Below are 129,624 nucleotides of genomic sequence, written 5' to 3' on the forward strand. Positions count from 1 at the left end.
CAGTGAGGGAACCTCCAGAAGGCCCTCGGCGCTGGACCTCAGTGTCCCGGCTGAACAATGGGCGTAGAGACGCTCCTTCAGGTATACTGAGCCGAGGCTGTTTAGGGCTTTAGAGGTCAGCACACGGGTGGCGCTATGGTCTAAACCACTGAGCCTAGGGTTTGCTGATCAGAAGGTTGGCGGTTCGAATCCCCGCGACAGCGTGAGCTCCCGTTGCTCGGTCTCTGCTCCTGCCAACCTAGCAGTTTGAAAGCACGTCAAAGTGCAAGTAGATAAATAGGTACCGCTCCAACGGAAAGGTAAACGGGGTTTCCATGTGCTGCTCTGGTTTGCCAGAAGCAGCTTAGTCCTGCTGGCCACATGACCCGGAAGCTGTATGCCGGCTCCCTTGGCCAATAAAGTGAGATGAGTGCCGCAACCCCAGAGTTGTCCACGACTGGACCTAATGGTCAGAGGTCCCTTGACCTTTTACCAACACTTTGAATTGTGATCAGATATGTACTGGGAGCCAATGTAGGTCTTTCAGAACCGGTGTTATGTTGTCTCGGCGGCCCCTCCCAATCACCAGTCTAGCTGCCACATTACTACACTCACAGAAATGCTACATTCAGCATACATTTAAAGTCAATGAGTGTGGTTTTGATGGGGAGCTCATTATGGGCATCATAATGTCTAGTTTTCTTCCCCCAACACCTGTACCTAGGTGCTAAGTGCCCTGTATTAAGTGGAACATCCCCATTTGGGGGGAAGGTGCCACCGGGCTCTGGCAGCAAGTGGGTGGGGGTCAGTGGCAGGCAGCAGCAGCCTGGTGGGGTTTGGGGTAGAAAAAGTTGAAGTGTATGCAAGTCTAGTGCTCCCGCCTGGGATCATGTACTGTATCCTCAAAGGTTCCGTGTGAATCCACGCTAATGAAATACGTTTTTACAATGCATTTCTAAAAGACTAATTTTACATTCCCATGGTAGTGATACAGTTTTTTTCATATCCGAAAACCACATGAAGTAACAATTACAGTTCCTGTAATGGAAAAAGTGCTTTTCAGCTGTATCAGTTGCGACTGTGCTTTGTATTGAAAGGACATTGTAGTTGTTTTTTCCCTCTCTCTCTCTTAATATTTTTCACAGTGTGAACAAAAATGGAATAATATGCATGTAGCTCTAAGGCGGTGAATGAATGAAACGGGCCCATTTCACTGGAGGTGGAAGAGAAAGAGCCATGTTCTTTTGCATCCTCCCACTACACTGACTCACCCGGTTACCTGTGGAGCTGCAGATCTTGACCAACACACCTTGCAATGTGGCTCAGCAGGCTTGTCCTTTGGGGAGCTTCCAGAGTACAGAATGGCTCATACTTGCAACAAAAAAACCAAATCATCAGCACCTATTATTTAAATCCAGAGCTCATTCCTGATGGTGTTTCTTCTATATTTTGAAAAGACTACAGGTTAGGGCGTGTTATAGAAACACAGCACTGAACTGTACCAAGGGTTTCTCTCCTTTTTAGGGAAATTGGATCCCTCCCCTGGTGGCAGTAAATGAGCAGATCAAATGAAAGGAGCGTTCTTACCAGTTAGTTTCTTTAATGATCACAGCGAGAGACAAAGGAATGCATATCTCTCTAGAAATGGTGTTGCTCCCAGTTAATCCATCCCCATTAATCTACATCACACCTATGTCGGGTAATCTGAGCTTGTTGCTGTTGCGCTCTCTGTTCTATCACTCTCAAAGCCCGTCTAGTCTTAAGAAGAAGGGTTGGGGTCAGGAATGTTGTCCAAGGACACTGAATCTGCCAGCTGTCTCCTGGTGTTTTCTCTTCTAGCTGTTCCTCACCCAGTCTTTCCCAGCTTTTCCCCTCTGGGCTATGCCCCTCTGCAAACCACTCTTCTAAATCAATACAGTGGTACCTTGGCTCTCAATCCATTCCGGAAGTCCATTCCAAAACCAAAGCATTCCAAAACCAAGGTGCACTTTCCCATAGAAAGTAATGCAAAACAGATTAATCCGTTCCAGACTTTTAAAAACAACCCCTAAAACAGCAATTCAACATGACCTTTATATTCAGCTGTTGTCCAGTCTAATGGCAGCAATCACTGAGCGGCCATTTTTTATGGCGACCGCCATTTTGAATTTCCCAGCATTCAAACAGGGCTTTTGGGGAGCAGGGGATAGTAGTCATTCTGATTCTATTCATTCTCAGAGGGATTTTGCCTCCAAAACAGCTGGTAACGAAGGGGTGAAATGTCTGAGAAATGGTCCTTGTCAGTTTGGCACAGCCACATGTCATTCATCCTAAAACTTATAAGCAGGGTTGAGGGTTGGACTGACTCTAGGTGGCCAGAAGTGTGTTGAACTTAAAGCTTTTTCTTGAATGAGGGCCTTATCACTTCACAGACTTCAGTATCACATTACAAGTTTTGTCTCACATTTCCAGTAACCTTTTTGCTCTATTTCTCAGAACAGTTTAGCACTGCATTCAAAGTGCACTGAAGTGTTCTGGGTTTGATGAAGAAACAGATGGAGCTTTCACAGTATCACAGCTCTGTGTGTTTCAATTTCCAGGAAGACCTTAATGTCTCATCATTAAGATAATCTCACCCGAACACCAGGAATCCTCCTGCTTTTCAATGCAATATGCCCGATCCAGAAGACTATATATTGTTTTGTTTGCTTATAGCACATCGAAAAACCAACACCTACCCTTAACAGCTATGATAGCACGAAACTAAATCTGGCAACACCACATGTTTAGTAATGTGGTTAAAATGAAAACAATTTTTAGCAGGCCTCCTTTATTATTAGGGGTCTGGAAAGCTTCACACAAAAAGGATGATGCACCCAATCTTGCAAATCAGATCATTGTCAGAGGACTCTGTTCTTTATTTTAAGCTTTTAAGAGCCTATCTTGCTCTTAACAAGAGTTCTGCTGGAACCTGGGGAAGCAGCTCCAATTGATTTTCATAGGAATCACTCTCACCTTGCAGCATTCTTGCAGAGAACATGGCAAACTTATGCTTATTAAAAAGGGATAGCACAGGACTATCGTGATCTCCACATCAATAGAGCGTGTTCTATTTGAGTGCAACAATCGAAACATATTGACTTGATGATCTTTGATCTGCTAGCTGTTGCTTGATTTTAGATATTTTCTTTTTCCTCTTGTAAGCTGAGGAATCAGTCGTCTTAAGGGCAGTATTAAAATGTTTTAAATAAACAAATGGATGACATTTGTCACAGTACATGTCTGAACTCACATATGTGTCCAGCACTCACGTGTAGCCATGCACACACTATCAGGAGGTTGGGGATCTTTTGCTAGAGCTATAACTTGTGACTGTTTATGAATATATGTTTGCTTCTATTCCTGCCTAAGTAAAACTCCTGACACCTGATATATTTTTTGTCCTGGGTGGGTGATCCTAACACCCTGTTAACTATCAGCTGGGCAAGCCAGTAATGTTTAAAGGCAAATAAATAGTTTTACTATTAGATTCTCAAGAAACACGTCAACAAAGGAAGCTTGGTTTTTTTATATGAATGAACATGGCAGAAGACATAAATGCTGTTTCAGACAGTGAAATTACAATTTAAGCAAGCAGCAAATTGATCTAAAGAGTGGAATAATCCCTATCTAGTCTCAAAAGCCTACAGAAGTTAGTGTGGCAGTTTTGTCAGCAGGACTCACAATAATAGTAAGCTAAGATATGGACGGCAAGGGAGGAAGAGTATAGCAATCCTTAAGCACGTGTGTGTTCATTCCTTGTGACTCTGAGCTGAATGAAGGTCCTTGTTAAAACTAAGAGAGCCATTGACTACAAATTTTAGGTAGGGGGCTTTGAGATGACCAGTTCTTATAGTTTCTGTTGTCTTCCTCCAGAGTTCTTTTTTTAAAAAAAACAACAACATTTATTAAATTTTCACAAATTATAGAAACACACACAATACACAATACAAACGTACACACACAAAAACAAACAAACACGTATAATTTCAAATCCTTTTTTTCCCTTATAACTTACTTCACCGACTTCCCCATACCTCCCCTTTCTGCATTCCAATTCCCAAATTTGTTTCAGCAAATCCTCCCCTTAATTTTATCCAATTTTTTCTTTTCTTTTACTTAATCTTTTACAGCTGTAGTCCCTTACTTTCTATAACCACAACATTTTAGCACTCATTAATTTTACAATATTTCTTAAGATAAATTTTGAATTTCTTCCAATCTTCTTCCGCCGTCTCTTTCCCCTGGTCACGGATTCTGCCAGTCATTTCAGCTAGTCCCATATAGTCTATCACCTTCATCTGCCATTCTTCCAGAGTGGGTAGATCCTGTGTCTTCCAATACTTTGCGATGAGTATTCTTGCTGCTGTTGTAGCATACATAAAAAAAATTCTGTCTTTCTCTGACACCAATTGGCCGACAATGCCCAAGAGAAAAGCTTCTGGTTTCTTAGGGAAAGTACATTTAAGTACCTTTTCTTCCTCCAGAGTTCTTGCCCGTTTCTCACTTTGCCTTTCTTGCAAATTAAGCATTTGAAAGTCTAGCATTCCAGTGGGCTGTGACTGAACTGGTTACATTTTCTCTGCTCTCTGCCTTCAAATCATCTAATATTATCTTCTTGATGGTCTCCATTCAGGGAGTGAATAGACTTCACTTGGAAACTAAATTTGCATGTGCTGACTTCTATGCAAAATGTGAGGAACTCAGAATTTCCTGAATGCCTTTCAGGAGATGAGGCTGGGGTCTGACTGGTACCAGTGTCACCAAAGTTTGGGATGGGGGGGGGGATCTCTTGCTATATTAAGTTATGTTACTTTTCTTCCCTATGTCATCATCTACAATAAGAAAACACAGAAAAATTCAGATTGACACATGCCTACTGCAACCTGACCAGTTCAACTGTGGGAGCGCATAATGCAGAAGACATGACCAAAAAAATGTGACCAGGCTCAGGAATGTTTCACAGCTGTGTTTTTAGCTACTTTACAAAGATAATCTGGTTGTGATGTATGTCTTACACATACAGAGAATACAGTGGTACCTCAGGTTACATACGCTTCAGGTTACATACGCTTCAGGTTACAGACTCCGCTAACCCAGAAATAGTGCTTCAGGTTAAGAACTTTGCTTCAGGATGAGAACAGAAATCGTGCTCCGGCGGCGCAGTGGCAGCAGGAGGCCCTAATTGGTGCTTCAGGTTAAGAACAGTTTCAGGTTAAGTACAGACATCTGAAACGAATTAAGTACTTAACCCGAGGTACCACTGTACTTCCCTTTTCCTTTCACACCGCCTGTACCTGCAAGGGCAAGTTTTATTTTCTCTTAAAACACAGCTGTCTTCTGCAAGAGCAGTTCTGCTGTTTTAAAATTACAAGTGCCAAAACAGCAAGAACTGATGGAAAGGGGCAGGCTGCCTCCTGTCCTTTGGGCTGGTATGTAACACACATGTAAAGAAGTCTTTCAGCATAATACAGTTCAGTACATCTACAGTCCGCTAATTTGTGGTTTTATTTTTTATTTTCTTCCGCTATCGGATTATCTGCAGGGTGTGTGTGTGTGTGTGTGTGTGTGTGTGTGTGTGTGTGTAGGCTGCCACTTGGATGAGGACGTCATGTTGACACCATTAAAAGAGGTACCTCAGGTTAAGAACTTTACTTCAGGATGTGAACAGAAATTGTGCTCCGGCAGTGCGGCAGCACCCGAGGTACCACTGTAGTAACCTCTGAAGTTTGTCATGTTTGTTTTGCCTGCCAGGTGCTTAGCACACATGAACACACACTTCTAGACAGACAGGTGCATTCAGGTAATAATAATAATAATAATAATAATAATAATAATAATAATAATAATAATAATAATAATAATAATGCAGCTTCCAGCATACATAAAAACACAGTAAAACATTAAAGCTTAAAAAGCTTCCCTATACAGGGCTGCCTTTGGTATTATGGTTCAAAATTTGTTCAGGGCTTTGTAAGGTAAAGGGTAAAGGGACCCCTGACCATTAGGTCCAGTTGTGACCGACTCTGGGGTTGCGGCGCTCATCTCGCTTTACTGGCCGAGGGAGCCGGCGTACAGCTTCCGGGTCATGTGGCCAGCATGACTAAGCCTCTTCTGGCGAACCACCGCAGCACACGAAAACACCGTTTACCTTCCCGCCGGAGCGGTACCTATTTATCTGCTTGCACTTTGACGTGCTTTCGAACTGCTAGGTTAGCAGGGGCTGGGACAGATCAATGGGAGCTCACCCCGTCGCGGGGATTCAAACCGCCGATCTTCTGATCAGCAAGTCCTAGGCTCTGTGGTTTAACACACAGCGCCACCCGTGTCCCTTTAGGGCTTTGTAGGTGAATACAAAAACCTTAACCCTGTTTATTGGCAGCCGGTGCAACTTCTTAATGTATAGCAGCTGGATTATACACCAACTGCAGTTTCCAATCCAACTTTAAGGGCAGCCCCACACTGAGGAGATTTCAGCAGTCCAGTTGTGAGGTTGCCAGTGCACAGGTCACAGTATCTGTGTCCAGGCAATGCACAATATATGAGGAGAAAGTAAATGTTCAGATTATTCTGTTTCATTTTTTAAAATATACTTTTGTGGGAGAGATTTCAGCCCTTCCTTATTGAAGAAAACCCCCCAGCAGCCCCTGTTGCAAAGTAATTGCAATGACACCTTCTTAATATTGACTTCTGAATAGTTGCGCTGCATGATTGCCATTTGTAATGCTAAAAAGAAAGTGGACTTATTTTAGTTGCCTTCTGCTGTTTTTAACATATCCAAATGAAATAGCCCAATTAACTCTGCAGGAGCGCGAACACTGTATGATCCAGATTCTGAACATATCTAAGTGCAGAATACTTAACTTGTCAATAAAAGGGACAATATTTTCCCATTTTCCTCTCCTCGCAGTTCCCTAAAAGCAGGTGGGTTTTTTTCTAATGCCGAGGCATGCTGGGGAAAGCAACCTGGGGCTGGAGATCTCTCTGCTGAAAATGCCACTGTGCTGCACACAAATGGCAACGCTAATTACCTTGGACAGCAGGCTGCCACCAGTGGAGAAGGAACAGGACCACGTGTACTTCCATTCCTTGCTTGTAACGCACACATGCGGTAAGAATCAATTCCGAAGAAAAATGCTAAACCCTTTGCTCCAACCCCAGATATAAATTGCTCTTTTGATCTCATACATTCACCTCCAGAAGCAGAAGATTCAGGCTGTGTGTTTTCATGAAGTTGTCTACAAATTATTGCCCCGATCCATTCCATATAAAGAAAATTCCCACTTGCAGCTGCATTCGGAGGGGCAAAATTCTATTCAAATGTTGCATTAATTAATCCTGTAACAGAGATAGATGCAAGGTTGGAAGGTGCATGGATGCGGGGTGCAGTCGTACCTTGGAAGTCGAACGGAATCCATTCCGGAAGTCCGTTCGACTTCCAAAGCGCGGCTTCCGATTGGCTGCAGGAAGCTCCTGAAGCCAATCAGAAGCCGTGGAAGCCCTGTCAGATGTTTGGAGAAGGGGGAGGAGGTCTCCACCATTTGTCCTCCGATGTCCAGTCCCTGACAGGTAGTCACCACAGTTTTATGTGGGAAAGAACCTCCATAGTTTGCACAAAGAAGCACTTTCTTTTATCTCTCCTGAATTGTTCAAGATTTTGCTTTGATGGGTGTCTCTGAATTCTAGTGTTATGAAAGAGGGAGAAACGCTTTTCTCTATCCATTTTCTGCCTGTCATCCATAATTGCAAACATTTCTATCATGTCGACTTGTCCTCACCTTTTCTCTAAACTAAAAAGTTCAAAATACTGCAACCTTTCCTCCACTCCATCCCCTTCATCATTTAAAACCTTTTCTGAACCATTTCCATCTCCACCAGATCCTTTCTGAGGTGAGGTGACCAGGACTGTACACAATATTCCAAATTCAGTCACACCATGGATTTATGTAACAGCATTATAATATCAACAGTTTTATTTTCAGTTCTTTCCTGAGAATCCCTAGCATGGAGCAGAGGTGCTGTCTTGCGCCCAAGATTGGGGGAGGGGCGCATTGCACATGCATGACGTCATGAGTGCGATGCAGCATGGTTTATAATGTTAAGGAAGGGTTTTCATAGCGTGGATGGACACATTACGTCCCGCTTTTAACGTTCATAATGTTCTTTTTTCTGGCCCACATAGGACCAGTCTGGATAGCTGGCCTTGGTGAAGATTTGACGTTTTCATCCCCAAAAAGTTTTTTTATTTGAGTTCTACTGAAATGAGGCTGCATTTTAATGTTGTATTTTAATCTTGTTTTTAAGTTGTATTTTAATCAATTGTTTTTATACTTGGTGTTAGCCGCCCTGAGCCAGGTCTCGGCTGGGGAGGGCAGGGTATAAATAAAAAATATTATTATTATTAGTTATTAAAACGTGACACCATAGGGTGCTGCAGAACAACCAGGAACCCGCAATAGGGGAACCACCTTTTGACAGACAAAATAAGGTAAGGAATGTTTTCAATTTACCAGTATGCAACGTTTTAGAACAATATATCTAATACTATTCTAATAATGTTACAAAGGTCAATGTAGATCCAGACAGACAGACAACAAGGTAAGCAGACAACAAGGTAGGAATAATAAATCTATTTTGAAAGCACACTAGAAAGAGGCTATATATAACACTTTTCATAGCAAATGAAAGCAAGCAAGGAAATAAACAACCACCTCAAGAGTGTGTGCACCTATCCATTTGTTCATGAGCAAAATGAGTAGGCAATGGGAAATCTCCCACAAATATATAGTCCATAACACATGGATAAACAAACACTAAGCAAAGCAATCAGGGAACCATCAGCTAACCAAGCATAAAGAGAAAGGCTGGGCTGGTATTAACTCAGTCAAACTCCATATCACTCCTTAAAGCTGCATGAGTTGATAGAGGAGGCCAGTCATGCTGTTTGACTGAAACATGAGTATTCTTTTCTGGAATCCAATGTTGTTGTTTAGTCATTTAGTCGTGTACGACTCTTTGTGACCCCATGGACCAGAGCACGACAGGCACTCCTGTCTTCCACTGCCTCCCTCAGCTTGGTCAAACTCATGCTGGTAGCTTCAAGAATATTGTCCAACCATCTCGTCCTCTGTCGACCCCTTCTCCTTGTGCCCTCAATCTTTCCCAACATCAGGGTCTTTTCCAGGGAGTCTTCTCTTCTCATGAGGTGGCCAAAGTATTGGAGCCTCAGCTTCAGGATCTGTCCTTCCAGTGAGCACTCAGGGCTGATTTCCTTAAGAATGGATAGGTTTGATCTTCTTGCAGTCCATGGGACTCTCAAGAGTCTCCTCCAGCACCATAATTCAAAACTGGAATCCAATACTGTATGAGAATCCTTGCTGCAAACGTTTGAGCATTTGCAAACATGCTGTATCACACTTTTCTTTTCTTTTTTTACTATATTGTATTTTTTCTTGAAACTCAACTTAAAAAACCTCAAGCAAGCTGGCTTTGTATCGCAATAGATGCAAACCTTTTTAGAAAGGTGAACAAAAATGTTTACAAGATTTTCCCCACTAGAGGTCTCCAGAGAAATGCAAAAGAAGATGCAGTACTTTTTATCCAAAGGAGTGCTGATCTAATTGTTTCCCCTCAGATAAGCTTTTAAAGGAGACTGGGGGCAGTGAAAAGGGGGCTTGAAAATTACTGGCCAATTGCGGGAGGAGGTTACAATTTTTTGAGAGAAGGTAGCAACTTTTCCTTTAAAAAACAAAACAAAAACTTTTTAATAGGTTATAAAAACTTTGGTTTCTTACTTAACAGGCATTGCAAATAGCAGTGAAGACACTCCTATAGTCAAGTCATTTTTTATTGTATACATTCAAGGCCTTTACAATAGATGGCAGAAAATAAAAGAAGTTCAAAACTCCTACAGTCACTTGTCTGCTGTTGACTGACATTGATTTTCCTCACGGTTGCAGTGCTTAGCAAACAACTAGGGTCTTTTTCTTTAATTATTTGAAATTAAGGTTAAAAAAGAAAAAGCCACTACCATTGTTCCTCATAAACCCCTTCCACAAAAATAGCTGCTCTGAAGAAATCGCCAGAAATGGGTACCCATATTCACCTCCTGAAAAACGGGGCAGTAAATTTGGAGTAGCCCATTGAGCCCAGCTCTAAGCTTGACATTTGTTGGAAGACAGCTGGGGGGCAAAATCTAAATTGGGGTCGGCAACCTAAGGCCCGGGGGCCGGATGTGGCCCAATCGCCTTCTTAATCCAGCCCGTGGTAGGTCCAGGAATCAGCGTGTTTTTACATGAGTAGAATATGTCCTTTTATTTAAAATGCATCTCTGGGTGATTTGTGGGGCATAGGAATTTGTTCTTTCCCTCCCTTCAAAATATAGTCCGGCCCACCACATGGTCTGAGGGACGGTGGACCGGTCCCCTGCTGAAAAAGGTTGCTGACCCCTGATCTAAATGGTAAGGAATGGATGACTGCAGTTGATTTCCCTTGGTTTCCCTCCTCTCATAGGATGAGAATGTGGAATCCCCAGCTAGGGATGTTAAGAAGGCAGAGATTTCCATTCTGACCTGTATTCATCACAATCAGCACTCTTTCCACTTTGCCTGCAGTTCAGTTCCTGCCAGATACTACATTATTCCTCTCATTGCCCACTATGTAACTATTTAGCTAACTTAAATCCATTCCAATGGCTGTAAAGTGAATGTCAAAACAATGTAAAAAACCCAAAAGAAAATTATGTATTTGCAGAGATGTGAACAACAACTATCAGTCATATTGGCTTGACTGATTTCTGTTCCTCACCAGATGCAAACACAAGAACTGGAGCATTTCCTGCTTCTTTCAAAATTCTCCAACGTTCTTTTCCCCAACAATGCTCCAGATGGAAGTTTCTTTGAAAATTTTGAAAATAATATGAATGTGTGATAGTTCTATCCCCACCTTAGGAAAACAACCTGCTTTAGAATTAGGTTTGCAATATATTTAGAAAGGGCACGAAGTTTTCTAAGCAAGATCTTAAGTCTAGTTAAATTAAATTCATAAATGATTAGCTTCAAAATAGGACAAGTTTAAAGGTTCCTAAGGCAAAGGTTAAAAATAATAAGCTTGCATTGTTACTGTTCCATGTATATGTACGTATATCTGAAATTACCATTGCAAAATAGGTTAGCGTAGGCTTAAAAATCAGCAGTTATGTGCTTGGTCCCACAATGTTCTGCCGATGCTAAGGTTGATGCATTCAGGGACATTTCTAGAGGAAACTATCTTGTACTTTGCCAAGCATGTACGGCAGCTCATAGGATCTTGTGGGCTAGTCTCACCCCACATGGCAGTGTGCTCATCGGCTGCTCTCATGACCTACCATATGCTTGGCAGCTGTTGGGGCTATCTTCCAAACAATGGATGTGTGGTGGTTGTGTGAAGGACCCGTTCATACTCGTGCCAACTGCAGGGCTTAGCACATGCGTCGTTGCGCAGGAGGAGGGGAACCTGCCAAATACAACCCCACAATTCCCTCACACCTGTGTGAAGAGTGTCATGTGCACCCCTCCGCTATGCCGAGGGACTGACAAAATTCTGCAGTGAAGGGCTTTGCAATCTTTAGCTTGGTACAGTTGGTTAATGCCAAGGTTGCAGATTCAATCTCCATATGGGACAGCTGCATATTGAGTTGGACTAGATGATAGTCCCTTAAACCCTACAATTATATGATTCGCAAATAATTCATTGAGCTCATCAATATTTGCATTTCATAGTAAGGTAAAGTGAGGCTGTTGAAATCATGCAGTAAGCCTATAAAGGCCCCGATCCAGGTAACGTTAGCTTGGACTAACACAGTTGGACTCTAGCACTGTGTCGTGGACTCTAACACAGACTGTGGACTCTTACACAGCCGTACCTTGGTTTTTTAACAGCTTGGTTCTCGAACATTTTGGCTCCTGAACGCAGCAAACCCGGAAGTGACTGTTCCGGTTTGCAAACTATTTTTAGATGCTGAACGTCCAACAGGGCTTCCATGGCTTCTGATTGGCTGCAGGAGTTTCCTGCAGCCAATCAGAAGCCAAGCTTTGGTTTCCAAGCATTTTGGAAATTGAATGGACTTCCGGAACTGATTCCAGCCGACTTCCAAGGTACGACTGTAGAGGCTCTTCAATAAACTCTATCTTTGTTGCCTATTAATGACCTCTAGCCCACAGATAGTCACATATCGTGAACAACTTGGCTTTTTAGATTGTGTGAATACCACTAAATATATGTAAACAGTGGTACCTCTGGTTACAAACTTAATTCGTTCCGGAGGTCCGTTCTTAAGCTGAAACCTTTCTTATCCTGAGGCACACTTTTGCTAAGGGCACCTCCCACTGCACGCACACCTCTGGTTTCTGATAGCTGAGGCACCATCCTTCCCCCCCACCCAGAATTACAATGGAAGGTAAACCATTTGCTTACACCCAGATGTTACTCTTACAAAAACAAAAGCATCAGCCACAAAACAAGTCTGGAGCAGGGGCTTATGAGCAAAGGGGACAGGCAACATTTTCTGAGGGCAGATAGTTCTGCTGTTTTAAAAAAAATGATTCAGTGATTCCAGATGTAGAAAATGAGGCAGAATCACATGCCCAGGGCAAAGGCTGTGCGGGAAGAAAGAAGGCCAGAACAGAGCTTCCTTCAGACATGTAACAGGTGCCATCCATTGTGGGCAAGCGCTGAAGCTTGCAGCATCTTGTAACTGATTTCTTTTGGCAGGTGTATTGTCATGTCCATCACACAAACTGAGAATTAGTGGTGTGGATCGATCAGTACGACTGCTGAAAGAATCACAAGAAGGCTTTATGGCGAAAGGAGAGCAACAGGCTGGGTTGGACGTGGTGAGGATTCATTTTTTATTTATCGTGCAGAAATTTATTGCCAAGGCTCTGCCAAGGCTTCGGGACAGCTATTCCTCCCCCGTTGCAGCAAGAGTAGAGTAAACAAGGCAGAGTCCTATTTAATGAGTTTTAGTCAATCCTAATAGCGAGAGACAAAAGAACGCAACGAACCTTAACAATGGCGTTGCTCCAAACTGGGCTCCTCCTCCCACTTTCCTAACAACACCATCTCCCTTTACGGTGACTGTTGTTGTTGTTTAGTCGTTTAGTCGTGTCCGACTCTTCATGACCCCACGGACCAAGAGCACGCCAGGCACTCCTGTCTTCCACTGCCTCCTGCAGTTTGGTCAAACTCATGCTGGTAGCTTCGAGAACACTGTCTAACTATCTCATCCACTGTCGTCCCCTTCTCCTTGTGCCCTCTATCTTTCCCAACATCAGGGTCTTTTCCAGAGAGTCTTCTCTTCTCATGAGGTGGCCAAAGTATTGGAGCCTCAGCTTCACGATCTGTCCTTCCAGTGAGCACTCAGGGCTGATTTCCTTCAAAATGGATAGGTTTGATCTTCTTGCAGTCCATAGGACTCTCAAGAGTCTTCTCCAGCACCATAATTCAAAAGCACCAATTATTCGGCGATCAGCCTTCTTTATGGTCAAATGTCTCTGATTCCGTTGCTCCTGTACCCTTAATGAACACCGCTTTCTGGGAGAAGGGGGATCAGAAATAGTCTCCAGTGACAATGTGTCAGCTGGCTGCCCTGTTGCAATTCCCCCCTCCTTTCTTCTAAAACTTCCCAACTTTTGTTCATCTATCTTTGAGCTGTGACCTTCCTCAAACCCCTGCTGCAGATCAATGCTGCATTCCTTTTCTATTGCAGCATCAAGAGAAGTGGCAGGTGATCTCCACTATTCCTCATCCGTCTCGCCCTCTTGAGTCCAATTCCCAACTTTTATATACCATAACGATTGAAGCCATTCACAATAACTGAGTCAGATTTATCAGTGGGTGATATTGCCCTCACAGTGAAAGATCCTGTGAAATGTCTTCTGGTATTCAGAAGCTACATTCCTAATAGTGGTATCCTGATGGTCTGAGGACATTCCCAAGATGAGAGGAACGAGCCACCTCTTTGAGCTCTGTGTCTTCTCAAGACTACATGCTTTTCATGGTATCAAACAAACCTGGGCTCCAGAATCTGCTTCCCTTCAAATACAGTGGTAGTGAAAGAGCTGCTGTGTGGTATAGTGGTTAAGAACGGTAGGCTCGTAATCTGGTGAACTGGGTTCGCATCCCCGCTCCTCCACATGCAGCTGCTGGGTGACCTTGGGCTAGTCACACTTCTCTGAAGTCTCTCAGCCCCACTTACCTCACAGAGTGTTTATTGTGGGGGAGGAAGGGAAAGGAGAATGTTAGCCACTTTGTGACTCCTTTGGATAGTGATAAAGCGGGATATCAAATCCAAACTCTTCTTCTTCTCTTCTACTGCAGGCCAGATGTTCTTCAGCATCCTTATCCAAGTCCATCAAGTCCCTGCTGCCATTATTCCTGCCATTGCTGTTCCAGATGGTACCAATGGCTCCCAGGCCTTAAAACTTCCAGGGGCCATGGTTGTTGGAGGCATGGAGGGGACAGTGATCAAGTTCCCTCCCCTGCCCTTGTTGCTGGTGTACCCACCGAAATGCTTGGCAACAAATGAAACACAACACCCACTTTCCATGCATATTTTGCCTTTTATCTGTGCATTAAACATTTTTCTCAAGATAGAAATACTTTGAGGCACAAATAATTTTAGATAAGCCAAACCTTGTCACAGATCCAGACTGTTCAGGAACTTCTCAGGACAGTTTGTAAAGTGTGAAAGTACGGAAACAAAATGTGTGAATGTTAACCAGATTAAATATACCTCCAGTTTGCTGGAGAGAATTTTTCGCTGTCTTGAAGATCGGGAAGGCTAACCACGTGCAAAAGAAAAATGCCCTCTAATAGTAGTCACTTTGGATGCAATGGATGAGCGAGAGACATAAGAAAATACTGCTGGATCACGCCAATGGCCTATCCAGTCCAGCATCCTGTTCTGACAGTGGCCAACCAGCAAGCAGGATCCCAGCTCACTCTCTCCTCCTGTTGCTTCCAGCCACTGGCTTTCAGAAGCATTGCTGCCTCTGCCTATAGAGGCAGAACTTGCAGAGACATCACCTTGCTAACAAAGGTCCGTATAGTTAAAGCCATGGTTTTCCCAGCAGTGATGTATGGAAGTGAAAGCTGGACCATAAAGAAGGCTGATCGACAAAGAATTGATGCTTTTGAATTATGGTGCTGGAGGAGACTCTTGAGAGTCCTGTGGACTGCAAGAAGATCAAACACATCCATTCTGAAGGAAACCAGCCCTGAGTGCTCACTGGAAGGACAGATCCTGAAGCTGAGGCTCCAATACTTTGGCTACCTCATGAGAAGAGAAGACTCTCTGGAAAAGACCCTGATGTTGGGAAAGATGGAGGGCACAAGGAGAAGGGGACGACAGTGGATGAGATAGTTGGACAATGTTCTCAAAGCTACCAACATGAGTCTGACCAAACTGGGGGGGCAGTGGAAGACAGGAGTGCCTGGCGTGCTCTGGTCCATGGGATCACAAAGACGACTAAACGACTAAACAACAAGCCATTGACAACCTTATCCTCCAAGACTATAAACCAGGCATAGGCAAACTTGGCCCTCCAGATGTTTGGGAACAACAACTCCCATCATCCCTGACCACTGGTCCTGTTAGCTAGGGATGATAGGAGTTGTAGTCCCAAAACATCTGGAGGGCCGAGTTTGCCTATGCCTGCTATAAGCCATTTTTAAAAAAATAGATTAAGTGAAATAAATCCAACAATTATTTTCCTGCTGAGAAGTAGCTAGCCCTGTTTATGTGCTCATCTGAAGGTGGGCAGGCTTAAAGTGGTGAGAGGGGCATGCAAGCAAGCCCTGCCCCTGTGTCTCTGCACATTCCAGCTTCACTCCTGACCCTTGCTTGTTGGAAAAGAGGTCTCAGTCGCAGAGTACAAAGACTGGAAGCGGAATTGGCATGTGTGGGGACATTATTATTATTATTTATTTCATAACATGTATATACAACGTTTGATCATAAGAAACCTCAACGCAGCTTACGAAGACAAGACAGTAAAATCAAGGGGGGGGGAATCGAAACCCTGCTTCAAAGCATATTAAAAGTTAAAATATGAAGATGGATTAAAATGACCTCAAATTGTAGTTTTCTCAATCGTTTAATGTGTCAACATAAATAGAAGTTATTAATATTGCATCTGTTGTATAAGGGATTATTATTATTATTATTATTATTATGACTGGAATGTAATTGAAATCAGTTAAGATTTTGGAACGCAGAAATAAAGAAAACCACCAAACCATATATAAATTATATAATTTGGTATTTGAACAATTGGTATTAGTAATTGTATTGTAAATTGGTATTGTTATGACGAGGCTATTATTGGATCTTAATTGAAAACAAATAATTGTTTTTATTTAATTTTTTTTTTTAAAAAAATGACCTCAAATTTATAAGCATCTGGGTAGGCTTGTGTAAACAAGACTGCTTTCAGCAGGCGCTGAAAAGATTACACGGAAGTGCCTGCCTGAACTCAGTAGGCAGGAAGTTCCAAAGGCCACACTCAACGATCAAGTCCTGACAAACATGGAACTGGTGGGATGTGGCACCTGTAGTCGTGCCGATTCCGCCGATCGAAATGGTCAAATGGGCATATGTGGGGTAAGACTATCTCATAGGCATGCTATACCAAATATCCAGGCATCCCTCCAGATGTTTTGGGACTACAATTCCCATCATCCCTGACCACTGCTCCTGTTAGCTAGGAATGATGGGAGTTGTAGTCCCAAAATATGTGGAGGGCTGAGTTTGGGGATGCCTGAAATATACTATACATTTCAACCCTACACATATTCGCTTTAACACACAAATAGTGCTACCAGCAACTGACTTTGGCTAGTAGGCCCTCGGAAAGAGGCTGGAGGAACTTCTGCTTGCTTTTGCTGTGGCCATTTCTCACCTGCCTTCAGATTTGTCTCATACGCAAAACGAAAGAAATATCCTTGTGGCCTGGAAACCTCTCTGCTCTGTGAGGAAGACCACAGAATATTAAAGTTCACACCACAGCTCTATGCACAGGTTACTCATAAGTAGGACATATTAATATACGGACCAGAGCAGGGTCATGCCTTTAGCCACCTGTCCAGTCTTTTTGTTTTTTTAACAGCTGTGTGTTGAGTGCAGTTGTCTGGATAGGCAGGTCATCCCTATTTGTGCAAAGCTGCTACACTCGAGGAGACATTAGTGTACAGTGGTACCTCAGGTTAAGAACTTAATTCGTTCTGGAGGTCCGTTCTTAACTTGAAACTATTCTTAACCTGAAGCACCACTTTAGCTAATGGGGCCTCCTGCTGCCGCTGTGCCGCCACCGTGCAATTTCTGTTCTCATCCTGAAGCAAAGTTCTTAACCTGAGGTACTATTTCTGGGTTAGCGGAATCTGTAACCTGAAGCGCTTGTAACCTGAGGTACCACTGTATTGGCTTTCCTACGCAGAAGACACTCTATTGACACCCAGTTGTAAACATGTCAGGGAGAAGGCTAGTTTGAATCATCTCTGTGCTGATTTCCCATGAGCCGAAATATATGATTCCCTTCCTGCAGTCTGAAGTGTTACACACCCGGATAAACGGTATTGCATCTGTCGAGTGTTTAATGGCAACTTCCCTGAGTATGCAGACAGCACATTAGTTGGGAATAACAAAAACCGAGTCCTTACGAACCAGGGTAGTATGTCTGCCTTGCTGGGGGCAGAGACGGGGGCACAGTTTCTCTCATAAACAGCTGATAAGGGGGCGGACATTTTTCCGAAGGTACTGTCATGTATGTTCTAGTTGAGATTCCCACATTGCAGGGGGTTGGACTAGATGACCGTCGGTGTCCCTTCCAGCTCCACGGTCCTATGACGCTATGATTCTATTTCTTCAGACTGCGGGGGGAGGTCTGCAAAAACAATTGTGCTCATACGAAACAAGTCCAGAAGAAGAAGCTTGGCAAGAGGTGGAAAAAAACTTTCCCTGATATCAAGTTTTCAGAGTACAGACAATTTTGTGTGTGTGTACGTTCCCTCATGTGAAATCCCTAAGCAGGGTGAGTTTTACCTTTTATCTGTTGTTGAGGAGAACTTGGCCCAGGGTCTTTTTGAGCGAAGAACTGGACTAACTCGACAAATTCCAATTAAATCCTAAGGGTGTTGTCATAAATAATAATCTTACATCTACAACACATGGATACTTTCATACAATTTATCTGACTGCTTTAAATATTCACCGAAGGGGGCTGGGGAACAAGTCTGTGATAAACTATGCATTATATACCTATATTCTTACAGTACAGGCTGCCAAGGGAAGGGGTTGAAGGACAAGGACTGATATTGAGTGTCTTTTAGGTTCCACTTTCATGCTGGGCTCGTCAGATGTCCCTGTTTCTTGGAGGGTGGTTCCAAGTCTCAGGTTGATCTATTTCCCCTCCCACTGTGCTTGTAGCACGTATATAAACGTTGAGCTCTCTGGAGCCTCTTGCCAGTTCTCTTCTCAGACTAGTCAGGAGCAACAGAGAGACAAAAGGATGGAGCTCCTCTGGGTTGCCACAGCCACTGTTTGCTTTCTGTCCGTTTTCCATACGGCAGAATCTTCCACGGCTTATTATGACAAGATTTTAACGCACAGTCGGATCAGGGCACGTGATCAAGGGTAAGTCTGCATTTCGTCCTCCTAAAATTCATCACTGGGGTCGCAAAGTTATTGTACAGCCAAAAGTGGAGGGGTCCAAAAAGGGGATAACATTTGGCGAAGTAATATTTGTAAGAAATATATATATATATAAACGGGAAGGTTGAAGGTTGCTAACCGAATAAATCAGCTAGCTGTTGAACAGAAAAAGAAAAAGAAATCATCAAGTTTATGTACAGTATAAAACATGTACATAAAACAGGACATTTCAGGAGGGTGAAACTGTGCCAGAGCTCAGTTTAGACATCTGTTTTCCAAGGGCTCAACTCTGGAATAGATTATGTTTCTGCCCCCCAAGCAGATTCAGAGCACATTTCCCTAAGTAATCAAGAACCCACATTTCATCAAGGATTGCAGAAAAAGACTGTCAGGCCAGAGGGCACAAAAATGTGAGCCCTGGCACCTCTTTTTGAGACATGAAGAACTCCATTTCAGATTTACTCAACCTGTCACCCTTTTAGGTGTAGCCCAGACTAGATAACTGTTACCAATTAATCGCAATAGTATGATGATATGGGAGGGTTTGGGGTTTTTTTTCCCAAACAAGCAGTTTCTTGATTCACCTTTAACCTCTGAATGTGATAAACATTATTGAGATATTCTGCCTAATTAAAATGGTATGTTAAAAGTTCATTATGGACAAACAGCAATTGCTTATATAGATGGAAATGTTACGGACGGAAATGCTTGTAATACTTTTAAAATAATTAAATGAAACCTAATCTAAAACAAAGCACTGCTGTTCCATAGTTATCTTCCACATGAAGTTTGAAGGTGAAAGTTTCGCACAGCAGAATGTACAAGCAAACCCCATTGGAATGAATGGTGCCTGTTCTTGCACAGCTATCCTTCATTTCACTGGAGCTTCTGAAGACATTTCCTTTTTCAAATCAAAAGGATTCATTATTAATATTCAAAAGAGTGGGTTGTTTCACCCCCTTTTTCTCATTTAGTGAAGGGATTATTTATTTAGCTGCTCTTGTGCTATTCCAAACAGTGGCAACCAAAATAAACGATTGTACGATGGAAGATGAGAGTTTCCCTTGGGTCGGCAGAGGAAAAAAAATGTTTGCCTTACTCCATTATCGCCCCCTGCCCCACAACTGCAAATTAAGCTTTGCAGCTGTGCAGAAGATGACACCAAACAGGAGGGAAGGGTGATGAACTTGCCAGTGAAAGAGAATAACAGTTCTATCATATTACCTTCCTCTCTCTGGGGGGAAAAAAAAAATCTCTGATAAGATTTGGCTGGGGGGAAAAACCAACAACATTAAATTTCCTGAATTTCAAGAGGTGGCTGTTTGAAATATCATTTGGTGTATGGGACAGCATGTTCTAGATCATTGGTCTTCCAACTGGTGGATCAGGATCCAGTGGCGTAGCGTGGGTTGTCAGCACCCGGGGCAAGGCAAGTAATTTGGGCCCCCTAACCCGTGGATTAGTGCTCCCTAACCCTAACCCCCAGATGTTGCGCCTGGTGCGGCCGGCCCCCCTGCACCCCCCACGCTACGCCACTGTCAGGATCTATTAGTGGCCTGATCCAAGTTGGGTCGTAAGAAGAACACTACTGCCATGTTGAAAGATTCAGAAATGTGTCCCCAATTGCGTGTTTTGGTTAAAATTGGATCCTTGGTCTGAGAAGGTGGGAGATACCTGGTTTAGATGCACCCTCACCATAAAATTCCTACTGTGCCTACTTGTGGATGGGAAATCCTATTGTCCATCTCTAGCCTTGGCTATTCAAGTGTGAGGGGGGGGGGGAGGAATAGAAATGAAGTAGGGAAACCATTGGAAAGCAGAAGGAATTCCAAAGGTAGAGACTGAAATTTCTGCTCAGAGACAAGTGTAATGTGAACAAACTCGGGGGGGGGGGGGGAGAGAGACACCAAGCCAGTGGACATTTGCAAGTGAAGCTGTCAAACGTGGTTTGATTCGAACTCTGAGTCTCCTGATCATTTTTCAGTATGAAATGTTGCACGCCATGTCTGTGCAAGTAAACTTTTACACACTTTGGGAGGGATTTATCAAAAGAGTCCCCTGAAATTGACTTGGGGGGGGGCAGGTGGGAGAACCTCCAGAGAACAGCGTGCCGTGGAAATAGAGGAGAGACCGTTCCATCTGGCAAGCTGCAATGTTTGTGCTGGCCGGACGTTCACCACAGCCCAGCGTTGAATTCCACCCAATATTTCACTTGCATGAACTCTCATGAACTTTAATCAAGCTACCATATCGGAAAGAGACTCCAGCCAATTTTTGCTTTTTAAGATGAACGCATTAGGCGCCATTAGGACTTCTTCCCTGAGAAATTTCATTAATGTTTTTTTTGTGTGTGACAAAACAAACAGATAAACAGGGAAAGGTACATCTATTGTCTCCACTTTCAATTCACCGTCTTTTTCACTGGTCGTTTACATATAGTGAAAGACAATTTTTGTCATGAAAAAACAAAAAATGCCTTTCATTTTTGTCATGAAAAAACAAAAATTGTCATGGACATCTTGCATTTTGGGGGGAAAGAGACAGGGGAGAGAGGCAGGAAAGAGATGGGGGTATTGTCCATTCGTTCTATTGCCTATTATTAGTGTACAGATTTGTGTCAGCATCATGTGGGTAGGTTCATTGTTTATGTATTTATTTATTTTGATTGATAATGTGAGAGATTAGTGTGTCCTAAGCTTGGCTGGTTGTGTTCAGTGTGGTTTGTTTGTTTGTTTGAATGTGTGTGGGGGGGGGTTGTTACGTTGCTGGGTCAGTTAGGTATTGATTTGTATGCTGTTGTGGGGAAATAGGTCATTGTCATGTTGTCCATGTGATAAAGGGAAACCATATTGCGGCGAAGGTAGGATTGCCATATTTCCAACAGAAAAAATGAAGTTTTTAAGCTATTTTTAAGGGAAATCACCAAAAACGACACTGCTGACATGGGTTGCCATATGTCCGGATTTCCTGAGACATTTCTAGCAATTTCTGTCCAGACAATGCTTTTGACTGCTGCATTCTGGATATGTCCGGGAAATGTATGGCAACCCTAGGTGAAGGTGTTCCCCTTTGCTTGTCCCCATTTGAATTGGTTGGTTAACCTCTCTAGCAGTCACTTACTCGCAGCAACTAGAAATATTGTAAATAGAAACTGGAAGGATCTGTCTGAGGTGAACATAGACCACCAGTACCAAAACGTGTGGGGAACCATTAGGACTTCTTAACGTTTCCTTCTTTCTCTCTCGCAGCCCAAATGTCTGTGCTCTCCAACAAGTTGTGGGCACCAACAAGAAATACTTCAGCACGTGCAGGAATTGGTACCAGGGAGCCATCTGTGGCAAGAAAGCGTAAGTCCCGTGCCTTTCATGACTATTAAACCTGGGTGACCAAACCTGTGACATAAGCTTCTCAGGCAACGAGGACATGTGGCAACACTGGGAGCAGGAGCAAGAAACCATGTGCGCCTTGCTCTGGCCTAGAATCCAGACTCGGATACAGTTCCCTGGCTCGGTAGGCTGGAGGAAAAATTATATGAAGGCAGGGAGGGTTCACATATGCAATGCAGTGGGCGCCAGACTTAATAAAGCACAGAATTACTGAAGATAAGTACGCAAATATATTTCGTTTGCTGTTTTTATAGAGGTCACAGAAGCAATCGCTGAATGGACCTCTTAATGATTATTCTAGCATATTTATTGCTGCTATTTCATTAGCAATAGCATTCACCCTTCAACCCAGGGGGAAAGACGGTGGAAGTGTGGCTATGATGCAATGGAGCACTGTCTGTACTTGAGGAAAGGCAACTAGTGATAGGTTTTTTATTTGGCTGCCAAATTTGCCGTGTGTGTGAGGGAGGGAAATATCGAACCAGAAAACCATAGGCGTCTCTGTGATGTGAACGTTGAAGAGGTGACGCAAGGGGGAAGTGTGCAAGAGAGTCCTAAAGTGTGCGATCCAAACCCCTCTCCCGTACACAGGGTGGGGTTTGCAGTGAACACAATATCCCACTTTCTCTTCTCCAGGGCCTGCCTACTTGTATGGGAGAACAGGATGAGACTAGAAGGAATTCCTAGCTTGCTTAGTCAGGACCAAACAGGGTTAAGCTTTAAGCCCTCTCAAACGCCCTTCTTCTTTCGAAAGGAGGAGATTGATGAATGCCACTTGGCTTCAGAGCCTTTCCCATGTTCAAACAGGCTGAAATGTGTTTGGTTTAGGGCTCATGTTTGTGTGCTTACTAGGTGCCACAAACTGAATCAAACAGAAAAACATATTTTCCCTCCCCGCAAGGACGTTGGCAAAGACTGAGGTTCCATCTATCTCCTGGAACTCTTTCTTTCCCGTACTTCTCAGATATGTGAGGCCTCAGTTTTCTAGATGCACTGAACCATGAGGGAACATATGGCTTTGCATATTCAAAGGCAATTGCTGGCTAGACATGAATCCCTTGAGCTTCCCAGAGGAAGTGTGCTATGTGTTTAAAGGAACATGATAATCGAAAATACACTCATATAACGTTTTAGTGGCAGCCATTACAGTTTGGCAAAATTTATGGCGCATCTGTATCAAATTTGTGTTAACCTCATTCTCTCCCCCCTCCCCTTATTTTACTGGATCTGTTGTAGAACACTGCAGGGGGTGAGGGGGTGGCTTACATTTCTGCCTCTCTCTTTTATTTTTTTAATGAAAGGAAAATCAAAGCTGTAGGAGTTTGGCCACTCTCCTGTAGCTCCCAAGGCAAATTTTGTTAAGACATAGAACTGGAAAATGCATACCAATTGTCTCATCAATCATGAAAACTGCCATTTTATTCTATATGTATTTGGTACATAAGGGACGGGGGTGGCGCTGTGGGTTAAACCGCAGAGCCTAGGACTTGCTGATCAGAAGGTCGGTGGTCCGAATCCCCGCGACGGAGTGAGCTCCCGTTGCTCAGTCCCTGCTCCTGCCAATCTAGCAGTTCAAAAGCAAGCCAAAGTGCAAGTAGATAAATAGGTACTGCTCCGGTGGGAAGGTAAACAGCGTTTCTGTGTGCTGCTCTGGTTCGCCAGAAGCGGCTTTGTCATATGACCTGGAAGCTGTACGCCGGCTCCCTCAGCCAATAAAGCGAGATGAGCGCCAGAGTTGGCCACGACTGGACCTAATGGTCAGGGGTCCCTTTACCTATTTGGTACGTAAGTTTAGTAAGGAAGCTTAAAATGCCTTTCTGTTGCATCCATGAGCCCTTTGAAAAGACCTAGAGCCCAAAGTGGCCTGTCTTATTAGGTGAAATAGATACCTGCATTTTGCTTTTGCTATGGCTAAGGCGCTGCCAAGTTGACCAGGCTCAACATACCTGGTCCAAAAGGGCCTTTGCAATGTGTTCTGAAGTGCCCTGTCAGCCTAGGAATTGGTATCCTTGGCTGACTTGTTCTTTTCCTGTATTGTGCAACTGACAGTTGTTTCCAGGGATTGTTTCAGTTGTGTATTTCCCTCTTTGAGTGTAAAGTCACCCAAGAGAGGTTAAGCTATGGCTGGGCCACCAATAGTAAACTAGTTTTACTGTGTCTCCTAATAAGTGATAAACTAGTATTTCATGCTCAATCAAATATATGTAGCCTATTGCACAGACTTATCTTCATACAGAAAAGGTACACTTGTAGCCTGAACATTTTCCTCTTGAAGTTTTGGAATATGGCCATTGCAACCAGAATTGCCTTAACCCTATAACCCCACCTTTTCCTCTTGACAAGGACTCAAGGCAGTTAACAAATAAAAAAAGAACAATTTAAAACATAGGGAGGGGATCATAAAAAATTAAATTTAATATAATTAAAACTACTATGCAGATTATTACAGTAAAAATTACAATAAAAACAGCATGGCACTAGCCCTTTCATTAAGGGAAGTTTAGGGATTCAGCAACAAAAACGCCAGGTCAAATCTCCAGCGATTCTTTTGTATTGTGTGTTTTATTTTATTGCATATTTTTTTAAAAAGATTTTTTATAACGAACTTTGTGTCTTTTCTGGTAAAAAGTAGAAATCATAATGATGAAGCCAGTATAACAAGTCTACAGCAGGGGAAATAAAATGTTGATATATTGATATATTGTGTTGATATATTGTAGAACTGTCTTGTATGAATGCTGCCCTGGTTATATGAAGATGGAAGGCGAACGAGGATGCCCTGCAGGTAATGTTGGAGAACATAAGAAGCTTATATTTTGCTTACTTTCTCTCCCAAAAGAAGGGGGCAGGTGGGGATACGAAGTAGCTTGTGAGAGATCATTGTTATGTTATGAAGCATTGCTTTAAGGAAGAGCCACACATGAAAACTAGGCCTTGTTTTTTAAGGACACGAGATGGATCTGTTTGTGCATAATACGTAAATGAGGAACTGAAGGAATATTGTGCAAAATGATCACTCACCTGCTCCCAGGGTGGGCGGCAGTTGCGACCTGTTGCCATCACCACCCAGCTCCTTGGGACAAAACACTCTCTCATGGTGTGATTTATGACTTAACCAGCAATTAAAGTTCACTTGGGACAATCTGTCAGGATGCTGTCAGCAGCTCCCGGCTGGTTGCCCAGAAAAGTACAAAGACAAGGAAAAGTTTATTATCGTCCTTTTTTATTTCAATCTTTACAGAGAGAGGCTATAGAACCCAGCCTCTTGGATAATGGCCTTGTCCCAAGTGAATCTCCACCCCCTTCTCTCCCACTTCCTCATTCGTCACTTCTACGGGTGCTGCTACATGCCCTCTGTCTTTGAGCTCTTTGCTCTCCTACTTTTAAGGCTTGCCGGGTTCTGGGAGATGGAGGGTCTGGAATTTCTAATGACAATATTTCAGCCGGGTGTTCCTCTGGACAGGGGCGGAAGAAGGAGGGTGGTGGGGATGGGCCACCCTGGGTGTCACCACTGAGGGGGGTGACAAAATGCCGGGCAGGACTCTCCTGGGAGAGACGCGGTGGCTTGGGCGCGCACAGGTTCCGTGCTGCCCAAATGGTCTGCCTGCTGCCTCCCCTCCCCCCCCCCCCCGCTGTAGGGTGGGTCAGTGGAAGGAGGCAGGCAGACTCTGAAGGCCCTTATGGGTGGCTTGGGCCGCTGGCGCGCCACCCCAGGCACCCGAGCGGCTTCCTCTGCCGCTGCCTCTGGTTTTCCCATTATTTCCTAGCTTTCCCCCTCATCTGCTTCTGAGCTGCGCCCTCCTTCAACCCCCTGTTGTAAATCTATACTGTCTTCCTCTTCCTCCTCCCTGGAAGGATCAGGATGGGGAGGCTGTCTCCACCATTCCTCCTCTGCCCAGTCCTTGACATAAGCAAAACAACAACAACAAACCTATGGTTATGTGAAACATACTCAATAAACACACAAGACGTAACCGGCTGTACTTTTGAATCAATAAGGTATAATATTCATTGTGTCAAATTGTAGATTTCAACTGAAGTCTCATAAAGTTCAACGAAAAAAGCAGAAGACCCAGTGGATCAGTTCGTTCTCTAGTGGGTTCATGCATAAGGTCCATACATGTATAAGTGGATTATTGGACTCTATGTACAGACAGGTGGAGTAGATACTTATACTTGTACAGTCTCTGACATAAGCTGGCTTCTCCCCAAGTATGGTAACTACATTTTTCATACCCTTGAGTGGACCATTTGTGTGTGGACCACCTAACTACGCTATTTTCAGTAGTGTCCTTGTGGGAAGTGCGCAAGTTCCTAAGCAACCTGAAATGGGGGGGTTGCCTTCCTTTGACCATCTGCTTTGTTACGTGGTTTGTGTTGCTGCATCCTAAGTCAAATCATGAGCTAAATTGGGGGTCCTGCAGCAAGCAGTATTTAATTCAGCAAATCCCATGAATGATTTCCACCAGATGAAGTGGCACTAACTGGGGTGAGGGGAGGAGGGCAAACCCGTTGTAAACAGAATGTAGAGTGTGCTTGTTTCTTGTCTTTTTCAGTTGCCCCCATCGATCATGTCTATGGTACTTTGGGCATTGTGGGAGCGACCTCCACTCAACGCTACTCTGACATGTCAAAACTGAGAGAAGAGATTGAAGGACCTGGCTCGTATACAATGTTTGCACCAAGCAATGAAGCCTGGGATGCTTTGGATCGTGTACGTATTTCAGAATGGATTTTAAAAGAATGCTTCAAGTGCTTTTGGATTTATGGATATATAAATCCAAGTTATGCAAGGGACGCAGGTGGCGCTGTGGTCTAAACCACTGAGCCTAGGGCTTGCCGATCAGAAGGTTGGTGGTTCGAATCCCTGCAATGGGGTGAGCTCCCATTGCTCGGTCCCAGCTCCTGTCAACCTAGCAGTTCAAAAGCACCTCAAAGTGCAAGTAGATAAATAGGTACTGCTCCGGCGGGAAGGTAAATGGCATTTCCGTGTGCTGCTCTGGTTTGCCAGAAGCGTCTTAGTCATGCCGGCCACATGACCCAGAAAAACTGTCTGCGGACAAACGTCGGCTCCCTCAGCCAGTAAAGCGAGATGAGCGCCGCAACCCCAGAGTTATTTGCGACTAGACTTAACTGTCAGGGGTCCTTTACCTTTACCTTTTAAATCCAAGTTATACAAATTAATTATTGGTGGGGAAAATAGTAACACTCAGCTGCTGAACATAAATTTAAGAAAAACTACCCTATTTAAATGTACCAGAGTTTAGTGTTGCAGGTGTGGGGGGCAGAACATTGGGTTTTTATAGTATCCTCCCTCCAGGACATGTTACCTGCACTGAAAACTTGGCTCATGGATGCTCATATGAAACCTTCACATCTCCAACTCAATATGTACAGAGAAATCAATATGTATGATTTCTGTAATCCTTGCTACAAGGAAAAACCAGGGAGGATTACTATAATATTTCAGGCATATGACTGTGGTGGGGCCCTGTGTGCATTTATTTCCCCCTGCCAATGCATACAGAAGGCCCATTTCGAGTTCAGAATGAAGGGCATATCAGAGAAGCCTGAAAGAACTGAATGCCTTTAGCCTAAAGGAGGGGCCACATCAGCCTACAGTATGATCAACCCTCAGGGGACTATGTGTGAATGTGGGCATGGACATTTAAAAAAAAAAAAAAATCAAAGGACATCTTTGTGTGGGTCTTGCAAGGCTGTGGGTCAAAACACCTTTCTGTGTTCTGTGATCACCCTCCTGTGATCACCAAATCACAGGAGGGGACATATAGGTGGGAGTGGTCAGTAAAAAAACATTTCTTACTATGTGTGTGTGTGTGACAAATCTTGGGGTCACAAAAAACATTTTGGCATTGCCCATAGAAGCAATCAAAACATTTATTTATTTATTTATTTTTAAAAAACCTATTTTTATAAAATGACAAATTTGGTTGGAGGGCCTTTAAAAACGTATTGGGGAATTTTGCAGCCTGCAGGTTTTCTAGCCCTGATTTAAAGGGTAGAAAATATTGCCAGGTTTACAAATGTATAGGGAGAACCTAGGGGGAAATCCTGCAAATCCTCAGAGGCAGTTTTTTTAAAATATAGTAATTAAAAATGTACAGACGTTTTCTCAACAAACAACCCTTTTATATGGGCCACACAACAATTGGTGTTAGAAAGCGCTAGGTCATCTCCCACTACTGCTCTGGGTGCTGCTGGGCAATGAGAAAAGGAAACACTGAAGGGAGGCATTATTAAACCTAAGTCCTGTGCAAGGACTTCCGCTTATGGAACAGGGACTTCCACTCCCCCCCCATCTCCTCAGATTGGCTCACTGGGGGCAGGTGTCAGGAACAGAGTGTGCATGGAGGAAATGGAGAATTGTTCTGTCTGGAAGCCAAACTGCTTGCTCTGATAGACCAGAAGCCTCAGCATGAAGTTGCATACCTCCCGTGTGGTCTTGGGCATCTCGATAATCTTTATTCTGATTGTCCCATACAGAACAACGAAATTGAAAAAATCTACACCAGACATTCAAAAACCAACAAGCCTGCTATCCAAGCCTGGTTAACCCCCTAAAAACTCTGATACCCCATAATTAAATATAATATACTCCCACAGAGACTCCCTTACATTGTGTTTAAAACAAAAATAGCATTTGGATAAAAACTGTTTCTCAGGCAGCTAGTCCTAGTCTTTATAACCCTGTACCTTCTTCCAGAAGGCAGAAGCTGAAAGAAATCATTTCCGGGGTGCATACTATCTCTGCAGCTTTCTTATGACACATGGAAGCATAGATTTGATCCAAGGTGGGAAGAGTGCATCCAATTATTCTCTCCGCAGTCTTTACAGCCCTGGACAGCATTGTTTTTCCCTTACCATGCAGCTCCCAAACTACACACACAAACCATAAGTTAATACACTCTCACATTGCCCAGTGGTAGAGGAAGCAGCAACAACACCACTTTGGCTCCCAGGCCACCAAAGTAATACAGTCGTACATCGGAAGTCAAAAGGAATCCATTCCGGAAGTCCGTTTGACTTCCAAAACGTTCGAGAACCAAGCCATGGCTTCCGATTGGATGCAGGAAGCTTCTGCAGCTGATCAGAAGCCGTGGAAGCTGCGACTGACATTCGGGTTCCAAAGAACGTTCACAAACCAGAACACTCACTTCCAGGTTTGCAGCATTCGGGAGCCAAAACATTCAACTCGCAAGGTGTTTGACTTCTGAGGTATGACTGCAAACGTAAGAACCTGACCACAGGCTATGATCAGGAGGTCAAAGATGAAGGCCCAGGATAGGGCTTGATAAGAACGTTGGCTGGGTTGACAAATGGCAAGCAGTGCTGAAAATGGCCTTTTAATCCCAGAAAGGCTCTGCAAATTTATTCGGGTTTGAGGCGCAGAATATGTTGGCTGCACAAATAATGTGGAAAAATGTTTGTGGAATAGTGGGTAACATGTAAGGAAAAGCAAAGGGGGATGTGAAAGAAGACAAGATGTCCAAGACCGCACAAATAAATGAAAGTTGTAATTCATGGAGCCGCGGTACTTTCAAATGAAAGAAACTTAGAAGCTTAGCAGCTGGATGCTAAATGAAGTATTGTAGCTTGCCAAAGGGAATATTAGCATGAAAAAAAACATTAGCATGGATTATTTCACTTGTAGCAGAGTAATCTGGTGTATATCAGGCTGACTGAGATGATGGCCATGGAAAGTCTAACTGAAACTCTTCCCCTAGGAAATCCACGAAGGCCTGATTGAAAATGTAAACATTGAACTGTACAATGCCCTCCATAACCACATGGTGAACAAGCGCATGTTGACAAAGGACCTGAGGAATGGCATGGATCTGGTGTCTATGTACGACAACCAAAAACTGCATATAAATCACTACCCCAATGGTGTAAGTCTGTTTAATTATTCTTTTTCTTATAAAGCACCATGAACTTTAGCCCCTGGAATAGAGGACATTGTAATGTTGCATGTGATATTTATGTTATAAATGTGGCTTTAAACTTGGAAAGAGCTGTAAACTTCAACTTTCTAGATAGAATTTCATTTTTATAGGTGTTTGGTGGATCCAAAGATGCAGCATGATTCTATGCATGCTTACTCAGAAGTAAGTCCCAGTGGGGCATACTCCCGGGGAAGTGGTAAAGGATTGTAGCTTCAGTTAGTTGACCTAAGGTCCTGCTGCAATCAAGTCAGACATGGCTATTTATTTATTCTTATTAGTTATATGTCATTTTTTAATCAATGATTTCAAGGCACTTTACAAAATCCAAAGATGTACCAAACTATCAGCAGGTTAAAAACAATGGCTACTAACACAGTATTAAATTTCACTCTCTATGTTCACCTTAAAGAATTTAAAAACATTATTGCTGCCAGATATAGGACATGAAATGTATCTGGTACATGTTTCATTGCAATGCGTGTTCTAGCAAGATTCTTTCCAGAATGTTTTATAGGAGACATCTCATCACACATCCCATAAAGGCGCTAGAAGCATAAAGAAATGTGTAACGCTTTCTCGATAATCTTCTGGTTGCCAGCGAGTTCTGTGCTGAATATTCTCTGGCATCATTCTTCAAATGCAGGTTGTTACGGTTAACTGCGCTAGAATCATCCATGGTAACCAAATTGCTACAAATGGTGTTGTGCATGTCATCGATCGTGTGCTTACCCCTGTTGGAAATACCATTCAAGACTTCCTCGACGTGGAAGATGATCTTTCATCTCTCAAAGTAAGCTTTCCTTCATAATTATGAACGTCCTTTAGCCTTTAGCCTTGATAGTTGCTGCATCCTGATTTAAGCACACATCTAACACAGTTAGCTTTTTGGTGTTAGCTTTTGTGTTGGACACCTGCCTGCTATTTTTCCATGTTAAAAACTTTTTTTATAAAGAAACCCTCCCCAGTCTCTTCCAGCTTCTCCCACTATTTTCTGCTCTCCGTGTTCTGCCTTCCCAGCTCCCATTCCATGGCCACTGCTGTTGTGCAAATCCTGGATTGGCGTGAGCCACTACAAATACCCCAATGGGAACTGTGCTACGACAGCCTTAATTTTATTTATATATACACACACACTAGGACGGGGGTGGCGCTGTGGGTTAAACCACAGAGCCTAGGACTTGCCGATCAGAAGATCGGCGGTTCGAATCCCCGCGACGGGGTGAGCTCCCGTTGCTCGGTCCCTGCTCCTGCCAACCTAGCAGTTCAAAAGCACGTCAAAGTGCAAGTAGATAAATAGGTACTGCTCCGGCAGGAAGGTAAACAGCGTTTCCATGTGCTGCTCTGGTTTGCCAGAAGCGGCTTAGTCATGCTGGCCACATGACCCGGAAGCTGTACGCCGGCTCCCTCGGCCAATAAAGCAAGAAGAGCGCCGCAACCCCAGAGTCGGCCACGATTGGACCTAATGGTCAGGGGTCCCTTTACCTTTTATACACACACCAAAAAAATACATGTAGATATAGTATATGTATTTGGCTTTCCAGCTAATTGTTGAGTAGCCAAATGAGCACATGGGGTAGGGGGAACTTCCTTGAAATGCAGGTGTGAGGGTTTGATTAGCTGCTTGTGCGTGAAAACGTGCTCCCTCAGAGTTTGTGCGCCCCCACAAACCTCCGTGTGTGACGGAGCTCCTCAGACATGTCTGCTCTAGTCACTAGTAGAGTCCGACAGTGGCTGCCTGCGGAAGCGTTTCCAGCAAAGAAGTTCCTTAACGGAAACGCGTCTCCTGGACTCACGGCGTGACAGTTTCCTGCGAGGTATGGGTCTCCCTATGGGAGACTCCGATACCTCCCCGCTGTTCTCGCTGGAAGCCTCCCTGAGCCCTCCCTCCTGCTCGCATTCCCTCAGAGACCCACTCCTCCCCCTGCTGGTCCCTGCTTCAGCAGTTGAGTCTCTTTCATCCTGCCTGAGTCCCTCCACCACCTGATGCTCTGATGGCAGTTCCCTGACATCCACTTCCCCTCCAGGGCCCCCCTCACCCCCTCCCAATTCCTCCCCCCTGGGAGGTGAAGGGCTAAAACCCCGAAACGAATCTTCCTCATCTTCTGACGTCTCGAACAATTCTCTCCATCGATCGTCGTCCTGGCCAGCTGAATCCTCCTCCTCTTCAGAATCTGGGAACCCCTCCAACTCCTCTTCCTCGTCGGTGGTGGCAAAGTATTCCCTTCGGAACCTCGCTACAGGCTGAGGTTTACGTGGGAACCTCTGATGAAAAGTCTCTATTAAAACCTCGTCATTGACATCCTCTGCCCTAACCCAGGTGTTTTCCGACTCCGGTTCCCCTTCCCACATTACCAAATACTCTACTTGATCTCCCTTCCACCTGGAATCGAGGATCTCCGCTACATGGTAGCTGTGTTCCTTCTCCTCCATTGCTGGTCCCCTAGTGACCCTCCCCTCACTGTCTCCTCTATACGGTGACAGCAACGACCTGTGAAAAACTGGGTGCAGCTTCATGTGGTTCGGTAACCGGAGCCTGAAAGCCACTGGATTGACCTGCTGTATGACTTCAAACGGACCCAGCCTTTTGGGTCTTAATTTCTTACAACCTCCTTTGAATGGCAACCCTTGGGTTGACAGCCACACCTGGTCCCCCACCCTGATGCTTTCACCTTCCCTTCTGTTTTTGTCTGCTTGCCTCTTATATTCCTCCTTAGCCCTGTTTAAGTTGAGTTGGAGCTGGCGATGGATCGCTTCCATTTCTTCCACGAACTGTTCTGCAGCTGGAACGCTCCAGTTCTCCCCCTCCCCCCCTGGGAAGGCTCTGGGATGGCACCCGTGATTAGCCAAAAAGGGGCTCATCCCCGTGGACACGTTCTCTGCATTGTTGTAGGCAAATTCTGCCAACGCCAGCTTCTCCACCCAATCATTCTCTCTGTCATTAACATAACACCTCAAATATTGTTGGAGAACCCCATTTGCTCTTTCCGCCTGCCCGTTGGTTTCAGGATGACGGGCCGTCGAGAAATTAACCTCTACATGCAGTAAGCTCATGAGCTTCCTCCAGAACCTGGAAGTAAATTGTTTCCCTCGGTCTGAAACCACCCTCAAGGGGGCGCCATGCAACCTAAACACATTCTCTACAAACAATTTGGCGGTTTCTTCTGCTGTAACCGCATGTGAGCAGGCTATGAAGTGGGCCATTTTAGTTAACAGGTCTACTACAACCATGATGGCTGTTTTCCCTCTAGACCTTGGCAGATCAGTCATGAAATCTATTGCCACTGCTTCCCACGGTCTCTCAGGTGTGGGCAGTGGTTCTAATAAACCAGCCGGCGCCTGCCTCTCTCCCTTGGCTCTTTGGCATTGTTCACACCCTCTCACATACTCCCGCACATCTTCCCTGACCTTGGGCCACCAAAATTCCCTGGTAACCAGCCACATGGTTTTGTGTTGCCCAAAGTGCCCTGCTGTGGGGCTATCGTGCAGCTGCTTGAGTACTTTCTCCCTCAATTCCCCTTCAGGTATATATAACGCTCCCTTATAATACAATGCCCCATTTCTCTCCTCAAAACCACCGGGTTTGTCTTCCTCCCCTCTGAGATCCCTGAGTTTCCCCTGGGCGTATGCATCCTGCACCGTACCCTCTACCAATTCCCTTTGCCCCACCAAAGTCGCCCCACACACCCAGCGGTCCTCTGGAATGATATGGGTTTCTTCGGGTGCTCCCTCCCCCTCCAAATATTCAGGTTTGCGTGAGAGAGCGTCCGCCCTAACATTCTCTGGGCCTGGCACATAACAAATCTCAAAGTTAAATTTGGAGAACTCTTGGGCCCATCTCAACTGCCTTTGGTTGAGCACTCGCGCCGTTCTCCAGTACTCTAGATTTTTATGGTCCGTGCACACTTGCACTTTATGTTGTGCACCAACTAGCAGATGCCTCCATCTCCGGAACGCCTCATGAATAGCAAGCAGTTCTCGGTCGTACACCGTGTAGTTCCTCTCGGATTTGTTCAGCTTCCGCGAGAAGAAGGCACACGGACGCCACTCCGACTCCTCCTTCCCCGGCTGCAGAAGAAGCACCGCCCCTATGGCTCTGTCAGATGCGTCTGTTTCAACCCTTAGCTTCTTTCGTAAATCCACATGCAGAAGTTGTTCTTCAGAGGCGAAGGCCCTTTTCAGTTCCTCAAACGCTCGCTCCGCCTCCGCCGTCCATACAAACTTCTTCTTACTGCTGAGACAGTCAGTGATGGGCGCCGTCAGATGGGCGAAGTTGCGGATGAACTTACGATAAAAGTTTCCAAACCCTAGGAACCTCTGCACATCCTTCTTGGTTTTGGGTGTTTTCCATTCCAGCACTGCCTGTACCTTGCCGGGATCCATGGCCAATCCCTTGTCTGACAGGCGGTACCCCAGGAATTCCACCTCCTTGGTATGGAACCGACACTTCTCCAGTTTGACCCACAGCCTGTTGGCTTGCAGTCTGCTCAACACTTCTCTGACGTCTCTCACATGTTGCTCCTCATTCTCAGAATACACCAACACATCATCTAGAAAGGCAACGCAATTCTTGTAGAGCAAAGGGCCCAGCACGTGGTTCATAAAAGATTGAAAACACGCGGAGCCTGCTTGTAATCCAAATGGCATAACGAGGTATTCAAACGCCCCCAAAGGGGTAAACATGGTGGTTTTCCATTCATCCCCTTTCCTTATGCGTATCAGGTTGTACGCCCCCCTTAGATCCAGCTTTGTGAAAATCTTTCCCTTCCTCACCATGGTCAAAATATCATCAATTCTGGGCATCGGGAACGCCACCGGTTCAGTCACTGCATTCAGCCGCCTAAAATCACATACAAGTCTCGGCTTGTCCGCATTTTTTTTGTCCACAAAGAACACTGGGCTCCCCCCTGCTGCTTTGGACTCTCTGATGAAGCCTCTCTTCAGGTTCTTGTCAATGAACCCTCGCAACTCCTGCATTTCCCTGTCTGACATGGCATACAACTTGCCCACGGGAAGCTGTGCTCCAGGGAGTAAATTGATCTGACAATCAAAGGGTCTATGAGGTGGTAGTTGGTCAGCTTCCTTCTCACTGAACACGTCGCTGAGATCTGCATACTGTGGTGGTACCTTCACCTTCCCCATTACTTCAGTCCCTGCTAGGGTGGCTTGGGCCCCTACTGAACCCTTCTCCCCTTTGCAGTGTTCTAGGCAATGTGCTGAACCAAAGGACACCACTCTTTGATGCCAGCCAACCAGCGGATCATGTAGAGCTAGCCAGCTCATTCCCAAAATAATGGGAGCGCCTCCCAGGGTGGCCACATTAAACGCTATCAGTTCTGTGTGCCTTGCCACCCTCATTATCATTGGGACAGTCTGCAAGCGGACTCCTCCTCCCAACAACTCCCTGCCATCAATCGTGGTCACCTGCAGGGGGTTGCTTAAAGGGATGGTCTGTATCTGGTGTTCAGCAGCAAACTCCTTGCTCATAAAATTGCAGGAGCTGCCTGAGTCCAATAGCGCCTTTATTTTTAGGGGGTGCCCATTCTGCAGCTCTAGCGACACTTCAATCACTAGAGCAGGTCGAGGAGCTTCTGGCACGGGCACTTTCACTGCTCTTTGGCCTGGCTGCAGTGCCCCAATTGTGGCAACCAGGCGTTGGCTTTTACCTGCTCCGCTCCCCCTTCTTCTCCCCCCTCAACAGCTCCCACCATCCCTTGCCATTCCTTCCTCTGGGGGCAGACTCTGGCAAAGTGGCCTGGCTGTTGGCAGAGATAGCATTTCCGGGGGCCCTTTCCCTCCTTCTTAGCTCCCTCGCTGGTTTTTGAAAATGCGCGCGCGCGCGCTGTTCCGATTTCCATCGGCTCTGCCAGCGGGAAAGCTGGCTCAGGAATGTCTGGAATGCGGAACTCCTTCCAACGTTCCCCTCTCCCTTCCCGCCTCTCCAAGGCTCTTGCCTCCTGCCGCGCTCCTATGGTCAGCGCAGATTTGGTCAGCTGATCCATAGACTCCGCCCTGGGGCTCCGTGCCAGCTCGTCTTTCACCCCCGAAGAAAGACCTTCTTCAAATAGCATTTGAACGGGTGCCGCCGATAAATCCCAACTCAGTCTGTGAATCAGCATGGTAAACTCAGTCCAATATTCACGGACAGATCGACTCCCCTGCTTACAAGCCATTAGCTGTCTGCGCACCACCCCTTCCTCAATATCGCTGGAAAACATGATATCCATTGCACGAAAGAACTTCATTGTGTCCTTTAGTATGTCATTGTGCGTTGCCATTAGGGGTCGAACCCAGTCTCTAGCCCCTTTCTCAAGATGCCCAATTACAAAAGCAACTCGCGATTCCTCATCAGGGAACTCATCGAACTGCACATTAAGGGCATATTGCATCTCTGTCCTAAAAGCATGGTAGTCCTTGGGGTCCCCCCCAAATTTCTGCACCAATCCTGGTACCTTTCTGGGGAATTGAGTGGCTCTCCCCTTCTTGTCTGCATCCTGAGCCCTTCTCTCCTCCAGCCTCGCCGTCTGCAGGGCCAGTTGAACCTCCAACGCTCGGTATCTATCTTCCAAGCTTGGACCAGCTCCAGCCCCTGCTCCTCCGGTTCCGGTTGGTTCGCTCATGATGCCTTCTCTTGCACAGGCAGCGTACAAAGACTGTCGGACTGCTGTGAGGGTTTGATTAGCTGCTTGTGCGTGAAAACGTGCTCCCTCAGAGTTTGTGCGCCCCCACAAACCTCCGTGTGTGACGGAGCTCCTCAGACATGTCTGCTCTAGTCACTAGTAGAGTCCGACAGTGGCTGCCTGCGGAAGCGTTTCCAGCAAAGAAGTTCCTTAACGGAAACGCGTCTCCTGGACTCACGGCGTGACAGTTTCCTGCGAGGTATGGGTCTCCCTATGGGAGACTCCGATACCTCCCCGCTGTTCTCGCTGGAAGCCTCCCTGAGCCCTCCCTCCTGCTCGCATTCCCTCAGAGACCCACTCCTCCCCCTGCTGGTCCCTGCTTCAGCAGTTGAGTCTCTTTCATCCTGCCTGAGTCCCTCCACCACCTGATGCTCTGATGGCAGTTCCCTGACAGCAGGCATTTAAGTGTTCCTACATTTGTAAGTATACATCTAGGAAAACAACTCTATAATGCTTACATATTATATTATGAGTTGCCCAATGACGATGAAAAAATACTGGTCTTAAGTGACCATGGGAAGAGTATTACCGTACTTGGCTCATTTAAAATATTGCTTTTATGTTCCTAAAATATCAAGGTGCTTAATAACGGCATCTCTTTCTTTCCAAGACTGCTGCCATGGCATCAGATGTGATGGAAACTCTTGGGAAGCCTGGGCAATACACACTCTTTGCTCCTACCAATGAAGCTTTTGAGAAACTTCCACGTGGAGTCTTAAACAGGATTATGAACGACAAGGTGGCTGCTAAAGGTATTTCTGTAAAGTTGATATTGTGGGAAAAGAAAAAGAGACAATCCATTTCACAGCTTTGGAGCTGGTATGTCCCACAGAGGAACTTACAGTCTTCAAACAAAAACATCCTGAAGGTCCCAGGCCACAGAGAGGTTAGGCTGGCCTCAACTAGAGCCAGGGCTTTTTCGGCCGTGGCCCCGATCTGGTGGAACGCTCTGTCTCAAGAGACTAGGGCCCTGTGGGACTTGACATCTTTCCGCAGGGCCTGCAAGACAGAGCTGTTCCACCAGGCCTTTGGCCAGGGCACAGCCTGACTCCCTCCTTTGGCAATCTTCACAGAACTTAAGCCTAATGGTTGCCATCAATTTGATTTGAATTAATTTTATAATGAAATGAATTTAGAATGTTGTACTATTTTATTGTTGTTAGCCGCCCTGAGCCCGGCTTCGGCTGGGGAGGGCGGGATATAAATAAAATTATTATTATTATTATTATTATTATTATTATTATTATTATTAGTTAAGAACATGATATGTCTCCCACCATGTTAGACCATTTGCTGTAAATAAGTATGACAAAATTGTCCATGTGCAATTATTTTGAACCCAGCTCTGTTCCAGGAGGCATAACAACTGCCTCTAATAAGTGAGATAAGTTAGGGTTGCCCTATGTTGCAATTTTGCCCAAAATGCTCAACAACGTTTCTGTCTGGATTTTCACTGTTTGAAATATGGCAACCCTAGAGAAGTAATAAATAGCTGTTGAGTCTGCTGTGTTTGTAGGTGAGCTTGGAGTATTGCCCTCCCATTTGCAGCAGCACAGCCCAACACATTCTTCGGATTGTTCCTCTTCAAAACTCAGGGTTCATTCCCACTTTTCCCTGACCAGTATTTTGGTCGTATTGTGTACCGATGAATTCCCCAGCTTTTCTCGCTGTTCCGCAGCTGTGCCTTGCGAAAATCCAATTTTACCTGCTGAAATGAATCTTATCAGATGTGCAAAAAAATCCGAAGGGAGATTTTGCTCAGCCAATCTTCAATTCAGCGGGTGAGATCGGATTTTCGCAAGGCTCAGCTGCGGAAAAAATGAGTAAAGCTCTCAGAACTGTGGTGTGTGTGGGGGGTGGGTGGGTGTTGGTATACAATACAATCAAAGTAATGGTCAACTGAAAGTGTGGATGAACCCATTACCCCTCACTAAGGTGGGAATTTCTGCTACTCATCCTCCTTTCATTACCTTTCTGTAAGTTGTTCCCAAACTATCAGTGTCATCAGTGTCTTGCATCTGCAGCTCATCGCATAAATGTACAGTGGTACCTCGGGTTACATACGCTTCAGATTACATATGCTTCAGGTTACAGACTCCGCTAACCCAGAAATAGTACCTTGGGTTAAGAACTTTACTTCAGGATGAGAACAGAAATTGTGCTCCGGCGGCAACAGGAGGCCCCATTAGCTAAAGTGGTGCTTCAGGTTAAGAACAGTTTCAGGTTAAGAACGGACCTCCGGAACGAATTAAGTACTTAACCCAAGGTACCACTGTATTTCCATTAGCCCATCGCTGCATAATATGTAAGCCTGTAAGGAGTTTGAAGTAAGTTACTAGGTAAATGATGATTGGAAGGGTAGCTTCTCCTTGTTTTCCCGCATCTTTTCTACCCATCATTATGGGTATCAGAAAAACTGTACCTAGAGCACATGTGATCCGCTTCAACTTACTTAGAAAGACAACCTTTCATACATGTTCCTTTTAGGAAAATAATAGCAGCAATGAGACATTAATGTTCACAACAGCTTCAGCTCTTGAATATGCCTTATGTGCTATTATGCTTTGAGCAGATGAAACTGAGAAAGCTGTAACAGCACCTTTCAGTGTAATTGGTGCGACCGCTGAGGATACAAAACTAAGCTCTAGTAAATGAAACTTCCTGCATTTGAAATGTGTTCAGAACTACTCAAACGGTATACTTTTGTATCCCATAAACATTCTATAAAAGAAAAGGGAAGTCCCATTAGAATCTTTACAGCTAATGGTTACTGCAAGTTGCAGCTTGCATCTGTTCTTCTCATTAAGAAAGGGCAGTTGATACATAGACAGTGTAGGAGTAAGAATTTTCCCTGCTTCATATGTCAAAGGAAAAAGAAAGGGAGGATCTCGAGGGAGTCGTGCTCAGCTTTAGCAACAGGATATCTGGAAGTGCTCACTAGAAACCATCTCTCAAATGCTATCTTCCTCCTATAAGCTTACGACAATCTCATCTGACTGAAAATAACATTTCTGCTCCAATTGTTTTAATCATGTCATAACCTTCCCCTTCCCCTGGCTTCTAACTATGTATGTGTAATTTCTTTGTTTATTTGGTGCAGTTGCATGTTGCCCCATAACACAAAGTTTTCTGGGCAACTTATAACAATACAGTGGTACCTTGGTTCTCAAACTTAATCCGTTCCGGAAGTCTGTTCCAAAACCAAAGTGCTCCAAAACCAAGGCATTCTTTCCCATAGAAAGTAATGCAAAAAGAATTAATCCGTTCCAAACTTTTAAAAACAACCCCTAAAACAGCAATTTAACATGAATTTTACTATCTAACGAGACCATTGATCCATAAAATGAAAGCAATAGTCAATGTACTGTACTATAAAATAAATAAGACAATATTGTAGATGATAAAAATTAAAATTATTTTTTGTTTCTTACCTGCTCTGATGATAGTCATTGTTTGGATGGGGGGCTTTTATCCATTTCCACAGTCACACAGTCAATCAATCTGAACTGGGTTCCACACAGTCACAAAAACAAATTAATCGAAAAAGCCTCAAAAACAAAAATGCAAAATTTATAGCAAAAACGAAAAAGCGCCATACTTAATCAGTTTCAGAAGTCCATTTGACTTCCAAAATGTTCAAAAACCGGGGCACAGGTTGGTGTAGGTGCCCCGGAAACAACAGTCAACAGCCGCATCAAATGTTCGGCTTCCGAAAAAAGTTTGAAAACTGGAACACACACTTCCAGGTTTTTGGAGTTTGAGAACCAAAGCATTTGAGAACCAAGGCATTTGAGAACCAAGGTACCACTGTAATAATAATAAAACCTTGAAACTAAAAAATAAGCAACACAGGACCGCTATACCTCAAGGACTCCATATGAACTAACCCATACCTCCATGAGAGGTCCCAAGGTGGCAACACGAGAATGGGGCCTTCTCTGTGGTGGCTCCCCATTTGTGGAATGCTCTCCCCAGGGAGGCTCGCCAGGCGCCTTCATTATACTCCTTTAGGCGCCTGGAGAAAACGTTCGTCTTCAACCAGGCCTTTGGTTGATTGACATCTGATGCCCTTTTAAATGAGTTGTGGGAGGGAGAATTATTGGTTTGCTGCTGTTGTTGTGATTTTTACTACAAATTTTATGTTGTGAAGCGCCCTGAGATCTGCGGATGAAGGATGTTAATTCATATTTCATAAATAATAATACAGCATAGCAGCATTAAAATCAAAACCAAATAAATGCAACAACAAAAAGAGCACAATTGTCCCAAAATTATAAACTCAGAGATCCAGGTTACCTAAGTTGCTTTGAAGGCCTGGGTAAACAGAAAGATTTGCCTGACCAAAAATAGGGTGGCAGGCAAACTTTTCTGAGAAGACGATTCTATACCCAGGGTGCCACTACCAGAAAGGTTGTATCACTCATAATTACCACATTTTTCGCTCTATAAGATGCACCAGACCACAAGATGCACCTAGTTTTTGGAGGAGGAGAACAATAAAAAAGTATTCTGAATCTCAGAAGCCAGAACAGCAAAAGGGATCACTGTGCAGTGAAAGCAGCAACCCCTCTCACTGTTCTGGCTTCTGGGATAGCTGCGCAGCCTGCATTCGCTCCATTTCCCCTTACTTTTTAGGAGGGAAAAGGTGAGTCTTATAGAGCAAAAAATACGGTACCTTCCTGACTTCACCTGGAGCAGGATTTCTTAAGCTTGAAGAAGGTGCATTTGGAAGGAAGTGGTCTTTCAAGAAACCTGGTATTTCAAGTAAGACATCAGTTTAGAGAACTCTCTGAGGAGAAAGCAACCTCTTCCACGAAAATTCTCTAGCAGAGCCATTTCCAAATCAAATTGAGGGGGTTTTGACCATGACCAAAGCACTGTCCCTGATAAAAAGGGAAATTTCTGGTAAGGAAGGGAAACTACAAAGTCAGATGTTTAAGTTAGAGAAGTGCCTTGGCAGTTTACCTAGGTGTCAGGTCTAGTTGTTGGTCTGGCTGTCGATTTTATAACTCACTCCAGTTGGTTTTTTTATCTCAGTGGGACCATGCGCCTGTTAAAGATTGGCAGGAAAAAGCTGGAAATGCCTTTAGCCTTACCGCTTCTCTCGTAACACCTTTGCCGCATGCCAGCTGAGAACCGTCTTACCGGGAGGGAATTCCCAACTGGCCTGCTAGATCAATTACCCCACTTGGCACCGCAGAAAATGCTGCATGAACGGCAGGGAAGAGTGAAGCTTTCTTTTCCATGTTATCACCGTGCACCAGAAACACACTGATATTTTAAAGAAAAAGGAGGGAGTAGCTTCACACTAAAATAGGTAGATGTGGTTGGGCGACAAAATTGATTCTGTGGTTACTGAGTGACTGGCCACTAGCCTATTTTGTCCATCGAAAAGGAATACCGTATTTTTCGCTCCATAAGACGCATCTGACCATAAGATGCACCTAGTTTTTAGAGGGGGAATGCAAGAAAAAAAATATTATTTAAAGGGAGCGCTGAGCAGAGCCTGTATGCATCCCGGGCTCTGCTCAGCGCTCCCTTTCACGAGCCGCGCAGAGCGTGTGTGTGGCGCTTGCAGGCTTTTCCCCAAGGAGGGAGAAGGACAGCCCATCACTGACAGGCTGCCCTTCTCCCTCCTTAGGGAAAAGCCCTCAAGAGCTGCACACATGCTCTGCGTGGCTCTTTAGAGGGAACACGGCTCTTGGGGGCTTTTCCGGGAGGTGGGGGAAGGGACAGAGGGGCTAAGCCAGAAGCTAGAACAGCAAGAGGGAGCGCTGCACAGCGATCCCTCTTGCTGTTCTGGCTTCTGGGATAGCTGCGCGAAGCCTTCTCAGAGCAGCGGGATGAAGGCTCCCCATGCCCTGAAGAGGCTTCGCGGTAGCGATCCCTCTCACTGTTCTGGCTTCTGGGACAGCCGTGCATCCTGCATTCGCTCCATAAGGCGCACACACATTTCCCCTTACTTTTTAGGAGGGAAAAAATGCATCTTATAGAGCGAAAAATACGGTAAGTTGGGGAGCAAAAAGAGAAATGTGACCACTTTTGGGTGTTTGTTTTTTTAGGGCTGCCTCTATTGTGAGCTAGGTGTCAATTAGTGTGCTCATTACATTTTTACAATTGCAGGGGGAATTTGAACTTCCTTCCTCAAGTACCAAAATATCTTAGATCATCGCTGTCTTTTAGAGGTTCATGTCAAATATTGGTCTCCAATTCACATTTTAAATATAGGGACCATATTATTTGATTAAGGGCTCATGAGTTTTGCAGTCATGATAGATGTAATAACCTATTATTATAATCCAGAACTATTATTATGTTATGATAGTGGCAACGGTTAGAATAGTTTCAACAGCCTTGCTGAGAGACAACCAAGTTTAAAATTCCCTACTATAGGTCTCCCTGTCCAAAGAACCTCATTAGACTGGCTCCCTCACAGTGTTCCAGAAACTGGACGAAGACTTGTTATGCCACACAGGGGCTAGTAGGGTTGCTGCGTGTTGCTTTCTCCTGTGGCTTCTGCTTTTGAATTCAGATGCTGAGTTCATCATAGTATGTTTGGGATGTGACAGCTCATTAGCAGGACTGCATTGCTTCTTGGGAAACCTGTGGTGTGAACGTGTGGGGCATGAGTAGGCAAACTAAGGACCGGGGGCTGGATCCGACCCAATTGCCTTCTCAATCCAGCCCGCAGACGGTCTGGGAATCAGCGTGTTTTTACATGAATAGAATATGTCCTTTTATTTAAAATGCATCTCTGGGTTATTTGTGGGGCCTGCCTGATGTTTTTCCATGAGGAGAATGTGTGCTGTTATTTAAAATGCATCTCTGGGTTATTTGTGGGGCATAGGAATTTGTTCATTCCCCCCCCCAAAAAAAAAATAGTCCGGCCCCCACAAGGTCTGAGGGACAGTGGACCGGCACCCTGCTGAAAAAAGTTTGCTGACCCCTGGTGTAGGGTTATTGGCCAAATGCGATTGGGTTTGAGATTCATGCATAACATAGTAGAATCACAGAATCATAGAACTGTAGAGCTGGAAGAGACCCCAAGGGTCATCTAGTCCAACCCCCCCTGCAATGCAGGAATGGCTAAGAGACTGATATGTGAAACCAGCACTATTCTGGCAGCTTAGTATGAACTGTCTGAAATAAGCAGCACTGGCAACTTTTGCCTCTCCCTCTGCCCCCTTCCCACAAACAGCAAGTTGCTGATTCATGTCACATATTGCCACCGGAGAGATAATGTACAGGTTTTTTTTTAATGAAACAGTTTAAATATATGTTCTAAATATCCCTAGCTATATGTGCTATTTAATGGTTTTGCTATTTTTCTGCTCATGATTTTGATTCTAATGTAAGTGTAATAAGTTGCAAGGTACAAAATAAAATTCACAATGAAATGTACATTTGAAGGGCTAAGTGTGGTGTAGTGGTTAAGAGCGGCAGTCTCGTAATCTGGGGAACCGGGTTCGCGTCTCTGCTCCTCCACATGCAGCTGCTGGGTGACCTTGGGCTAGTCACACTTCTCTGAAGTCTCTCAGCCCCACACACCTCACAGAGTGTTTGTTGTGGGGGAGGAAGGGAAAGGAGATTGTTAGCCGCTTTGAGACTCCTTAAAGGGAGTGAAAGGCGGGATATCAAATCCAAACTCTTCTTCTTCTTCTAAGCCCTTGTCCAAAGGCATATGATGCTTGTAAAGGTCTTGTTCAAGTGCAGTCCACACTCACTTTTCTAGCTGGAGCAAGCACATAGCAAATGTTTCAATATGGGTACTACTAAAGGTGTGTGGGGATCTCTCTTTCCCCCTAAATAGTTAAGAACGTTCCAATCTCTAGTGGAAATGAATGTCATTATTTACAAAACGAAAGCAAAACTCATTACATTAACTGTTTATAATGGCATTGTATTTTCTAAAACGTACCAGTTTTAGATGGCTGCAGCATCGCCTCAGGTTTCATTTGAGTCCTTTCTGTTCTTTCCCCTGTTTAGCTCTGATGAAGTTCCACATTCTGAATACTCTCCAGTGTTCTGAAGCCATCATGAGTGGAGGTGTCTACGAGACCTTGGAAGGCAATACTGTCGAAGTTGGCTGTGATGGCGAAAGCTTGACAATCAATGGCGTCAAAATGGTGAAGCGAAAAGACATTGTGACAAGCAATGGTGTCATTCATCTAGTAGACCAAGTGCTTATTCCTGATTCCGGTGAGTCTTCTTCTTTTTCTTTGGCGATCACTCATAGCCGAGTAAGATTGTCTTCCATAAACACGGTTTTAACAGTGAGTCCATAAGTGACTGTGGAGGCCAATTCTGGATCCTCCCACAGTGGGGACATAGGTTTCCGGGCGGGAGTTGGTCACGGTGAGGGTTTGCCAAATGTGCCTCCCTCTTAGCATATTTCTCCCTTTCGTCCTGAGTTTGAGTGTCTTCAAAGCCCATGACACCTTTGGTAGAGGCTGTTCTCCAATTGGAGCGCTCACAGGCCAGTGTTTCCCAGTTGTCTGTGTTTATGCTACATTTTTAAAGATTTGACTTGAGAGTGACACACAGGCGACTTCTATTCCTATGCACTTTCTATAGTACTAATTGACCCCTGGAATAGATAGGCAGGTAGTCTCAACTAATTGTCTCTTTTGAAGAAGTAACCCATTTATGAACTCTATGGATATTCCTTGTGTATCCTTTTAAAAATATTTGTCTGTTTGGCAAGAGTTTTGGAGCGAAACCTAATGCTTGTCCACCCATTTCTTCCTCAATTTCAGCTAAGCAAGTTATAGAGCTTGCTGGTCCTCAACAAACCACCTTCAAAGACCTGGTTTCTCAGGTTGGCTTGGCCGCAGCTTTAAAGCCGGAGGAAGAATATACCTTGCTAGCTCCAGTGAATGGGGCTTTCTCCGGTAGGTAGACCGACAGACTTGGTGGTACTAAAAATAACGCTTAAGAGATATCTTAAATATCTTCTTCAACAACTTTGTGAAGAAGTCCAACACGAGAGAGTTGAAACTACTTACAATCACTGAAACTGAAATCCCCTTGATAGATTTAGGATGCTCAGACTCTACAAATAAGTCTTGATCAATACAAGAAGATAGCTCTGTGAGACCTGTTGCTGGAAGTCCATGGGACCTCCATGGCTAGGAGTGAGTGCCTGGTAGTTCCATGCTATGGTTGCTTCACTGTCATGGGACGTGGGTGGCACTGTGGTCTAAACCACTGAGCCTCTTGGGCTTGCCGATCAGAAGGTCGGTGGTTCAAATCCCCACGACAGGGTGAGCTCCTGTTGCTCTGTCCCAGCTCCTGCCAACCTAGCAGTTCGAAAGCATGCCAGTGCAAGTAGATAAATAGGTACTGCTGTGGCAGGAAGGTAAATGGCTCTGTGTGCTCTGGTTTCCATCACTGTGTTCTGTTGCACCAGAAGTGGTTTACTCATGCTGGCTACATGACCTGGAAAGCTGTCTGTGGACAAACGCCGGCTCCCTCAGCCTGAAAGCGAGATGAGTGCTGCAACCCCATAGTCACCTTTGACTGGGCTTAACCGTCCAGGGGTCCTTTACCTTTACCTTTCATGGCTTCAGAGGGAGAGGCATTCCTGAGGAGCCAGTCTTATCAACTGCTGGTGGAAGCACAAATGCTGGAGGAGGAGAGTTGTTGCTCTGTTCTCTGATGCACACACATATATATGCACCAAGACTGGCCTGGCTGAGTTGTCATTATTACAGCCTGTGAGGACAGTAACAGTTAACTCAAATTCCTGGTATGGATGTGTCTGGACTTCCTTTAAAAAGAGTAAGAGCAATAGAGAAAATTTCCCCTCCCCCAAATTCCCACTTATGTCTATGACTAAACCACATCCACATCCAAGCTCGTCTTGACCAAGAGAAAAGACTGCCACTGCATCCCAACCTACTACTGCCATCACTATGACAGAGCCATAGTTAAAGGGTCTCCCTCCACACACAGTCTTTCTCCGCACCTATGCATTTATTTGACCACTCAAATAGTTCTTCACGCATCTGAATTCAGTGGAGGACAGTGCATCATGCAAGCTACTGCATGCTTTAAAAAGAGGCAATTGTTGGGTTTTGGGTAAATAACAGATGTGAAAGAATGAGGCCAAAGCTGAATGGAGGTGACTATCATTTTCCATTATATCTGAGAGTATATGTAAAACTACATGAACGAAACCTAATTTAGGCATGATGTTCTATCCAAACTGTTAGATGACGTCTTAACTACGGACCAGAGGATCCTCAGATTGATTCTGCAGAATCACATTTTGAAAGTGAAAATTGGCCTGAATGACCTCTACAATGGACAGTTCTTGGAGACACTGGGAGGAAAGAAGCTCAGAGTATTTGTGTATCGTACAGTAAGTGAATTTTAAAACTCGGGAAACATTTATGACAGCAAAAGATTGCAATGTGTTGGAACTGCTGTAAAAGTGATAGGGTTCTCAAACGTAATCTTGAAAATCTACACTATTATGTTACTTCACTGTGCCTTATTAAAAACATTTTTAAAATTTCGAGACTTCCGGTCGGTGCCAGCGCTTAATGGCGGTCCTGCCTCCGAGCTCCGGAGAAGGACTGCTTCGCAAGTTCGGGTCTTACCCGCTACGGCGAGCGGGGGACCCCTAAAATCCCAGGCGCTGAAGCCTGAGAACAAGGAGACTCGGTGGGCACCATTTGCGCCCCCCGGTACCGTGAAAGAGCCTTTTTAAAGGCTACGGATCGACATCGGGAGTGAGCGCGGTGCTGAGAGTCGCTACCCAGCCTGCGAAGTGAAGCCGCGTCGCCATTAGCGGAGAGCGCCGATTCCTTCCTGAAAAGAAATTTGGACTGAATTCCCGTGAGTAGGAACTGAAAAACAATTGGGAAACTTTAGAAATTGAGCTGAAAGCGGGGGGTTAAATCAAGGAAGTCTGCCTCCCCCCGACTGCATGAAATTTAAAGCAGCGGAACTTTAAACTTGCATCCGATGAAACTTGCTTTCTAAGTAACTGAACCGGGCACGGGGATTTTGGATCTCCCCTCTAGCTAGCAGGGCAGAGGGGAGACGAATGAGACTGTAAATCTGCAAGATCTATTTCAAGCAAAATCCTCTGCTGTCTCGTTCTAAAAGCACGGAACGGTCTGCCTTCTCAGAGCAATAGCTCATTGAACCGACTTTGCCCACAAAGTAATACTATGATACTGTGATACAAAGTTTATACAGTGATTGGCCACAGTGTAATACAAGGGGAAACAACATAGACTGTGAAACTGTGAAACTGTGAAACTGTGGCAATTTGCAGCTACAAGTTTATAGCAATATTGACTCTGACTGTAAAATCCTTCTTTTTTACACCTTTGGACATTCTCCTTTGTTCTTGTATTTGAACTTTTTACTTTATGGCCATTTTGATTTGCTCCCCCTAGAGGGTAATGAATGTTTGACACGGCCCAGGACAGTGGAATTTCCCAGCAGAACAGCTCCCGTGGGAAGTGACCTTGACATGAGTGGTACACAGGAAGAGATTGTCACAAGAGCTAAAATAAGACAACAACAACAACAGCTGCAACAGCAGTCGTCAAAGAAAAGAGGCTCAATTTCAGCTGCAGCTCCAGGACCAGCAGGAATAACAGAACAGGAAAAAGCAGCAGCTGCCTCTATGGAAGCGGTGACAGATGCCTTGCTTAAGATAAATCAAACTCTGGAGTCTTTGACAAAACAAACTTCAGAAAATACGCAAAAATTAACAGAGATATCAGCAAGATTAAATCAGAATACAGAATCTATCAACAAACTGGTAGAGGAAAACGCAACCACACGCCAAATTGCCGAGGATGCGAAAGCTGCTGCTGGAGAGACGCAGGAGAGACTAGAACCGATTGCCAAAAAGGTCTATGAGCATGATGCAACTTTGGCCTTATGGGACTTACAGAGAAAAGAGAGAAACTTAAAACTAAGGTTGGTTCCAGAGAATGAGAGAGACAATCTCGCGGAATATCTGACACGGGAGTTTGTGGGCTGTTGGGATTTGGAGGAAGACGAATTTAAAATCACAACAGCTTTTAGACTGGGCAAAAAACAGGACAGAAAGGCCCCGAGAGACTGCTTGATCACACTCAGATCCAAGGAAGAAAGAGACAAAATCCTAGGATTACACTTTCAAAAGGCCCTTCAAATTGGTAACTCAACTGTACAGATCTTTAAAGACATCCCAAAATACATCCTGGACTTAAGAAACTTCTACAAGGATTTGGCCCTCTTGCTAAAGAAAAACAACATCCGTTTTAGGTGGGAATTCCCACAAGGACTGTCATTTGACTATAAATTAAAAAAGGTGAAAATAAAGACAATCCAAGATAAAGATAAATTTCTGGCAAGACACCAGGAGGACCTCCAGAAGGGGACTGTGGACGTACTGGCAGAACAGAGGAGAGCACTAGACATTCTCAACCTTTCGATTGGACAGAAACCATTACCATCAGAAGAAGAGCAACAACTTGGAGCTGTTGGAGGAGCTATAAGAAAACAATAAGATGGCTCTACAATTCCTTAGCTGGAATTGTAATGGACTGAATGGGCCTTTGAAGAGAAGACAAGTATTTCACATTTTGAACAGAGAACAATTGGATTTGATATGCCTACAAGAAACACACATAACCAGAGCCCATAGGAGACTACTTACAAACAAAAGGCTAGGACAAGAATTTGTTTCATCAGATAAAGTTAAGAAAAGAGGAGTTGTAATATATGTGAAAGAAAAATGGGCCCCAAAAATGATTTTTAAAGATGAACAAGGGAGATATTTGGCAGTGGAGATACAAGTACAAGGAGAAAAACTGTTAGTTGTTGGAATTTATGCACCAAACGAAGGCAAATCTGACTTCTTTAAGAGACTTCATGAAACCCTTACGGACTATCTGGACTATAATATGATAATGATGGGAGACATGAATGGCGTGGTCTCTACGAATATGGATAAGTCACAAAGACTAACAATCACTAAGGAAGGGAGACTGCCTAAGACTTTCTTTGAAATGACTGAAAACATGGACTTGATAGATATATGGAGAGTAAGGAACCCTCTGGAGAGAGAGGGAACCTTTTTCTCCCAAGCAATGCTGACCTGGACCAGAATCGATCAAATCTGGATTACTAGTGGTATGGCTCCAAAGATTAAGAAGGTAGAAATCTGCCCAAAAACTTGCTCCGACCATAACGCCGTGAAGATGGAAATGAAACTAACATCAACTGGTCAATTTAGATGGAGAATGAATGACACCCTCTTTCGAGACAAGGAAATTCTTACGAAGGCCCAAAAAACTTTAAAAGACTATTTTGAAATAAATTTGAGGGCTGACGTTGAGAAAAGAGTGATCTGGGACGCAAGTAAAGCCGTGATGCGAGGCTTCTTGATTCAACAAAACTCAATAAAGAAGAAAAAACAGAATGAGAAAAAAGAAAAGATTTTGGAAAAGATAAAGGAAGGAGAGAAAAAACTAAGAGCAAAGCCAAAGTCCCAGGAGATTTTAAGAGAGATTAAGCTATATCAGTCACAATATATGGAATTGATGAACCTAGAGATTGAATGGAAGATAAAACAGATGAAGCAAAAGACATTCGAATCGGCAAACAAATGTGGTAAACTTCTGGCATGGCAATTGAAGAAAAGGCAGAAATTAAATACAGTCACAAGTCTAGAAGTGGATGGAAAGAACATATCTAAACCTAATGAGATTAGAAACTGTTTCTTAGGCTATTTTAAAAAGCTTTATACCCAAGGCCCGCAAAATGAAGAAGATATAGACAAATTCCTTGGAAAATTTGGATTACAAAAAATCTCTCATCAAAACAAGATTGATTTGAACCAGAGAATATCAGAGCAAGAGATAGAGGCTGCCATTCAGAATATGCAACTAGGCAAATCTCCAGGACCAGATGGGCTGACTTCAAGATACTACAAATCACTGAAGGAATGGTTGATTCAACCACTGAAAGAAGTCTGTAATGAGATCCTTGAGGGAAAAAGGGCACCTGAATCGTGGAAAGAAGCATATATTTCACTCATACCAAAGACAGAGACTGAAAAGACTCAATTGAAGAACTACCGCCCAATATCTTTACTCAATGTGGATTACAAAATTTTTGCAGACATTTTGGCAAAAAGACTTAAAAGAGTGTTGATGGAGAAGATTCATAGGGACCAGGCAGGCTTTCTCCCTAAAAGACACCTGGCAGACAATGTTAGAAATGTGATAGACATTTTGGAAAAGCTAGAGGTGAATATAAACACCAAAGCAGTATTGATCTTTGTGGACGCGGAGAAAGCCTTTGATAATATTTCCTGGAGCTTTATGTTAAAGAATCTTCAGGGGATGGGGGTAGGTAAAGGTTTTGAGAATGGTATGGCTGCAATATATTCTGAACAAAAAGCTAAATTGATTGTAAATAATGTAGTGACGGAGGAACTTAAGATAGAGAAAGGAACACGACAAGGGTGTCCAATCTCCCCATTACTTTTTATTTCAGTCCTGGAGGTGTTGCTGAATATGATAAGGGAAGACCAGCAGGTCAAGGGTGTCCAGGTCGGAGCTAAACATTACAAGTTAAGAGCGTTTGCAGATGACCTAGTATTGACTTTGCAAGAGCCAAACGCTAGTACGAAAAAGGTGTTAGAAATAATACAACAGTTTGGCCAGGTAGCTGGATTCAAGCTGAATAAACAAAAAACCAAAGTCTTAGGCAAAAATCTAACAGATGCAGAAAAGGAGAAGTTCCAAGAGGAGACAGGGTTGACACTGGTCAAGAAGGTGAAATATCTAGGGGTCTATTTGACATCAAAAAATGTGAATTTGTATAAAGATAACTATGAAAAATGTTGGTCGGAAATTAAAAAAGACCTAGAAATTTGGTCAAATTTGAAACTGTCAATGCTAGGCCGAATCGCTGTGATTAAAATGAATGTATTGCCTAGAATGTTATTTTTGTTTCAGACCTTGCAGATCCTGGATAAGATGGAATGTTTTAAGAGGTGGCAGAAGGATATTTCAAAATTTGTCTGGCAGGGCAAAAAGCCCAGAATTAAATTTAAAATACTGACAGATGCGAAGGAAAGAGGGGGATTTGCCCTGCCGGACTTGAAATTGTACTATGAGGCAGCAGCATTTTGCTGGCTGAAAGAATGGATGCTCCTCGAAAATACAGACATCTTAGATCTGGAAGGTTTCAACAACTCTTTTGGTTGGCACGCATATTTATGGTATGATAAAGTTAACAGTATTTTCAAGAATCACATTGTTAGAAAAGCATTGTTTAATGTTTGGAGAAGATACAAAGACCTTTTGGAAAACAAAACCCCTAGATGGGTCTCACCAGTGGAGGCCAAAGCAGTGAAGAAACTCAATATGGAGGTCGGATGGCCGAAGTATTGGGAAATTTTGGAACAAGATGGAGATAAGTTGAGATTGCAAAGCTATGAGAAACTGAAGCATAAGGTACAAAATTGGTTTCAGTATCATCAAATAGTGGAATTTTTCAAACAGGACAGGAAAATTGGTTTCCAGATGGAAAAATCAAAATTAGAAACTGAACTGCTAGAACCTAATACTAAGAATTTATCCAGAATGTATAATTTGTTGCTGAAATGGAATACACAGGAGGAAACAGTCAAATCAGCCATGATTAAATGGGCACAGGATGTTGGTCATAACATTATGTCAGATGACTGGGAATGGTTATGGAACACCGGTATTAAATTTACGGCATGTAATGCCTTAAAGGAAAACATTATGAAAATGGTGTACAGGTGGTACATGACCCCAGTCAAGCTGGCAAAAATTTATCATTTGCCCGATAACAAATGTTGGAAATGTAAAGAGACTGAAGGTACCTTCTACCACCTTTGGTGGACATGCCCGAAGATTAAGGCTTTTTGGGAAAAGATCTATAATGAAATGAAAAAGGTACTTAAATGTACTTTTCCTAAAAAGCCAGAGGCCTTTCTCCTGGGCATTGTCGGCCAATTGGTGTCGAGGAAGGACCGAACTTTCTTTATGTATGCTACAACAGCAGCAAGAATCCTCATCGCAAAGTATTGGAAGACACAAGATTTACCCACTCTGGAAGAATGGCAGATGAAAGTGATGGACTATATGACATTGGCTGAGATGACAGGCAGAATCCGTGACCAACGAAAAGAGACGGTGGAAGAAGAATGGAGAAAATTTAAAAGTTACCTTAAGGACTACTATAAACTTAATGAATGTTAATGTGCTGTGGTTTTTAGAAACAAAGGGATACAGTGATATAAGATCAGAACATAGAGAGGACTAAGTTGACAGAGGTTGAAAAGTAACAATTGGGAGTTGCTACAAAACTCTGGACATTGGGATGCAGAAAGGGGAGGTATGGGGAAGTCCCAGAAAAGAGGTTTATGAAAATATGTTATGAATTTATACATGTATGTTTGTTCTTTCTGTGTTTGTTTGTCTTTAAAAATTCTGAAAAACCAATAAAAATTTTATAAAAAAAAAAAAAAAACATTTTTAAAATTTCAGTAATTCTTGGACCCCCAAGTTAAATCTGGAATCCTTGCTAAACCATCTCCAACAATTCTATAGTTAAATATGTGACTGTGCTAGGAACCTGGCAGGTACCGGTTTTGAAAGGTATTCTTTACACAGTACAGTCGTACCTTGGAAGCCAAACGGAATCTGTTCTTGAAGTCCATTCGACTTCCAAAACATTCGAAAAACAAAGTGGGGCTTCTGATGTGCTGCAGGAAGCTCCAGCAGCCAATTGGCAGTCGTGGAAGCCCTGTTGGACATTCAGCTTCCAAAAATAGTTTGAAAACCGGAACACTCACTTCGGGGTTTCGATCGTTCGGGAGCCAATTTGTTCAGGAGCCAAGGCATTCAAGATCTATACGACTGTATCATTTTCAATATTTACAGTTGGAGAGATCCAATGCCCTTTGAGAATAAGAGTAAATTATGTTGCCCCGTTTTAACAGAAATTGGATTTTACCATGGAAATCCAGTATCCAAAGTTGCCCAGTGATTTTCCCTGCTCTGCTTGTGTTCTTAGTATTCCTTTGATTTAAAGTGGGGCAGGAGCAAGCTCTAAGGAGCCAGGATCCGAAATGTTTTTCTTCTGTATCTGGAGGTAAATCTTATAAAGAATGAGTCCATTGTTTCATCTCCCCAGTGTTTCTGGTTAGCAATCTTGTCCATGAGCTTTTGGCAGTGTGTGGCCTTTGGGAAAGAAGGATTGTATACGGTTTTACAGAGAGGTGTAGTGAATTATTCACAGTTGTACTTTTTAATGATGTCTAGCTGTGAGATTGACAGCAGCTGGGAAAGTGCATGATTTAAAGCAAGAATCTTGGGAACCAATACCCACTTTTAACCCCAAAATGCATTTGGGGACACATTTCTTAGTCTTTTCCCATATATTTGCATTTGGGGACCCATTTCTTAGTTTTTTACCATATATTTGCATAGTGGTAGTGCTATGTGTGAGAGCCAGTGTGGTGTAGTGGTTAAGAGTGGTAGACTCGTAATCTGGGGAACCGGGTTCGCGTCTCCGCTCCTCCACATGCAGCTGCTGGGTGACCTTGGGCTAGTCACACTTCTCTGAGGTCTCTCAGCCCCACTCACCTCACAGAGTGTTTGTTGTGGGGGAGGAAGGGAAAGGAGAATGTGAGCCACTTTGAGACTCCTTCGGGTAGTGATAAAGCGGGATATCAAATCCAAACTCTTCTTCTTCTTCTTCTCCTGTTGTGACCCACCTTGGACAGGCTGTGTCCTGCTAGTGTGTCCCAATCCACCAGTTGAAGACCAGTGATTTAACAAATTAGAAGAATAAGATTGGAAGGCAGTTCCATGTGTTGAGTACATCAATGGGGAAAAAATTGATTTCAGAGAGCAAGGATTGATACCAGCAATCAAATTGACTTGTTGGAAAGGTGACTAGTGAGCCCGATGCTCCTGAGAATCCGAGAACTGAGGCTTTAAACTTGGAAATGGGTTGCCATTAGGGATGGGGAAGAGACTTGATTCACCTCACATTTATAGGCAAATCTATCTAACTAGCTGTTTCCCAAACAATACATGAGGCAAAGTAGAGTAATCCTTAAAAATTCACACTTTTATGAATTTTGCAGTACAGTTCTCCAGCTGAGTAATGTCAAAAACACGTATGCTAGGCTAACGTTGTATATACAAAAGTATGCATTAAGAGAATTGTTTTGCATAAAAAATGTGTATATTTGGGGAAATTGCATACAAGAATGTGTATGTTAGGAGTTCTTCACACTGAAATTCTGGTGTACAGTGGTACCTCAGGTTACAAACACTTCAGGTTACAGACTCTGCTAATCCGGAAGTAGTACCTTGGGTTAAGAACTTTGCTTCAGGATGAGAACAGAAATTGCACGGTGGTGGCGTGGCAGCAGAGGGAGGCCCCATTACCTAAAGTGGTGTTTCAGGTTAAGAACCGTTTCAGGTTAAGAACGGACCTCCAGAACAAATTAAGTACGTAACCAGAGGTACCACTGTATTTTCATGTGGATTAATAATAATAATCATCACAGACTGATGAGGAAATCAGTAAGAACTGAATTTAAGATTGGGAAAAGGAGAACTTGCAAAATTTGCCAATCTCTAGTGGCCTAGCCTGAACCATGAGAGCTGTTCCTTTGCTAGTTGTATTTTAAAGAACAGTACTGAAAGAGAAATCTTTCCAGATTCAGTTTCTCCCATCGATCCAAGTGTTTGATGGGAAAGACTATCTGGGGAGAATGTGTGCCTTAAAAGGGAAGGAGACCTTTCAGAATATTGCAACCCTGGGAATAATCTGAGCCAGAGTACAAAATTTGGGTTCTGAGAATGTTTGAAAACCATTTAGATACTTTTAAAACTGTTTCCTGTTCCTGCCTTGGATTTCTTCATGTCCATCCAGCTTAGCTTGTAAACACATTCGGGGAGAACGGTATATTTCAAATACAAACAAATGGCTGGCTTTAAGTAAAAAATAAATTAAAACATTTCTGTGGTTTCTCCATAGCCACAGTAGGAAAATGTTCCTTCACATTCGCTCCCCTTGTTCCCTTGAAAAGTCGCACAACAGCTCAAAGTTTTGTGGACCAAAGCAAACTTCTTGGTGCCATGCAAACATGATCAGTAAGAGATTCTCTCTTCACTCCATCCATCTAGAAAAAAGCTGTCCCATTCGTTGCTATACTGCACATTTTGTACAGCCAACAGGGAACATTGGTTCCTGAAAAGAGCAGAAATTAAGCACCCGCAAGAGAACTGGGTGAACTACATTTTATATAGCACAAAAGTTTGGAGAAGTTGCATAATCCAGAGCTTGTTTAATATGTTTCCCCACAAGGCTGCATTTTGTGATACTTCTGTTTATTTTTTTCATTACTAGGCTGTATGTGTTGAGAATTCATGCATGGTTCGAGGAAGCAAAGAGGGAAGAAATGGATTTATCCACATTTTCAGGGAATTAATTGATCCAGCAGAGAAAACTCTACATGAAGTATTGAGATCGGATAAACGATTCAGGTAAACCATGATTTTTAACCGTATCAAAACTCCCCCCCCCCGCAAACTAAACAGAAAGATGAGCTCTCAGTTATACATGCTGAGACTGAGTGATGTTCAGAATCATTCTAAAAAAATTGCTCACCCTCAGCTTAACTGTTGTTGTTTTGGGCTTGGAGTGAAAATTATCTAAAAGGACAATAAAATCCACAAAGTGTCGTGAATGGATGACTCTTGTCACCATTTTTAGTGAATAGCCTGCCATCTGTAATTATAGGTTTGGGGGAATCATAAAATGAAACGATTATTTTAATACTTAGTAATTTTAAAAGCAAACAGTGGCTCATAAGTCCGCAATGAAAATTTCAAAGAAAAGCTGGGGCTAGATCCCAGGGAAACCTCCAAACCTTTCAGACCTCAGATAGATAGATAGATAGATAGATAGATAGATAGATAGATAGATGATAGATAGATAGATAGATGATAGATAGATTAGATAGATAGATATAGATAGATAGATAGATAGATAGATGATAGATAGATAGATAGATAGATAGATAGATAGATAGATAGATGATAGATAGATAGATAGATGATAGATAGATAGATGATAGATACCGTATTTTTCGCTCTATAACACGCACCTGACCATAACACGCACATCGTTTTTAGAGGAGGAAAACAAGGAAAAAAATTCTGAATGAAACAGTGGATGTATCATTTTTGTGCTTCATGCTGTGGCCACAGACATGTGATCTGATGGTGAATTTGGGGTAGCTCAATGCAAAGATCCTGAGGATCCATGTGGATCCATGCTTTTTAACCACATTTTTGCACCATTGCAGCCCCAGGCAACAGTGGGTGTGTGATTTTTGGGGGGCAGGCTGCTATGTGATCTGATGGTGAATTTGGGGTGGCCCAATGCAAAGATCCTGAGGATCCATGTGGATCCATGCTTTTTAACCACATTTTTGCACCATTGCAGCCCCAGGCAACAGTGGGTGTGTGATTTTTGGGGGGCAGGCTGCTATGTGATCTGATGGTGAATTTGGGGTGGCCCAATGCAAAGATCCTGAGGATCCATGTGGATCCATGCTTTTTAACCACGTTTTTGCACCATTGCAGCCCCAGGCAACAGTGGGTGTGTGATTTTTGGGGGGCAGGCTGCTATGTGATCTGATGGTGAATTTGGGGTGGCCCAATGCAAAGATCCTGAGGATCCATGTGGAACCATGCTTTTTAACCACGTTTTTGCACCATTGCAGCCCCAGGCAACAGTGGGTGTGTGATTTTTGGGGGGCAGGCTGCTATGTGATCTGATGGTGAATTTGGGGTGGCCCAATGCAAAGATCCTGAGGATCCATGTGGATCCATGCTTTTTAACCACATTTTTGCACCATTGCAGCCCCAGGCAACAGTGGGTGTGTGATTTTGGGGGGGCAGGCTGCTATGTGATCTGATGGTGAATTTGGGGTGGCCCAATGCAAAGATCCTGAGGATCCATGTGGATCCATGCTTTTTAACCACGTTTTTGCACCATTGCAGCCCCAGGCAACAGTGGGTGTGTGATTTTTGGGGGGCAGGCTGCTATGTGATCTGATGGTGAATTTGGGGTGGCCCAATGCAAAGATCCTGAGGATCCATGTGGAACCATGCTTTTTAACCACGTTTTTGCACCATTGCAGCCCCAGGCAACAGTGGGTGTGTGATTTTTGGGGGGCAGGCTGCTATGTGATCTGATGGTGAATTTGGGGTGGCCCAATGCAAAGATCCTGAGGATCCATGTGGATCCATGCTTTTTAACCACATTTTTGCACCATTGCAGCCCCAGGCAACAGTGGGTGTGTGATTTTGGGGGGGCAGGCTGCTATGTGATCTGATGGTGAATTTGGGGTGGCCCAATGCAAAGATCCTGAGGATCCATGTGGATCCATGCTTTTTAACCACGTTTTTGCACCATTGCAGCCCCAGGCAACAGTGGGTGTGTGATTTTTGGGGGGCAGGCTGCTATGTGATCTGATGGTGAATTTGGGGTGGCCCAATGCAAAGATCCTGAGGATCCATGTGGAACCATGCTTTTTAACCACGTTTTTGCACCATTGCAGCCCCAGGCAACAGTGGGTGTGTGATTTTTGGGGGGCAGGCTGCTATGTGATCTGATGGTGAATTTGGGGTGGCCCAATGCAAAGATCCTGAGGATCCATGTGGATCCATGCTTTTTAACCACATTTTTGCACCATTGCAGCCCCAGGCAACAGTGGGTGTGTGATTTTGGGGGGGCAGGCTGCTATGTGATCTGATGGTGAATTTGGGGTGGCCCAATGCAAAGATCCTGAGGATCCATGTGGATCCATGCTTTTTAACCACGTTTTTGCACCATTGCAGCCCCAGGCAACAGTGGGTGTGTGATTTTTGGGGGGCAGGCTGCTATGTGATCTGATGGTGAATTTGGGGTGGCCCAATGCAAAGATCCTGAGGATCCATGTGGAACCATGCTTTTTAACCACGTTTTTGCACCATTGCAGCCCCAGGCAACAGTGGGTGTGTGATTTTTGGGGGGCAGGCTGCTATGTGATCTGATGGTGAATTTGGGGTGGCCCAATGCAAAGATCCTGAGGATCCATGTGGATCCATGCTTTTTAACCACATTTTTGCACCATTGCAGCCCCAGGCAACAGTGGGTGTGTGATTTTGGGGGGGCAGGCTGCTATGTGATCTGATGGTGAATTTGGGGTGGCCCAATGCAAAGATCCTGAGGATCCATGTGGATCCATGCTTTGTAACTACATTTTAAGTGGGGAGTGAAGGAAAAACACAGAAGGGACAAGAGAGCGTTGTGCAGAGAAGCAGCTGGCTAAGAAAGCCGGAGAGGGATTTTACGGGAGGGAGGAAAGAAAGGCAAAAGTTTCCACAAACCGAAGCCAGCTTTCTCTCTCCTCCTGCATGTTTTCTGGCTGCCTGCGAGGAGCACAGAGAGGAATTACTAGAAGGAAAGACCTCTGCTTTCCCCTCTGCTTGCCTGGAGGGGAGGGGATTTGCCTGCTCTTTGTTCCGTTTGAGCAAACACAGCAACGAAACAGAGGAGGGTGGGCAGTAAGACCCTGAGGCAGAATGCAGGAAAGCTGCAACTTCCTCTTTTCAGGTTTCCCTCTCGGACACAACGCACGATTGATTTTTGCTGATTTTTGTTCCTGCGCTCCCCTAATCGGCTCCAGGGACCCCCCCCCCCACATTCGCTCCATAACACGCACAGACATTTCCCCTTCCTTTTTAGAAGAAAAAATCTGCGTGTAATAGAGAGAAAAATACGGTAGATAGATGATAGATAGATAGATAGATAGATAGATAGATAGAGATAGATAGATAGATAGATAGATAGATAGATAGATAGATAGATGATAGATAGATAGATAGATAGATAGATAGATAGATAGATAGATATGATAGATAGATATAGATAGATAGATAGATAGATAGATAGATAGATAGATAGATGATATAGATAGATGATAGATAGATAGATAGATAGATAGATAGATAGATGATAGATAGATAGATGATAGATAGATAGATAGATGATAGATAGAGATAGATGATAGATGATAGATGATAGATGATAGATGATAGATGATAGATGATAGATGATAGATGATAGATGATAGATGATAGATGATAGATAGATAGATAGATGATAGATAGATAGATAGATAGATAGATAGATGATAGATAGATATAAATAGAATCGTTATTTGCATCAGCTGCAAGCCATAGCAAAGGAATCAAATACAATAAAGTTCAGACCACAGTTGGAAGGGAGAATTCCAATTCTAATGCTGTGTTGATAGGAGAAGCAGCATCTGTGCCAATTTTCCTTATGAGTAGCGCAAAAATACAGGAACTGTCTTGGTACTTGCATTTTGGAGCTCTAAATATATACTACCTCTAAATGTACTTTGGCAGATATATTGCGTATGCATGCGAATGTCAACTATTATCATGATCAAGTCCATGAAGCTGGAGGCAAGACTGCAATATATTTTTTAAAAAACAACTATAATGTTCTCCAGGAAAAAAATCTGACTAGGAGAATGAATCATTTATTGCTTTCCACATTTCCCAGCCAGAAATCTTGGAGGGTATATCAGAAAAAGAGAGTTCTATATTTTCACTGCCTTGCTGTTCGTATCTTCTTGCTGGTTGCTCCTATTCCAGCATGGTTGTGGTGCTTTTTCTTTCTTTAGATTCAAGGAAAAGAGGGAAAAAATGAAAAGCAGCAGCCTTGCTGTTTATGTCTGAAACACCCCAGTAGAATTCAGTCACATACATTGCCTAAATATAGCCAATATAGCATCCTCCATATGTTGTTGGACTACCACTACCAGAATCCCTAAAAGTTGGTCATTCTGGCAGAGCCCGATGGGAATTGGAGTCCTACAACAAACTGAGGATGCCATATTGGACTGCTGTAATGTGCTGTATGTGTGGCTGCCCTTGAAGATGGTCTGGAGCTGGAGCTAATGTGGAATGTGGCTTCTATACTGGTAATGGGGGCAGAACAAAGGGACAACGTGTCAACAGACCTGAATGTACTGTACTGACTGCCAGTGAGCTCAAGGGGTTATTATTAGCATAAAGGTAAAGGACCCCTGACAGTTAAGTCCAGTTGTGAACGACTCTGGAATTGCAGCTCTCATCTCGCTTTACTGGCCGAGGGAGCCGGCGTTTGTCCGCAGACAGTTTTTCCGGGTCATGTGGCCAGCATGACTAAGCCACTTCTGGCAAAACCAGAGCAGCACACAGAAACACCATTTACCTTCCCACCGGAGTGGTACCTATTTATCTACTTGCGTGCTTTCAAACTGCTAGGTTGGCAGGAGCTGGGACCGGGCAACGGGAGCTCACCCCGTCGCAGGGATTCGAACCGCCGACCTTCCAATCGGCAAGCCCTAGGCTCAGTGGTTTAGACCACAGCACCACCTACGTCCCTTATTATTAGCATACAGAGCTCTAAATGTTTTGGGACCCAAGCAGCAACTTACCCAGTGTCAACCATCTCAGACCCTACTATTGGCAGGTGGGACCTTGGTAGTGTTGCCACCACCGGGAGCTGCCTAGTTGGCGTTGACCCATGACAGGACTTTCTTGTGGCAATTCCCCGTTTGTGGAACGCCATTCCTGGTGAAGTACACCTTGTTTCCTTCATTACTGACTTCCAGGAGGAATTCAGAAATATCCCTGTTTATCCAGGCATTTGATGGCTGAAAGACAGTGTTCCTGGCAATCCCTGAAATCACTACTTGTGTGAATAGGTTTTAAATAATAATAATAATAATAATAATAATAATAATAATAATAATAATAATAATTTATACCCTGCCCATATGGCTGGGCTTCCCCACTCTGGGCGGCTTCCAACAAAATATTAAAATACAGTAATGCATCAAACATTAAAAGGTTCCCTAACCAGTTTTAAACTGTTCTGAAAATGTTTTTGAAATATTTTAAACTTGGTTTTAGATTTTTTTTGCAGTTTTTTAACGCTTTTAAAAGATCATGATGGTGGATATGATGATGATTGATGAGTTTGCCACCCTTCACTCCTTCATAATATGAATCTGTCTTTAGGGACACTCTTCTGCCTGTGAAGACGTTCACCTGAAACAATAGGACAATGTTCCTGTCTTCATGCAGAAACTGGGCAGTTGTTAATTGTTTTGTGCTCTCTTTTCTTCCTCAGCACATTCCTCAGCCTTGTGGAAGCAGCAGACTTAGAAGAGGTTCTTTCTCAACCTGGTGACTGGACCTTGTTTGTCCCAACTAATGATGCTTTCAAAGGCTTGACTGAGCAGGAGAAACAGACCCTGATAAGTAAGTTGGTTGCAAAAAGAAGATCACAGAGCCAGAGGCTTCTCTGCAGTAGTCCTTTTCAATGTTGTGAGCAGTGCCGGATTTACATATAAGCTAAACAAGCTATAGCTTAGGGCTCCATGCCCTTGGGGGCCCCAAAAAAATTTAAAGGGAAAAAACACTGGTTGTACGTTTCCAAAACATAAGATAAAAACCAACTAAAATAAAACCTACATACAGCCACAGTGTTTTGTGTTTTGTAGGCTCCTATGATGTAGGTAATGGGCCCCGCCTGCTAGCTTGCTCCCTAAAATATCACTGGTTTGCTCACTAATACAGTGGTGCCTCGCAAGACGAAAATAATTCATTCCGCGAGTCTTTTCGTCTTGCGATGTTTTTCGTCTTGCGAAGCACGGTCCGTCGCAACTGCGCCTCTTCAAGTGGCTTTTTAAAAAAAGCGCAAGACGTTTTCGTCTTGCGAAGCAAGCCCATAGGGAAATTCGTCTAGCGAAGCAACGCAAAACCGAAAAACCCTTTCGTCTAGCGAGTTTTTCGTCTTGCGAGGCATTCGTCTTGCGGGGCACCACTGTATATATAGGGTTGTATTTCACTATTAACATACTTCTTCTTAATTGTATTTCAGTTCAACAATTACTTGATAAAATACAGATTATGTGCAAATGGCTTTAGAGACCTATTACGTCCACAAATTACCATATAGCATATATTCAGCAACAAAAAACCAGCGTCAATTTGTTGTTGGCAAAGGACAGCTGGACATATAAAGGGCCCCATTACCTCCAGTAGTTTAGGACATCATCAAACCTAAATTCAGCCCTGGTTGTGAGAGACGCTGTGTGATTTCTCTTGGCCACTTTAGCTTCCCGAAGTCTCTAGGACTGAAAAGAGGAAGACACCTCTTTATTCTACCAAGTTCTGTAGTAGCTGTAGTTGTCTATTGCAGAATAAAACAACAAAGCTCCTGTTTGGACATTTTGATACTAACCATTAAGCCTTTACAAATCTTTACTGCATTCAAAGACCAGAATTTAAGCCTTTAAAGATCCTTGACTTTTCTTGGAAAAACTTTCACTTCCTACAGACAAAGTGTATTCAATTAATTAGTGGATATTTTCTGAGAATACACGCTTCTGACACTCACAGCAGGAGTAGACAGAATATGCATTTTTAAAAACCAGGCAGAGTACACAGCAGAAGTTTCCAATACACATGCAGTCATGCTGAATTGGAAGGGAATCAAAAAAACAATGACAGTGAGCCAGGCAGATTTACGACCTTAAGCTTGGAGATCGAGAACAGTGATGAGAAAGGGGTGGTGGTGAAAAGTTTATGGAAAGATCCATATTGAAGACTGCTTGTGAGTGATCACATGCATGGCGGGAGATGATGATGATAATTTATTATTTATATCCCGCCCATCTGGCTGCGTTTCCCCAGCCTCTCTGGGAGGCTCCCAACAGAACATTAAAAACACAGTAAAAGATCAGGGCTGCTTTCAGATGTTTTCTAAAAGTCAGATAGTTGTTTATTTCCTTGACATCAGATGGGAGGGCGTTCCACAGGGCAGGCGCCACTACCAAGAAGGCCCTCTGCCTGGTTTGCGCATGAACATTAAATGAACTTCATCACCATACCTACTCCTGAATGATTTGTTGTTGTTGTTTAGTCGTTTAGTCGTGTCCAACTCTTTGTGACCCCATGGACCAGAGCATTCCTGTATTCCACTGCCTCCCGCAGTTTGGTCAGACTCATGTTGGTAGCTTCGAGAACACTGTCCAACCATCTCGTCCTCTGTCATCCCCTTCTCCTTGTGCCCTCCATCTTTCCCAACATCAGGGTCTTTTCCAGGGAGTCTTCTCTTCTCATGAGGTGGCCAAAGTATTGGAGCCTCAGCTTCAGGATCTGTCCTCCCAGTGAGCACTCAGGGCTCATTTCCTTCAGAATGGATAGGTTTGATCTTCTTTCAGTCCATGGGACTCTCAAGAGTCTCCTCCAACACCATAATTCAAAAGCATTAATTCTTCAGCGATCAGCCTTCTTTATGGTCCAGCTCTCACTTCCATATATCACTACTGGGAAAATCATAGCTTTAACTATACAAACCTTCGTCAGCAAGGTGATATCTCTGCTTTTAAGATGCTGTCTAGGTTTGTCATTGCTTTTCTCCCAAGAAGCAGGCGTCTTTTAATTTCATGACTGCTGTCACCATCTGCAGTGATCATGGAACCCAAGAAAGTAAAATCTCTCACAACTCCATTTCTTCCCCTTCTGTTTGCCAGGAGGTGATGGGACCAGTGGCCATGATCTTAGTTTTTTTGATGTTGAGCTTCAGACCATATTTTGCACTCTTCTCTTTCACCCTCATTAAAACGTTCTTTAATTCCTCCTCACTTTCTGTCATCAAGGTTGTGTCATCAGTATATCTGAGGTTGTTGATATTTCTTCCGGCGATCTTAATTCCAGTTTGGGATTCATCCAGTCCAGCCTTTTGCATGATGAATTCTGCATATAAATTAAATAAGCAGGGAGACAATATACAGCCTTGCCGTACTCCTTTCCCAATTTTGAACTAATCAGTTATTCCATATCCAGTTGATACCCGTGTTGAATTTCAGGGGCCTATGAATAAGATATACACAAACTGTTGAAATAAACAAATCAATAATACACTAAAACCCAGCCCTAGTTGATAATCTCTTGGATTATTCACAGGCTACTATGCTTTCTATGAAACTCTGAACACTACTAGAGGCTTGTTACTGTGTATTTATTTTATTTTTACTTTTTCAAGGGTGAAAGAGCCCCTGGTCTTGTCAAAGTTTCTTGATCCCAGCTCAACTCTCTGATTTTCCTTGTGGATGTGAAAAGAAACCAGATCTTGAATTTAGGGCATTTTGTTCTGGGATAAGGACTTAGAGGTAAACAAGTTCTCTGTAGCACAAAAAATAAAATAAAAATAAACAGCTCCCCTGTAGGAAACTTTACTTGCCAGTGGAAAGGCTTGGGGAATCATTGATCCAACCGTACTTACGTCCATCGCTGATTTTCTTCCACAGGGGACCAAAATGCTCTCAGGAATATTCTGCTTTATCACTTAACTCGAGGAGTTTTCATCGGAAGCGGATTTGAACCTCGTGTGACCAACATCCTCAAAACTATCCAAGGCGGCAAATTGTACTTGAAAGTGGTAAGTATTGAGAGTAACCTTTCAACAAGAATTATTAACCCTGTAATTTAAGTTGAAGGACGGAGACAGTATTCCGAGAGATGTGTGAAACCTGCCAAGAAATTTCTCTGATTTTGTCAGAACTCTTTTGGCTTCTCTTGCACTCCCTAAAGCGTTTTGCCAGAAGAGGATTTTCTAACATTGCCTTACCATGTGTATTCCACTATATAAGATACTAGACATTATAATAATATTTATTTCAACTGTTTGGAAATGTATTCTCTCTTTCTGTTGTTCACCTTTATTATTTAATCCTTAGGTGAATGACACTCTTCTGGTGAATGATTTAAAAGCAAGGGAATCTGACCTTATGGCGACCAATGGTGTGATTCATGTCATTGACAAGCTCCTGTATCCCGCAGGTGGGTTGTGGATTATTGTAATGTATTCACTCGTGTTCCTTAGACCATTCATGCACTGTTTTCCAATCAAAAGGGAAGCAGGTTTTCTGTAGCATCTGACCATTTGGTAAATTGATTCAGTCATCTGCACAAATCTCACCTGATGGTAGATGAATGAACATTATACTCGTCTCCTATCTCTGAGCGGTGCCCCAGGAAAGCTTTGCTGTCGCCTATGTTATGGTATTTTTAGCACATAAAGAGCTTTTCTATTTCCCAGGCTTTTTAATCTTAAATATTTTAGCAGTTTCCACACTATTGTACTGATATAATTCTCTGCTGCTAATTATATTTTAGTTCTTGTTTAGAGCTTTCGAGTTGTTTCATGTTGCATTTTATGGTTTTAATTTTTACTTAAAAATTACCCAGAGATGGTAATTTAGACGGTATAGAGTTGGTATATAAATATAGAAAAGAAATAAATGAAGCATTTAGCTCTCTGGGACAGAAGTACTTGAAAAACACAATATTTATGTTTATAATTACTCTGAGGAAATGTGGTTCATTTGAGAACTTTACAATCCCTTTCTCCTGTTTTCCAATTCAGGTTATTCATATATAGGGCATAGCCGAAACATTTTACTGACTTTCCATTTTGAACAAACCAGAGTATTGCTTAGGATTTTCTCTCTGTGTTAAAGTTATTGTTATCTCATCATCCTTTTTTTTATCTTTTTCTTTATAAACAAAAATGTAGATGTACCTGTTGGAAATGATCAGCTCCTCACAATTCTGAAAAAATTGATTAAGTACATCCAGCTCAAGGTATGTTCTTTAGATTGTAATCTGTGATAACACATAGAGCCAAATCTGAATCACACTGGTGGGTTTATTTCCACTGCTTTTGTCCATGAGGCCAGAAAATATGTTTGTCATAGAACAGCAATGTCAGTGAGATGTGGGGCAGTTAATCATCCAGCAGATGCCCAAAGCAGAGACACATCAATAACTCCTATCCCACAAAGCACATCTACTTCACCAAATGTTGATGATAATCAATTCCATGACACATGACATTCTTTTCCTGTTGCCTACTTAGCATCAATACACTTTGATGGCCACAACCCTGACAGTGAGGTGGAAAGAGGGCTTTGCAAATAGGATCCATGCTCTTAACTCCACTTTTGGACATTCTCCTGGCTATGCAATGAACATTGCTCCATTGCACACCTGCCCCTTGTGGGGTTGGTGCACCTGAAAGAGCAAGCTGGGGTGGCTGTCCATAAACTCGACTTTGACATGGGTGCCAAGAGCCCTTAAAGGTAAAGGGACCCCTGACCATTAGGTCGAGTCGTGGCTGACTTTGGGGTTGTGGCGCTCATCTCGCTTTATTGGCCAAGGGAGCCAGCGTACAGCTTCTGGGTCATGTGGTGAGCATGACTAAGCCACTTCTGGCGAACCAGAGCAGCGCACGAAAACGCCGTTTACCTTCCCGCCGGAGTGGTACCTATTTATCTACTTGCACTTTGATGTGCTTTGGAACTGCTAGGTTGGCAGGAGCTGGGACCGAGCAACGGGAGCTCACCCCGTCGCGGGGATTCGAACTGCCAACCTTCTGATCGGCAAGTCCTAGGCTCTGTGGTTTAACCCACAGCGCCACCTGCGTCCTGCCAAGAGCCCTTAGTAACAAGTAATTCCCCAAAGGCTTTTTGTTCAAGAGGATAGCAAATATACAGAGAACTGCACAGAAATGAACTGGAATGAGTAGAGGCCAGTGGCAAAGAAAAGAGAAATAATTTGGTATGTGGCAAGGTATCTGGTTGTGTTCAGAGCCTTGAGGGCATAGCTGTCAACTGTTCCCTTTTTTAAAGGGAAATTCCCTTATTCCAAATAGGATTCCTCACAAGAAAAGGGAAAAGTTGACAGCTATGCTTGAGGGGTTGCCCCAATTTGCTCTGTGCTCCAGTTTCTGCACTGCAGGTTTCAAAGGTTGACTTTCCTTCACCTGTCAGGGGTTCTTCAGCTGTGATTCCTGCAATTGCAAGGGAGTTGGGCTAGTTAATCCTTGAGATCCCTCCCAGCTCTACAGTTCTATGATTCTGCAAGGCATTAGAGGGGAATGCTATTGTCAGGCTCTGGGCAGAAGAGGAATGATGGTGACTGCCTCCCCAACCTGACCCTTCCAGAGAAGAAGACAGTTCACAGTTACAACAGGCGTTTGAGGGAAGTCACAGCTCAGGGGAAGATGAGGGAGAAAGTTGGGAAATAACAGTAGAGGAGGAGGAGGACCTGGAGCAGCCGGCTGACACGTTATCACTAAAAAGCATTCAAGACCCACCATCTCCCAGACTCCAGCGAGCCTTAAAAGTAGGAGAGCCAAGAGCTTGGAGACAGATGGCCCCAAGCGACAACCATAAAGGTCTTGCTCCTGTTGACGAAATGGGGAGTGGGTGAAAGGAAGGGTGGAGATTTACTCAGGACAGTGCCATTATTCCAAGAGGCTGTATTCTCAAGCCTCTTTCTGTAAATATTGAATAAAAAGCAGATGGCAAGGACTTTTCCTTGTCTTAGCCGTTCCTGGCAACCTACCGTGGGGATTGGTTCCTCTGCCGCCTGACAGCTGTGCACCATAGGTGCCAACTCCCTAGGGCCCTGGGTGTCTGAGCACCCACAAAATTCCCCATGAAGTGGCCAGGCACCCACAAATTTCTGTACCAGGGGCATGCACACTGCAGGGCACCCAGAGCCCCGGGCGCCCACAGTCAAAGATGCTCATGAAAGTGGAGGTTTCAGTGACAGCTGTGGGTCAAAATTAATGTCACAATGAACTCAGAGCAGCAGCTGCAGCAAAGAATAACTCCATATTGAGAGTCTCCTTCTCCCATTTCATAGAGCTTAGTCTGTGCCCTGCGACCATTGCAATAGCATGTTTCACCCAGTGGCGTTGCAAGGGGGCAGGGGGTGTGTGCTCCTGGTGCCATGTCTGGGGGGTGACAAGAAGGCACCCCGTGGGGTGCTCACCCCACTGCCCCGGGCGCAGCGGCGCATGCAGCCATCACGCCGCCGCAGCCACATGTGGAGGATCCGCCGTTCACATCCATTCAGTGCACGAGCAATGCACGTGGCATGTGTGCGGTGTTGCACACATGCGCTGTACATAGTGACAGTGCACATGCGCCGGACATAGCGGTTTGCCGCTGGCGCCACTCAAGCACCGTATGGACGGCGGTGGGATTACTCCACCGCCGCTACAGCTGCACGTGGAGGATCTTCCGTTTGTGGCTGCAGCCGCGGGCAGAGGATCCCGCCACCGTCCGTACAGTGCTCGAGCGGTGCCAGCGGCAAACCACTATGTACGGTGCATGTGCGGTGTTGCTACGTATGGTGCATGCACCCTACCTAGCAACGCTGTACATGCGCCCTATGTAGAGACGCCACACATATCTGCGCAGTGCATGCATCGCACGTAGCGGCGCCACGCATGCACAGCCGATGGTTTGCCCCGGCCCGGGTGTCGGTTAGCCTTCGTTCGCCCCTGGTTTCACCTCCTCTACTCCACCTTATTGACTGCTGTTGCAAGAAAATGCACAGCGTGGTAAGAATGTCAGAACAGCCCTACTGAATCAGGCCAATGGCATCCTGAGCCAGCATCCTCCTCTCAGTGGACAACCAGATGTCTGTGGGAAGCCTTTGAGCAGGACCAGAGCATAACTGCTGCTCTCCCAACTTGTGATTCCCTGCAGCTGCTGCTGTTCAGAGGGATACTGCCCCCAGCTGTGGAGGTAGAAAACATCAGGATGCAAGCTCAGTTTGATGACGAGTTCGGTCTACAGGCTGAGTTTTACTAGATGTTTACTAGAAGGGAGTTTTGGCAACCCTGTGTTTTTGGGAACATTTAGTTCTTGGCCAAAAATGGGATTATTATTTTATTTTTTTAATCAGAGTCCTAGATTAACTTCCAAGGATCTCTGCTCCTCTGTGTTGCATGCTTCAGATGACATTCTCGCCATGTGAACTTGACCCCATGTGCTGCCGGTGTGATGGTCATTTCTTCCTTGTGAAATGTGAAGTATTGTTTTCCACTTCCCTTTAGGTACCACTAGATTTAACTCATCTTTCTCTCCCCTCCACAGTATGTCCGTGGCAGCACATTCAAAGAGATTCCATTGACATTTTACAGTAAGTATTTTTAAAGGTGACATGAACAGTCGCAAATGTTTGATGGGATGGAGGGATTCGAATGTCCGTTTTGGATAACTAGAACTGTCAAATAAGGGTCAGGAAATTGGGGGGCAATACTGCATGTGTGGCACAGAGTGGACACTAAAACAAATGTCCCTAAAACTCATTCATTAGCAGATGATCACCCATTTTGAAGCCTGGATTTTCCATTCAGTTCATAGTGAAGATAACTCTCCATTCATGTTAACTGTCCATTCATGGATGTACATGGCTTGAAGAAGAGTTGCTGTTGTTGCTACTGTGAGATGCAAACCAGAGATTTCAGCTGACTCCTTCAGCAAAATCGTTTCCTAAAAGGTGCAACTGGACTTTTAATATGGAAAAGCAAAGGCAGTCAGAATACATGGGACTTGGAAGTACTGAAATTCGGCAGGATCATGCCCTGCATTTGTATCACCCAAATATATAGATATTGTGCTGGTGAAAGAAGCACAAATAATTCTGGAAAATATAGCTTAAATTATTGCTTTCAGCCTAAAAAGGAGATATATATATAGTAAAGGTAAAGGGACCCCTGACCATTAGGTCTAGTCGCAGACGACTCTTGGGTTGCGGCACTCATCTCTCTTTACTGGCCGAGGGAGCCGGCGTACAGCTTCTGGGTCATGTGGCCAGCATGACTAAGCCGCTTCTGGCGAACCAGAGCAGCGCACGGAAACGGCCATTTACCTTCCCGCCAGAGCAGTACCTATTTATCTACTTCCACTTTGATGTGGTTTCGAACTGCTAGGTCGGCAGGAGCTGGGACAGAGCAACAAGAGCTCACCCCGTCGCGGGGATTCGAATTGCCAACCTTCTGATCGGCAAGGCCTAGGCACTGTGGTTTAACCCACAGCGCCACCCGCATCCATATATATATATATATATATATATATATATATATATATATATGGTATGGAGTTGTCTTTCAGTCAGAAAGGAGGTCTGTTAGCAAAGGGCTTCATTGGTATAGCATCACAGAATCACAGAATTTTAGAGTTGGAAGGGACCATGAGGTTCATTTAGTCCACCCCCTGAAATGCAGAAAACTTTTGCCCAATGTGGCGCTCGAACCCACGACCCAGAGATCAAGAGTCTCATGCTCTAACAACTGAGCTATCACTTTTTTAAAATTAAAAAAAGGACTTTGGTGGCCACAGGTTTACTGATACCACATCAGTTGTCTTGCTAACGGGAGTAGAATTGTATATGTGACAGGAACTCTCTTCACAGATTCTTCTTCACAGAGTTTGTTCACGGGGAACTTCCACAAGTACAGGAAGCTCCCTGCTTCAGAAATTCTCCCTCTAATGTGTGGAGGGTGATCAGAACAGTGGCAGGGAGAAGAAATAGCATGCTTGTCCCCCTCCCCTCCCCACATGTTTAGTTTAACTCTGAAGAAGATTCTTTTTTGTTCTCTGGAACAAAAAGCATGCACAGTCTGCATCTCTTGAGGGCATCACATTCCTGTTTTGGCAATCTCACATAAAACTCATTCAATCCCAGTAAGTTCCCCAATACCATTAAAAAGGACAGGGTAGCCATTTCTAAATCCACCAGTTTTTGCTTTCTTTTACTTTCAGCCACCCGAATTATTAAAGTTGTTGACCCCGGGACTAAAGTAATTGAGAGCAGCTTTGAGCCCAGCATCCGAAAAGGTAAAAGTGGTTGGTTGGAAGGAGTAATATGAATAATAGCAGATATAGCCAAATAAAACTCATAAACTTTGAGTTTGTTGAAAGGAAAAAAGCCCACAATGTGTTGAAATTGTGAGGTAAAAGCGAGAGATGCCACCAAAATTTAATCTATTGAAAAAATTAGTGCTGGGTGGGCCTTTGCCTATCCAAATCAGAAAGAGGCCAATTAAAACAGATTAATTTAGAAGAACATCCACTGCCCATTTGAAAACAATCTGTTTTGATTTTGAGGTGGAGGCAACAACTGCTTGTTGTTGTTTAGTCGTTTAGTCGTGTCCGGCTCTTCGTGACCCCATGGACCAGAGCATGCCAGGCACTCCTGTCTTCCACTGTCTCCCGCAGTTTGGTCAGACTCATGTTTGTAGCTTCGAGAACACTGTCCAACCATCTCGTCCTCTGTCGTCCCATTCTTCTTGTGCCCTCCATCTTTCCCAACAACAACCGCTACACTCCCTTTACCTGATGGTATCTATTGGAGAACTTCCTGCTACTTTTGCAAGTGGATTGCGTGGGTTTTTAAAATTTGTCAGTACAAATAACAAATGATTATGACAATGGATTGGACTTCTCAAGCCACAATTCTCAACAAATCCACTTCCAATTTTTACCTTAGAAGAACACTGGGGAAAAAATGTTTTAAATGCTCTAACCTTGAATTCAATGTGTGACTTTACAGACTGGCGATGAAAAAATGAAGGGAAAACTTAATAAGATCAGGGTTACTTAGGCAACCAAGTCCATGCTCATTTTGTGTTCTAAAAGGGGAATATAGAGTGGGCTTAATAATACGTTGCCGCAAGCACAGACTGGGTCATATAGAGGTATAACTTAACCGAAAATGCAAGTTCTTTATTATCGTTCTCCTTTAAGTTCTGTAATGATTGTATTTGTGGCTTGAAAGAGTAAGTCTGCTTCATCACACGGTCGCATCCATGCCATGTATTTAAAGCATTCTGATACCACTTTAACAGCCATGGCTTTTCTCCAAGAATGCTGGAAACTGTAGCTAGTTATGGGGGCTGAGAACTGTTAGGAGACCCCTCAAAGATCTATGATTGTTACAAGCCTTAAATGCAGATCCCAGGATTCTAAAAGGAAGCCAAGAGCAGTGACTCACATTGAGTTATGCCAAAGGCAATGACTAACGTTCAGTAATGCCAGGCTTATAGGTTAGAAAAGCAGCTCCCCGAGTGGAGATTAAATAAGCAGAGAAAATAGTGAGTGCTAATCACGCCCTCTATGCAGCCAACTTGTCATTGGCTGCCAGACTCGTCATCCTACCGCTGGCTTCGCCCCAGGGTATGATTTGTGTTGGGCAGGCTTCTCAACGTTGCTCACAATCCCACCTCCGATGACTCAAGAACAGTCCTCTTTGCAAGCCAATTCCAGCTTTTCTTTATATGCCAACAATTGCAACATTGGCAGCCACAAAAGAACACAGAAGCATTCTTCACAGGGCCTCCCAAATGTGTGGAGAGACTAGAAGATACTTGGGTCGGGAAATGTTTCAGGAAGCCATATTCCAATCATTCATTCAAAAGGAAAGGGCTTGTCCACACCAGTGCCGAAATGTGTACGTGCTGCTGTTCGCCTCCCCATTTAATTTGTGTTGTGTGCATGATGTTCTCCTCATCCAACTGGCAACCTGAAGAGGGAAAGTAAATCCAATACGAAATGCTACATGGCTGTGAACACACTGTGTAAGCAGGTTCTGGTGATGTTTCTGGGGTGCCATGTTTTCCCTCAACTTTACTTCTGTTTTGTTTCTGACAGCCGAAAGGAAAGGCTGCGGTTATAACAGGACAATACTGGTTGTTCTGCTCTGGCTCTGTATTTCAACATGTATTTTAGACACAATGCATGGAAACACAGAAGAGATTTTACAACCAGCATGAATAAGCAAATAAGCCAGTGGTGGATACAACTCAAGCATAGTTAGGCACTTTTAAGCACCACTGACTTCACTGGAAAAGTTGAGCATGTGTTTAACTCAACAGGTCCTGGTACTTAAATGGGATTAGATTATGCCCTTAGCTTTTTATCGGAGCTGGTCATATGTTTTCTTATGTTTTGATTACGATGTCTAGTACAACATAAAAGCGTTTTAAAAACTGCAGCCACCTGATTCTCTTGAAATATTTCTTATCATTATCACAGAAATAAAAGTAGTTGGCGGCACCACAGTTCGAAAAGAGATTGAAGGTAATGTATCATGAAAGAGGATAAATGATAGACTTTCCATAATATCCAGCTATGAAGCAAAGCATCAAGCTTCCCCCCTACCCCAAAAAATATTTTTAGGGCAGAAAAATCACACAGCCAGGGAGCCAAGGACCAAGCAAAGTTTCCAGATTCTGTACTTCATTTGACCTCGAAGAGGGAAATGCTTCCTTCCCTACTTCCTTTTAATGTATGGCTGCTGCCACTTTTAATGTAATACTTCTGGGATGGCTCAGTCAAGAAAGCACAAGACTCTAAACCTCAGGGTTGTGGGTTCAAGCTCCACAGTGGGCAAAGATTCCTGAAGTGCAGAGGGTTGGACTAGATGACCTTTGTGGTCCCTTCCAGCTGTACGCTCTATGATTCTATGACATCATCAAGTGGCCAATGTGCTTCTGTTGAATTTGCAGCCAAAATATTATAGCCACAAAACAGCAGAGGCACAAAAGCAGCAGATGGGAATCAGAAATGCCAAAACCTTGAACCAGCCTGCACAGCTATTACGAACAGATATCTCCCATGTTCCACATATTCCTATTTTTGCAGGCCTACTTAATCCATGACACATTGGATTACACAGTTGCATTTAATGTATATCAATTCACATCAGTATCAAACACTCTACATATTTCGGGACGCGGGTGGCGCTGTGGTCTAAACCACTGAGCCTCTTGGGCTTGCCGATCAGAAGGTCGGCAGTTTGAATGCATTGCTCTGTCCCAGCTCCTGCCAACCTAGCAGTTTGAAAGCACGCCAGTGCAAGTAGATAAATAGGTACTGCTGTGGTGGGAAGGTAAACGGCGTTTCTGTGTGCTCTGGCTTCTGTCACGGTGTCCCGTTGTGCCAGAAGCAGTTTAGTCATGATGACCACATGACCCGGAAAGCTGTCTGTGGACAAACACTGGCTCCCGCGGCCTGAAAGCGAGATGAGTGCCGCAACCCCATAGTCGCCTTTGACTGGACTTAACTGTCCAGGGGTCCTTTACCTTTTTTACCTTTGCATATTCATGCTCTGGAATCCCAACCCAGTCTACAACAGTGGCCTCATATGTACCAGTCATGGCTTCCCCTAAAGAAATCTAGACCGTTAAAGGTGTAGGCTGTTAACTGTAGAAACTGTTGAGGGTATTGAGAGTTATTAGGAGACTTCTCACAGAGTTCCCTGGAAAGAGGGAAATTGTAACTCTGTGAGCAGAACAGGAGTCTCCCAACAACCCTCAGCACCCTTAACAAACTAGAGTTCCCAGTATTCTTTGGGGGAAGCCATGACTGTGAAAGTGATATAAGCAGTGTTTTTTCCCCTTAAAAATGTTTAGGAGTACTCTCATTTTCCTACTCATATTGAAATACTGCCCCTCATTGAGGCCAAACTTAAATTCCCAAAATGTTCAAGGGTATGCCTACCCCTGCATCCCCCCAGATATAAGAGTCCATTCGAGATATGGCGCATCACTCTGAAGAATTATATCCTAGTCCCAATAGCTTTAGGATTGGCTCTGACACAAATGAGTAGGAGTTAATTTTGTCCGAGGCATTTTCATTAAGCATTGTTCGCTTTGTACGTCATATTTATAATGCACCTTCCCATTTTGAAATAATGCTTTTCAGGGCCCACTATTACAAGGCTCACCAAAGTGATTGAAGGGGACCCAGAATTTAAGCTGGTCAGGGAAGGCGAGACAGTCACTAAAGTTATTCATGGAGGTGAATATGTCTCATGGACTGCACATTACTAACCAGAATGGTTTGGAAGAGGCAGTTCCCAGTTCTCTTAAACTACTGGATTTGTTCTTAGCATGTGTTATAATGATGTATTGCAACTATACGGTTTTATTATTAAACCCTTTGCCTCGCTTTCCCTTCTTCTTGGAATGTTTTCTCTCTTTTTTTCATTTTGTGCACTGAATTTTTGCTTTCTCTATTTTTTCACACCTGCCCTCTGAATTGTACCCATGAGATGGAATGTGGAAAAACTCTTTTGATTCCTTCGTATTCTAACATAAGTAGCATGTTTCTAAGAATCATGACCGAGCCTCAAGAAACTTGATGTTTTTTGTGAACAAAAAAATGAAAACTACCTGCCAGTCTACCCAAAGGCTCAACTAAATATTTATTTATTTTTAAATAATACATTATGTTCATAGCTTGAGATGGTGAATATTTGACATGGGCATGCTTGGGAATGTAAATGACTTTCTTTGCACTCTTCTACAAGGCCCTGAGTGAGAACTTTGAATCTAACCATTTCTAACATTGACCCTCTTGCCCCAATGGCTGCATAACGGAGACAATGGGGAAACATCGAAATAATCCAGTGAATTGACCGTCTCTAACTTTTTAAAACATCTTTATAGAGCCTAAAATTAAAAAATACACGAAAATAATTGATGGTTACCCTGTGGAAGTGACTGAAAAAGAAGTGACCGAAGAAAGAATCATTCAAGGTAAAAAAAAAACATGCGTCAAAAATACACCCAGTTTTGAAAACAAAAGCTTTATAACGAAAAGAATATGCACAGTTTTAAAGGTTTCCTGATGGAGTCCACTTCTGATTCTGGGCCATTTGAGATAGTTACCAGAAGGAGAACAAACCTTTTCATAGAATGGCCATATAATCTCAGTTCTTGAGAAAATACCTTAGGAGGAGGAAGAAATAACCCTCAATCAAGGAATTCCATTCCCACCTTAACGTTCATTGCCATCTTCTATCATTGCCATCTCATGTTCCTCTTATTTGTTATCTGTTTGCTGCATAGCTGTTTGTTTGTTTGTATAAACAAAATTATATACCACTTGATTGTAATAAAACCTTAAAGTAGCTTAATTTTTTTAAAAAAAATACAGTTTTTTTTAAAAAAAAGATAGTTGAAAACTGATATTGAAAAACATTCCAAAACTAATTAAAAACAACAATAAACTAAAAACAGATGCAAGCACATCCAACTTAGATATGTCAGGAGTGGCTTGCCTAAACAAAAATGTTTAAAGTAGGTATCAGAGAGTGTTCAGTGACAATGCTTGGCTAATACCAACCTTCAAGGAGGTCTGAAGTGTAGGCAGCACTTCACTAAAAGCTTGATTTCGTACTATTTGCAGAACAAGCATTATGCGGCACCTCTAACAGTGCCATTTCTGCAGAACAAAGAGATCCAATGAGCATGTATAGGGTAACGCTATCTTGCAAGTAAATTGGCCCCATGCTGTTAAGGACTTTATATATGAATACAGACCAGTGCTTTTTTCCCAGGAAAAAGTGCTGGCGCTCACCAACAAGCAGGGGGAGTGTCCAGCATGTGGGGGGCATGGCCTAATGCCAAGGCTGGGTGGCAAGGGTGGGTTAGCTGCTTGATGCTCCCTCGCCCACCTGCCCAACTACCAGGGCGCTGCTGCCCCGGTGAAGAGGCCTCCCCTGCCCTGCTTTGGGAAGGAGGCAGGAGGACTCCAGGACTTTCAGAGCATCCTGCCTCCTTCCCTAAGCTAGGCAAACACTTCCCGGGTTGGGGGAAGGAGGTGCGATCCTCTGACAGGATCCGAGAGCCCCTCTGCCTCCTTCCCTCCCAAAAGGTCGCTGCACTGCGTACCACCAGAAAGAAAGCACTGATAGTAATACTTTGAACAAATCAGTGCAGTTCTCTGAGCAGAGATGTACTATGCGGACAGAACCTTACCCCTGGCGGCAGCCGCCTTATCCAGTGCCAGATTTACCTATAATTGTAATTTATTATTTGTACCTGCCCATTATAAGCTAAACAAGCTATAGCTTAGGGCCCCACTCTCTTGGGGGCCCCCCAAAGGGAAAAAAACTGGATGTACATTTCCAAAATATAAGATAACTTCAACCATTACTTTGATAAAATACATATTTTGTTATGTGCAAATGGCTTTAGATACCTATTAGGTCCACAAATTACCATATGGCATATATTCAACACAAAAAACAGCGACAATTTGTTGTTTGCAAAGGACAGCTGGACATATAAAAGGCCCCATTACCTTCAGTAGCTTAGGGCCTCATCAAACCTAAATCCGGCCCTGGCCTCATCCATCCTACCATTGCATCCAGGCATCAGTTCAGGGCCTGCACAGCTTCTCCTGATCCAAATGTTATTGAAAAATAGAGCTGAGTCTCTTCGGCATAGTGACAGCACCTTGCCCCCAAGCTCCCTCTGCATGGCACTCTCAAATCACATCACCAAATTCAGGAAAGCTGTGTGAATGTGGTTGTGTGTATTGGTCAGATAATTGTAGCACTTCTTGCAACAAATTTCCCTGCACTTTCAAAAGCCACCCTGCTCTTTGTTGTAAGCTATGTGTCTGTCAAACCGTCCACCAAACATGCCACCCTCCTGTAAGTTACGCTGAATGCACCTAAGCTTCTACTGAGACCTTATTTCATCATTACTTTGAACAGGAAGATATGGTTACCTACAACACAACAACGGAAATTTGGGAGGGTTTCCCCGCCCCCCACCTCGCATGCACCTAACTGGATCTTTTTCACTTCAGGACCTGAACTGCAATACACTCGAATCACTACAGGAGGTGGGGCAGATACTGAGGAGACTCTTAAGAAATTGCTGGAAGAAGGTTAGTATTCTTTGTCAAAGGGGAAGTTTGGACTGTGATCTCGCACTCTCAAGGATTTATTTTCTAAGGATAATTAATGCCCATTTTAGCAGCTCCGTAACATGAATAGCGCTTATACAAGGCGGAGTCTGGAAATGACTAGATATGAACATTTGATCATGGGAATGATATGCACAAAATTAATAGGATTTCAAATGTCTAAAGAAATGAATTTTGTGAATGTCTGAAAACTCAGATACACATCCATTTAATGTTGGCAGTCACCTAAACAAGATTTTCAGCATTCGTTTGCAAATTTCTGAAGCATTTAGAAATTAGCAAAATACATCTGGAATTGGCAGTATACAAAATTGACTTTCTAGTCTACTATCTGGTTTCAATGGAAGGCATATCTTAGCTGTAATCTGTCTTGAATTCAATATGTACTACATTGATATTTTAATTCTTGTTCAAGTGAAACAGCCAGTATGCTGCATATTATAGACCAGGAACACACTGCAACCATTTATTTCTTTTAATGAAAACAACCAGATGTTTGGCGTGAGGCTTTTCACTGCAATAGATAATTGTGTAATTATAAAGTGAGCTCGTTAAATGTGCTGCAACCACCAATTTCTCAATGTTCCGCATCATGCCATAAACATGTATTCTGTCAGAGGTGACCAAGGTGACCAAATTCATTGAAGGTGACGGTCATTTACTTGAAGATGAAGAAATCAAAAGACTCCTCAAGGGAGGTTAGTGAGTGTGAGACAACTAACCTCATCGTAATGAGTGCCAAGAGCTGACAAACTGATCTTTTAAACTTTTTCAAGACTGATTCAATTAAGCCAAATTTATGGAAGAAAAACCAAACCCAATGCATGAAATGATGAACTTTGAGCAATCCGTTTACCTCCACGCATGTTGGAGTACAATAAAGCTTTATTTGTGTGAATCTGTTCAGTCTTTAAAAAGTTCCAAATGAGCAATGAAGATTTATTTGCATTATAAATATTCTGTGATCACTTTTGAATTTTAAGATATTCTTCCAAAAGTAAGTGCAACACGTGAGAAAAGTCCAAATCTTTTTGCATTGCTCATTTAAAAATGAATATTCATTGCTCACTATTTAACTGTCAAAGGCATGTACGGCATCCTTCTTTTGAAATGACTTTTGGTTCTGTGCATTAAAGCTTTGTAATTATCTTCAAGAGTACAGTGCACTCATCTTTGTACTGATGAGCATGTTGATGCAAACTCATTTCAGTTAATAATAAAAAGGTGCAGAATTCGCAGTCTGAACACCTATTGCAATAATGTGCAGCGCTATCTTGACCTGGCGCCACTGGCCAACTTAATGCTAGCCAACAAAGCCGTTCTCAGTGCAACTGTGGAAGTAGAAGGTACTATTACCAGATATGGCGTATAAATGTCATGCAAAATGGCTATATGGTTGGTTCAAATGAGGAATGACTGCAGTAGAATTGGGCAGTGATTCCTAGAAGTAGCATCCTAAAAACATGTGTACTACGCTACAGAGGCAACCAGTTTGGTGCTGTGACAATCCCATGTGTCTGAGAGATACAAGTAACACCTTTCAATGGATGATCAACTCACAGCATGCTGTTTTGTGCCCAATCCTTGGCGTGCCCATTTGTAGGATGAGGATTTCGCCACCATATGGTTGCCAGCCAGCCAATAGCATCTGAGCATAATGAACTGCCATACAGTATTAGTCGGGTGCACTGTATTGCCAGAAATGACATTCTGATCCTCTCTATTCTCCTTAATAATCTACTGATCACCAAGAAATAACCAGAAGAAACTGACGGGCAATTTTTTAAAAATCGAATGCTTATGTTATTAATCTGTATACCTCAATTGAATGGTTTTGCTTGTTGTGGGATATTTAAGAAGTGAAGGGAAAAAAGAATTCAAGTATCTGGACAAAGTTAACATTAACCCTGACCGCTAAATCCAAACTATATATTTTTATTCTTGCTCAAGTTAAAGTGAGACCACATCAGCTTCTGCTATGATTATCTCACAGAATTACAGTCCAGCTGGCTCTACATTGGTTTACAGCTTGAAATCCTTATATAATGAAGTTAACCAGGAAAGCCTTTCTTGCATAAAAATTGCCTAAAGAACTCAGAAAGTATTTAGCAAATGCCATCTTACAGCACAAAAATCCAGCTGTGAATGTCCCATTGAATTCAGTGGGCTTCACTCTCAGGGAAGTGGGATTAGGGTTCTAGCTTTAGTTTAATAAAACTATAAGAACAGGTGATAACATATTTATTTTATCTAAGGGACCTAACTGTTGAGAAAAGAAATGCTGAAAAGCATCCATTTTTATGGCATTCCACAAACCAAAAGGTGACTCCAATAGTGGTTTCACAATTGTGCATTTGAGAAGAGTAGCATCTGGAAGACTGGAATCTCCCTTTAAAAAAAAATTCTAAAGGATAAGTAGCTGTAGGTTGCAGGATGTGGATCTAACAGCAGGCAGGCAATTGAAGGCAGTAGCCTTCTAACTGTAACGTAAGAATTGCCTAATCCAGTTTTCATGGAGTTGATATGGCTTATTCAAACTTATGCTGTAGTTTTTTTAAAAAACAACAACAACAGTGCAATCCATTGTTTCTAATCTCAATTCTTTGCCATTTCCCCCCAAAAATATTCCAAGTGATAAATCATGAGTACAATTAGCTCAGTGGGAGAGGGCATGCGATGGACACTGAAGATCTCCGACACATTCCACAGAATCTCAATTTAAAATCATCTCCAGTAACAGGGCTGAGAAATGGTCCCTGCCTGGGACCTGGGAAGCTTCTGATAGTCAGAATAGGGTCCTGGGTCGGATGGTCAAGTAGTGAGCCACAGACCACACGGAAGTAGCTAGAATCTCTGCCATAAAACCTGAAATATCATAAAGTGATCCACTGAATTCTTTTTTCCCGTTCTTCTTGCAATTGTGAAGTGGCTACTAGAAACAGAACCCTTGACTCGTTTATTTGTCTTTGTCTTTATTTTTTATTTTTCTTACTTTGCTTCATTTATTCCAGCCCTTCTTTTCCTTTCACTGCCATGAGAGACCCGTATAATTCTTTGAGACTTGCCTAGACCCCCACCCACCCCACCCCCATACACAGATATAAACAAACACATGATTTGCACGCTGCGATCATGATGGCGATGGCTCCACAGACATTCTGGAGCTGTCTTTCCCCAGTTGAAACTGGAACAAAAATTATTCCATTGCCTACGGTAACACAACAAGCCCTTTGCAAGTTGTGAACTGCACTGTTAAGATTATTGCAATGTAAACTAACAACAGTGCATGCTCGTTGCACATTTGTTGAGGCAATTCTTGGCTACCAGCCACAGAACAGAGGATTTGTCACTTCTAAGAAAGTATTTCGGAATTTGCTCATGTTGTACCCATCCACAGCCTCTTCAGATGTAACATTTCAAATATGGACCACTTTCCTGTTTTTAAAAAACCTACCCACTCTTAACTGGCAATTGTTTTTAATGCCTGTTGTAGCTGGATCTGAGTACACCAAAGTTACTAAAGTAATTGAGGCAGAGCCACAGATTATCGAGACAGAAATAAAGAAAATTCATCTGGAAGGTTAGTTATGCAGTAATATGGAACCGCCCTCTTATCCAAACACTTGTTGTGAGTGAATTACTTGCATGGAAATCAGGACCAGACCTAGAGAATACAGAATTGTTTATTTCCACCCTATACTTTTGAACGCAGTTGCTTACGTAGCCTATTGGCATGAAATGACTTTGTTTTGTTCACCAGTTTAAAGTTGCAGTGTTCTGTATATTTACAACTTACTTGAATAATTTATTAGTCATTAACAAACAAACAAAAATCTGTTTCAATTATTCTAACCTCCATAAAGGGATGTTAAGCATTTCTCATAGTTCCTTTCCTTTTAATCTTCCAACAAGACTACAATATACCTGTCATCTACTTTACTATGTATATTAAGTTGTGCTTGCTGATGCCAATGATTTGTTCAAGACACATTGCATGATTAAGCAGAATATTAATTGCTAAAAAATTTTTTTGAACCAGGTCTTATTTGAAACTTATGCAGAATGCCTGTTCAAAAATATGCAAGTGTTTCACAAGCCTAAGCCAACTAGAAACATTGGAGCTGGTACCCAGAAAGGATGTGGGGGGAATGTGGGAACTTTCACAGTACAGTGGTACCTCGCAAGACGAATGCCTCGCAAGATGGAAAACCCGCAAGACGAAAGGGTTTTCTGTTTTGGAGGCGCTTCGCAAGACGAATTTCCCTATGGGCTTGCTTCGCAAGACGAAAGCCCATAGGGAAATCTCCGGGGACCTCTTTTAAATGCTGGTGGTGGGGAGCAAAGCCTTTCCCCCCCCCTCCGGCCTTCAGAAGACGTCCAGGAAGGCCGGCGGGGGCCGAAAGGCTTTGCTCCCCACCGCCAGCATTTTAAAAGCAGTCCGGGATAGCAGGGAAGCGCTTCCCGCTATCGCGGACGGCTTTTGAAGGCAGGCGGGGGGGAGCAAAGACTTTCGCCCCCCGCCCGCCTTCAGAAGAGGTCCAGGACCTCTTCTGAAGGCGGGCGGGGGGCGAAAGTCTTTGTCCCCCCTGCCTGCCTTCCCGGGAGAGCGGAGAAAGGCAGCACGTTTCTCCGCTGTCCCGGACGGCTTTGGAAGGCAGGCGGGGGGGGGGCAAAGACTTTCGCCCCCCGCCCACCTTCAGAAGAGGTCCAGGACCTCTTCTGAAGGCGGGGGGGGAAGTCTTTGCTCCCCTCTGCCTGCCTTCCCGGGAGAGCGGAGAAAGGCAGCACGTTTCTCCACTGTCCCGGACGGCTTTGGAAGGCAGGCGATGGGGAGCAAAGACTTTCGCAACCCCGCCCGCCTTCAGAAGAGGTCCAGGACCTCTTCTGAAGGCTGGCGGGGGGCAAAAGTCTTTGTCCCCCCCTGCCTGCCTTCCCAGGGGCTTTTACATCGCCCCGGACAGCGGAGAAGTCCTCCGCTGTCCCGGGCGATTTTAAAATGCCGCCCGCCAGCATTTTAAGATCGCCCCGGACAGCGGAGAAGTCCTCCGCTGTCCCGGGGTTTTTTAAAATGCTGGGGGTGGGAAGAAAAGCCCTTGTCCCCCCCCCAGCCTTCAGAAGAGGTCGGGGGACAGACTGTCCCCGGACCTGGTCTGAAGGCGGTTTCCATAGGAACGCATTAATTGATTTTCAATGCATTCCTATGGGAAACCGTGCATCGCAAGACGAAAAACTCGCAAGAAGAAAAAACTTGCGGAACGAATTAATTTCGTCTTGCGAGGCACCACTGTACTGTGAAGGGGGGGGGGAGAAAGCTCAGCATTACGAGTGGGCAGTTTGTATTTTTGACAGCATCACCATTGATAAATTTTTATTTCTAATATCAGCCTGTTAAACTGTAGCATTCTGCCCCTACGATACTTGGATGCTACAGTGTGAAACTGCATGTACTCATCCTCCTGCCTGCAGTAACTTAAAAGCACTGGCTTCCACTTCATTGTATCTTATTTTCTTCTTCCAAATTATGGTCTCTTCCATTCGGACTGATTTACAGGTATTTAACATTGTTTGCCTCATAGCTCCGTATCTCAGCTTTCTAGGACTGTGGATAGAGAACCCAAAGCTCTGGTCAACTAGTGCCATGTACTATAGTGTGGTGTGTGTGTGTGTGTGTGTGTGTGTGTGTGTGTGTATTTCTGAAGCCGCAGCCCCTCGTGCCAGGAGGCAGAGACCTATTTTGTTTTCATTTTTTTGAAAATTGAAAAATCCACCTGGACATGTTGGAGTGCTTCACCATGCTTAAAGTAGTTTTTTTGGATCTCAGTCTGTATCTATAATTGCACACAGTGGCCTACATCTCACTGAGGTGGTAAGTCTATGTTTGGGTGGTACTACGTTTAAATTAAAGGAGAGGCTGAAAATCACTGAGTGTTCCTTGGTGGAGGGAGGGCAACCCTATACCTAGAAATGTCGCATATCAGGGACAAAACTAGGCTAGAGCTCTTCTGCCTGACATGCTGTTTTTTTCTGTGTGCAGATGATAACGTGTTTTGGAGAGTACTCTGATCACTGAATCATATCTGCCATCAGAACAGCAAGTGATCTATAGAGCATGTGAAATATATTGTATAGTAAAAAGCTTTTATTATTCATCCAGTGTCTTAAACTGAAAAAGAATTCGTCAGCTTTAAATTTTTGACATTTCGGAAGATACCTACTGCGCTGTTTCAAACCTCTACAATAAACAATGCAAGACTGCAACACTGTTTTCTGTTTCTTCTTTTTAGAAGCACCTGTTAGAAAAGTACAAACATCCAGAAGAACACAAGGTATGAGGAGGAACATAACACTGTCGTATTTATTTCTTAATTATTTAGGCATTTATATTGTGTGCAATCAATTGTGTCTTTGGGGTAGTTTGCGATGGTTTGTTTTTGCATTTGTTTTATTGTATATTTTGTGTTCTCCTTTTGTATTTTTCTGTTGTGAACCCCCTTGGGATCTTCAGATGAAGGGCTGTATGCAAATTTTAAAAATTAGCAGCAGCAGCAGCAACAACAACAACAACATATAGGAAGGGGGCATGTTGTTGTTGTTGTTGTTGTTGTTTCGTTGTTTAGTCGTGTCTGACTCTTCGTGACCCCATTGACCAGAGCACGCCAGGCACTCCTGTCTTCCACTGCCTCCCGCAGTTTGGTCAAACTCATGCTGGTAGCTTCAAGAACACTGTCCAACCATCTCATCCTCTGTTGTCCCCTTCTCCTTGTGCCCTCCATCTTTCCCAACATCAGGGTCTTTTCCAGGGAGTCTTATCTTCTCGTGAGGTGGCCAAAGTATTGGAGCCTCAGCTTTAGGATCTGTCCTTCCAGTGAGCACTCAGGGCTGATTTCCTTCAGAATGGAGAGGTTTGATCTTCTTGCAGTCCATGGGACTCTCAAGAGTCTCCTCCAGCACCATAATTCAAAAGCATCAATTCTGCGGCGATCAGCCTTCTTTATGGTCCAGCTCTCACTTCCATACATCACTATTGGGAAAACCATAGCTTTTACTATACGGACCTTTGTTGGCAAGGTGATGTCTCTGCTTTTTAAGATGCTGTCTAGGTTAGTCATTGCTTTTTTCCCCAAGAAGCAGGCGTCTTTTAATTTTGTAGCTGCTGTCACCATCTGCAGTGATCGTGGAGCCCAAGAAAGTAAAATCTCTCACTGCCTCCATTTCTTCCCCTTCTATTTGCCAGGAGGTGATGGGGCCAGTGGAAGGGGGCATTAGTTTACCTTAATAACATCTGTTCTCTTTTTTGGTCCACAGGCTCACCACGGAGAAGAACAAGGCTCGTCAGACCTGCAAAAAAGCAGACTGTACAGAAAGAGAACTGAAGCTCTGAAGAAAAGCAACAACAAAAAAAGTCATAAGGGAAAACATTAACCAAATCACTTGTTCCCGTTAACAATTGGGCATAGCATCCTCTACCCCATAAAAGCAGATGGGATTGCATATGGGAGGAAAGCACTCCCTAAAAGATGCATTAGCTGGTACGATCCTAAAGAGCAGGGATCAACTCAAAATGTACCCCTTTTCTATGAATCCGAACTCTATAATTTAAATGCATTCCACCTGCAAGTAAATAAGCTTTAAAGTGAGAAAATCCAAGAGTGTAAGCTATGTAAATGTATCACCTTTAGATCAGCAAAACCATGTGATTTATGTTATTAAATACTATTATGACACAGACGTTAACTTAGAAATCATAATAAACTTTAAGCAATGACATAGGATCTTCGTTTTCATCACTACGTAAAACATTTGCTAGCGAAGCTGATAGATTCTCTCTCCTGCACTCTCCAAAGATAACTCTCTCAAAACGCGAGCGTTCAGGAATGTTCTTGGATCGATTACTGTACTGGCTATCGAAGGTCTCCAATGAAAATAAACTTACAGTAAACACATTAGCTTCCATTCAGAGATGCTTGAATGAAGCAGTAGATACTACATACTTAAACACCAGTGTTCGAGGTGCAAAAGGTGGCGGACATTGTATGAATTTAAACTCCCCATATTTTCAACTGTGTACATGTGGGGATGTTGAATGTGGGTTCTACCTTTTGTATATTCTTTTGTACTATCATTTTTTGTACATATAGGAACCAGCCCGAAACCAGATTGCTAAATCTGTTTATGAGTCAGGCTAATTTGATTAGAAGCAAGAGGTGCTCTTTTGTTTTAAATAGTGTACTCACATACTGATGCCAAAGTATAAAATACATGCACCTTCCTTTCGTTGATAAGGGCAGACTGAATTTGAAAAAAGCACTTATTTTTGGTTCAAATGTATAGAAATGGGGGGCAGAGCCTTTCCTGACTTACAGAATTCAATGGAGCTTATTCATAAGCAAGTGGGGTTAGCATTGCAGCCTTGTATGTATTTTACTGGAGAAAACAGTTGTTTATATGTACGTTCCCCATATCCCCAGTGATGCAACATTCATTTACATTTTGTACTTTCTGTAGCTGAGTACAGAGTATGAAGTGGCCCTTCATTCCAGGGATGTTAACCGAATTAGCTTTTAGGCGTGCTTATAGTTGACGCCACTTCCCTCTGGTTGAAACTAAACCTGAGAAGCAGCAAGATTGACTAGTGGTATGATGATTTGATAGCTTTGAATTTGGAAAAAGATATGCTATTGACTTCAGTGGGACTAAAACAATTTATATTTAAAAACTTTGGCTTGTCTGATTTGTGAATTTGACTCTCTTGCTGAAGTCCTCTGCTTTATGGAATGTGTATTCCTGTGGAAATAGTGAGCCCTGGTGAATTCAACAGGTCTTATTCATGAGCCATTGTACTAAGTAACCCACTTGAATCTAACAATCAAAAGAAATATATCTCCACTATAGCATATAAGTACAGGAGACAATTGTAAGGTTTGTGGAACTTTAGCCTTTAAAAAGCCTGCTCTGAATTGTTGAATTCTAAAACAATCAATGAAATGCATGCAACAAATCATTCTGGTTCAGGAAGATATATATCAACTGGTACTTGGTCCAGAAGCCTTTGCATAAAGGAAGCCCTACCAATTTCCATTATTGATGTGGGCGTTGTTTGTAAATTGTCGTTTTTATAACTAGTTCATTTGCTTCTTCTCCCATACTTGTATGTCAACTATGCAAGAATCTTTGTGAAGGGAGTAACAACATTTCATCAAGGTGCCTTAATTCTGCAAAGTGTGGTTTAAAAGAATTACAGCGTGTGCCTTTATATATTTGTTTTGAAACACATATTCATTAAATAAATTTGGCTGAATTATGGGGATTTGTAGTCAATATTTGATGAGCAAGAAAACATTCGTGCTTGAAAAATTGTATGTGCCAATCATTTTTGAACAGTACTCTGTGAAACCACCAAATTCTTCAGCTAGATCAATAATGACTGACACGCTTCCTTGAAACATGGTGAGGCTCAGCAGGCCTAGATAGTGCTTTGCAAGAACTGAGCGCTGCAGAAATCTCTGAAATTCTGTGGCAGGCATGAAGTGGTTCCTTGGTATTCGAAAGGCTCTCTCAGCATTTGAAAAACATCGACATATTTTTATTCCCATTCCCGTTTAATGTATTATCCATAAGAGCATTGTAAAGCCAAGGTCCGGTAGGTTTGTGGGGAGCTAGGCTCCTGTAAACCTTTGTGCACTCCTGCCAAATGCTGAATTAAGTTTGGATGATTTTGCTAAAGCCCACCCAAAATGCCAGATACCAACGTTAATTCAAAAGCAAGACTTGAAGCATATTTGCAAGTGGCCATGATTGCCCTCTTGCAATCAACCAATGACTGCTCTGTCCTGAAGGGGACATGATGCTGTCCTGTTGTTGTTTAGCCATTTAGTTGTGTCCAATTCTTCATGACCCCATGGACCAGAGCACTCCAGGCACTCCTGTCTTCCACTGCCTCCTGCAGTTTGGTCAAACTCATGCTGGTAGCTTCAAGAACACTGTCCAACCATCTCGTCCTCTGTCGTCCCCTTCTTCTTGTGCCCTCCATCTTTCCCAACATCAGGGTCTTTTCCAGGGAGTCTTCTCTTCTCATGAAGTGGCCAAAGTATTGGAGCCTCAGCTTTAGGATCTGTCCTTCCAGTGAGCACTCAGGGCTGATTTCCTTCAGAATGGAGAGGTTTGATCTTCTTGCAGTCCATGGGAATCGCAAGAGTCTCCTCCAGCACCATAATTCAAAAGCATTGATTCTTCGGCAATCAGCCTTCTTTATGGTCCAGCTCTACTTCCATACATCACTACTGGGAAAACCATAGCTTTAACTATATGGACCTTTGTTGGCAAGGTAGTGTCTCTGCTGATATAATGACATAACCTGACATAATGTGTGCCGTGCTCTCTGCTCACAGTCAAAAGTCATGGCGCTCCAACGCAGTGGTGGTTGGTGCCCAGGGTATTTGGCAGAGTTGCTAGGTAATCCTGGGGGCATGGCCAATGAGTTTAAGAAGCATGGCTATTTGCTCTTGCTCTTTCCCCATCTTCCACCCTCACAAATATACTGTGGATGCAAGCATTTCAGTTGCATGAGTACTTTGCACCTTTCTATTCGGAAGGTGGTGGACTGTCCTTCATTGGATATTTTTAACCAGAGGTTGGATGGTCATCTGTCAAGGATGTTTTTGTTTATATTTCTGTGTTGCAGGGGGGTTGTCCCTTCCAATTCTACAATTATGTGATTCTAAAGCAGATCAGCTGCACAAGTACTTTGGACCCAACTGAACCGAAGTAATTACCACTGAACTCAACGGCAATTGCTCCCTAATAAGTATGTAAAGATGGCAGCCAGAACTGGTTAGTCTTACAGGTGCACTGCAGAACTGTTAACCATAGCTGTCAACCGTCCCTTATTTGGCGGGAAACTCCCTTATCCCAGCGCCATGTCCTGCTGCTGTCCCTTATTGATGATGTCCCTTAAATTTCCTGGGTTTCAAAGGAAGCAGCTCCTTTCCCTCCCTCCCTCCCTCCCTGCCGGCCAGGGAGGGGGGAGGCTCCAACTGTGTTGCTTGGCTGTGTTGCTCACCCAATAAGGAGTCTAAGAATGACTGGGGCGTGGAGCTTGCATGCCTTGTGCCGATCAAATCAGCAGCGTTGCCTGGGGACTCGCCTTTGCTCAGCGCTTCCCAGCGGAGAGGTGCCGGTGGTTTTCCTTGCTGCACCCCCTTGCCGGTTTGCTGCGCTGTGGGAACCACCACTTGAGGCTTCGTTTGGTTGCTGGACTGGTGGGCTTTCTGCCTTTGGCTCGGGAGCTGGTTGACTAAAATCCCTTATTTTGGCTGCTGGTCCCTTATTTTCAAAGCTGCTGGTCCCTTATTTTCAAATCTGTAAGTTGACAGCTATGCTGTTAACTAGGGCCCCCATACATTTCCAGACCTATAGGAAAAGATTGTGATCCTCCAGGATGTGAAATAAGGTGGAACGGTGCCAGTACAAAAGTATTCTGTGCCCTAGTAAACGCTGATTCTCCAACCCCCTCTTCACTCGTAATATAACACTCTGCACATTTGCAGAGGGACCACACTTTCCGCGCGCCACACATCCTTCAGGGAAGCTGAGACCCACTTCAGATTAAGGTGGAAGGAGGTCCATGCCACCTCAGAAGGCAACAGCTCTAGGTCACATCCCACACATAACACCATCACCCCCCCCCCATTTTCCTACAGCCCTTTGAAAGTGGGTGAAGGGAGGCTTAAATGGGCCAGTTTACCTGGAGGGAAAGGTGTGGGTGATGGCAGGGTTTGGATCCTGCCTGCTCTTTCCATGCCCTCCCCTCTTCTTCAGTTGCTGCCTCCTCCGCCTGGACAACCCAGTGGCTGAAGCTGCCCAACACTATCTGAGCTTGTGGAGAGCTTGTCTCCTCTTTTCTTGACAGTAGGGAGGCGGTGAGTCATTGGGGTGACCCCAAGAAGGGGAAACTGGGGTGGGTACACTGGGCAGGAGCAAAACACAGCCCAGAGGAGCGGTGATGGGGCAGCAGCCCTCAAAGGTGCAAAATATTACGAGCGCCGTTCAAATTTTACTGGCCTTCTATTTTGCCACCCTTAAAATGTTGCTGCCCTAGGTAGAAGCCCCATTCACCTGGTGGTTAAACCAGCTCTGAGATGGAGTGATATTAACTTGCCTGGGATCTAGGCAGTAACAATTATAATCACCACTCAGCTATGGAATTGGCCTTGAATACCAGCTTGAGATCCTTAGAGGAAAGGTGGAATGGATATAAACTCAGTACTGATAAATAAATTATAATAATGATAAAAAGTCTGCCCTTCCTGATTTTGAATCGGGGAAGAATTTGGGATAGAACCAGGAGAAAATGTACATAGATGGACTAAGTATGCAATCCGCCAAAAGCATTGAAGGGATGTTGTGCTGTCCAAACCACACCTGATGTTGGGACTTACACTTGAGTAAACATACAAAGAGTAAGGCTGCAACCCTAAACACACTTACCGTATTTTTCTGTGTATAAGACGCCCCCTTATTTTGGGGGACTCCAAATTAAGAAAACACCCCTCAGCACTACCCGTGTATAAGACAAGCCCCAAATTTAAACCTAATTTTTTGGTTAAAAAAAACGTAACCTTATACACGGAAAAATACGGTACGTGGGAGCAAGACCCATTCATTCAGTGAGATTAACCTCTGAATAATCATGTTGAGGATTGTGTTGTAACTATGCACCTGCCATATACATTAATTAAACAACAGCTCTTTGCTGTGTTGGATAGTGCAACTATGGTGGAATCTACACACATATAAAAAACACTGTGAAAATGCTTTTTTAAAAAAAAGGTTTTGAAAAATACATTGAATTTGGCATAGCTCACTGTCGCTATGGTGTGACATTTGTATATTGCACTTTAAACACATTTAAATCGTCTTATCTGCAGCTGTCTAGCCAAGTCCTATATGTGCAAAGACTAACCTGAGTGTAAGCCCCACTGAGTTCAGTAGGACTTACTTCTGAGTAGACATGGTTAGATTCAGGAAGATGGAGGCCTTATATTCCTAGCTTTATAGATGTGGACTTCAAGGAAACAGTTCTGAACATGCTCAGAACAGACGTATGATTCTACTAGAGGCTGGTGGTGGGGTGGTTGGCATTCATGACAACAGGAGGGAGTGGGAACCCACACAACCAAGGCTGGTTACGCAGCAATATAACAATTTCACATGGTTTAATGGCTGGAGACAGATGGGAGTAACCTAATTGCCATAGTAGTAGTTTTGGATTGGGATTGGCTGAATGGTGCAGAGAGCTAATTGGCCAGAGAAGATTGTGTGGCTTTGAGATTTGGGGGGTGGGGGGTTTGAGGGCTGTTTGTTTATTTGTTGTTGTTTTTTTAAAAAAGCTTGACCTTCACTTTGGCAGGGCTCTTCCCCAGTAGCCCAGCTTGAAGAACCTTCCACTGATCCAGTGTGGTCATGACATTCAGAATGAACTGGATCTCTTTAATGTGAGGTAATGCTCTATGTGTGCACCAAAGCCCTTGGTTTTTGCAAAGAAACTGTTCTACTTGGAAGGACCTCTGAGTGGTGCTTCCAAAGAAATCAAGATGAAAAATCAACTCAATTTGGGCGGTTAGTCTAATGCAGAGTAAACTGGCTTTTAATTCTCCATGTAAGACCTGATTTGTGGAGAAGAACATGACAGCAGGACTACTGCACTTCTTAGAAAACCAGGGCTTGGCTCTTCCAGCTGTAAACTAGTCTGAAACTTCTGGCTGATTGACCCTGGACATGCTATCGCTTCTGGGACAAGTTGGGACTTACTTAGCTGCAGAACAAAATTTGTACTCAAGTGGAAGAATGATTACAGCCCGTTCTAAACAGCTGTACTTTTCATTCTGCCTTTAATTAACCCCAAGTTTTACTTAATTCCTAAAATAACTTCCTGGGGAATGTGGTAATTTTGACATATAATCATGCCCAACAAGATTCTTCACCTGTTCAAATTAATGAGTTTCATTTTTATGGAAGAAGTTCACCAAATGTCAGGTATTTAAGACCTTTGTCTTGCCCAATCTCATCTGAGTCACATGGGTTTGGTTTTTTAGACATTCCCCTGGTCAGGTTACTCTAACTGACGTATTAAAAGTAATCCATGTCTGTAATGGAAAGAAGAAGAGCTGGATGGTTCAGGAAATGGAGATAATTGAACAATATTCAAAGATAAAGGGTAAAGGGACCCCTGACTGTTAAGTCCAGTCACAGATGACTCTGGGGTTGCGGCGCTCATCTCACTTTACTAGCTGAGGGAGCCAATGTTTGTCCGCAGACAGCTTCCAGGTCATGTGGCCAGCATGACTAAGCCACTTCTGGTAAAACCAGAGCAGCACACGGAAATGCCGTATACTTTCCCACCACAGCGGTACCTATTTTTCTACTTGCACTGGTACGCTTTCAAACTGCTAGGTTGGTAGGAGCTGGGACTGAGCAACAGGAGCTCACCCTGTCGCAGGGATTTGAACTGCCGACCTTCTGATTGGCAAGCCCTAGGCTCTGTTGTTTAGACCACAGCGCCACCCACGTCCTGAATAATATACAAAACAGAGGGCAAATCCAACCTGGAGGTTTGAGCTAGTTATTTCCTTAAACTTATATCCCACCTTCTTCTTCCATCATGAGGTTCCCAAGCAGTCATACATCCAGGCATTGACCAGACCCAGACCTAGACCTCCAGTGAACAACCATGGTGTGTTACTAGGCCCCACCTCCTCTCTTCAGCAAGGGGGGGGGCATTTTTTCACAAGCAACTTCTGTCCACCATGACAAGCACTGAGACCCATTGCTACTCTATTAAAGCTCCCACCCTTCAATCGTTAACCTTCAGGAATCCTTCAGGGACACAGCAATTAGCCTCGAAAAGTGTTCCAGTGGCTCACCAAACCAGTTGGTCCCATTTGGAGGCCATCTGGAACAGCCGTCCTGGATGTAAGTCAGCAGGTGCAGAGGGCAAAGAAATATGATTTATTCAACACCATTGCCACCACTTCAAAGGTATGAAAACAGGGCTTTGGTTTCAGTTATCTACTGCCACAATTCAAGCCGTATACCAGCCTGCTTCATGACACCAGCCAAAGAGCTAAAGGTAAAGGTAAAGGGACCCCTGACCATTAGGTCCAGTCGTGACCGACTCTGGGGTTGCGGCGCTCATCTTGCTTTATTGGCCAAGGGAGCCAGCGTACAGCTTCCGGGTCATGTGGCCAGCATGACTAAGCCGCTTCTGGCGAACCAGAGCAGCGCACGGAAACACCCTTTACCTTCCCGCTGGAGCGGTACCTATTTATCTACTTGCACTTTGATGTGCTTTTGAACTGCTAGGTTGGCAGGAGCAGGGACCGAGCAACAGGAGCTCACCCCGTCGTGGGGATTCGAACCGCCGACCTTGTGATCGGCAAGTCCTAGGCTCTGTGGTTTAACCCACAGCACCACTCGCATCCCTAGCCAAAGACCTAGGCATCTCTAAAAGGCAGGAGGGGAGTGGGTACCAGAGCATCTGACCCTTTTGAATTGCTTCACCTCTTATTGCTGATGTGTCATGCGGTCACAAAGCTTTGAGGGGGATGGCCCTTTTATTAAAAATTGGGGGGTTGGGGCCCCTGGGACCCCTACTTAGTGTGCCTGCCTCAGGAAGATAGTTCCAGGCTCTCAGGGATGGTAAAAGCACCACCCTCCAATGGTTGCAAACAGTGTTGGAAATATGATAAAGCACACTAGGAGACGGAAAATGCTGATTGAGAGTGAGGGCAAAGAAATTGTCTATAAACCATGAAGTCAGCGTGTTCACTACATAGTAGCTGGTTGGCTGAGCTCTCCAATGGAAATCTTATAGCAAAAGGAGGGTGAAGGGCACACAACTGCAGAAGCGACCTTAAGTAACATGAAGATAATCACAAGGGAGAAACACTCACATCATCTCCTCTCATCAGAAACCATTTGTTTCAAGCGGGTCTGCTCTGAGGTAAAGCTGCGGTCTGAGAATTGCAACCCGACTATTCCAACGCTGTCGGTTTTTGTGAACACCAAGATGGGTATGTCATATAACTTTCCATAATTTATGTTGGATGGGAAATTATGCAAAGGAATTTTGCTTCCAGGTTTTTTTGTTTTGTTTTTGTTTTGAGAAATATGGTTTGCATTAATTCTTGGATTATGATTCTGTGTGAATAACAGACTGTCAGATATGTCAATTTGCGCCAAAAACCTCCAACTGCAACGTTCAGTTGAGCATCCATGCATGCTGTATTTATTTATGATACAAAAGCCTATCGAAGATTGATCAATGACTCGTCAATGTCATTTACATAAGAAAATAATTACCTTGCTGGGTTAGATTGAGTTTTGCACATGGATCATCTCTGTCCAGTCACAGGCTTCTGAGAAGCCCACACAGAGAGCATGAAGGCAACAGTTCTGCTCTCTTTTAGCCCACCATTGTTCCACAGAGATATAGTGCTTCTAAACATGTAGGTTCCAGTGATAGCTATTGTGAGACTTCTCTTCCACCAATTTATGGATCTTTTGGCCTATCCCATTCCCATCCGCATGGGCCAACTTTTACAGGGCCCACTTACCTGTCAGACACTTGGGAACCGTAGTCTTTGCCAGCAAAATGCCAAGCATATGTCTAGTAATTATAATAATAATAATTTATTATTTATACCCCACCCATCTGGCTGGGTTTCCCCAGCCACTCTGGGCGGCTTCCAACAGAACACCAAAATACAATAATCTATTAAACATTAAAAGCTTCCCTAATCAGGGCTGCCTTCAGATGTCTTCTAAAAGTCTGGTACAGTGGTACCTCGCAAGACGAATGCCTCGCAAGACGAAAAACGTGCAAGACGAAAGAGTTTTCCGTTTTTTGTTTTTTGTTTTTTTTAATTTTTTTATTAGTTTTACAGAATTTTTTAAACACAATACAAACATGTAAAAAGACATACAAACACGTATAGTTTCATAACCTTTTTTTTCATAAACCATGTTTCTCAGACTCTCCCATATCTCCCCTTTCTGCATCCCAATGTCCAAAAGTTTTTAGCAACTCTAAATATTTCTGTCAGTCCTCTGTCCTCTTAATCTTTCCTTCGGTCTAATCTTATATCGCTGGAACCCTTTCTTACTCAAAACCTCGACATTCTAGCATTCAACAAGTTTATAATAGTCCTTAAGGTAGATTTTAAATTTCTTCCATTCTTCTTCCGCCGTCTCCTTTCCCTGGTCGCGGATTCTGCCAGTCATCTCAACTAATGTCATATAGTCCATCACTTTCATCTGCCATTCTTCCAGGGTGGGTAGATCTTGTGTCTTCCAATACTTTGCGATGAGAATTCTTGCTGCTGTTGTAGCATACATAAAGAAAGTTCTGTCTTTCTTTGACACCAATTGGCCGACAATGCCCAAGAGGAAGGCCTCTGGTTTTTTAGGAAAAGTGCATTTAAGTACCTTTTTCATTTCATTGTATATCATTTCCCAGAAAGCCTTAATCTTCGGGCACGTCCACCAAAGGTGATAGAAAGTACCTTCAGTTTCTTTACATTTCCAACACTTATTATCAGGCAAGTGGTAGATTTTTGCTAGCTTGACTGGGGTCATGTACCACCTGTAAATCATTTTCATAATGTTTTCCTTTAAGGCATTACATGCCGTAAATTTAATACCGGTGTTCCACAACCATTCCCAGTCAGCAAACATAATGTTATGACCAATGTCCTGTGCCCACTTAATCATAGCTGATTTAACTGTTTCATCTTGTGTATTCCATTTCAGCAGCAAATTATACATTCTTGACAAATTCTTAGTATTGGGTTCTAACAGTTCAGTCTCTAATTTCGATTTTTCCACCTGGAAGCCAATTTTCCTGTCCTGTTTATAAACCTCCATTATTTGGAAATATTGAAGCCAGTCTTGTACTTTAGGTTTCAATTTCTCATGACTTTGTAATTTCAATTTGTCTCCATCCTGTTCCAAAATTTCCCAATACTTTGGCCATCCGACCTCCATATTGAGTTTCTTCAATGCCTTAGCCTCCAAGGGTGACAACCATCTAGGGGTTTTGTTTTCCAACAAATCTTTGTATCTTATCCAAACATTAAACAATGCTTTTCTGACAATATGATTTTTAAAGGCCCTATGCACCTTGATTTTATCGTACCATAAATATGCATGCCAACCAAATGCATTATTAAAACCTTCCAGGTCCAAAATGTCTGTGTTCTCGAGGAGCATCCACTCTTTCAGCCAGCAAAACGCTGCTGCTTCATAGTACAATTTTAAATCCGGCAGGGCAAATCCCCCTCTTTCTTTAGCATCTGTCAGTATTTTAAATTTAATTCTGGGCTTTTTGCCCTGTCAGACAAATTTCGAAATGTCTTTCTGCCACCTCTTGAAACAGTCCATCTTGTCAAGAATCTGCAAAGTTTGAAACAAAAATAACATTCTAGGCAATACATTCATCTTGATAACTGCAATTCGGCCTAACATTGACAATTTCAAATTTGACCATATTTCTAGATCTTTTTAAATTTCTGACCAACATTTTTCATAGTTGTCCTTATACAGGTTCAAATTTTTAGATGTCAAATAAACCCCTAGGTATTTCACCTTCTTAACCACTGTCAAACCTGTCTCTTCTTGAAATTTCTCCTTCTCCATGACTGTTAAGTTTTTTTCTAAGACTTTAGTTTTTTGTTTGTTCAGTTTGAATCCGGCTACCTGGCCAAATTGTTGAATTATCTCCAACACCCTTTTCGTACTAGTGTTTGGCTCTTGTAAGGTCAATACTAGGTCATCTGCAAATGCCCTTAACTTATAATGTTTAGCTCCGACCTGTACACCTTTAACCTGCTGGTCATTTCTAATCATATTCAGCAACACCTCCAGAACAGAAATGAAAAGCAATGGGGAAATTGGGCATCCCTGTGGTGTTCCTTTTTCTATCTTAAGTTCCTCAGTTATCACATTATTTACAATCAACTTGGCTTTTTGTTCAGAGTATATCGCACCCATACCATTCTCAAATCCTTGGCCTACCCCCATCCCATGAAGATTCTTCTTCATAAAACTCCAAGAAATATTGTCAAAGGCTTTCTCCGCGTCCACAAAGATCAGCACTGCTTTAGTGTTTATTTTCACCTCTAGCAATTCCAAAATATCTATTATATTCCTTACATTGTCTGATAGGTGCCTTTTTGGGAGAAAGCCTGCTTGGTCCTTATGAATCTTCTCCATCAACACTCTTTTAAATCTTTTAGCCAGAATGTCTGCAAAGATTTTGTAATCCACATTAAGTAATGATATTGGGCGGTAGTTCTTAAGTTGAGTCTTTTCAGTCTCTGTCTTTGGTATGAGTGAAATATACGCTTCTTTCCACGATTCCGGTGCCTTTTCCCCCTCTAAAATCTCGTTGCAGACTTCCTTTAACGGATAAACCAACCACTCCTTCAGAGATTTATAATATCTGGAAGTCAGTCCATCTGGCCCTGGAGATTTGCCCAATTGCATGTCTTGAATGGCACCCTCTATCTCTTGTTCTGTTATTCTCTGGTTTAAGTCCACCTTGCTTTGATGAGAGATTTTTTGTAATCCATATTTATTAAGGAATTTATCTATGTCCTCTTCATTTTGTGGTCCTTGAGAATAAAGTTTTTTGAAATAACTCAGAAAGCAGTTTCTAATCTCATTAGGCTTAGATATATTCTTTCCATCCACTTCTAGACTTGTAACTGTATTTAGTTTCTGCCTTTTCTTCAATTGCCATGCCAGAAGTTTACCACATTTATCTGCCAATTCAAATGTCTTTTGTTTCATTTGCTTTATCTTCCATTCAATCTCTTGATTCATCAATTCAGTCTACGGCCATACTACCCTGAACACGCCCGATCTTGTCTGATCTCGGAAGCTAAGCAGGGTCAGCCCTGGTTAGTACTTGGATGGGAGTTTTCCGTTTTTTGAGTCATTCCGCAAGACGAATTTCCCTATGGGCTTGCTTCGCAAGACGAAATGTCTTGCGAGTTCTTGCGAGTTTGTTTCCTTTTTCTTAAAGCCGCTAAGCCGTTAATAGCCGCTAAGCTGCTAAGCCGTTAATAGCCGCTAAGCCGCTAAACCGCTAATAGCCGTGCTTCGCAAGACGAAAAAACCGCAAGACGAAGAGACTCGCGGAACGGATTAATTTCGTCTTGCGAGGCACCACTGTAGTTGTTTTTCTCTTTGACATCTGGTGAGAGGGCGTTCCACAGGGAGGGTGCCACTACCGAGAAGGCCCTCTGCCTGGTTCCCTGTAACTTGGCTTCTTGCAGCGAGGGAACTGCTACAAGGCCCTCAGCACTGGATCTCAATGTCCGGGCAGAACAATGGAGGTGGAGACACTCCTTCAGGTATACTGGACCGAGGCTGCCTTCTGTAGGGACTGGCTGTGTGCTTGGGTTCCCCACATCTTATTGTTGTACACCAGCTGATGGATGGTGACTCCAACCCCATTCTCTACAGGGATTGGCTGTGTGATCGAGTTTATATCGGGAGGGGTGGTCCTCAAGGTATTGGTCCAAGCCAGGTTTATTGAGCCTAGAAATCCAATCTGTAGTCAATACAGATGGGCCTCGATCCGCAGGAGGCAGTTTCCATGAATCTGTTGCAGCTGTGGGCAGCACACATAAGTATTTTGCAATATCCTATGTGTGAACAGACATTTGAACATGCCTATTGTGCATCCCTGGCACCAGAAAAAGAAAGATAAATTGAAATGGCTAGATTCCCCAGCTAGGGAAATTGATGATCTGGAGACAATTTTCAAGTTTGCCCAGAACAATAAAAGTCTCCTACAGTTTTTTAATCAACTCAGGAGATAAACACAATAAAAGTTTGTCCAGCCAAACAGAATTTATGCTCAGAAGGCACAACAAAATTACCACGAATGGGGTGACATTGTGGATGAACACCTCATCAGGAGACTCAGTACAGGAGGAATTAATAATTCTATTTCTCTCCGGGGGGGGGGGGGGATTGGAGGTTTGCCATCCTCAGCTCTGCAAACAGACTGCTCAAGCAAATCTATCAAATTTCACATAAACCAATCTGCCTTCCGATACTTTAAATTCAGAGCAAGTGTTATTTGGGGGCTAAGATATCTCAATAAAAAAAGATTAAGCGGGCTATGAACACAGCTTGATGGGCAGAGGCAGAAGCCGACTGACACTTGTCAGAGTTCAAAGGAGGTTGCTCCAATTGGCGCTGGGAGCGTGCCTTCGAAAAGGTTCCATGTCATCTTCTCTGCACCTTCAAACTGGCTCCCAGCAACTGCAGGCAGCTGATTGTCACTTACAAGGAGCCCCTTTGTGGTCTCTGCAGAGAGGAACCTGCCCCTAAGAGCAGAGCATTTTGCCTTCTGCAGAGAAAGCAGTTTGTATTCAAGGTGCTTCCTCAAGTGCCTTGAATACAGACTGCTTCCCTAGATAGCACACAGAAATGCCGTTTACCTTCCCACCACAGTGGTACATATTTATCTACTTGCACTGGTGTGCTTTTCAACTGCTAGGTTGGCAGGAACTGGGACAGAGCAACGGGAGCTCACCCTCTCACAGGGATTCGAACCGCCGACCTTCTGATCGGCAGGCCCAAGAGGCTCAGTAGTTTACACCACAGAACCACCTGCATCCCTAATCTCCCCTTAAAGCCATCTAAGTTGGTGGCCACCACTGCCTACTTGGGGAGCAAGTTTCATAGTTTAATTTCTTCAAAGTGTTTTCTTTTATCTGTCCTGAATCTTCCAGCATGCAGCTTCATTGCACGTTCACAAGTTCAAGTGCTACAAGAGAGAGCGGAAAAACTTTTGTCTACTTCTCCATGCCATGCACAACTTTATAAAACTGTACAGTCATTTGTTGTTGTTTAGTCGTTTAGTCGTGTCCGACTCTTCATGACTCCATGGACCAGAGCACGCCAGGCACTCCTGTCTTCCACTGCCTCCCGCAGTTTGGTCAAACTCATGCTGGTAGCTTCAAGAACACTGTCCAACCATCTCGTCCTCTGCTGTCCCCTTCTCCTTGTGCCCTCCATCTTTCCCAACATCATGGTCTTTTCCAGGGAGTCTTCTCTTCTCATGAGGTGGCCAAAGTATTGGAGCCTCAGCTTTAGGATCTGTCCTTCCAGTGAGCACTCAGGGCTGATTTCCTTAAGAATGGATAGGTTTGATCTTCTTGCAGTCCATGGGACTCTCAAGAGTCTCCTCCAGCACCATAATTCAAAAGCATCAGTTCTTCGGCGATCAGCCTTCTTTATGTACAGTCATACCTCGGGATAAATACGCTTCAGGTTGAGCGCTTTCGGGTTGCGCTCCGCGGCGACCCGGAAGTAACGGAGCGCGTTACGTCCAGGTTTCGCCGCTCACGCATGCGCAGATGGTAAAAATGACATCACGTGCATGCGGAGAAGCGGCGGAACGCGACCCACACAGGCACAGATGCGCTGTCGCATCTTACATTATGTTCAGGATGCGAACGGGGCTCCGGAACGGATCCCATTTGCATCCCGAGGCACCACTGTATCAGGTCACCTCTTACCTCTTCTGTAAACTAAAAAGTCCCAGACGCTTCACACCTGCATAACGTACTTGTTTCATCCGCTTGATCATTTTGGTTGCCCTCTTCTGATCCATTTCCAGTTCCATGATATCCTTTTTGAGGTGACATTACCAGAACTGTATGTAGTACAGTGGTACCTCAGGTTACAGACGCTTCAGGTTACAGACTCTGCTAACCCAGAAATATTACCTCAGGTTAAGAACTTTGCTTCAGGATGAGAACAAAAATTGTGCAGCGGTGGTGCAGCGGCAGCAAGAGGCCCCATTAGCTAAAGTGGTCTTCAGGTTAAGAACACTTTCAGGTTAAGAACAGACCTCCAGAACGAATTAAGTTCTTAACCCGAGGTACCACTGTATTCCAAATGCAGTCACAGCATCAATTTATGTATGTAACTGCATTACGACAACAGCAGTTTTATTTTCAATTCCTTTATGAATGATCCCTGAAATGGGAATTTGCCTTTTTCACAGCTGCCTCACATCTTCAATGAGCTAACCTCTATGACCCCACGGTCCTGGCCACTCACTGCCAGTCCAGACCAGTTGTCCAGTCATAAGTGATATGCAGGCTATTTCCCTGTGTTTCTTCTGAACATAAATTAAGATGGCATCCAGATTGGACGCTAACTCCTACTCATTTTCCTTCTTCTGGCCGGTTATTTATCTCATTCCTTAACAAATACCAGGGGCTTTTAAATATGCATTTAATACGCAGGGGGATAGAAATTGCTTTGCCATATATCACAATGATGGATTGCAAAAAGCATCAGTAGGCCGGGTCCTTATCGCAAAGCATGTCTAAATGGAGAATAATCAGATGCTTGGGCCAAGGTTCCCAGGCGTGTTTCCCAAGAAAACTCCATGGCAAAGAATCAAAAGAGGGATCTTGATCACGAAAATGAGGCCTCTTCTGGGCTTCCTCTGGGTGGCTCGCAGCCTTTTCTCCTTTATTCATTGGCAGCTGCTGTCTGTGCTAGAGCAGCCTCTGAGGCAATCGCCCACCAGGCTTCAGCTGTGGTTTCCAATATTGTGCTCCCTCCTGCTACCCCATCAACCTCCCTTAAGAGTGTAAAGCTGTTCTCTACTAGATGTCCCCCTCTGCCCTCTCCTGGCTTTCTCTGCTTCTCCTTCTCTTCCTTTACATGGTGCCTTCCTTGCCTTCTTCCTTTATCTTCCTCTTCCTTTGGATGACTTGAAAGTTGTCCCTTTCTTCCTGCATCATCCTCTTTTCATACAGTCCCCGCCTGTGCTGTTAAGTATAGTAGTAGTTTAATTCACTGAAATTGTAAATGCTTGCATGCATTCCTGTGTGTTTAAATTTGATTGGTTGGTAACTGAATTCTAGAGAGTTCTCTAGTTGTTCTCATGCGATTGGTAATGTTGGTCACATGGAAGGTATCTAGCGAAGGAGAGATTCCATTTTTATGTGCAGCAAGATGACTGTGTTTCAGAGTCCACTGTGAACACTGCTAAGTTGAATAGAGCGTTGGAGTGACTCTTCTCTGCTTCAAAGGGAGAGCGAGAGAGAGCAAAGTTGCAGGAAAAGTGGAAATCTCTCATAGGAGCTGCAAGGCATGGCTTAACTGAGATACAGAAGGCTGAGTGCTGAGCTCTGGAAAGGGAAGCTCTGGAAGTTCTTAGTAGAGACTGTAGCCCAGGGGTTGACAAGGTTTTACCTGCCTGGGCCGGTCAAGTCCTGCGGAGATCTCTCCGTGAGCAGGATCGCGTGTGCAATTTCTGGCATCTGGGCATGCGCAGACGTGATTTCCGGCACCATGGAAGCGAGTCCCTGCGCCATGCTGCGCCAGTTTAGCGTAGCACGCAGGAACTTGCCGAGTGGGCAGCTCAGTTCGGGGGTGGCTCGTGGGCCAGTTAAACTGCCCCTGTGTGCCCCTTGCGGCCCATGGGCCACAGGTTGACAACCCCTGCTGTAGGCCCATGCTTGAACAAGCAGGTGACTGTAAATATCATGTTTTAATTCATCTAGAACTGCAAATTTCTGCAAGTAAAGTTTTTGAATGTTAAGGCTGGACATTGGTCTAATTTCCAAAGAAGGGTATCCATCAAATATATATGTGTTGTGACGTGGGGTTTGTGATTTCAGCTCTCTTGACATAATATGCTGGAGACAGTTCTCTAGTAACACTTCTTTATTAAAGCAAACAAGACTGAAGACTGAGGAGGGGAAAGCTACATTTATAGGGACAGGGGACTAGCTAGAAAGGATACATTTTGGAGGGAACAATATCAGGCAATCACAGTCCTGCCTTTTGGAGGAAACCAATAAGACAGAGGATCCAAATACAGCAGCTTAAATGAACCAATAGTAGCTGTACCCTTTGAAACCAAAAGGCAGTTACTTTACCCTAATGCAAATACAGACAATAATAATACAGATATAAAATCCTTTAACTCAATACACAACAATATGATTTGAGCTTCTTAGCTGCATTTTGGCTACCCTTACATGTGCATCTTCCATCCTCCGCCCCATACTGTCATGGACTGGTTGGACGCAGACAGATGGTGGAAGGAACCAGCTGTGGAACCCTCAAGAGAAGAAGGCTCTGAACCTGGGGAGTGGTGGTGGATGGTCACAGGGAGAAGAGGGAAAAGACTGGGGAGAGAAGGTTTCAGACGCTGAAGAGGTAACAGGGCGTAGGAGAATGTGTTGCAGGAGAGTTGGAGGAGGGAGGCCAAGAGGCAGAGATGAGTCAGGCTGGCAAAGAGTCATGGGTGTCCCCCCTCCAGCTGCAACATGGATGTGTCCCCCACCCCTTGGTCTGCCAGAACCAGAAAGGCCATGAAATAATAATAATAATAATAATAATAATAATAATAATAATAATAATAATAATTTTTATTTATACCCCGCCCTTCCCGGTTCAAAAACAACAAATTTAAAACACTTAATTGTAAAAGCAGCATAAAATACAGTATAAAAACATGGATAACAATAAAATTCAAAATTGAGAAATCAATTTAGGGGAAATAAGCATTAGATAATAATCCACAGGGCTAGCTGGCTGAACTGGTCCTACTTGGGCCAGCAAGGAGGCCAGGGGAGTATTAGCTGTCTCAGAGCAGGTAATCTATCTTCATAAAAAGGGGAGGGGGAGGGAAGAGAAGGGAAATAAAAGATCAGGTTGAGTTCAAATTAAAGGCCAGGCGGAATAGCTCTGTCTTACAGGCCTGACAGAAGGAGGTTAGATCCTGAAGGGCCCTAGTCTCATGGGACAGAACATTCCACCAGGTCGGAGCCATCACTGAGAAGGCCCTGGCCCTGGTGGAGGATAGTCTGACTTCCTTAGGGCCCGGGACCTCTAAACTACGGTTATTCATGGACCTTAAGGTCCTCTGTGGGGCATACCAGGAGAGGCGGTCCCGTAAATACGAGGGCCCTAAGGGTGGAGGAGAGATTGACTGCTCACAGACACAGTCTCCGATTGCTTGGAAAAAAACCTCTGGAGACAAGGGGACTTAGCAGCTGTGGGGAGGTGGGGACCTTCAATCTCAACAACTGCTTTATGGGGGCAAGACCTACCAGAGATGGATTGCTGCGCTCATTAGGCACAACACTCCAATAAGTCTGAGCAGGTTGTGTTTTTGCAAATAAAGAGTTAACTCCAATTTGCACAGTGTGATTTACTGTCAGCTCATGCCTGACACGTACCTACCTCCTCCTCTTCCTGCAAAAAGACTGTGTTCCCCACCCACCCATCCCAGTGCCACCTGCCTTCTGACTCAACTCTCCCTTCCGCCTCCTTGCCCCTCCTGGTAACTTTCCAGTGCCGCCCCCTCCTGCTTCTTCTGCTTCCCTTCCTTCCTTTCCGGCATCTCTCTTTTCCTTCCGTATTTCATCTCACTCTTAGTAGTCACCACATTAGTGGTGTACATGAAATCAGCAGAATGTAGAACCTTTTTCCATTTATTTATTTACTTAAAATGTTTAGAAAATGCCTTGCTTCCTGGCAATAGGCCTCCATGTTAGCTGACAATAAGTGCTATTAAATAAACATAATGATATTTATTACATTACAGTAATTATAGTACAGTGGTACCTCGGGTAAAGTACTTAATTCATTCTGGAGGTCCGTTCTTAACCTGAAACTATTCTTAACCTGAGGTACCACTTTAGCTAATGGGGCCTCCCGCTGCTGCCACGTCGCTACCGCGCAATTTCTATTCTCATCCTGAAGCAATGTTCTTAACCTGAGGTACTATTTCTGAGTTAATGGAGTCTGTAACCTGAAGTGTCTGTAACCCGAGGTACCACTGTATACATCAGTGGAGAGAAAGTATATCCCAAGAATTCATTGAACAAGAAAATCTAATTTTACATTCTTTTTGTTTTCCCAAATTCAAAAAAACTTGTTGGCCACATACACACACACACACACAAATATAAATATATGTATATTTGCAGGGAACAGAAAACAAAGGACTGGTATATGTGATAGTGTCTTATTTCTGCACGGTCAAATAAGAATTTGGCAGGGAATTTAAAAATCCACCATTGGTCTGAAGGCCAGCAGAATCAATTAACTCTGGTGCAAACATGCCTTGTTTGAAAACTGAGGAAAATAAAGAAGTAACACTTCGAAAATCAGTATAAATGTCTATTTGCCCTATTTTTAAAACCATAAAACATTTGTGAGAAGAGTGCCAGATTAGGAAACAAATACTAGCAGTGTGATGCAAGGGGGTAAAATACACAAATATAAGAAAGGGAATATTTGTGTTGTGTACAAATCAGCATCTGCTTAGAGGTTTTGTTTGGCTAGCACCAGCATGATCCAGATGTTACCCATCTGTGTATTGGATGCTAAAGGCCTGTGCTACACTGGGTTTATCCACACTTATTTTTCCAGGCATGGTTCTAGGCAATTTAAAGCACTGTGTTTGAGCGACCTTTTTTTAATGACTCCGGGGCTTTACCTGTGAAAACTCACTCTTTAAAGCTCAATCGGAGCAAACGTCAATAGGCAGAAAACCCAAACTGATGTTTGCTCTGATTCAGCTTTAAAGTGTGGCTTTTTGTGGGGAAGCTCAGAGCAAAAGAAAAACGCTCAGACATAAGAGTATTAAACCTCTGCCTGGAAAAAGCAGGGGAAAAGATAAACACACTTATCTCAGACCTTCTGTTTCTCAGGAACTACCTCACCCACTAGTGATTCTTCACCATGCCAATGACTCACAGTGGCTATGAAAATGAGGCGCAGGAGCCTGAATCGTAAATGAGCAGAGTCCCCTAGGCTGTACCTTTGGAGGACAAAAAGTATAAAAGAAAGAAACCTTTAAAAAACGAAATCTCCTATGCAGAATTATAATTCTTGTTCCCATGAGTTTTCCAGATACATTTATTTTGCCTGTACAGTGGTACCTCGGGTTAAGTACTTAATTCGTTCCGGAGGTCCGTACTTAACCTGAAACTGTTCTTAACCTGAAGCACCACTTTAGCTAATGGGGCCTCCTGCTGCTGCCGCGCCACCGGAGCCCAATTTCTGTTCTTATCCTGAAGCAAAGTTCTTAACCTGAAGCACTATTTCTGGGTTAGCGGAGTCTGTAACCTGAAGTGTATGTAACCTGAAGCGTATGTAACCCGAGGTACCACTGTATTGTGTTTTTTAAAAAAGCTTTGGTTAGTTGTTTTCGAATACCTGCAGCATGGCGTTACATTGTGCAAACTGAATTTGTCCATGTATGACTGAACCCCAACTGAGAACAGCGAGAGTCTGGACATGCCCCCAATATACTGCAGTGGTACCTCGGGTTACATACGCTTCAGGTTACAGACGCTTCAAGTTACAGACTCCGCTAACCTAGAAATAGTACCTTGGGTTAAGAACTTTGCTTCAGGATGAGAACAGATATCGTGCTCCAGCGGCGCGGTGGCAGCGGGAAGCCCCATTAGCTAAAGTGGTGCTTCAGGTTAAGAACAGTTTCAGGTTAAGAACGGACCTCCGGAACAAAATAAGTACTTAACCTGAGGTACCACTGTATTAGGATTCTTGCTCTGTGTTTGCAGTCATGAGATTGTTGTCTATCACATGACGGTGTATGTTTTCATTCCACAGTGTGCGAAGTGACGGAGACAGGATGTTTTGTACTTCTGTGTTCCGGAATGTAGGACTATTGTCCTTTGTTCTTTCTCTTTGCTGTCTGGTGAGAAGGAGGAAGGAGCTAATTCAGAATGCTCCAAGTGTATTATATGTACATAAAGTAGATTAGCCAAGATGCTGAGCTATTGAGTCTGTTATGCGAACCACCAATACTCTGCAGAATCGTAAGTGTGCTGATGCTTCTTGGTATCAGTCGCTGTGATGTTCGGGCTGAAGAAAGCTTTTGAAGCTCCCAAACGATCAACCAGGAGCGAGAGAACATGCCAGTCGGGCATGTGTCTCTACCAGGGTCCTACACGAGAGTAGGACGATCCTAAACAGCCACTGCTCATGGGGAAACTCCCAAGGGCATTTCAGTGCACTTTTAGGTGGTTGTGCACATTTACAGGCATATGCAGTATGCACAGAACTGGAGCGCTGGGCGACTGAAACCCCTCCCCCAATTTATATGTACACATGGTTAACTGAGAGGGTGCCTTTGAAATGTGGAATTGCTGAAGTCCAGTATTTTAGTTTGTTGGGTTGTTTCCACCCTTTCCATTTCTCCAGCTCCCTGATTAAAGTCAGCGGAGACTGATGCGTTAGAGCAGTGGTGTCCAAACTTTACAAGGAGGGCCAGATTTGATGAAGTGAAGGGCCAAAGGGCTGACCAAAGTTGTTAAGTTGTTGAGCTTTTCTATGATTTTACCCCAAAGTTGTTGAGCTTTTTTTAGGGTTGTTGTTCTTAAGACTTTTTTTTTAGGATCTTACCCCAGGAAATAAACAGCCATAGGATCATAGAGTTGGAAGAGACCACAAGGGCCATCGAGTCCAACCCCCTGCCAAGCAGGAAACACCATCAGAGCACTCCTGACATATGGTTGTCAAGCCTCTGCTTAAAGACCTCCAAAAAAGGAGACTCCACCACACCCCTTGGCAGCAAATTCCACTGTCGAACAGCTCTTACTGTCAGGAAGTTCTTCCTAATGTTTAGGTGGAATCTTCTTTCTTGTAGTTTGGATCCATTGCTCCGTGTCCGCTTCTCTGGAGCAGCAGAAAACAACCTTTCTCCCTCCTCTATGTGACATCCTTTTATATATTTATAAAATAAATATATTTAAATATATATCCGCCATAGGAGCGGGATTAAACTGACTGGCAGGCCAGATTAGGCAATTTGGGTGTGTTTTTTTAAGTTTCCCACAAAATTTGAAAGACACACTTTTCCCTGTCCCACACATCCTTACCTTATCTATTTGAATTTAGCAAAGCTCGGTGAGACATTTAAGTCAGTCTCCCATTCTCTGGCCGATCAGTTCTCAGCACCACTCAGCCAGTCTCACTCCAAAGGTCTTGATATGGCCAGGAGGTCCCACCCATCTGTCTCCAGGCAAGAAAATGTGATAGTATATTAATGGAATTACTGGCTCTTAGCCCTGGTTGTGCACTTTCCCTCTCTCTTTTGTTGTCAGGATGGCAATCCAGCCATATTTGCAAGTCTACTTTTATGGTGGACCCAGGAGGCAATACATCCGTTCTGAGCATGCTCAGACCTGTTTCCTTAAAGGCCACACCAACACAGTAGCAATACTCAGGGCCCAGCTTCCCCGACTAGACTTTTCGTTTGATTCATTATTACTTTTACTATTTGTGGGAGTGTGTGTCGCCTGACACACACTATGAGTGTGTAAAATAAATTTATTTTGGGGAGGGGTGTTTTGTTTTTTACTTACACCATTTCTTCCCTAGCAAATGATGCTTGCGTATCTATTTCTTCCAACTGCACCATATAATGCCCATATAAATAAGTAAAAAAATTGGCACTGATAGGAAACCCAGTCAGATGGGTAGGGTACAAATAAAACAATAATGTAATAATTATTATAATTAATATTGAACCTACTGGTTCTTCACAGTGTTCACAGGTTATCTAACATCTTTATTCAATATGTGCCTAGAATATTTTGAATGGTTGCTACCCGTAATTAGCTATTAGCCCAGTTACATGCCAAAATCCTGAACCTCATCCAGTCAGCTGGAATCCTAATACAGTTATATTTTCTGTTTTATTGGATTTAAAACCTGCTTTATGGTTGTACATTGCATTCTGTATATTATCATATATATTATGATAACTTGTATGTTATCATATATATTACCGGTATATCATATATATTATGATAACCTAAATATTTTTTCTAGCAAATGTTCCAACCTGTAAATTTGTCCTGAGTTTATATTTTACATTACTGCATAAATGTCTAATGCTAGTTTAAAAAAAATAATAAAAAAAATCTGAGTTATTGCTGGCAGACAAATCTACACACCGTAAAATCTTCCCACAGGAAGATGGGATGGGTTTCCATGAAAATTGGAATTTTCTATTGGTGTGGGCTCTTCTCTGCCAAGGGTGGGCAAAATCTGATAGCTTGTATTGCTCTGCCCAGCATGGGCTTCATTTGGGATTCTGGCCAACTCAGTCTCACTATCTCTACATACAGATCTTACATTGACATGATTTTTACATCAGATCCTCACCAAACCATCATCAAACCACAGCCCATACTTGTCTCAGTTGAGCGAACCGTTAAAAAATAAAATAAGCCACAAATGTGGTCCATTTCATGTCACAAAAATAAGAACCTGAGTTTTGGGTTCATCCGCTATGATTTTTACAGGGAATCACCCCAAACCACAATCAAATCACAAATCACACCTGTGGAAACATGTGACCTGTGTTCTGAGTGTGGCTTTGCAGGTGATCCCTAATAAATATCATGAGGATCCATAAGGGTCTGTGCTGGATAGCAACATATTCCTGATTTTTATGGCTTTGGTTACATACACGGAGACAGGTGTGTTCTCTGCTTGGATGATGCTGGAATCCAACAACATCTGGAGACCAAACACTCCCCATCCTGGCTATAAATGCTCGTCTCTGTGTGAAAAACTGCTTTGAAATGCAAGTTTCCTGAATTTCCATAGTGACTTTCCCCTCCACAATAAATCTCTCAAATTTCCAACCTCAAACTGCACTTCTGGAAATCAAGAGGAAAGCTGCAAAAGTTTCACAAGCAGATTCAATTTTGTTTAATAATAGTTCTCTTTGCAGACTGATGGAAAGCATAAAATTAGTGTGTCATGCTTCTGTGCAACTCACTGCAGATCTGAACATCCTTTCATGGTTAGATGCGCACCACCACCAAGGGCACAAGATTGTATTGGATTCCCCCCCCCCATCCCCACCCCTACCCTGGTTTACAGTTTCAAATGTCCTGGGCTGGTGACTAAGAACAGCCTTGCTGTATTAAACCAAATCAATGTAGTCAACACCCTATTTCCATCCAGTTGGCTGTGTCTTGCCATTAGAGTGTAACAGAATATCATTTGCTATGTGGTATCCCAATGGAAGGGTATAACCCAGGGGTTGCCAGATTGGTGCTCCATGTGCCCAGGCCTTCCTTGTTGTTTGTAAAGCAACCCAACCTCAACTGCCCTCAAAGAAGAAGAAGAAGAAGAAGAAGAAGAAGAAGAAGAAGAAGAAGAAGAAGAAGAAGGAAGAAGAAGAAGAATGTTAAGTTGTGGGTGAACATATCAGACGACACAGCGATTCTTCAAACAGCTCTTGTTTATTCACAGGCCAGAACAGAACTGAACTGAAGGGTTCAGCCAGCCTGCTTATATAGAGCTCCACTACAACCCAACAGCAACCATTTTCTGTAACTATCCAATCACTGAACGTCACTTTCGATCCCTTATTTGCATATGTGGACCTGAGTGTAAACTATCTACCCCTGCTGGGCCAGGGTGAGAACTTCGGTACATAACGAAGAAGAAGAAGAAGATCTCTTGGTGCAAGGCTTCACATTCTTCAGAGCTCACAGCGGTTCCTTGGCTGTGAAGAGCATGCCTCCCCTTCCCTTCTGATTGCCTGACCACAATGGAGCTTCCTCCCTTCCTGTGTGGAAGAGAGAAGCGACAGAGAATGCCCTGCTCCCCGTCATCCCATCCACCTGTCTTGCGGCACCTGTGCAGTCCAGAATGACCCTTTCTTTGAATGTGGCAGAAGTGAGTAGTAGTGCGGAAGGCCCCCCCCTCGCCTATGTCCTGCCCACCAGGCGAGTGGCGGCCTTCCCCTAGAGCAGCCTTTCTCAACTTGTGGGTCCCCAGACATTGTTGAACTACAACCCCCACAACACCTCGAGCTAGCAAGGCGAGAGCTCAGGAGTGATGGGAGCTGTTGTCCAACAACATCTGGAGACCCACAGGTTGAGAACCGCTGCCCTAGAAGTTATCTCTTTCAATTGTGGGGGCTGAGAGAGAAGTGTCAGGGTGTCAGGGAGCCAACAAGAACAGGTCATTCACAGATCAGAGAAAGACAGTGAAACACTGGCTAACTTATTGTTAGTTTCATTATTGAGGAAGCAGAACAGCGAACACACGGAGACTTCTAAGGGTTACTCCTGTCTAGATGAAGCAGTTGCCTGGACTTGCATGTAACTCCCCCTTTACTCCCTAGCACTCTGTGTCAGGCCCTTCCCTCTGTCTATGCTGTGGGAATGTTCATAGTGGTAGGAGAGGATATATTGTTTATTAATATCCTTCCTAACGTGCACTAGCAAGTTCCTTTATGTAGCAGAGTTGCATTCCCCTTTATATATGCACAGCAGATAGCTGGTTGCAGGCTCGTGTGAGCCTCTCACTATTATACAATTCAATCTGTCTCGGACTGAATTGCACGTTCCTGGTCAGCCACAATGCGTTTTACATTGTTGGAAAGATCATGTCAAATGAAAAAGTTATCAGGCAAGGAGAATGGTGTCAGGAGAATGGAGTAAAGTGCAGTCTGTATGTGGCCAGAGTGGGTGTCTTGCATCAGCAGGGAATTGGACTAGGTAACTTTTGAGCTCCCCAAACTATGACACGCAAGGAGTGAGATGCTCCCCACAGTCTGTGTCAGTGCTGCAGTCGTATATTGACTCATAAAAGTCTGAAAAGAGGGGGGAGGGAATCCCCAAATCCCATGGCAGTGGCTCGAAATGACTGAATGGCTTCAACTGAACCAAATTATGTTTTCATCATCGTATGCTGTTTGTTATTTCCTGGGTAAGTTGTTTTTATCAGTACAAGGAAAATGAATTAGTGAGTCATGGGATACAACAGTAATTTGGCTTGTGGTTTTCTGCCTCCATCCAAAAGAGAGCTATCATTCAAATCAAAATGCTGAACTTTCCTTCTGAGCTAGCAGGAAACCAGCAGTTCTTTAATTTTTAAGGTAGCTGAAACGATGTTTGGAAGGACTGCAGGATAAGCCAAGAGCAAAGGGAAACCTCTTAACGTGATCATATTTAGCATATTGCCATGCCATTAAGTAAATAGTTTATGATGTAATGAATTGGTTCTTAGGAAAGAGATAGGTTCTACTTCCTATCAGTGTTATGAAGCAGTTTCCCATAGCCTGGTACCACCCAAATGTTGCTTGAGTAAATCTCTCATCATCCGGGACCCTTGGTCATAGTAGCTGGGGCTGATGGTAGTTGTAGTCTGAAACATCTGGTTAGTGAAGGCTGTTTTAGCAATACAGTTTTCAAAGATGTTGGTTTGGGATTGGATTTCCACAAACCAACAAGAGCAGATGCTTTGGTCACATTGGAGGCAAATGGGGCACTGCCCCACTATTCTTAGCCTGCCCCCACCTGCCTGCCTTCCTACTTACAACCAGTCTGTTGATCACTAGCTGTGGCCTCACCTGCTGATGGTCTCCTTGTCTTCCCCCCTACCAGTTCCAATGGGCTCCATTGCTTTGGTCACCTCTCATTCTCACCTAAGAATCCTGGTCCCTTTTTAGCGAAAATAAGTTGCACCTCTCCTCCTACTCCAGCCTCTGCAGCCTCCCAGGGGGTCCTTCAAAGCACCTCACGGGCAACAAAACACTGTGAAAATGAAGGCATTGAAGAATTCTAAGGTCTCAAATATAAAATAATTGTTCATAAATGTACAAGGCAAACACACACCTAAGTATATAAGCCACATGTCTGAAATAGTACAGGAGAGCAATCCTGAAGCCATTTTGACTCTCCCAGTGACCGCAAATATTCCTCTGTAAATGGGGAAAGCCTTCCCATTGTCTTTTTGCTTACAAATCCTGTCTTAAGGGTGCATTTGTGTATGAATAGGGTGAGCCTGTGACCTGGATTCAGGGACGAAAGTATTTACCATCACAAAAGAATGGCCAGGCTGCCCAGGCAATGCAATCAGTGACCATTATCAGGCATTCTGGCAGACAGGATTTCTGCTGTAGATGGCCTCCTCTGCTGTAGACCGCCTCCTTCTGTGATGTACCGGTATGTATGATGTTTTGGGGGATGGTCTTGGGCTACAGGGTGGGCAATTTCAAAAGTCTATATAAGGGCTTGCGCACCATTGTTCAGGGTTCTCTCCTCCCTCCTGTGTGTGGGGACCCTCTTGCAACAGTACTTTTCTATTTCAATAAAGATCAGGCTTATTAGCCTCTCTGCTTCTGAATATACTCTGGTTGGCCTGTTATTTTCTCCTACTGATAGGGAACCCACTTAAGGACTATACACGGGCTCTTGGAAACCCCATAAGGGAAAAGGAGCAGGTTTTTCTCTCTCTTTATAACAGCATTTTCCCTTCATTTTAGCAGCAGTTCCAATGCAACCACCTTGGTAGGATGGCATGACTTGCCCCAAACAGCCTCCTGGGTCACATGGGGAAGGCTGGTAGGCCATGTTTTGCCTGCAGGCAAAATTCATGTTGTATATCTTCTGGTATTGTCTCTCTGTGTTGTGTATATTTTTTCTATAGTCTGAATGTTTAACAAAATTGAAATATACTCGGAGTCGAGAGTGGATTTCATGCTCTTTATTCAGCTCATAGTGGTGAGGAGGAATGAAAGTTCCCCCAGAATGTCTGCTTTATATACATTATTTACACAATGGGCCCCACATGACTGGCTAATTCCGGGATTCACCTGTAGGCCAATCAGTTTGCGGATTCACTTCCACACCTGGAGCTGGATTGGGTGGCTGCTGTGGACCAATCAGACTGCTGCATTCTGGACCCTATTGTTCTAGGACCAATCAGACTGCTGCCTTTTGGATCCTATTCAACTCAGTACATAACAAAAATATTTTTAAGAATAAGAGGCCTGCTTATTAGGCACATTTTACCTTGTAGTGCTTTGGATCAAGACTATCTTAGGTTTAGCTGGTTATTAAGACCACATGACTTTTCATTTGCAATCTGGTTGTCTATAGAACCAAGTCCCACTGCATTCAATGAGACATGTGTTGTTGCAATCTGGAATTGCTAAAACATGCTGGAGAGCCAAGATTACTATTATTGCTTTTTAATATATAAAACCTTTCTTTGACAATGGAAAAATATGGCAATAACATCCCAAACATGCACAAAGAAAAATAATTCAGGGACAAAACTGCTTCTTCTTTCTTTCTTTCTTTTTTTTTTTGGTTGTTGCTGTTTCCCAAAATTAGCAAGTTGATAAATTGCTAGGGCAAAGGATTTCCTTTTTCTGTATACAGGGGGAGAAAAGAGAGTAGCGCTCACTTAAAATGATTAATTACTAATAAAAGACTGACAAAAGTAAACAAGCTGGGGTGGGATGGCTGTCATGCAAATTCTAGTCTATGGCTAAGCAGATGTTTTTACTTATGAGAAGGAAAACTCGAACTCCTACTGAGTCCAGTGGAAAGAGCTATATTGCTTTCAGAGCTGTCTGGATATGAGGAGAATGTAAATTACATGTAACTATGGAAGCAGAAATAAATAAGATATTTGAAGTTAACTTTTCCCCCCTTTTGACTCATTATAGGGATGTTTTTCTCTACACCTTGATTACCAACTAAAAGGTCAAGGTACCCCTGACTATTAGGTCCAGTCATGGACGACTCTGGGGTTGCGCGCCTATCTCACTCTATAGGCCGAGGGAGCCGGCGTACAGCTTCCGGGTCATGTGGCCAGCATGACTTAGCCGCTTCTGGCGAACCAGAGCAGTGCACAGAAACACTGTTTACCTTCCCACTGGAGCAGTTCTACTTGCACTGATGTGCTTTCGAACTGCTAGGAGGGCAGGAGCTGGGACCGAACAACAGGAGCTCACCCCATCGCAAGGATTCGAACCACCAACCTTCTGATCGGCAAGCCCTAGGCTCTGTGGTTTAGACCACAGTGCCACCTGTGTCCCTGATTACCAACCTAGGTATGCCCAAACACCTAGAATTTAAACTGATGGCCCTTGTCTTTCTCTCTAGGTTACAATCCCGCAAAGCCAGCTTAATGTCATGGTTTCTGATGTTTGCCAGCAGAAAGAAATTCCCTGTAATATTGGCTTGGCATGTCTGTGTGAAGCCATAGCTGTATATTTACTGTGTAGGGGATTTTGCCAACACGGTGTGACAGAATACCATGCATGTGGATTGTCAGTAAAAAGTGAAGCCAGTAGCTACAAGACTCAGTGTGAAGCTGACCAAATAGCTGCGAGAATGCACAACCGCAACTATCACATAGCAATGATGGCAGCGAAAAGGACCCACATCACTGCGCCCATCACATTCTCAAGTATCTGCCCAGCAGAGCCCTTTGGAGTGGTGAAAAAGTTGGAACTACCTGCCGCAGTACACGGAGCTTTAGAACAAAGGCTTGTTATGATACGTTCACTGGGAACTTCGAGGACTAGGCAAAGTGGGACTCACTGGATGTTAATGCATTTTTGCATGAAGTGGAGTAGTCCCAACTTGCAGGTGGTAGCCCTGTGCAGATGGTTGAAATGACCTGTAAAAGTGGTGCATGGCATGGGTCAGGATCACACTGACTTGCCCTGCCACCTCCATTAGTTTGAGGTCCTCTCTGCACTGTGTATATGCAGTTCGGTGTGTGGGGGGTCTGCATACAATCTCCACTTTTCCAAATCGCCCACCTTTTTCTGTAAAAGGCCCTCCACACCGGTGGTAACCCTGGCTGTATAATGGATTGTTTTACTTACCTGGTTCTCCACGCATGGCCTGTACCACGGTGTGGCTTATCACTAGCCAACTCCCAAGAGCATCCCAAGACAGAAGTACTGTTTTGGGGGGAGAGGGGGCGGGCAGGTGTGGGGGATTTCCTGGTCCTGAATGGGGTAACTGTGCCCCTGAAGGACCAGGTGTGCAGCCTGGGAGTAATTTTGTCTTTTTTAAAAAATAAAATAATATTTATTAAAGTTTCACAAAAAATTGCAATGATAAAAAAAGAAAAAAGAAAAGAAAAGAAAAAAAACAAGAGAAAAATACAAAATACAGAAAAATACAAAAATTAAAAACAAATCAATCTTTCCATATCTTGTCTTTCATTTACATATTTCCCTGACCTCCTCACACCTCCCTTTTTTGCATTCCAGTTCAATTAATTAATTCAGCAAATCCTTTCCCTCTTTGTTTTTATCTTAATCCCTTCTCTTAATATATTATAACTTTAAATTCTCATCTGTTAACAATCCATTTTTGCATACACCTTTATAACATTGCTGCTAAAACCACTTAACTTCATTCCGACATCATTTTAACATTCATTAATTTTACAATATTTCTGTAAATAATCTTTAAATTTCTTCCAATCTTCTTCCACCGACTCTTCTCCCTGGTCTCGGATTCTGCCAGTCATTTCCGCCAGTTCCATATAGTCCATCACCTTCATCTGCCATTCTTCCAGGGTGGGTAGATCTTGTGTCTTCCAGTACTTTGCAATAAGTATTCTTGCTGCTGTTGTAGCATACATAAAGAAAGTTCTATCCTTCTTTGACACCAATTGGCCAACCATGCCCAGGAGAAAGGCCTCTGGTTTCTTCAAAAATGTATATTTAAATACCTTTTTCATTTCATTATAGATCATCTCCCAGAAAGCCTTAATCCTTGGGCATGTCCACCAAAGGTGAAAGAATGTACCTTCAGTTTCTTTACATTTCCAACATTTATTATCGGGCAAATGATAGATTTTTGCAAGCTTGACTGGTGTCATGTACCACCTGTATATCATTTTCATAATATTCTCTCTTAAGGCATTACATGCCGTGAACTTCATACCTGTGGTCCATAACTGTTCCCAGTCAGCCATCATAATGTTATGTCCAACATCTTGTGCCCATTTAATCATAGCAGATTTCACCGTTTCATCCTGAGTATTCCATTTCAACAGCAAGTTATACATCTTTGACAGAGTCTTAGTTTTGGGATCTAACAGTTCTATTTCCAATTTTGATTTTTCCACATGGAAACCAATTTTCTTGTCCAAATTGTATGCCTCCATTATTTAATAATAATGAAGCCAATCTCGCACTTTATTTTTTTAGTTTTTCAAAGCTCTGCAATTTCAATTTATCTCCCTCTTGTTCCAAAATTTCCCAATATTTCGGCCATTTGGCCTCCATATTGAGCTTTTTCTGAGCCTTCGCTTCCATTGGTGACAACCACTTTGGGGTTTTATTTTCAAGTAGGTCCTTATATCTTATCCAGACATTAAACAGTGCTTTCCTGACAATATGGTTTTTAAATGCTTTATGTGCTTTGACCTTATCATACCACAAGTATGCATGCCACCCAAATACATTGTTGAAACCTTCTAAATCCAAAATGTCTGTGTTTTCAAGAAGCAGCCATTCTCTCAGCCAGCAAAAAGCGGCTGATTCATAATAAAGTTTAAGGTCTGGCAGGGCAAATCCACCTCTTTCTTTTGCATCCGTTAATATTTGGATTTTTTTTCTGGGCTTTTTGCCCTGTCAGACAAATCTAGAGATATCTCTCTGCCACTTCTTGAAACAATCTATTTTATCCAGGATTTGCAGTGTTTGAAACAAAAACAACATTCTTGGCAATACATTCATTTTTATCACAGCGATACGGCCTAGCAGTGAAAGCTTCAAATTTGACCATATTTCTAAATCTTTTTTCACTTCCGCATTTTGGACTCACAGCTGTCCATGGAGGCGCAGGTCAATTCTGTGTCCAGGGTAGCTGTCTACCAGCTCCATCTGGTACGCAGGCTAAGACCCTACCTGCCCGCAGACTGTCTCGCCAGAGTGGTGCATGCTCTAGTTATCTTCCGCTTGGACTACTGCAACACGCTCTATGTGGGGCTACCTTTGAAGGTGACCCGGAAACTGCAATTAATCCAGAATGCAGCAGCTAGACTAGTGACTGGGAGTGGCCACCGGGACCACATAACACTGGTTCTGAGAGATCTGCATTGGCTCCCAGTACATTTCCGAGCACAATTCAAAGTGTTGGTGCTGACCTTTAAAGCCCTAAATGACCTTGTTCCTGTATACCTGAAGGAGCGTCTCCACCCCCATTGTTCAGCCCGGACACTGAGATCCAGCGCCGAGGGCCTTCTGGCGGTTCCCTCATTGCGAGAAGTGAGGTTACAGGGAACCAGACAGAGGGCCTTCTTGGTAGTGGCACCCACCCTGTGGAACACCCTCCCTTCAGATGTGAAGGAAATAAGCAGCTATCCTATCTTTAAAAGACATCTGAAGGCAGCCCTGTTCAGGGAAGTTTTTAATATTTAACGCTGTACTGTTTTTAACACTTGATTGGGAGCCGCCCAGAGTGGCTGGGGAAACTCAGCCAGATAAGAAATAATAATAATAATAATAATAATAATAATAATAATAATAATAATAATAATAATAATTATTATTATTATTATTATTATTATTATTATTATTATTATTATTATTATTTCCCAACGAGTTGGCAGGATGAGCATTCCAACAGCAAGAGCTGTTCAAATGCAAACCAGATCCTTTTCCCTGCTGTCATGCCAACCATGCTTACTGCCTGTTGTGTACTAAACTGATAAAGTCGTGACCTGTTCATAATCCAAGCAGGTGTTCAGTCTGAGCTTATTCCCTCTGCTCCAAGCAGTCACATCCTGCAACTACCAAGAAGTAGTTTTCAGTGCTTAGTTGTAGGGTGTACTTGGTGTCCATGGCAGTTTCTCTGACTTGCAAATATTTCCAAAGCCCAAAAAAGGTTGGCAACCCTTGAATTATTACATAAGCTCATTAGGGTGCCAACTAAACTATGTACGAATGAACATATAAGTTCTTCAATACAATTTAATTTTGTTTGTTTTGCAAAATTGTAAGGGAGTATGGAAGCAGATGATGGCAGCACCTGGAGATAGACAATCAGGTTGTGCATTCGTAGCAGTGACCAGAGGAGGTATGACCACTGGAAGGAGCACAGAGAGAAGAAACTCCATGGTGCATCTGCAGCAGCACAACGGGACATCTTCATCTGTTCCAGCTGAAACAAAACATGCCTCTCCTTTATTGGTCTCTACAGCAACAGTAGGCACTGTAACCTTCCAACAATTTGACTTCACCCCTAAAGGTGCAGGTAAAAATAAAAACCAAAAAAAGGTAAAGGACCCCTGGATGGTTAAGTCCAGTCAAAGGCGACTATGGGGTTGTAATGCTCATCTTGCTTTCATGCCGAGGGAGCAGGCGTTTGTCCACAGACAGCTTTCCGGGTCATGTGGCCAGCATGTCTAAAACGCTCCTGGTGCAATTGGACACCATGACGGAAGCTGGAGCGCACGAAAACGCCGTTTACCTTCCCATTGCAGTGGTACCTATTGATCTACTTGCACTGGTGTGCTTTCGAACTGCTAGGTTGGCAGAAGGTGGGACAGAGCAATGGGAGTTCATCCCGTTGCAGGGATTAGAACCGCCGACCTTCTGATCAGCAAGCCCAAGAGGCTCAGTGGTTTAGACCACAGCGCCATCCATGTCCCAACTCCCCAAAAGTGCACTCCTCCAACGTCTCCCAAGACAGATGGTTGCCAATCAATCAATCAATCAATCAATGGAAGTGGAAAGGGGAGCCACTTCCCCCACTTCAGATTACGCGTGGTGGGATGAATATATATAGCAGGAATGAGTAAACAAATTTTAGCTATTTAGACCCATTTGTATCGAAGACCCAGGTGTCCAACTAAGAAGGTACTGCTTGGGAGAAGAGAACAACAATGGCCAGAGGGCGAGAGCAACTGTTCTTCCCAAGATCCTTATGTGGTTCTATGAAAGAAAGTCATTGCGAGATGCTAGAAAAAGCCAGGAAACTGAGACAGAGCTCTCTGTAATGAGGGGTGGTCTGGCCCTTTATATTGCAAAGGAATTCAGCTATTAAGAGTCAATTCCAAGGGCTGATTAAGGGGGGCACATCTGGGAAAGAACACACAATCTTGATTTTTGCTACATTCAGCAATGGAAAAGATCAGGTCTTTGTTCTCTGAAAAGAGCGTTTTTAGAAACCTTTTAATGCCATTAAATAATGTGGGAAACAGAGAAAAAAATGTGGCTATGTCAAGCTTGGTCCTGCCAATTGCTGTTATAATTACAGGGGGGCTTTATCCAGAAGCCGCTGAAGCCAATGGAAAGACTCTGTCAGTCCTCTTGGGCTTTGGAAGAGGCCCAGGATGCTATAAAGCCCTTCGCCAGGTCAGCCATCTTATCGCTGTATAGTACATTTAGTTATTTTTGCGTTTAAAGTAAAGTCAGGAGCTACAAGACTCAGTGTGAAGCTGACCAAATAGCTGCTAGGATGCACAACCACAACTATTACATAGCAATGATGGCAGCAAAAAAGGCCCACATCACTGCCTCCATCATGTTCTCAAGTAGCCGCCCAGCAGAGCTCTTTGGAGTGGTAAAAAAGTTGGAACTACCTGCCACAGTGCACGGAACTTTAGAGCAAAGACTGGACACTTTGAGGACTAGGCACCGTCTTATCCAGTTCTGTGGGATCAGTTCAAGCTGTCAAGGCCTGAGAATGTGGACAAGCTGCTTCTGGCTGTCCATTCCAGAACTTGCCCTCTCAACTCTTGCCCATTCTAGCTTGTTCGTGGAAGTGGGACTCACTGGTAGGTGCCGAAATCCCAAGGGAGCAGAAAAGACTACAGTGGTACCTCGGGTTACAGACGCTTCAGGTTACAGACGCTTCAGGTTACAGACTCCACTAATCCAGAAATAATACCTCGGGTTAAGAACTTTGCTTCAGGATGAGAAGAGAAATTGCGCGGCGGCGCGGCGGCAGCTGGAGGCCCCATTAGCTAAAGTGGTTCTTCAGGTTAAGAACAGTTTCAGGTTAAGAACAGACCTCCAGAACAAATTAAGTTCTTAACCCGAGGTACCACTGTATTCATGTACACAACCACGGCTGTGCAGATGTTATTGACCCAGAAATGAAAAGAAGATAAAGTCCTTACCAGAGAAGAATGGCAGATTAAGTTGATGGATTATGCCAAAATGGCTAAAATGACCGGAAAAATCAGAAATCAGGAAGACCAAAATGTTAATAAGGAATGGGGAAAATTTATAACCTATCTTAAAAACCATTGTAAACAGTTAACATTGTTAGTAGGATTGGAATATCACTTGTAGCTTAATGATGAACTTTGGACACAATGGAGATGTAAAGGATGTGGATTATCATAAAAGATGCAGGAGGAAATGATTAACAATAGGACCCACAAAGGGTAGGAGGGAAGTCCTAGAGATTCCTTGGAATCTTGTTTCTGTGATGTATGTTCGATTAAAACTGGAAAGTTTTAGTCTGAAAAAACCAAATAAATAAATGTATGGAAGGTAAAGTTAAAGGGACCCCTGACCATTAGGTCCAGTTGTGAGCAACTCTGGGGTTGCGGCGCTCATCTCGCTTTATTGGCCGAGGGAGCCAGCGTACAGCTTCCGGGTCATGTGGCTAGCATGACGAAGCCGCTTCTGGTGAACCAGAGCAGCGCACGGAAACGCCATTTACCTTCCTGCCAGAGCGGTACCTATTTATCTACTTGCACTTTGACATGCTTTCAAACTGCTAGGTTGGCAGGAGCTGGGACTGAGCAACGGGAACTCACCCCGTCATGGGGATTCGAACCACCGACCTTCTGATCGGCAAGTCCTAGGCTCTGTGGTTTAACCCACAGCGCCACCCGGATGTTAATGCATTTTTGCATGAGGTGGGGTAGTCCCAGCTTGCTTGAAAGAAGCAGTTGAGCACTCACTTCTCAAAGGTGCACACTGGGTCAGTGGTGGACCTACATTTCTGGGGCCCTGAAGCTTCAACTGTTATGGGGGCCCCTTTGCAACCAGCAATGTGGTCTGGGTAACCTCGTTGTTATCTTCTTTTGTTAGCTTCTGGGTCTGTTATCTTCTTCAATGGAGTTCTTACATGGCAGACCACACCTTTACAACATCTGTGCTACTGACTCTCAAACTTTTGGATTGTTGAAATACATACCCCCCCAAAAAAAAAACCAACACAATTTGAGTCATGCAACTCAGTTTGGGTCTACTGGACCCATTTTTTTAAGCAATGTGGACCTAAGTCACTTCTGGCGTCCCTCTGGGATTAGGGTCCCTACAGCTTAAGATTCATTAGTTTCATGGTAGATCTGCCCCTACTCTGGACTCTAATGTGTCTGACAACTATGGCCGAGTCTCTTAATACCCACATTTGGACTAAAGTACTTGAAACAGATTATATACACCCATTTCAATCTGGGTTCAGACCTGGGTTTGGCATGGAATCAGCTCTGGTTGCCCAGACAGATTTGTGTCCTTCAAGGAAGAGACAAGGGGAGTCCAACTCTATCACTGCTACTCTTGGATATCTTAGCAGCTTGTGATACCATTGACCATGGTCACCTTCTGGACCATCTTTGTGGATTGGGAGTCGGAGGCACAATTTTACAGTGGTTCCACTCCTACCTGCATAAGTGGCAACAGAAACTAGGGTTATGGGACTACATCTGGGCTACAGCTATTTAACGCCTATATGAAGCCATTGTGAGCAATCATCAGGAAGTTTGGAACCCAGTGTAAACAGCAAACTGATGTTTACCTCTACATTCCCATTAAATACGAGTCAGGAGAATGGTGGAGTGGATGAAGGTCAATCAACTGAAGTTGAGACACTGTGAGTAAGTGGTTCCTAGGACTGAGAAGTGTGGTGTCTTCTTGACCTAGATGGTGTTAACAATTCTTCTGAAAGAATAGTATGCAATTTAGGGATATTCCTGGAACCATCTTTGTCCATGCCCTCTGTGGCAAAGAGCTCCTATCATCAGCTTCAGCTGATGTGTCAACTGCATCCTTTCCTGGGCAGGGATAACTTTGCCACTGTGACACATGCCTTGGTAACCTCATGTCTGGACTTCTGAAATGTGCTGGTCCAGAGGCTGCAGCTGGTGCTGAATGCCTAACTTATGTGGTGGTGGTGTTCCTTATCGGATACAATCCTGAGGGATCTGCACTGGCTGCCTATTACCCACCAAGCCAGTTTTAAGGTTCTGCTACTTACATACAAACCCCTAAATAACTCTGGACCAGGTGATCTAAAAATAATAATCTTTTCTTTACTGTTTGGTAAGGGTACTACGATCACCTTGATGATTATCAGCTTGTGGAAGCATGAAGGCAAGCTGTTTCACTGGTGGCACCGGTTTGAGGAATGCCCTCCCTGCTGAAATACGAGAGGCTTCAACCATGTTCTCTGGCTCCTGTTTAGGCAAGCTTTCCTCTGAGCGGAACTTCCGATTTTATTGTTTCAACTGCTTTTAAACTGCTTTGTTATGCTCTTTGTTTGTTTTAGAGTACATTTTTGTGAAGGAGCTTTCGATTAGCCTGTGGATTTCTTGCTATGCGTCAGGGACTGGTAGGACACTGATGGGTGTGCACTGAGGGAAGCAAGGCTGGAGTCTGATTCAGGAGAGTGTGCAGTGATTTGTGGGGAATTGTACCAGCCAGGAGGCAAGAGTCAGAGGCAGGGGAAACTTTAGAGCTGAAGGGTAGAGCATAGAATGGGTCAGATGAAGAGGAGGAAGTGGCAGGTCAGGTAAGTGGAGTTCCAGGTGCTTCTCTACCCTCTATGGGACATGGGTAGCACTGTGCTCTAACCCATTGAGCCTCTTGGCCTTATCAATTGGAAGGTCAGAGGTTCGAATCCCCATGTCAGAGTGAGTTCCCATTGCTCTGTCCCAGCTCCTGCCAACCTAGCAGTTCAAAAGCACACCAGTGCAAGTAGATCAATAGGTACCACTGTGGCGGGAAGGTAAACTGTGTTTCCATGCGCTCTGGCTTCTGTCATGGTGTCCTGTTGCACCAGAAGCGGTTTGGTCATGTTGGCCACATGACCCGGAAAGCTGTCTGTGGACAAACGCCGGCTCCCTTGGCCTGAAAGCAAGATGAGCGCTGCAACCCCATAGTCGCCTTTGACTGGACTTAACCATCCAGGGATCCTTTACCTTTTTACCTGCCTACCGTCTCCTGTACCCCTGCCCCCCAGAACCAGAAGGGGATTGAAGAGGGATGAGCAGAAGCAGCTTCCATGCAGGCGTAGTCTCTGGCTGCATGTGTGCAGCCCATCAGGGGAAGGGACATAAACTGGTGGAGGTTGAGTGGACCCATTTCTGTAACTTCCACTGAGTACAGACCTGGGAACAGCTGCCTAGATGCTAGAGATTGATGCGCGTGCTGTAGAATGACTGTGTTAGTTTGACAATAAAGAGTTAACTATCTTTATTACAAGAAGAAATGAGATTCCGAAAAAACACCAGGAAGAACTTTCTGACAGTAAGCTGGAACAGACCCCCACAAGAGGTGGTGGGCTCTCCCTCTCCTTGGAGATTTTTAAGCAGATGTTGGAGGGCCATCTGTCATGTATGATATGGTTGAGATTCCTGCATTGCAGGGGGTTGGACTAGATGACCCTCAGGGTCCCTTCCAACATTTCAGTTCTATGATCTGTCGTGTGCATTCCTTTGACCAGGGAGCACCCTTGACACTGTAATTTAATTAAGTACAGTGGTACATCACGTTACATACGCTTCAGGTAACATACGCTTCAGGTTACAGACTCCGCTAACCCAGAAAAAGTGCTTCAGGTTAAGAACTTTGCTTCAGGATGAGATCAGAAATCGTGCTCCGGCGGCGCGGCAGCAGCAGGAGGCCCCATTAGCTAAAGTGGTGCTTCAGGTTAAGAACAGTTTCAGGTTAAGAACGGACCCCCGAAACGAATTAAGTACTTAACCCGAGGTACCACTGTATTGATTTTATCATTCTCAATGACTTAGAAGCCCCTTTGGCATATAAGCTGTATGTATGTATGTATGTATGTATGTATGTATGTATGTATGTATGTATATAAAATAAACCTTGACTTTTTCATCTTACCTATCCCTGTCTGTAGCAGCAAAGGGGCTGGTTATAAAAAGAGAAATGGCATTGCATGCCTAGTGCCCCAGCATATTTTGAATCAAGGAATTAAGCATGCAGGAAACATGGTCTTTCATAACACACAGGACAAAGACCCAGAATGCAGCCACCTCCACCTACAGATTGATATTAACTGAGCTGAGCAATGCTCTTCCATTGCAGCTAGCCACTGGTTATACTTAAGTGGGCAGTAGCCATTTCTGCAGCACTATGGTTAGACCAGAGATGCTTTCCTTGCCATCTCCAGTGACTACCTCAATATTTAGCCACTCTCTAACTTACCCTGGCAAAACCCTTCTTAAAAACTCAGTTAAACTGAAGAAAAGAGCATCGCCAATTTAAGTATAGAATTTTGGAGGGTGTGTTGTTGTGTTTTCCAGACCAATTAGTTTTAATTCTTATTTCTTCAAAAAAACTTACCAGGATATTGTAAGATTTTCCATAATGTTTTACGTGCATAGGTTTAACAGCTGTGTGCTGTGTTTTATAAATGGAATTGCCAAAAGTTATTTTTTTTATATTAAAAAAGTGTTCAAGTGCTGGTGCATTGCCATGGAAAATGTTGTTCCCTGTAAGGGTAACTGGGGGGAGATCGCTCCAATGGCTTCTCGCGAAAACAGTCATGTCTGAGGGGCTATATCTCTTGGTGTCCCTTCTTCCTTCCCCTTGGCCATTCCTCTGTGTGGATGTGAACATACAAACTCAAGACATTTAGTTGTGCGTGTGAAACAGTGTGCACATCGAAGTTAACAGGGAAAGAGAAATGCTTCACTCCCCTATGCTATGCATATGCCAAAGCTGATCAAGCCATGTCATGACAGTTCCATGGAACTGGAGGCAGGAGTGGAGCCAGCTGTTTGCTGCACTGTGGGGCAGCGGAAAGTGCTGCCAATCTCCCGGGCTGTGGTGCAGGAGGAGTGACAGGGAGCAGCAAAAAGGCAGTTAGCAATTAGCTGACTTCTAAGCAATCTCTATAGAACGCTAGAGCTAGCACAACAAAGCAGGGTGGACCCCTCATCTTAGGGATGGAGTCCCCACAAGGCAGCGCAAAGAAGTGGGAACATAACATATCCCTCTCCCCCTGCTCCTTAATGAGTGCCATCTGCGGCTGAGAGTTCGAGCTGTTCAAAAAGAGACAGCAGATTACATCAATCTCTTAGCTGAAAATGTGGTGCGTCCGCTGACGGTACTCGTGCGCAAACATACACCCAGAAATGTTTCCTAGATCAAAAGTCCAGACTGCAAAGTGTATAAGTGACTTGGCTGCTGTTGTTGAGGGTTTGAGTGCCTTTCCAACAGAGCTGCGCTTCTACGTTCAGCCAAAGATTTGACTCTTTAGTTCAAGTCCATATGTGAAATTCAGCAGACACATTCCTACTCAAGAATCACCCTTTGGCCTCACAGCTCTCAACCTTCCCAGCTCCCTTGCCTGTCTGCTTTTTCCTGCCAACAGCAAACGTCCAGTGCCTGCCCTAATTTTCCTCCTGGAGACCCAGTTGTCTCATTTAGGGCTCCTCTGCCGTTCTTGATCAAGTTTCTGTCTCCTCTCTGCCCAACAAATTCTCAGTTGTCCGGTGACTCGATTCCTATGTGCCCTTGTACATCCAGAGAAAAATCTTTGCAGGAGTTTGAAAAGGGATTATAGTATGGTGGAGGGGAGGGGGGACTTGGGTAGACATCTGGAAACTGGGGTATTTGTTAAATAATCACCGGTCCCAGGCTGTGGAATATTCAACTGGCAGCCTCGCTTTTGACTTTCAAGTATCTCTAAAAGAGTTTTTCCCCCTTGCCCACAGAGAATTATTACTTATATTGTTTTTATGTGTTGTAAACTGCCCAGATATTTTATGATATGGCAGAATAGAAATACTTAAATAAATAATACCTAAATAGGTGATGATGTCACTAGTGACATATATATTTATGATATAAATGCATATACAGGCACCAGTATTTTTAAACATCATCCTGGAAACATACATCACTAGTGATGTCATTAACTACTAAATGACCCAAATTCCAGATGTCTGTGCTAACCAAGATTGTCCGTCTTTCCGCAGGAGACTCTGCAAAGGTTTTCCTCTGGTACATACTTTCCATTTTTTGGGGGGGGGGGTGAGTCAAAAACTAGGAAAGGGTGGTTACAGGCCAGAGTTATAATGGTATCTCTGTGGTCTCCCACTATGACCTGTCTGTGAAATTTGTTTTTAGGGTCACTTTAAGATTTGCAAATGTGCATAAAACAAATCGTTTCTGGACAGTCTACATGCAAGAGAAAAAACGGACACAGATTTGACATTAAGAAAGGTAATGTTACTATTCCAGGCCATTCGATTGCAGGAGTCTTGCTTCTCCTTTATTCAGAAGGCTGACATATCAATATGAAATTATACCATCAGGGCTAAAGAAATGGTTGTATTATCTGCTCCAGTGAGGGTGGGGTCACGCCAGCGGCATTGATAGTGAGGGCTGCGCTGGCTGTAGGTGCACTTTCACCAGTGGAAAAAGCAGCTACAGAATGGGTTTTCTGCTTTCTAATAACAAATCTGAATTGGTGGACTGAACACAATTCAAGTACAGTGGTGCCTCGCAAGACGAAAAGAATCCGTTCTGTGATTCTCTTCGTCTAGCGGTTTTTCGTCTTGCGAAGCAAGCCCATTGACGGATTAGCGGATTAGCGCTATTAGCGGCTTTTAGTGGCTTATCTGCTGATCGGATCAGCTGATAAGCGGCTTAGCGGCTTAGAAAAAGGGGGGGAGGAAAAAAACCAGCAGGAACTCGCAAGACATTGTCATCTTGCGAAGCAAGCCCATAGGAAATTCGTTTTGCGAAGCACCTCCAAAACGGAAAACTCTTTCGTCTAGCGAGTTTTCCGTCTTGCGAGGCATTCGTCTTGCGGGGCACCACTGTACAGTGGATGCTCGGGTTGCGAACACGATCCATGCGGGAGGCATGTTCGCAACCCGCACCGTTCGCAACCTACAGCACCGTGTGTGCACATGCACGGGTTGTGATTCAGTGCTTCTGCGCATGTGCGAGCGCCGAAACTGTTCCGGTACTTCCGGGTTTCAGTGCATCTGTAACCCAAAAACACGCAACCTGAAGCGTCTGTAACCCGAGGTATGACTGTATCAGGTTTCTGCATTAGTGTTGCAACCATTCTAGGCCCCAGTATATTCACTGATAAAAGAAAACCTGCCAGTTTAACACACAGGTTAAGGCTCATATTGGCTCAAGCTGGCCAGCTGAACACAGTCCCATTAGCTGACAAAAACCCTCTCTCATACCCACTCTTTTAAGCAGTTTGACATTTTTTTATTAGAAAAAAAATGAACAATCTGCCTCCTCCAGCAGATGTGTGAGTGAAGAATCAGACAAGGTGAACATATAGCCAACTCAACTTCCTGGAAATTCAGTTACAGATCTTAAAGTCATTAAGCTCAGGAACACAAGGGTTTTAACTTCAAAACAATCTCAAGATGCCACATGTCTCCAGTTAGGCTATTTTTAAAAAATGAAATAATGTTTGTTTCTTTGTTTACTGTAAAATCTGTTGTTATTATTTAAAATTCACAGACTCTTTGCTGTTGTTTTTCCATGGTGATTGAGAGACAACCCCTCTTCCCAACCATGACAAAACAATTATTGTCCCTGTTGAAGTCAGAGTAGTGAAAACACAACTAAGAAGCTCAAATCATATGTATGACTGGTTTAATTTCCAAAGAAGGGTGTCAGTGTCCAGACTTTAACATTCAAAAACTTTACTTGCAGAAACTTAGTTTATAGATGAATTAAAACATAATATTTGTGTGGACAGGCGGAGTCCCCAGATCCCGAGCGGTCCCCCCCCCCATGTGGAATAACGACTCAAGACAACGTGCTATGGGATTAAATTGGCCACAACTTTATTAAATTTCAAATGGGGGTAGACCTTGGCTCAGGCATTGGGCGTTCTCCCTCCCCAGTTCCCAGCCGGGGACCTAGGGAGCATCAGGGTTATCCAGTGTGGGGGGGGATGGGCCGGCTCTGGAGAACATATGTTCAAGCAGAGATAGCTGCCCCCGTTACGCCGCTGCCGCCACAGGGGAGAGCAATGACGACCTTTCGGCGTACGGTCAAAGCCTCCCTTCAGAAACCCCTTTAACGGGGAACCCTGGTATCGCCACTGCA

General features: G+C 43.7%; 1 protein-coding gene across 18 annotated transcripts; it reads left to right on the forward strand.

Moving 5' to 3' along the window:
- The first annotated feature begins 18,487 nt into the window (after positions 1-18,487).
- On the forward strand, positions 18,488-87,744 carry POSTN (periostin). Of its 18 annotated transcripts, XM_081176290.1 has the most exons (25): positions 18,488-18,667; positions 21,934-22,032; positions 24,792-24,856; positions 26,628-26,785; positions 29,817-29,981; positions 30,679-30,825; positions 37,323-37,464; positions 44,699-44,911; positions 45,469-45,603; positions 46,927-47,075; positions 56,132-56,268; positions 61,985-62,115; positions 65,172-65,302; positions 65,601-65,703; positions 66,440-66,507; positions 69,816-69,861; positions 71,487-71,561; positions 73,758-73,802; positions 75,429-75,524; positions 76,175-76,264; positions 78,327-78,407; positions 79,064-79,144; positions 81,940-82,026; positions 84,731-84,772; positions 85,752-87,744. In XM_081176290.1, exons 1-25 carry the CDS (start codon positions 18,543-18,545, stop codon positions 85,817-85,819), a joined length of 2,679 nt encoding a protein of 892 aa, XP_081032416.1. In that variant the 5' UTR covers positions 18,488-18,542; the 3' UTR covers positions 85,820-87,744. The 18 variants fall into 18 exon arrangements, with proteins under 18 accessions (XP_081032416.1, XP_081032428.1, XP_081032427.1 ...); XM_081176302.1 differs by lacking the exon at positions 81,940-82,026; XM_081176301.1 differs by lacking the exon at positions 79,064-79,144.
- The last annotated feature ends 41,880 nt before the right edge of the window (positions 87,745-129,624 follow it).

The sequence above is a fragment of the Podarcis bocagei genome (assembly GCF_964188305.1).
Source record: "Podarcis bocagei genome assembly, chromosome: 17".
Taxonomy (NCBI): domain Eukaryota; kingdom Metazoa; phylum Chordata; class Lepidosauria; order Squamata; family Lacertidae; genus Podarcis; species Podarcis bocagei.

What these genes read in the sequence shown, in the direction of transcription:
- POSTN (XM_081176290.1), top strand. Translation starts at nt 18,543, where the DNA reads ATGGAGCTCCTCTGGGTTGCCACAGCCACTGTTTGCTTTCTGTCCGTT. An exon ending in CAAGCTCCTGTATCCCGCAG is followed by an intron (nt 65,704 to 66,439) that starts GTGGGTTGTGGA and finishes ACAAAAATGTAG; the next exon opens with ATGTACCTGTTGGAAATGAT. An exon ending in TGAGCCCAGCATCCGAAAAG is followed by an intron (nt 71,562 to 73,757) that starts GTAAAAGTGGTT and finishes TCATTATCACAG; the next exon opens with AAATAAAAGTAGTTGGCGGC.